The sequence below is a fragment of the Misgurnus anguillicaudatus genome, chromosome 15 (genome assembly GCF_027580225.2).
Source record: "Misgurnus anguillicaudatus chromosome 15, ASM2758022v2, whole genome shotgun sequence".
In the NCBI taxonomy this organism is placed as follows: Eukaryota; Metazoa; Chordata; class Actinopteri; order Cypriniformes; family Cobitidae; genus Misgurnus; species Misgurnus anguillicaudatus.
The window spans coordinates 35,396,191-35,515,000 of record NC_073351.2 but is presented as its reverse complement, the minus strand read 5'-3'; the positions used below and the strand labels follow the sequence as shown (position 1 = coordinate 35,515,000).

At 35.9% G+C, this 118,810-nt stretch overlaps 6 protein-coding genes and 1 long non-coding RNA gene across 11 annotated transcripts; 3 read left to right on the top strand and 4 right to left on the bottom strand.

Moving 5' to 3' along the window:
- Window positions 1–5,388: 5,388 nt before the first annotated feature.
- glg1b (golgi glycoprotein 1b) lies at window positions 5,389–49,284 on the bottom strand. 2 transcript variants are annotated; one of them, XM_055173631.2, is made up of 26 exons: window positions 48,775–49,283; window positions 35,673–35,702; window positions 34,970–35,056; window positions 33,965–34,180; window positions 31,390–31,593; window positions 30,758–30,829; window positions 28,188–28,374; window positions 27,741–27,955; window positions 26,985–27,106; window positions 23,525–23,626; window positions 21,253–21,406; window positions 19,043–19,180; window positions 18,830–18,916; window positions 18,372–18,434; window positions 18,097–18,210; window positions 17,114–17,202; window positions 15,420–15,537; window positions 14,818–14,910; window positions 13,854–13,991; window positions 13,169–13,292; window positions 12,810–12,952; window positions 12,518–12,619; window positions 11,100–11,207; window positions 10,326–10,446; window positions 9,697–9,803; window positions 5,389–6,204 (listed from the first exon to the last, which is right to left on the bottom strand). In XM_055173631.2, the coding sequence occupies exons 1-26, from the start codon at window positions 49,183–49,185 to the stop codon at window positions 6,037–6,039; spliced, it is 3,513 nt and encodes a 1,170-aa protein (XP_055029606.2). In that variant the 5' UTR covers window positions 49,186–49,283; the 3' UTR covers window positions 5,389–6,036. The 2 variants fall into 2 exon arrangements, with proteins under 2 accessions (XP_055029606.2, XP_073709980.1); XM_073853879.1 differs by lacking the exon at window positions 35,673–35,702 and having other exon boundaries at window positions 48,775–49,284.
- A 2,274-nt stretch (window positions 49,285–51,558) lies between these two features.
- Window positions 51,559–74,270, bottom strand: wdr59 (WD repeat domain 59). 3 transcript variants are annotated; one of them, XM_055173636.2, is made up of 27 exons: window positions 74,165–74,270; window positions 72,247–72,296; window positions 71,896–72,031; window positions 71,725–71,810; window positions 71,480–71,560; window positions 71,364–71,401; window positions 71,181–71,269; window positions 69,731–69,847; window positions 69,553–69,630; window positions 68,490–68,646; window positions 67,885–67,964; window positions 66,877–67,003; window positions 66,647–66,759; window positions 66,072–66,236; window positions 65,897–65,992; window positions 65,508–65,652; window positions 65,328–65,397; window positions 64,391–64,544; window positions 63,740–63,796; window positions 60,726–60,859; window positions 60,470–60,551; window positions 59,074–59,186; window positions 58,825–58,975; window positions 57,497–57,575; window positions 56,528–56,657; window positions 56,303–56,445; window positions 51,559–52,763 (listed from the first exon to the last, which is right to left on the bottom strand). In XM_055173636.2, exons 1-27 carry the CDS (start codon window positions 74,216–74,218, stop codon window positions 52,528–52,530), a joined length of 2,961 nt encoding a protein of 986 aa, XP_055029611.1. In that variant the 5' UTR covers window positions 74,219–74,270; the 3' UTR covers window positions 51,559–52,527. The 3 variants fall into 3 exon arrangements, with proteins under 3 accessions (XP_055029611.1, XP_055029612.1, XP_055029613.1); XM_055173637.2 differs by lacking the exon at window positions 63,740–63,796; XM_055173638.2 differs by lacking the exons at window positions 51,559–52,763; window positions 56,303–56,445; window positions 56,528–56,657; ... (3 more) ...; window positions 60,470–60,551; window positions 63,740–63,796 and adding an exon at window positions 62,270–62,300 and having other exon boundaries at window positions 60,750–60,859; window positions 74,165–74,251.
- On the top strand, window positions 74,241–80,330 carry nob1 (NIN1 (RPN12) binding protein 1 homolog). The gene is made up of 9 exons (XM_055173643.2): window positions 74,241–74,373; window positions 75,290–75,422; window positions 75,535–75,668; window positions 75,761–75,832; window positions 76,011–76,151; window positions 76,239–76,520; window positions 78,325–78,422; window positions 79,416–79,560; window positions 79,845–80,330. Exons 1-9 carry the CDS (start codon window positions 74,299–74,301, stop codon window positions 80,109–80,111), a joined length of 1,347 nt encoding a protein of 448 aa, XP_055029618.2. The 5' UTR covers window positions 74,241–74,298; the 3' UTR covers window positions 80,112–80,330.
- Window positions 80,331–80,400: 70 nt separating this feature from the next.
- Window positions 80,401–85,543, bottom strand: cog8 (component of oligomeric golgi complex 8). Its single transcript, XM_055173640.2, has 5 exons — window positions 85,175–85,543; window positions 84,592–84,799; window positions 83,638–84,456; window positions 82,941–83,109; window positions 80,401–81,703 (listed from the first exon to the last, which is right to left on the bottom strand). The coding sequence occupies exons 1-5, from the start codon at window positions 85,501–85,503 to the stop codon at window positions 81,318–81,320; spliced, it is 1,911 nt and encodes a 636-aa protein (XP_055029615.2). The 5' UTR covers window positions 85,504–85,543; the 3' UTR covers window positions 80,401–81,317.
- Window positions 85,544–86,203: 660 nt separating this feature from the next.
- On the top strand, window positions 86,204–88,721 carry nip7 (NIP7 nucleolar pre-rRNA processing protein). The gene is made up of 5 exons (XM_055173648.2): window positions 86,204–86,364; window positions 86,729–86,815; window positions 87,208–87,346; window positions 87,481–87,621; window positions 88,374–88,721. Exons 1-5 carry the CDS (start codon window positions 86,309–86,311, stop codon window positions 88,491–88,493), a joined length of 543 nt encoding a protein of 180 aa, XP_055029623.1. The 5' UTR covers window positions 86,204–86,308; the 3' UTR covers window positions 88,494–88,721.
- Window positions 88,722–92,530: 3,809 nt separating this feature from the next.
- zdhhc7 (zDHHC palmitoyltransferase 7) lies at window positions 92,531–102,469 on the bottom strand. Of its 2 annotated transcripts, none has more exons than XM_055173646.2 (8): window positions 102,291–102,469; window positions 101,161–101,267; window positions 99,402–99,695; window positions 99,177–99,301; window positions 96,502–96,598; window positions 95,053–95,134; window positions 94,787–94,917; window positions 92,531–93,602 (listed from the first exon to the last, which is right to left on the bottom strand). In XM_055173646.2, the coding sequence occupies exons 3-8, from the start codon at window positions 99,687–99,689 to the stop codon at window positions 93,423–93,425; spliced, it is 903 nt and encodes a 300-aa protein (XP_055029621.1). In that variant the 5' UTR covers window positions 99,690–99,695; window positions 101,161–101,267; window positions 102,291–102,469; the 3' UTR covers window positions 92,531–93,422. The 2 variants fall into 2 exon arrangements, with proteins under 2 accessions (XP_055029621.1, XP_055029620.1); XM_055173645.2 differs by having other exon boundaries at window positions 101,161–101,247.
- Window positions 102,470–116,515: 14,046 nt separating this feature from the next.
- On the top strand, window positions 116,516–118,083 carry LOC129444152 (uncharacterized). Its single transcript, XR_008644303.2, has 2 exons — window positions 116,516–116,797; window positions 117,258–118,083. It is a non-coding gene; the product is annotated as an uncharacterized lncRNA (long non-coding RNA).
- The last annotated feature ends 727 nt before the right edge of the window (window positions 118,084–118,810 follow it).

Genomic DNA, 118,810 nt, shown 5'->3' with positions numbered 1-118,810 from the left:
TAAATTCTGAGAAAATAAACCATTTACGCGTTTCATTTGTTTAAACTAAATTCATCTCTATTTTCACAGTTTTTACAATTTCAAACCCGATGTTTAATGTTAAGAATATTTCTGGAACATCAGAAGAGCTCGTGATGGAGCAGCTGTTCAGGAGTTCAGACAAAGGGTCAAGTGCATGACCACAGGACAAAAGCCCAATGTGTGTTTATCTGTATCTAGAAACGAAGTCTATTTACAGTACAAACTTATCTACATATTAATTAAATACACTCAAATAAAAGCTAGATGGTTTAAACTCATGGTTGGGTTTAAATTAACTCATAGAAGGTTATTTTAATTAATCCATTCCTCGGTCAAATATGGACATGTTTAGGTTCATTTAAAACCAAAAAGAGGGATTTGTCCATATTTTACTTAACCACTCAAACAACCCAGCATTTTAAGATTGTAGGAAGTAGCCATTTTGTTCATTACCCTAATAAACTTATAGCAACACAGCTAATAATGTGAAACTTACATAAAGATATTTCATGAGAACGCATCTTTGGACAAGATCATTTGATGATTTGGCCCACTCAAAGGTTTAAACCCATGAATATTAATTTTGCGAAAACGCCAGACATCAAGTATTTCTTCTTGTAAATAACGAAGTTGCACGAGACATGTTTTGGGGGTATTTGTGTAAAAATAAAAAAAATTTATTCGCCGTTAAACAGACACAGGATTTACATGAGCCTGTTGTAGAAATAAGTAAATCTGTACACGCACTGCCACCTCCTGGACGAAAGTAGAATAGCATGTTAGTGGACAATAATGTGTAGGGCCTTGTTCTTAATTTATCATAAACAACAAACTCACGAAAAATAAACCAACGAATTAAAAGACCACCCAATATTATTCCCCTATTATGCAGATACCATAATAACGTTGTTTTCTGTTCGTTGAACACAATTTAAAAGAAAACAGAGAGATAACAAATATATGGTTAAACTTTAGTGGTTTCAATAGTTAAATTTACTGGTTAAGTTAAAACCCAAGCCTCACCGGAAATTGTAGACACTGATTTATCAGAAAACCACTTTATTAAATTTATTTACTTAATTTAACTTATAGTTTTTGTGAAAACACACAGAACTATTAACTAGGCCTATAATTAAACCATATTATTATAAAACTAGATTAAAAACAATATACTGCATTACACACAAACTAATGAATAAAATAAATAAAACACCTATACTGGTTATTTTAATGCAAAATAAAATGATGTTATAATTTACTCACCATTTACTTGTCCAAAACTGTATGAATTCATGTCTTCTGTGACACTCAAAGGAGGCAGACGACGGATTCTGATCTCCAAACTCCCATAAAAAGCTCGTATTGTCCATACAGATGTGCTGCTGTATTCCATGTCAGATGAAGCCAGATGTAATGTCTATATTCAGATCTTTATTATTGAAATGCTTGCCTTATAACCTTTTAAAATTTGTTGAATTAATGTTTGATCATCTTGTTGTTTACACAAACAGACACGGTGGCCGGAAGCGCTGCTCCGCACCATATAAGGAGAAGCAGGAAACGCAGAATGAAATTGCACTTAAACATCGCGTGTGTTGTAAACGGACAGCATTTTACTGTGCCGAATAAAACTTGTATGTGAACTTCGAGGAATCATCTGCTTATTTATTTATTTTGTAAAAGTAAAGGACCTAAACAGGTCTTTAGAAACCACACCTGTCCCACAATCACTTCCACATGAGCAGTAGGCTACCTTCACGCGCCCAAAAACCTTTTAGCCAATCAGAAGCTCTTCATCGCTGTCAATCGTTTTTCAGTTGAAATGATGGAGGAAATTGCTTTATACGTCGTTTTATTATAATATTTGTAGTTTAAAAACGTGACACACACCACCACAGATGTAAACTAGTACATTACTGCACGTTGCTGCCCTAATCCATTTCATTTTTTTTTCGATTTTTCATTTATGTTAGATTTTTATCTCTGTGCACTAGTTATTTATATCAAAACCATCTTGGATATATTTCATTTATCTTTGCCTGTTGGCCTGTCACAAACCTCCACATTATCACTGCAAAATCACTTCAGTTGGGACGCCACACGGTGGCAGTAAAGGTGTCACATGCACATGGTTTGGAAAGGTGTGAATGGGGGCACAGGGGGACTAATTAAACTGTTTTATTTTTATTGAATAACGACATCAAAAACAAAATCATATTTTGTTCAATGCCACATGAACAAAAGGTATTAATCACATACAGTATGTTACTAGAGAAGAAAGAAGAAGAGTGAAAAAATACTTTTTAAAATATTACATATTTTCAGAGCTTTTTGTTTTTTCCTCTTCCAAAGGGGTACTTTGGGGGCCCATTTTGTTTTGTGTGGTACTTGCATAATACAATAAATAACTGTATAATATATTGTTCATTAGTTTCCAAATTATTTCTTTCAAAATAAAAAAATGAAATACACCAATTTTTACCACACGACCCAATTTTCGAGGGACCAAAATTTGCAAAGGCAGATCAAATTATTTTTACATGAATATGATTCCTATACTGTTTATGTGGTCTATGTTTATACGTTTTAATAATAATAAATCAATGTGATTGTGTTTTTGAAATATGGATACATAACACATTCCTTATGAATGAAAGACATTTTAAGACATTTTAACCTACATTTTAATCAACAACATGAAATGATAAGACAAACACATTACATAATTCCTTCCTTTAAATCATAATCAGAGGTTAATAAATAAAATACAAGTAACATATTTTTTCTGTTTATTGGATAAAGTAACAGTTACACTGAATATAAAATGGAAACAGTACTTATTTTATTTTTATAAACTCTTTCAGTTTCCCAGACAGGGTTAAGATGAATCCAGGACTTATATTAGTTATACTAAGAGTAGTTTTTACAAACAAACCTTACAAAAAAAAAAAACAATACTGGTGTGCATCTTGAGACAAAAAAATTGGCACTGATATATACGTCAGTGCAAGATTAAATTAAGGCAGCTCAAACATGCATTTTAGTCTAAAGATAGCATAAGCCTTGTCTGGAAAACCACCCCTTTGTGCCTTAAATGTGCTTATTGCTTTTGTTTTGTCTGTAATATTTTTTTTTAGTAGTAGTTGGATAAAATGTCAGCTTTAGCTGTATTTCTGTAATGCACAAATGGGCTAAAATTAGATTTTATTTTGCCAACTGCTGCTTTGAAATTTAAACTAAAACCTTTGAACATTATGCAGTACACTACGTATGACTGGAGTGTCTGTCCTTATTGGCCATGATGTCTTATAAAACTCTTTGTTCATGACAATGCTTTTCATATAATATTTGCATGGAGAAACACTTGTCGCTTTAGTTGTTTTTGCTCAATATCAGAAATAACTGTGTACTGAACTATGTTTTCGCATGTACATGAAACCAAATCACAGAAGAAGAAGAAAGGGTTAAGAAATCCAAGTTTTATTAAACTCATTCATAATCTGTACAGATTTAGGGAAAACAACAAAAGTTTGATTTGTCATCATAACAATATAACATGGCAGAATGAAGAAAAACTGATCAAATATTACAGGCATAAGAATTTACAATGTTAATTTGCATGAAATCTTTTTGTCGAGGTTGGAGCCACAATGAATTTGTTGGGTCATTAAAACAAAGCTGGATCATCTTTGGCTCTGCACTTATGACGGTTATAAATCATCACTGGCTGTGAAAAACATCCTGCGATGAATTTTATAAGTAATGTTAGTGGTTTTCTTATGTTTTAACAGATGATTTTCAAGCCACTTGATCGTACACACTAGTGAAGGATTTGGACGGCTAAAGTGGTAAAGAAATAAGTGACCGATGACCCAACTATACAAAATGTACCAACAATAAATAAAAACCTGCTGTCATGAAGGTAAAGCATAAAAACAGAAACAAGAAAATCAAAACATAGAACTATAAAATATATCTCGAATTAAATCAACATTTCCTTATCTACAATATATAGACAGTCAATTTTACTGTCCAAGTATGAACCAGAAAGCTTGGACATGGTCTGTAGTTTGCACATTAGCTCTTTAATTTACAGAATAACATTAATACGATCAATGCTCAGAGATCTCTTAAGCCCACATCTCTCTTTGTTCAAGTCTAGGAAAATATTAAAATGTACAAATCTCTTCCCAAATGCTGTTATTACAAGTATAGCGGGCAAACAGGTTTTATACAACTCTCTGCCAAAGAGACGATAAACAGATGTGTAGGACAGATTAGATAAGAGAAATAGTCATTCAGCTCCTGTTTAAACAAACAGTTGATATACATTGGCATGCTGAATGTCAGGTCACATCCTGGTAAGAAATGAAATTTTTCTATTTTTCAGAAAGGTGGGAAGCTCATTTACCTTCCAAAGCTCATTCCTGTAATCGATAAAATGAAGTATGGTACACAATTACACTATTACTGTACTGCTAGTTTGAACTAGTTCCAGTTAAGAATTTAGTAAAGACTAAAAAGTTAAATGATACTAAAAAAAATGACATTACAGAGCATTACAGTGATGAGAATTAAAGATATGAAAGTAAGGCCACAATGCATAATATCTTAAAAGATTGCAAAATATTGTTTTCTTCTTTTAATCATGTAGTGGCCTGTGCATGTTGTCATGAGACTCATCTGGTTACCTTTGCATCCACAGCATATAATGCTTATAAAGGCAATAAAGAAAGACTTCTTATTGAATAAAAAAGCATGCAAAAACCTTCGAGTCATTGAGAACGGATGCCTCAGCAGATGTAACTTTGCAAAAAATCAAGAACAAACAAATACACCATTTCTTTTCACACTAGAGATGAGCTTCACACTACAGACTTTTTGGGAACTTTCTTGTCACAAGGCAAAAATGTGAACATTAAATAAGTTCTTAAATATATGCATGTCTTGTCTACACATACAAATATGAAAGCAAGCTCAGCACAGTTCTGGTTGTAAACAATAATTAAGGCTTAAGCCAAAGATCAAACCAAAAGTCAAAAAGTGCAATCATCCTCTTAAAGGGATAGTTCACTTTAAAATGAAAAAATATTTTGGAAGTATTGTGATGAATGATGAAGAAAATATTTTGATAAATGATGGAAAGCACACAGTTGACGGTACCCATTAAATTCCATCATATTATTTATTCCTACTATAGAAGTCAATTTTCATTATCTGCTGTGTGTTTACCATCATTTCTCAAAATATCTTCTTTTCTGAATTACACACACACATATATATATATATACACACACATACATATATATATATATATATATATATATATATATATATATATATATATATATATATATATATACACCTCATTCCCATTATTGTAGTGTGAAAAACTAAACTATACATTTATTGTACTGCTTTTAATTTACACTGATTTTATTCAATTATAGTGAGTTTGACCTGGACATGTTTTCATAAGATTCAACCCAGTAACATCTTTGCCTTGAACTAAGATCACAATCTACATGTCAGGACCATTGGAGACATATAAAACAATCATCTGCTGAGCTTTTCATAATTTCAGAAAAAAATCATTCTGCCCAATATTTTAACACAACTACCCACAATCCCCCATAACTCAACACAACCCTGATTATAAGAATAAAACGCAAAAAATTAAAGTGACGCTCCATCAAACAGATGGTTTCTGAACTTTAAATTAAGCCACTTACTGTATATACAAATCGCACATTCTCAAAGAATGAAGAAAAACATACTAAAAATACTGCATTGACACATGACCATATGAGTACAGTCAAGTAGTAAGGCTGCCACTTTCAGCAAAAGGACAACACATAAATCAAGGCATAATGTCCAAAAACCATCTCCATCTTGTCTGTGGTGTGTACAGAAGTTCACCGTCTGGATTAAACATGGCAACAGAACGTCCACCGACAGCTCCCTAAAGTCTTAACAAGTTTAAATGAGATGTGAAACAGGCAGGACGGGATGACTCTACCTGTCCTTCAGCTCTCTGGTCACACGCTTGGTGATACGGCCACACAGAAGACCCACGAGGAAGAGGACGGACACAGACAGCGTGATTATGAACAAGATGTAATTCTTTGAGGGTGATGTCATCACTTGCACAGCCAGATCTGAGAAACCTTCAGCTGGTGCCACCTGGAAAAACACAATAACTGATGAAGTGCAAGCAGGTGAAAGCAAATGACTGTGTTTACATGAGACATTTTAGTAAAATATATACATTTTAGTAAATATACTATGTGAAAGTTTGTAACAGAAAATAGTGGTTTTCATCTTGTCACTTTCTTGGTATAGAAAACACGTTTTTACCGAAATTTATCAAAATGGATTTATTGCGTTTGGGAACCAAACTCTTCTTATATATATTTAAGCAATATCGCTCGAGTAGGAGTGTGATATAGCTCTACGGCCTCGTGCCTCTGGCCTAATCACAGCCATGATGATATAGAGCTATATCACACGACTCCGAGAGCGATATTGCTTTTATACAACAGTTCAACGGCACACGTTTGAAAAACGAAAACTAGAAAACAACAACGGAGTAATTTTAAAAGCCTCTTTGTTTGACAACTTCTTCTTCCGCCACGGATTTGAGGGCGGCCAGAATGACAGGTAAAACTTTCGGCTGCTTTGAATCTCATATTAACTCAATGGACGGAAAAGCCGTTACTTTATATTACCGTTTCTTGGTCACAAAGTGTAGTTTTAAGATTAGTTCAGTCGAGAATGTATATGTATTATATTTAAATCTACAGTCGATTAGTAAAGATAGCGCCTGTTTGAACGTTTGCTTAGTGAGATTCGGTACGTATGAGAACCAAAGCATGAGCGGACGTCAGTGTTCACTCTAGAGATGCGCGGTTGGCGGTTACAGCCGCGGACTCCGCGGATAAACCGCGGATCGGGCGGATGACGTGACGAAAAATAATATTTTAATTAAATTCGGGCGGGTGGCGGATCGACTGCTTGTTATTAGCTTTGTTCTTCAAAGCATACGACCTTAAAGGTGAGCATTATGTCTATCAAGGTGGCAGGCTAAGAAGTTCGCGAAGAGAACTGAAATGAGACGGTCTAGCCTTCAGAGGACCCATAATTTGGGTCACCTGTTGCACGCGCCCCCAGTAGCGCCCACCGCGCCTGTCAGCAAAAAACAGCGGAGACATTTCTGACTCATTAAAATAAATATGTAATCAGAAAAATATGAATTTATTTTAGAAAATATGACACATTGATGTAGATTAAACTATTCAACAACAGTATATCAAATAATCAACCTTAGAAATATACGCAACATAAACCGAATAATATTAACACAAAACATAACTTATAATACTAAAACAGTGACAAGAAAAAGTTTTCTAAATACACTTTTATTTAATAAAGGTTTTAATTGTTTGGGATAGCCTCGGCATGTTAAGAATCCATTCGTTCTATCATTAACAGCGCGGAGAAATGAGGACGCATTTTGACACAGCTCTTATCAACGCCGGCGAAGGAGGTACGTGGCAAACTCAAAAAAATGAGAATTAAAAACAAAGGAAATAAAAGGTCAGAAAAGGGTTGCCTGGAATAGGTTTTACAAAGTGGTAAATCAGTAGGATGACACTAGGGCAGACTATGTATTTGTGCGTTTAATTTAGGCTATTTATTTATTTTTGTCCCATGTCATGTGCGCCGATCGGAGACTGGTCTTTATGATTTAAAAAGAAAGCATTCAAGTGAACAGTACTAAACGAACTAAATTTCAGCAAATGCAAACTTCAATCAAACATAGTAAGAGGTGAAGTATAGCTTTAGCCTACAGAAATGCTTATTGCATTAATTTTTAAATGTGTGCGAGGTCCGTGCACGTCCTTCGCTAGCTAAACGAGCATTAAATATTAATGACGTTGAGTTTATTGTTTTTATTAATGTATATTCACAAAACTTATCAACAAAACATTGATTAAAATTAAGAGACAAATTATCTGAAACGAAATTCATTTTAAAGTAGAAAACAAAACTTAAATTAAACTCGAAAATAATGTCTGACCCATTACAATTCTCCCTTCATATTGGCCTTTACAACGCCCTATATGGCGTTTAAAATTACAGTCTATCTTTCGTAATAAGCGAACTAAAATTAAACAAAACATAAACACATTACAACAATATTCAAACCCAACAATACTCAAACATAAATATAAAATAGACATTATGATACATGTTAAAACAATCCGATATAGCATTTATAATAGCTGGTTGGTAGATGTTTACTATTTTTGTCAAAACCTCCGTTGCAAACCTAATTTTTACTTTGAAAATGATGCGCTGTCACGTTAACACCAGCTGTTTGTTTACATAAGACTCCATCTACATTTACACTCAGCGCAACGTCTGATTTCTTAAACTAAAACAGGGTCTGCAGCGTTGACGAACGAATCCGTTTATGAGGGTCGAAAACGGTGATGCAGATGAAAGGCGTAAACGTAGCGAAAGTAACGCATTTTAAAGGATAAACGCATTAATGTAAACATAGCCTGAGTTCACTGCTTATATTCTAGGGCTTTCTAGTCTCGCGGCTGTCATCAGCAGCGGCTGTCATCAGCAGCGCCTTGCATCGCCCAGTCAGCGGATGGCGGGCGGGTGCGGTTTTGAAAACTGGTCAGAAACGTTGGTGCGGATGGATGGCGGACGGATGATGAGTTTTGTGATGCGGTTGCGGATGAAATAAAAGCCCATCCGCGCATCTCTAGTTCACTCGCCCCGCTGACCACCGCCCTCTCTAGGCTACATCTCTGACAGGGATTCCCTGGCTCTCATGCTGGCCTGATTGTCAAAAATGAGATCAAATCAGCAGTATTTGGTGTCATGATAAAACTATTACTTGTTTTCTTATTCATATTTAGTGTCTTTTGTGTTGTTATTGTTTTGGCGCGAGGCAAAAGTGAATAAAACTATACTTCTATAATGTTACTATTGGTTTCCATTTCATCTTAACGCGATACGAGCACTCGGTTATTATTAGACTTCGTTCTTGTCAGTCCTATATAAAACTGTTTTTTATAAGTGTCAGAGAGATGTTTTTGCATGCTGCTTATAAATATTCCAATGGCGATATCTCATAACATGTTTTAATAGTCACGTCGCGACCGTCAATTCATTGCAATGGTGGGAGGCGATGTCGCGTCGTCCATCTTTTTTTACAGTCTATGAATTTAAATTAAGGAATTACAAAACAATTCACCCCCTTCACAGTTGTCACGAAGGGCAAAATTAACTATACAGACCAAAAACACTTTTTGTACCAAGCTGTAAACATATTGTCTACTGTAAAGTTGGGCATTTTAAAATGGGGGTCTATGGAAATTGACTCCTTTTTGGAGCCAGCCTCTAGTGGACAGTCAATGAATTGCAGTTTAAGTCACTTCTGTATTAGCTTCATCAGAGAGATCGAAAGGTTGTCCCTCGGGTGCACCAAGCATTTCACTACATGGATGTGCCCAATAAAACATGAATGTCGTTCGTAGAGTAAATGCTGTATAATCCAATGAGTCTCCAGAAGAAGATTGATCCTTTCACGAAGTCATATTTGATAACAGTCAGTATTAGTTAGGTAAATATGTTGGTGTATGCATATGTGCAAACCTTAGCCGCGTAGCTCCACATGTCTATGCGATCCTGTAATCTTTTCTTACAGTCGGGCTGTAAACGCACCTGCTTGTCCTGCAGAGCTTCAATTAAACAGGACATTTCTGGGAAAGAATCCCAAACATATGAAGTCAGAAAACAAACACACACCAAATGTGAATATTTTGTGAGAAATAATCTAGGGCAAGACTTGATAAAAGTGTTAAAGGGGACACATCATGTTATAATTGGGTCCCCAGTGCTTCTATCAACCTAAAAATGTGAAAAAGAGCAACCCAGTAACTTAGTTTTGGGTAACCCATTCTCTGCAAGCAAGTGAAAAAAATAGCTCATTGAAATATGGCTCCCCTTGTGATGTCAGAACGGGATAATACCGCCCCTTAATCTGCACTATCCAACCACGGCACTGCCATTTAGTACAGAGATCAGCTCATCTGCATTTAAAAGGGCACACCCAAAAATAGCACATTTTTACTCACACCTACAAAGTGGCAATATTAACATGTTATAATAAATGATCTATATGGTATTTTGAACTAGAACTTCATATACGTACTTTGGGAACACCAAAGATTTTTTTTACATCCTAAAAGTCTTGTGAAATGTCCCCTTTAAACTACACTCACGTCTGCCTCTTCCAGGTGTGATGGCTGCGCAGTGATGTTTTAAATCCAGCGCACAGGCAGTGTGCAGCACAGGATCCACAAATATATCTGCTTTACTTTCTTTAAGCATGTTTAACACCTCCTAAACAACAAGAAAAGACTGAAATCAACAGAGGATATATGCTGACGTTAAACATAATAAAGAGTAAAAGCATTGGAGATATTGAACAGCAGACGTGTACAGTATGTGCACAGCAGACGTCCAGCACAGTTAACACAAAAACTCAATTAAAAGCTGATTAAATCGAGACAAATCATTGCAGCACAAAAGGTCAATCCAGGAACCATACGTATGCATAAATGTAAATGTAACCAGTCAGAGCACCAATATTTATACCAATTTACAGTTCATTATCCTAACTTCAGGCCATTTATGGTTAAAAAATCTGTCACTGGGACAGTACCAATATATACCATTTAGGCAAAGATATGCATACAGTACCAATACGTACTTTTGAGTTATTGAAATATATATTTTTTGCAAGTTGGCAGATTAACCCCAACCCTAATACAGAAGTTTCATTGTGGCTCATCCACCTCTGAATGCTTTGATACAGTAAATGTGTGCATCTTTATGTTAACTAAGATTCATTTCTCTTGGGTATTTAGTTGGGAATCTCAAATAAGCCTCAAATAAAAGTAGATGGTTAAAATGGTGTTTCCATAGCAACAGATACGGATGAAAGGGCAGTGTTGTGTAGTGATGAAGAGTGTTTGAGGATGTGTGTCCTGTACCGTCTTGCACTCCTCCTGTTTAATCTTCAGCAGGTTGTTCTTCAAACATTCCTCCACCTGACCCGTCTGTTCCTGAGCCGTGGCTTCTTCTGCACACAGCCGCGTGATCTAACGGACACAAACGCACACACATACGCAGGCTGTATTGTGCTGGCAAATGTCCCATTCAAACCAACTGCTCCCAGAAATCTACACACAGCACCTTTAAATATAGAGATGCACAGATGTAACATCTGCATATCGGCTATAGTCTGATAAAGGCTCATATCTCAAAAAGCTATAAAGTTGTATGATGTCTGTTGCATAATCCAACATTTTTCTCTGGGGAAAAAACTTAAATACTAGCCAAAACAAGATGAAATCATGCATGCATGTGATTTTTCAACTTTGCTAATTTACAGCAAATATCAGCATCAGAATCGGCAAAAATTAATTTGTTAAATTGGTATTAGCCAAAAGAAATATAAGAAAGATGGCACAAAAACACTTGCCATGCATTTCACAGTAAATGTTTTGTTGTGATTTTCGACAATCTTTTGTTTTATGGACACTTTTGTTGGTCAAGTATTAGTGGAACTACATGTGATTACTTTGCTATGACATGTAGGATAAGTTAAAGCTCTAGCATCAACTTAGCAGATACTACTATTTGCTTTAATTGTCTGTTATCTAACCTATTTAACCCTCTGGGGTCCGACAATTTTGGGACACTGTCAGAGGTTGAGACATGCTCTTACATTTGGTCTTTTTTCAGTTGCTTAAAACAAAATAATGGCAAAAGTCTCATAACAATGTGTTCAGCACAAACTGGGCTACAATATTATATGAGCTACATGTATGTACATGTTTGTATTGTTGAGAGAAAATTTTTTATGCGTGGTTTTTAAAAAAGCAACATTTTTAAGTCCACAAAACCCATACTAAACATGTTTTTACAAGACTTTTCTAAACAGAATCTAGTAGTCTAGAGTTTTTTTTCCTTTAAAATGATGTGAAAAGCATTCTGCCTACTCATTCACATAAAACAACATATTGATTTAGAAATTGTAAGACACTTTTTGTTTAGAGGGGCCGAATTTGAGAAGGATTGATTGACAGCTGAGGAAACAAAAGACTTGCAAAATGAGCTGCATAATGAGCCGCATAATGAGCCTTTAAGCAGGAATGTGAGAGGGAACTACAGTAAAGAATGTGAGGACAAAAGGAATATATACATGTTTGTTTGTGGTTATTAAGAAGTTAACAATATAATCAATTTAGAAATGAAGGTCAGTGGGACATTTTTGTTTGACCAAATACTATTTTGTGTAGCGTGTCTCAGTTATTCTTGAGGAGGTATATCTGTCAGGATGCTTTAAAACGTGACTGCTTTTCGACAGTTGACAGGGATTTGGAACGGAGCCCATGTCAGTACTTACCTCGTTACCGCAGTGAGCCTGCATCTGTGGATCAAGCCGATAGTCGAGAGCAGACTCCTGAAGTATAACTCTGATCTGGTCTTCACAGTCTGAAGACAATCGCTGGGAAAGATGATCATATGCATTAGTTTTAAACCAATTACATGATCTTAGTTGACAGATTATTCCTGAACACCCCAATGTGCATGCCAATAAAAAGAATGTCCTGTATTTTGCACAGCAAGACCAGTGCATGAGTTTCTATGCAAATAGTATGTATATATGTGGTGCTTATATCCAGTGTTACACATACCTGGTCTGCATACTTGAGTTTCAGGCAGGATATGACTTGACCTTCTAGTTCGTTAGCATCACTGGCTTTGTTGAGAATGTTCTGACAGAACTTGGGGATGTCTGCCTTGCAAGCCTTCCTTAACACAGGGTTCAATCTATAGTCTGAATACAAAAAAACACAGAAAATTTGCTTTAAATTAAGCAAATAACACTCGAATGGTATAAAGCAAATAACAGAATATTTCAATGAAATAGTTTGATTTCAGATCAACAAGGCAAAAGATGATAAGACAGAGAAATTGCGTATAAAATGACAAACGTTTAAATGAACCTGTCAGGAGAAAATGAGGGGGTCCCACAGGTGTGTGTACTGGGTACCTGTGTTTTGAGTGATCTGCCTCTTAGTAATCATCTGTTTACACTTTGGATCCATCAGTTCACTGTTCTTATTCTGTTTCAGACACTGCAGCATGTTCTTGGCATCAGACTCTGTGCAAAAACGCTAACACAAAAACAAATAAGCATGAAAAGAAAACTACCACACCACTTTAGCACACCGCATGAAATACTGTAGTCCCACAACGCAAAGCACTCAACTTGACCTATCACTTTCGGCGCTTTCCATTGCATAGTACCCAACGGTTTGGTTTAGTTTAGTTTGGGACGGGTCAGCTCACCTCACTTTGGCGTGGTTAGCTTTTCCATTGAGTTTGGTATCACTTCGCAGTGGGAGGGATTATAGGCGTTTGGTATCAGCTCGGATCGCTTGGAACCCCACCTGAGGTGGTACGGAAAAAAGTATCGGCTACTACGTACTGCACCCAATGGAAAAGCTCCCAGAAGTAAGCTGACCCGACCCAAACTAAACCAAACCGTGGGGTACTATGCAATGGAAAAGCGCCATTTTATTGAGATGAATGAAGTAATATCAATATTTAACATCTCTTCCCTGACCTTCACTTAATACTTTTTTAACAACTGTAATAAATGTAACAAGAGAAACGTCGATCTGTGTCTGAACAGAAATTCACTTCATCAACTTTAAAATGCCCGATCGTCTCACCTTAATCATCTGCTTGCACACTCGCATAAGCTGATAGTCCAGTTCTGGGTCCATCATTTCTGTTTCTTGAAGCTTAAAGATCTTCTGATGACAAATCTGAGAAAGCTGCTTCTTGTTCTCCTTGAGGCACTCAATGACCTGAGATTAAAGAAGGGTCGAGGAGTAAAGAACGAGTAAAGGAAGGGTATCCACACTAGCAGACAAAGCTCAAGACAAACTACTGCTTTGCCAAACAAAATCTGTATTCAATGTCTGCATTTACATTTATGCATTTGGCACTCTCATCCAAAGTGGCGTACAGTGCATTTGATCTTTACATTGTTTTATTAGTATGCATGCTCTCTGGAGATTGAACCCATGAGCCTTGTGCTTCAATCGCAATGCACAACAATCGTGCTATAGCTATGCCATAGTGACAAAAATAAAGTCGATAGGAGTTGGCTTAGTTAGTCATTTGTTTAATGTACATTGTAGATCTATTAACTAAGAAGAATTGGGCTTTCTGTGAAGTGACCCATTTAATTCTTTCTCCGCCAGCGTTTTAAAAAAAGTTTTTTATGATTTTCACAAAAGTTTAATGGCTTCCAGAAAATATTCTACTTGAAATATATAAACATACAAAATATTAAATGAAAGAACAGACCCTCTGCTATTAAACAAACAAAAAACATTTCATCCTATCTTAATTGTAAATTTTGAGCAAAAAGCTGAGATAATTAAAGGACTTTTGCTAGAGATCAGATTTAGAGCGATAATCAAAACATACTGAGTATTTACTGCTTTAGCATCTGTGGATGAATTAGTGTTTTTAAGTTAGTTAAGAGCGCCACCCAGTGGATAATAGCGGAAATATAGATTGCCGTAAAAACTTGTCATTGGCGGGGAAAAAGTTAACAAGTTCATCCAACACCTGCAGTTTAGAAAAGGAGATTAGTTAGGTTAGCACTCTCTTTAAAGTCTTTACCTGAGCATTTCCATAGGCAACAGAGGAACAAAATTTGTTGATATCCTTCTTACAGACTTCATGCAGTTCAGGCTCCAGTCGAACGTCCTCGGACTACAGAGACACACACAGAAACATCTGATTTGACATTTAGTCTGCTTCAAACATTTCTCATCCCATCTGCAACGCTTCAGTTAAGAAATATTCTGGGTTATTTTCGACATTTACAGAAAGCACCCGCAGCAGACCGTCAAATACCAGAGAATAATTTAACTCATTCTTTAATCTATAAAAGCAAACAGGTCACACACAGTAAATGGAGATGTATTAAAAGCTTGTTTTACATCAGTATGAAACGTTGAGCTGTAAATTCACAGTTTGCATTTTAAAGAGTAAAACTGATTCTCTGTGGTATCCCTACTAAAAAGAAACCAGCTTAGCTTGTCAGGCTTGGAGAACAGCTTAAACCAGCTAAGACCAGCAAGCCAGCCTAGGTTGGTCAGCTGGTCTCCAAGGCTGACAAGCTAAAAAGTGTCTATAACCCCTCTAGGCTGGTCTTTTTAGTAGGGATTTAACAGCACGCAGCCTACAGAAATCATCCTGAGTCGTGAATATATATTTACCATCTCCAGCTCTTCCACCCTCAGCTGTTTACGACATTTCAGAGAAACACGTTGATCTTTTACGTCCTGCAACGTGTCGTTTCTCACTGTGGTACTGAGACAGATGACCACGTCTGCCCTGAGGTGAACGAACACATAAAAAAAGACATAAGGAGGGTGAAATGAGCAGATAAAGTGGAAAATGTTTTATGACAATTAAAGAGAGACATTTTTAGAGAGAGCACAAACAAATATCTGTTAAATATATGCTTAATATATTTTGTAGAAGTGAAGCTTAATTAAATATATTTTTATTAATTATATATATAGTTTTAATCTTCATATATTAACATATATTTCAAAATGTATTTCATGGGCAACAAATACATTTCTAATTTTACAACCCAAACAGCAAAAAATATATTTTTCTGGGCAAAATATAAAGTTTGTATAATACTGTATAAAGTATTTATAAAATATACATTTATAAGTATACTTTTGCTGTTAAATTATATTTAATTTTAAATGTAAAATGTAAGCCTGTAAAGATTTTCTTCCAATGCGACAAGAGTATAAATGCTTTAAAATATATTTTAAAATATACAAAAAATATATTGGTGAAAAATTAATTTTTGTAAAAATACTGAAATATATTAAAAACATTTTTTTTTGCCTTAAGCCCGAGATAAACTGCACGATTATTGGCTGTCCCAGATGAAAGATTGGCATTGTGAAACGATCGTCGCGATTTCTGTGATCGTGGCTCTTCATCGGTGGTCCCATGTCGTACAATGAGGTTCAAAGACGGACGTTTTCCCGGTCTTGTGTCCAAAGATAGCCTACGATCGTTTTCTGACAGTGTCAGAAATTCGGCATGATCACCGCACAGTGTGTTTGCTGCTACGATCTGCGTACTGGTATTTGTTTAACACGAGCGCATACTGGTGACGTTGCGCAACGTGTGACGCTGACGCTTCCGTGTCATTATCGTACAGTCTACATGCCTGTCGTACCTGAGTTTAAATGATCCATGTCGTACAGTGTGATAAGGGGGCAAAAATCCTGCAGTGTATCCAGGGCTTTATGAGACGACTTGACTGTTTGTAACTTACAGCATGTCGTAGTACAAATATCTTTCTTCAAGTAAAGTATGATTTATACTTATGGACATAAGCATGTGTCAGGTTAATTCATGCACATGCAGACTCACAGAATAGTAAAGTGTACATCAAATGCACGCTCCAAAATCTTGTCCGAAGTACAGGTAGTAGGTTATCCGGATACCTACTGTTTTTCGAATAATATGACCTAATACTCGCCTTGCCTACCATATAGTAGGAAAAGTAGGCGGTCTTGGATGAAACGATAGACTTTTGTTGCAAGTTGTTAAATATCGTTTTTCAACTTGGGCCATCTAGGTTTTTACAGTCCCAAGCCAAAATGTGTAAGCGTTTTGACCGGAAGAAGGGGTTTTAGCAGACCAATCACAGTGCTTGTCGTTGACACAGTGTTACATTTTTGGAGAGGTGCGTGTGAGGCTACGCCGTAGACTACAGCGTAGGAGTTGGCGTCTATGGGTAGGCTTTGCTGTACACTCGACACAGATGTATAAATTGGACTTAAGCCCTTAAGACTCTTCTAAAAACCCATTAGAACTTGCTGTTATTGTGTAAATGGTATTTCTCTTGTAGAAGTCAGAGCATTTGTAAACTCACTTTTTCTTAATGTTGGGACACAGTTTTACCACGTCCTCTTTACAGGCCATTTTAAACTTGTAGGAGAAGCGGAAGTCTTTCATCTGAACCTGAAGAGCAAGAGAAACGCGCTTGATATTAAACATACATACATCTCAAAACTTTGATCCAAACTCTGATGGTTTCCATTTAGACTGCCGGCTCATATGCATACAACTCCAAACAAGCAGTTTACTAAGGGTACTATATGTTTATAAAAAATAAACATTGATTTTTTTCACAGTATTTACATACATTGTACATCAAAAAAGTCCCCTTGTGATGAAAATCAGGCTTTTAATGTTGTTTATGTGTCTATGTGGTGTTTTTAATACGCTTTAAGACAAACATAAAATGATAAAATAAATGTGCGATTCTGCTTGCTATGCTCCTCAATGAATTATGGCGAAATGCTGCTACATCCAAAAGCAAGATGGCGCTCTCGTGCAGAAACTCAATATGTGCCGCCGAAAAATTCCCCTTTACACATGCAGCTTGCTTTAGGAAATGCCTATACGCATATTTATATCATTGTTCGTCAAACCTTTTCCAGTATTTTCATGATATTAAAAAATATTTAAAATGATTGTTTGACGAGTGTTGCTTTTTAAAATATTTTATTTTAAAATAATTGACTTATTTTTAAAAAAAATCTGTCAAATTATATGCAGAAAACAAGAACAGAAACAGAATTAGCAAGACAGATGAGAGGTAAATATCAGATAAATATCAGAATCGATTTCAGAAAGGTATTATTAGTATGCATCATGGACGTAGAGTTACAATAAAGTTGTTTTGAAGAAATTATTTACAGGAAAAACTTTTAAATACAACATTTTGATGAACAAAGATTAGTTTTAAGCAGCAAAAAGATCTACTACAGGGGGACTTTAAAATTTGTATAAAAAGCCATTTGTATAAAAAAACTTCCTCTAAGATGGGAATTAGTGGTGTTATTTGCTCACCAGCTGGAAATGAGTGACACCCACAGCACACTTATCATTCATTTCTCTCTGATGTTTGTTTTGCACCAAGCATTCCAGAAGATTCCCTGTATCTATCTGATTATCAGCTACATCCTAGAGGAAAATAAGACATAGACGTGAGGAATTCTGGGAATAACATTTACATTTATGCATTTGGATGCTTTTATTCAAAGTGACTTCAAGTAAGCACACATTTAAGCAGTATCGTTAAAATAAACACAATAAATGTGACGGTATCTGTGGTCAGTACTAACATGGCAGTGGCTCTGAATGACCGGTTCACACGCTCGGATCAGAAGAGCTTCAATCTGAATGTCCTGCAAACAAAGTGTGAATACAAAACAAGGAAGACATTGAAGGAAATAATGCTTATCATTTTTTTTTAAGTTAAGTTAGATAAAGCCCAACCACAGTTTATTATGCAATTTCACATCATCGTCGTCAGATTCTGAATGCTAAATATTTAAACTTTTGGGGAATTTGAAGTCAAGAGATGTTTTTCAAAGTCGAATCATTTCTAAAATAATGTCTTAGCACATCAAAGACTGAAATCTTAAATATCTCATTTGAATGCAATCCGCGCATTAAGAGACTGGAACTGAATTAATTTATGCTTGTAGATGAAGAATAAAATAAAGTGTAATAGCCAGTTTTTTATGTCCTTGTCCATTATAACCCCGTGTTTCTGTATTTGCTGTAATGTGAAATGTACCTCTGACTCCAGTTCTGTCAGGTTGCCCACTATCTCTCTACACTTGGACACCAGGTCTTCTAGATGATCCTGTAGACACTCCAGCTCCTAAAAACAAAGCAGAACAAACAAAACTGACATGTAGACAACTGCTAAAGAAAAAATCAAATTATTCATCATTCATGAAATGCAAAAACCACACAACTGAGGAGCTGATCCTTAAGTCTCTCAAACCTGTCCAGTGTCGGTCTTCTCACTGCACCATTTGCCCAAGTCAATCATACAGCGTTTCTGGAGATCAGGATCCAGCTTGACATCTAAAGCTCTCTGATGAAGAACTCTCTGAACCTCCACCTTACAGTCTCTCGTCAGCTGCACACATCAGTTTTAAAACAACGACAACACAATTTACTGTATGAAATTACTTGCATTATATGTAAACGGCCCTATGCTAATAAGATTTTGTTTCTTTTTACCTGTCTAAATGTCCTCAAACGCAAGGACATTTAGACAGACCCAGTTCCTGCTCCCGTGAAGCTCATCAGACCACAAATCAACTGGCCTCCCATTATGGTCATGCCCAGCGACCGCTTCCCTTTAATTTCTTTTTTTTATTCTTATAGTATAGTATTTTTATATATATACTTCATATGTAGTATTTTGCCCAGCGACAAACTACTGCTTCCTTTAACTTTGATTTTTTTGAAAGGGGTCATATTATGAGATTTTTTAAGATAAGTCCCCAGATAAGATATGCTTTCATGAAGTTTTAGCTTAAATATCCTTTAAATAATTTATTATAACATGTTAAAATTACCACTTTGTAGGTCCGAGCAAAAATGACCGTTTTGGGCATGTCCTTTAAAATGCAAATGAGCTGATGAAATGCAAACACTGATCGAAATGATGGCGGTTTGTTGAAATTGAAATTCAATTGTGCCGTCAATTATTGTTTATCAGCACTAAATGGCAGATTAAGGGGCAGAATTATTATAATTAAACTTGCTACCTACATCACAAAACTAAGGGAAATCTAAACTACTTATTTTTTCACATGCAAATTGCAGAGAATGGTTTACCAAAACTAAGTTACTGTGTTGATCTTTTTCACATTTTCTAGGTTGATAGAAGCACTTGGGACCCAATTATCGCACTTAAAGGAAAACACCACTGTTTTTCAATATTTTACTATGTTCTTATCTGTACTTAGACGAATTAATACATATCTATCTTTTTTCAATGCGTGCACGTAATCGTTATACAGTGCATCGTGAATGTGTTAGCATTTAGTCTAGCCCCATTCATTCCTTGTGTTCCCCATTTAAAGACTGTCACATGAGTAGTTACACAAGTAAGTATGGTGACACAAAATAAAATTTTTGTTTGGAGCCATAGGAATGAATGGGGCTAGGCTAAATGCTAACACATTCAAGAAGCGCTGTACAAAGATTAAAAGTGCTCGCAGTGAAAAAAGATAGGTATGTATTAATTTGTCTAAGTTGAGGCAAAAACAGAGTAAAATACTAAAAACTGTGGTGTTTTCCTTTAAACATAGTAAAATTTCATGCTATGCTATTCCCATAAAATTTTATAAAATAGTACTCAATATATAGTATATCTTCTAAAGGATCAGCTTGGTCTGGCTCTTTCTTAATATTTTATTTTTTCTCAAGGACTCTCCTAGCAGTGTTTTTTCAACCCCTTTGGAGTCAGCTGATATTGGCTTCACTTAACTTTCTTCTATATGTTACATTATTACTATGCTGACTAGTACGGTTTAAACTTAGCTGCTGTACTTTGCTACTTTTGTTTTCCTCTGTTTTTTGTGTTTTCATTTGTTTTATTAATGTAAAGCAGCTTTGGAACAATTAAACAATTGTGAAAAGTGCAAAATAAATAAAATTGAATTGAAGTTCATTAAAAATTAAGACCAAATATAAGCAAAGCAAGCCATCGGAGTAACCATGCCATTATTTCACTCAATGTTCCCATTGCTATCTAGAACACAAAACATGATTTGTTTCATGAATACCCAAGACAGTAAGTGCTAAAAATGATAACACTTGAACTATCACTAATCATCTCAGTCTCTTACAAAAACACATGAACAGCTTACAGTAAACAGACGATCAGATTCATATTGCACACAGAACTCATACTGTATCACCAACTCTTGACCGGCTTCTGTGCAATTTTATGCATGCAGTATTTCTTAAAATCAGTTCACAGGAAAAATAAACTGTTTACAAAGTATCATCTGAATGCTTCTGAGGAAGAAATAGTCAATACATTTAACAAAGTTTACGAGGTTCATGCCATCAAATGCCTAAAATGACTCTATGCAAGAATACAATGTGAAGTTCTTCATCATGGTAACCAGCGTGATGGTTAGAGAACCACAATTGATGTCACATCAAACTCAATATGCATTTGTATGTTTTTACCCTCCTGCCCTGCTCTTCTGTGCGGTAAGCGTGACGGTACAGACAGGAGAAAACGGCTCCAGGAGGCATCAGCTCGCTGCTTTCATTCCAGCCCGGCGTGTAACACAGTCTGGATGCGTCGCTCTGACATTTACGATATAAGATGGGATCAAGTCTACATGAGAAAAACAAACAAGCCAAAAAGTCAGTCCTTGATGTATTTTACTGTAGATTGATAGCCTGCACATATTTGTATCTTTAGCATCTTTATAACATTATTTACTACATTTTACTTGCAGTAGCCCAGTTTTTGGCTTTCATATAACGCCCAGTGGTACACAATCATTATCATTTCTATTTGTGATTATATTTACATGGCAGTTCAAAGTACTGCGTACCTTAAAACGGATTTTGTAGTTATTTATTCATAGCAGGGTTTACCGGAAGTTACACGTTTTCCACGAAAGCCGCTTTATTTTGTTACTGCTGAAACCGTCTATAATATCCTCTATATAATAATAATAGATAATGTATATAATAATATATAATGCAGAAAATATTATAATATAGGCTAAAGCTGTCAGGATCTTGCCAGATCCTTGTTTTGTATTTCGGTCTAGTTCTGGATGGCAGGGTCCTGACAGTACAATGTTCTGTGTGGGTACACGTGGCTTTAAATTGTTTGTATCTTACCACGTGTTTCCAGTGTCCCGTCACTTTTACCCCGCTCCCTTGTGTTTTCTTGCCCTTATTGTTTAATGATGATCACCTGTTCCCATCTTGATTTGCTCCCTTATTTAATGCCCTTGTATTTGCTGTCTTGTGCTCGATTGTTTGTTCATATGGTGTGTTTGTTCCCTGTGAGTTTGTAAGCCAGTTAAGTCAAGTCATATTCTGTCTAGTGCGTTTATTCTATTTTGTGTTACCCTTCTGTCAGTTTATTGCCCTGTTTACCCCCTCGTGGGTTTCTGTTTCTGTTTTATTTTTAATAAACCTTCTCTTTGCGTTTATCTGCTGTCTGGGTTTTGTCTCATTACAAACGTGACAAAAGCCAGGACTAGGCCTTAGTTTAAGCATTTACATGCGTTTGAAAAGTATGTTAAAGGTGTGTATCTCGTAGTGATGGGCAGTCCGGCTCTTTCCATAGATTCGGCTTTTTCGGCTCAAGCTTCGGCTCTACATTTTAGTGATGGCAGTCCGGCTCTTTTCATAGATTCGGCTCTTCTGGCTCGGCTCCCTTAGAAGAGCCGGCTCTTAAGGGGATCGCACACCGGCCGCACAGCTCAGCGCCGCGCTGTACTAAAAAAAAATCGAACACATTGTTCTCTATGAGTATACGCACACCGGTGGCGCCTGTCCGCGCCGCCCAGCTGTGACTCAGGAAGTTGTTCAAATCCCTGTCGCGCCACTCACATAGTTTTACATTAAATAACATCATATTTGTCCCACATCATTAACGATTAACATTGGCTGCTAACATATACTTTGCATTTTGAAGTAGACGCTATCTGACGAAGCTCGCGCTATTTAATGTGCACTTCCGGTTTACAATACCTCCAAGTTGTCCTAGACGCGACTTATCGCGACGCTTAGCTGCGCGGCCGGCGTGCGATCCCCTTTACGGTCCCACCCCTGCCTGCGTCTGAAGATTCGGCTCTGCTCGTTCGCTACAAAGAATCAGCTCTTAGAGACGGCTCGTTCGCGAACGACCCATCACGAGTATCTCGAGACAACTCGATGGCACTGGCATATTTAAAGATCTGTCAATGCAAGTTATTTTCTGTTAAGACAGCTCAAACATGGGTTTTAGTCTAGGACTAGCCTAAGCCTTGTCTGTGAAACCAGGGGATAATAATGTAAATGTTACATATCAACATTATTATATTGTGTACCATGTGGATTTTGTGTTCTTAAATTTTTTCGTACATTTAGAAGAAATTTTGATAAGAACGTTTTTGGTAAATCATAATTTGTTCGTGAAAACATCTATACGCACATCTCACACACAGATTTGTGCGTATGCATGCGTAGTAAATGAGACCCAATGACTGTAACGGTTTTATACGCTTTTTGTCGCATTGACTGTTTCTAGATGAAGGCAGACTGCTGAGAGCGAGTCGTGCTGATAGAGTCCATGGAAAACTTTCTAATGTCAAGTTTAAAATGAATTCACATTCAAAGGCAAACTGACAAAAACAAAAGGCACACTTCAGTAAGTACGGTATAGATGCGATTGAAGTGTTTACATGGCGATTAAAAAAAGGCAAAAAATGACAAAGGTTAAACTGATTACTTCCAATCTCTGGATATGAAGTACTGCAGCTCCAGAAGTCGATGCTCACAGTCCTGCACCATCTTCTCTGTGTAGAGATGCTCCATCAGGCAAGACAGAATCCTAAAACACACACACACACACGAAAATCTTCAAATGTATTATTCACAGAATGTAGTAAAAAATATCATCTACAGTAAATCAATCTACATAAATGTTGAGTTGAATATGCTCTTCTGTTATGTGAATTTTACAGCTGGATTGGTACAGGATTGCATTTATCAGCACAAAGTTTGATTTCAAGGGAACATACACACACAAGTCGCTTTGGATAAATATAAATTAAATTGGATCTGCCAAATGCATAAATGTATGACATGACAAAGTGAAGATAAAACACTTATCCTAAATATTTTCTGTGGTAAATACATTTCTGCTGAAACACAAAGTGTATTTGGACACTTAAGTCACAATTATCTTACATCAAATATCCAAGCATGTGGCGTTTTTGCTAACTTGTTTGAACTTGGATTCACTACAGACTGAATGCCCATATTACCTCTTTTAATATTGGGATGGGACTCGGGCAGTGGTGGCCGGTGACTTCTTTTTTCAAAGGGTGCTCGATGCGAAGTTCGTCACAACATGTATGTAGCTCGTCATGTGTGTGGTTCTTCATTTTTAAAATACTGTATGTGTTCTGTGCATCGAGAGATCGTGTGTGTATCTCGTGTCTTGTCAAAATAAGTGGCTGCTGCAGATGCGTCTAAAGGGTTTATGATAAAAGAGACACTTGCGTTTGCCAGATACTTGCTTAATCTCATGCGAAATCAGAGTTTAGGGAGTGTATTGCGTGTATTTTGTGAATGTGAGCGTCTCTTTTATTAGAAACGGTTTTGACACGTGTGCAGCAGGCAATTATTTTGACAAAACACGTGATGCACATGGTTTACATGATGCAACAAACACATATTTTGAAAAGGCAAGCGACACATATGATACTCCGAACACTTATTTTGAATTAGCGCCCCTCGGATAAGCAGTCACGAGCCGCCACTGGACTTGGGGTGCCCAAACTCGGTCCTGCAGTTGAGCTCCAACCCTAATCAAACACACCTGAGGTCTTACTAAGGCTGCGTCCAAAAACTAAGGCAGTTGTCTCGCTGCCTTGTGAGGAAATGACTTTGACGGCATGAAGGCCGCTCTGGGAAACGCATTTAGACAGCCTCTATAGGCAGCGTAACATGAATTCTGTTTGAAATATAAACAGAGAGCACCTTTGTGATAACTAATATAGGGATGTGCACGAATGGTCAAATATTCGATTTGCAATAATTATTAAATGGAAAAAATGTTATTCGAATGTTTATTTTTAATGCACCACCGCAGGGTTAAGTCTACTGTTTATTTACTGCTTTTTAACTTCACCTTTGCAGTCTTTTACAAACTTTGATGTAAAATATACATGAAAATTAATTTTGTTTTGGCAAGTCATATTGGAAAACGAAGTATCGGGTGGCGGGGCAGTAGTTTACTCATTTATTTATTTGTAAATTTTTTAATCATTTATGACAAGTCATTTGATTGGTTGACAAAAATGAAGCAAGGGCAACACTGTCATGACCGCAACCTTCATAAAACTGATGCCATTAATTTGAGAGTTTTGGCCCGCAATGTGAGCCTCCGCTGATCGCACATCTCAACAAACTCACTCACGCAAAGTGAAGCCCACAAAACCTCTCATGCAAGAAAAAGCATGCAATGTGCATGTTAATGTGAAACTATGATGATGATAATAATAATAACCATCGCCAACATCGTCATGAAAGCCTGCTATTGGCAGTATGTCTGGTGATCATTGATTCACGATACTGAGATGAGTCTATCGGCACAACCCTACTGCGCGGACAGTACGCGTACGACAGGGCATGCGCAAAAAATTATTGAGACAGGACTACAAACAATTACACAAAGGCAATAGACAGCGTCTTTTATGCTTTTTTTCACTTCTTCTAATGCTGCGTTCACACCAGCTGGGGTAGAGGCGTCAAGCGCGAGTGATTTTAATGTTAAGTCAATGTGAAGACGCATTGACGCACATCTGGAGGTCTCGCGGCGCAAATGAGGCGTTTAGTGCACGAATGGCGCGAATTGAGCATTGCCGCAGCAAACACGCGAGTTTAAAAATGTGAACTTTAGCGAAAAAACTCGTCGCGTTAACCAATCAGGAGCTTGCTTTCACGTGCGAATGAAGCGAGTAAACTCAAACTGTTCAAGCCGCAAAATAGGCACGTAGACGCGAATTTTAAGCCTCAAACACAGCTATTTTGAACCCACGGTAAGAACAGAAAGCTGTGGAGCATTTTCATGCCGTAATGTTTGATTCCTGTTCTTTGTTTTCTTGTTGTTTGTTCTAAACTTTGTTTGCAATGGTGGATTTGCTTCTTTTCTTTATCTATCCTAAATGTTTTAATGTACTGTAAATGACACAGTTCTGCCCTGACGGCCTGGTAGAGCAGTAATTTGAATGAGAAATAATTTGTATTGCGTACGTGTCGAACACGGCCATCCGCACGTGGCCACGGTTGAGTATAGTTTGAAAGCTGCGTGGACGTGTACGCGCGCGAGACAGACACGGAAAAAGTACACCAAGCCCTTCAGGGTATAATTTCTGTAAGACCGAACAATACTGAATTAACGACCATCTTGAAATACCAAGAATTTAGACTTAGTCTTTACTGTATGTGAGGTTTTAACGCCTTTTTTCTCGAGGCAATTTTTTCAAGAATAATTTAAAAATATATTTTTTTCAATGTTGTCACCTTAAAAATGCATAGAAATACAGAATATAAGCTTGTTGTGGATTTTCCTTATTATTAGCCATCTGTTAAATTGTAACAAAATGAAAAATACATAAAATTTCAAAAACGTATGTCTCAATTAATATAATTTAAATATATGAGCTTAAAAATTTGAATATTATGAGTGAATAAGCAATACCATTTTTTTTTTACGAAAAATGCAATTAAAGGTGTAAAAAGTAAAAATATAACCTTATTTACACTAAATTTGTGCTCCAGACACTTTCTTGGCCGCCATTTTATTTTTTCGAACTTCAAACCAGGCTCGACCATCACATTCCCTGTGCACAATCACGAATAGAATTGTGGGACAAGAGACAGGAAGTAAACCCAGTGGATTCGGGCATGCCTTGATGCATCCGAAGGAAGCATTTAAGAGATTTCGGACGCAGCCTCAGTATTCTATAAACGTCCAGGCAGGTGTGCCGGGGCGAGCTGGAGCTAAACTCTACAGGACACCGGCCAACTAGGTATCCCAAAATTAGATGATTTGATTTTCTCGGTTCTTAAAACCCACTCCAGTTTATAATAGTACTAAAAATATCAATCTTGTAAAATAGAATTACTATTTGAACACTGACAATAGAGTAAATAAATAAAATCACACACACGTGACTCACATCGGGTCTCCGCTGCGGATGTGTTTACAGGCTGTCTGGATCACAGATTCACAGGCTTCGTTTAAAGCTCGATCAATACGGTAATCAGCACCGGGGTCTGCTGACTGGATCAGAGTCTGGAGCTACAGGAGATAGACAACACAAGTCATTCACCCAAAACTATTATGGTGTATTAGGTTCCTCATGCACAATATGGCATGTAAAATTGAAAACAAATAAACACCGTAGTGCAGTTTAGGTTTAGACAAAGGCATCATTTAAATTTGTATTAAGCTTATTTATTACACAGCTTTCTAAAATGCTTGATTGTGATTGGCCAGTGGCGACATTCAAAGGTTTGTTCTTTTCAGAGAAGCTAATAACAAACGGTAACCCGGATTTGGCAGATGCTTTAATCCAAAGTGACTTAAAGTGCATTTAAGGTAAACATTTAATCAGTATGTGTGTTCCCACGCCCTTTTGCACTGATAACTTTTTAATGAACTGTTTTTGTGGCTTATTTCAATATGTTTTATGAGCTCCGTCACATAATGTAATTCATCTTCACAAAGATAAAGAACAAAGTCAATCATATTGAACATGACAGCAAAGCACCTTGCGAGATTTACCACAGTAAGGAGATATTGCAAAGGCTTGGATATCTCAGTCTTAAAATCATTTACAAACACAATAACAATGCACAAAAACAGTGTATTTGCTTTTCAAGCTGAACATTTGCTCCAGTGATGTAAGGTTTAGGACTCGAGTGACTCTTACCGCTGTCTGGCAGAGATTATCCACCGTGCCCTTATCCCCGCGGGCCACTCTCATGAGGCAGTGAAGGGTCCGACCCTTACGGTGCAGTCCGGAGCAATGGGCTTCAATCTCTCCCCTACAGTGGAGCACAATCTCAGGGCTCAGAGAAAAATCCTCCATCAGCATGCGTCTGTAGTCCAACATCTCACCCTGACAGTCTCCAGTCACCGTACGACCTGAGCCAACATCCATAAACACACGAGAATAAGGAGGGAATATAACAATGAACAAGGTCTCAATGGAAAGCGAGATTACAGAGGTTTAGAAGACATGAAGGTTACACAATTTGGGAGTGAAGATCAAACTCAAACATCTGCTAACATGCTTCACAAAACGATTATAGGATGCATGTATGAAAAATAGTTTTTTGTATGTTAAGAATGGAACTTATGCCCCATATTTGCAAACCTCTGTGAACTGCAGATTCTAGACACAGGAGGAGGTAAGATAGCCTGGCTTCTCTCGCCCGGGGCATGCTGCTGTCCGGGTTACAGCGGTATTTGCGCAGGTCAGCCTTACAGGCTTTGGCGAGGGAGTAACTGACCTTATAATCCTGAGCAATGAGCTTCTGTCGAGTGGTCAGGGCGTTTCTGCACTGTGGACAGAAAAATGCTAATTGAGGTCACAGACGATCATGACATCTCACAAACTCATAAATAACTTTTCTGTGGGATCTTTCAACTTTGCTCCTGGTGCTATCAACCATTCCTAAGGATTCAAACTACTTTACGTGAACTTCAGGATAAACTTGAAATTTGTTCGATTATATTCATTTGGTGATCATATTAAGGGATTTTTCTAGTAAAATAAGGTTTGACGGCGACAGACAAACTACTTAAAATTGATCTTTGGACCAAGACATTTCATTCGTAGGTTCTTGTGGATGTGCTGAAACATTTTACTTCTGTGTGCAAATGTGTCTTATTTTAGTGGCTTAAACCTTTTTAAAGTTCTTTTAGTGGTGATATTACTGTTATAGCCAGGTTAAAGGGGTCATATGACATTTGAACCTTAATCACAAAGCACTTTGGTCCCAGAAAATATTTGTAAAATTGGCAGAGAGGCTTCTGTGTGAACACGAACACTTCCCGTAAATGTTCTGGGATCGCTTCCGTAAAGTGTATCTAGTAACATTGCAGCAACATTCACGGAAAGCATTTTGTGTGAACAAAAGGCAGAAACGATGACGTAAGGGGCAGAAGTTATGGTTCAGCTCTTCAAAACAGGGATTTAAATGCAGATCGACATTCGCGACGAGAAATGTCAGCAAACTGGACTGAAGCAGAGATCGGGGAGCTCGTCACTATCGGTGCTGAAGCGGAGATCATTCACAAACTTGACAGAATAGCGCATTATGCACTTCTTATGATCTTGTCATAAGCAAACATGCACACATGTGGTTTCTCGAGAAAAAATCATGAATAATTAACAAACTTAAGAACGCTGTGAAAAACCTACCAAGTGCAGGACTTTAAAATACGTGACGTGTCTTTACGGGATCTTTATGGTATTTGCAAGAACACACGCACAGATTCCAGAAAATCATTGGCAGTGTATATGAGCCAAAAACCAAATGATCCGGGACAAATCCCGGACACATTTTCCGTGTATTTTCCGTAATCTCTGTGTGAAAAGGGCTTTGGTGTAATGCAATGTATTTACCTGGTTTAGGGTTAAAAAACTAATTATTTTCGACACACTGTACATTATTGTTTCTCTTCTATGCCCCGCCTTTCTGAAACATCAATTTTTAAAAGCTCATCATTCTGAAAAGCGCAGTGTGCTCTGATTCACCAGCTATCCAGTGCATTGTGATTGGCTGGATTCCTTAAGCATGCTACGAAAATGTACGCCCCTTACCATATTTGGAATCTAACAATACAACAGCAGGAATAAAAGTAAAAAAAAATTCTTTGCATATACATTTGGGCGATGTTATGCAAATCTTCCCACACATTGACGTAGATATGTGGATGGGTGTTTGGGAAGGCGTGGAAGAGCCGTCACTTTTAGAAAGAATATCGATTTTGTTTGAGACTTCAATCTTTACGGATCTTTTACATCCACAAATTGTGTTGGGGAAAGTTACTTTTAAAAGTAATGCATTACAATATTAAAGTTACTTCCCAAAAAAGTTACTAATTGCATAACTTAGTAACTTTACATGAAAAGTAATACTTACGTTACTTTTAAGTTACTTTTGCATTACTTTTCTTACTTGGCTGAGGCTTGATCTCTTTCAGGCCTTGCAGGTGTTTTTATGACTGAGAAGTTCTGCATTTAGAAATAGCATATTTCCATCGCAAAAATGTCAAGCTTTGGCCTGCCATCTCCGTTTCTGACTCCAACTGTTTCCATGTAATTCTACGTAACTATGTTCAGTCTAATTTAGTAATTTTTTTATTGAATTAATTAAACTTAAAGTGACTCGCATTACCTTTTATAAAAAAAGTAACTAAAATATTGTTGTGTACATTTATAAAGTAATACGTTACTTTACTCGTTACTTCCAAAAAGTACTATTATTACGTAATGCAGGGGTTTTCAAACTTTTTGTGTGTGTGGACCACTATTTGAGGACCACCTCATAATACTCATAATAAAATATGTCTGCACAAAGTCCTGAATTTATCTGCACCTCTAAATAGACTTACTAGCACTAAAACTATAACTGGTCATCACATCAGTACAACAGATTCTTAAAACATATTCTTAAAAAAAGATATTTTTCTTAAAAAATATATTATTTAATATTTTATTTTGCCTTTACACGGACCACCTGCAGTACCCTCACGGACCACTAGTGGTTTAACGTTGGTTATGCTATCAATGTATAATACAGTAATCTATAATGTGTGATTTGAAAGTGTATAGTATTAATGTACATGTGCTAGTCATAAACCATTTCCCTTTTTTAAACCCACAACATTTCTTTAAAAAGAGTGTATTAAGATGCTGTTAATGAATATGTGACGCACCTTTTCAGACATCGCCTCTTCAAATTTATGATTGAACAGACATTTGTAGACTCTGCCCTCTCCCACTTGAGTCTGCAAAAAACAACCATTAAAATGTAAAGGATCGAGTCATTAAATCAGGACAAGAGGGAAATATTTAACACTTCATTCTCACACATCAGCCTACGACATCCATCAACACTTTGTTTCTAATCCTGTCTATCTAATCTTCAGAGCATCTTAGAGGCAGCTGCCAGTCAACTCATGCCAGCAAACACCCATATGTAAGATACTAGAAGGGCTGCATCTCTGTTTGCATACTATCTTAGTTATATAGTATTGTAAGATTAGGATAAGTGCACACAAAATTTGAAGAGTGCACGCAAAAGTGGGTATATTATTTCTGCTGGTTTTATAGATGTTGAAGTATGAACCAAAAACAGAAGAGAATATAACTGCAGCCTGGAGATCTCCAAATGAGGGTGTGGCCACCTGACAATGACAGACAGACAGGACGTGCCTATCTCTGCCTTAACCCTACCCGCCCCATTTTGGAGTAGGCAGTCACAAAGAAGGAGAAACAAGGTGAAAATTTGTTTCTGACTATAAAAGTGATAATTAAAGAGAATCTGTGTGTCCTGGTTAGGACGTACGTTTTCACAGAAGCGTTCCCGGTCATCTCGGCACGAGAAGTAAAGGTAACGGTCAAGGTGGAAGTCATCGGCCGACAGTTCGGCCACTCGCATGATGGCCTTCTTACATTCGTTCGTGATTGGATGAGCCTGTTCCTGCTGCTCCGCCTCCCTGACGAGAGCTCTCTCCAGACAACCAATCACCTCGCCCTGAGAGTGCAGGTCCTGATACAAACACACAAACAGTGTCCGTATGAATGCAAAAGCTAAGACGCGAAAAACGAAGCAAGGCAAGGGGACAAAACAAAATTAGCTAAAAGAATGGAATGCACGTCTGTAATTTTAGATTTTAATATCATGCTATAATTGTAAAGTTTAAGATGTCTGTGCGGTTTTGTGGTTTGAAAACACGAAAATAAAGTCTAAAGATAAACCTGCAGAATTTAAACCACTGAATGTCTCATGGTGTATTCAGTTCAGAGGTATTTTTATGCAATTCAAGGACCTCACAGGTATGCCAATTTTACATTTATTAATTTAATGATCAAAAAAATAATCGCAAAATATAATCCCAAAAAAAACCCACCCACTGATTAACATACAAAGTTGAAATTTAAAACAATTAAATATGAGAGAACATAAATTAAAATTGAACTTTACATTTTAATTTGATTGTTTTACTATTATGCATGATCATTAATAAAATGCCTTTTTTCCCCCTTTTAATTTTAACTAATTTCCCACAAGCCTTTTTTTAAAAAAAGTTGCCTGATATTTTACAAAAGTTTTACAAAATGCTTTCCAGGAAATTTCTCTTCTATAAATATATAAACATATAAATATATCAAATGAAAGAACAGATCATCTGCTTTCAAACAAACAAACAAAACGGGGAAAAAAACTTTTCATCCTATCTTCAATTGTTTTCTTTTTATAACCGTTTATAACTTTTGAGCAAAAAGCTGAAATAATTGAATTTTGGAAAATAATTTTGTTAGGGATCAGATTCAGAACGATTATCAAAACATACACAGAATTTAAAGAGAGATAACTCGTCAATGCGGGAAAATAGTTAATATTGGTTAATATTGTCTTGCCTCCAGATTGTATTGAAAATGAATTTCAATCAGACAAATTTCAGACAATCAGCCCACCGAATAAATTGCACTTTAATAATTGTATAATTTAATAATTTTATGGACAGTGTTAAGATTTTAGATATATTTATATTACGTTGCATATATATATATATATATATGCAACGTAATATAATATATATATTTATATTTTTTTATAAGTGAACATTGGTTGTTTTAGTCTGTTTTCATTGTCTTTTGTTCTAATGTATGTTTTTATTTTTCTTCTTGTTGTTGGGTGAGGGCGCACCCTAAATTTCGTTGTACCTCTGTGCAATGACAATAAAGACTATTCTATTCTATTCTATTCTATTCTATTCTATTCATTATTTTTCAATTTGGCAGGGATGATTCATTATCACCTTGAAAATGGATATAATTTAATTTAATGTTTACATTTATTTTAGCATTTAATTTTCAATTTTGGGACATATTTTGCTGTTTTATTTTTTTATTTTAGCATTTAATTTATTTATTTAAAATTGGCAGAAAAACCTTTCATGCACAGGACCTCTGTTGTCACAAAATAACTTCTCGGAGAAATCTTTATAGAGTTGGCATCTAAGGCATCTAACTAAAAACAAAATCCTTGTTTAACCACAGTTGTAAAATGCAACAAATGTTTAAAGTAATTAAAGACTACATATAACTATATATACCCAGAGATCACACACTCGGACATGTATCATAGCAACTATTTTGGCATGAACATATTGACAATTTGAATGTCTCTAGCATGCTCAAGTCTCACAATATGGCCAATGGTTGGCACAGTCACTAACCGTCTGTACAAAATGTTCTGGACCATAACTTCAAAACAAGTTTTTGACCTGTAATATATTTCTCAGTTCTCTGTATGTTTAATCACAGAAAATCATAAGTAGCAAAAATCTGATAAATATTGCTAATAGGACACTTTCAAGAAATGTTTTAATATGTAAATTCTTCCCAGTGGCCTACAGCACTTACCAGGCCTGCATGATGTTCAAGAAAATTCAATATGCAATAAGTTGCTAAACAATGCAATATGTGATATGATAAAGATTTTAGTTCATAAAATCAATTTTAATTATAAAATACATTTTAAAAATGAAAACTGCATTAACTTAAAAACTTAAAACTTCATCCTCATCTAACTTCAATCTTTAAGAACAAAAAAAGTCATGTCACCTTTATAGAGCTATTTTAAGTCAACATACTGTAATATCAATTGAGCAAATAATTTACGTGCTCACCCGTGGGGAATTTAAGAAGTGTGGTGACCGGGTACCCATGTTTCAACACGCCTGGAGGAACGTGAACATTTTAAGAATGACTGAGTCACAAGAACACACAGCCATCTGGTACCAAGCCAGCATTTTTTGGTTTCCCAAAGGGATATTCTAGATCTGTGTGAAGGCTTGTGGCTTGTGGGCCGGGAAACTAAAACATTCAACACTATTTTTGGTATGCAAACGTACTTTTTCTCCAACAGCGATGCTACCACACTGCAGCGTGTTGATGTCTTCTCTGCATTTGTCCATAAATCCGCAAATAAGCCGATAGTCGCTGAAGATTATGCTGGTCATCTTGGTGATGTATTGATGGCACTGGCGTTCAGTGATGTTGCCACGGTGATCGACCAGGCAGGACATCAGATAGCCCTTTCCTCTTTCCTCATCCGCACACTCCTTCAGCTGAGAAACAGATTAAATGTCTTTTTATTAACCGTGAGACACGACGCTAAATGTATTCCCATTCTCAACTCCATTTCTATCATTGTAATTAAATGATCTGTTCAACCGCAAATGTACACCCACTCTTAAAAAGGCCAGTGAGAGACAATGCAATGCAATGCATAGTCTATTGGGATGTTAATGATATTATTGCAGCTCTGAGTGCAGCAAACATAAAACCACACTGCATTACAAATGCAGACTTTGTTTATTTTGCTGGTATGGCATTTCTGCTACATTTAGATAAACGCATACAGTTGTATAAGTGGGTCAGTGACAAAAACGTTTGGCAAGTTGAGAAATTCAAAAAACTTGTTTGAAAAGCATGCATGAGGTTTATTTCAATGCACATAGTGTATTTACATAGATTTTATGCAATAAAAAATGACATTTGCACCATTTTTATAAAAGTTAAAGAAACAGTATGTAGGATTGTGGCCAAAACTTGTACTGCAATCACACAACTGGTGGCCAATACACAAAATGACAACATAAACATCAGTTGAGGGCTGCAACTCCACTTTTTAAATGACAATATCCTGGCCAGACCACTGTTGTCACTGATATAAGTATTTGAAATGAAAATGATTTCTTAATGTCTAGTGACATATCATGGTCATTTTATGATTAATTGATATACATTTCTTACATACTGTTCCTTTAACTGAACCATATGACCATATTCATTTGATGGGTAATTGAAGAACTAAACAAGGAAAAGTTAAACATGTCGGCGTATCCACAACTGACCTCTAACATGGTGCTCGTACACACTTCAAGGGCCACCGACTCGAACTTTGGATCTGTAGTGAGATTCAGCTTATAGTTCCACAAGAGCTGCCAAATAAAGATCATATTGATAAAACATCAACACTGTAAATGTTTGAAGATCATAAGGTGCACGAGAACATCTTAGTTAAAATAAATGCCCTTATTTCTGGTCCATTCTACGAAGCTCAACACATCCTGGACCTCATTGAAAAAACTGCAAATGAATAGTGACATTTATAACATGTCAGAATGAGGTCTTTATCATGATTATAGCTCAATTACAAACCCCACATAATGAGATGGGTCTGAATAATATTCCTAAATCTTTTTCATTTCAGATTTGTGGAGCACTGCAGTCTAATGAGAACATCAAAGCTTTGAATATGAGGGAAGAAGCTGAGAATCAGATACCCCTCTCGGGACATCATCAAATTAATTGCGGGATGCAGCCATTAGACAGTGATTAGACCATTACTCTTCTGAAATTACTCGCTGATGTTCCTGGTCTCCAAGTCCTACTGACGCATGCGCTTGTAAAGCTACAAAGAGTCGACCTGGGAGTATAAAGATCGTGTTGAGGGTCTTGTAAACGTGCGTCAAACTGAAAGCTGTGCAGACCGTTGAGTCAGATCGGGTCGAGCGCTGATGTTATGATTGAAGACAGATCTGTTATAACACTTACATGGTTGCAATCCACAGAGATTTCCGTCTCCTGTAAAACAATGAGAGAAAGAGAGAGAAATTAGTCTTTATGTTTCTCTTTATTATATTTCTTTCTATATTGTCTATTTCTGTACTGTGTAAGCTTTGGTAGTATCATAATTGTCAACAATGATGCTCATACAGACTGAGAATTTTATACAATGACCAGACAATGTATTTTATCTAGAGGTCGATCGATAGTGGATTTTACAGATAACTAAGTTGGTCCCTGCTTGCCAATAACCAATCAATAGACAGATAGTTTTTAAAATGGATATTGGAATAAAAATAAACATAAAACTCCAAGATTCTTTATTGGGTTTACGTTGGAGGTTGTTCCCCAAAATCTCGCAATACATGGCCACGGTCATCCTCTCCTTAATACGGTGCAGTCGCCCTGTCCCCTATGCAGAAAAACACCCCCAAAGCATGATGCTACCACCCCCATGCTTCACAGTAGGGATGGTGTTCTTGGGATGGAACTCATCATTCTTCTTCCTCCAAACACGTTTAGTGGAATTATGACCAAAAAGTTATTTGATCACATGACTTTCTCCCGTGATTCCTCTGGATCATCCAAATGGTCATTGGCAAACTTAAGACGGGCCTGGACATGTGCTGGTTTAAGCAGGGGAACCTTCCGTGCCATGCATGATTTCAAACCATGACATCTTAGTGTATTACCAACAGTTACCTTGGAAACGGTGGTCCCAGCTCTTTTCAGGTCATTGACCAGCTCCTCCCGTGTAGTTCACGGCTGATTTCTCACCTTTCTCAGGATCATTGAGACCCCACGTGGTGAGATCTTGCATGGAGCCCCAGTCCGAGGGAGATTGACAGTCATGTTTAGCTTCTTCCATTTTCTAATGATTGCACCAACAGTGGACCTTTTTTCACCAAGCTGCTTGGCAATGTCCCCGTAGCCCTTTCCAGTCTTGTGGAGGTGTACAATTTTGTCTTTAGTGTCTTTGGACAGCTCTTTGGTCTTGGCCATGTTAGTAGTTGGATTCTTACTGATTGTATGGGGTGGACAGGTGTCTTTGCTAACGACCTCAAACAGGTGCATCTAATTTATGATAATAAATGGAGTGGAGGTGGACATTTTAAAGGCAGACTAACAGGTCTTTGAGGGTCAGAATTCTAGCTTCTAGACAGGTGCTCAAATACTTATTTGCAGCTGTATCATACAAATAAATAGATAAAAAACCATACATTGTGATTTCTGGATTTGTTTTTTAGATTATGTCTCTCACAGTGGACATGAACCTATGATGACAATTTCAGACCCCTCCATGATTTCTAAGTGGGAGAACTTGCAAAATAGCAGGGTGTTCAAATACTTATTTTCCTCACTGTATGTGTAGTCTTGTACTTTATTTGCTTCTGTTTAAACATTTAATGATTATCTAATCAAAATAACAAAAGAAGTATTGCAGTGATAAAAAGAATTGAATTCAGTTTGATTAGTTGGATATGTTTACGTAACAGTTACATATAGTTCACTTTTGGTCGTTATTAAATTAAAAATATGGATGAAAGTAACCATAAATGAATGCAAATCGATTGTAATAACATTCGTGACATTAAACATTTGGGTTGGATTTATCTGCTTGTATTAACTGTTTGAGGTACTACTAATATTAGCATCCTGTCATCCTTGACGACAAACTTAGGTTCCTGGTGTTTCTCTGCTAATTCAGCTTCTATTCAGCAAATTAATTACTTTATAATGATATGAAGCAACGGACGCACTCGGAAAAAACTATAGGCATGGATTTTTTGCCAATAGCCGATTGTTCCACCAATGAATTGTATTATAATGCAAGCTAATGCAAGTACAAATAAGGTGTTTTGCCATACGCCACTACACTTAAACTTTCACTTTTCCTCCCTCGATATTCACCGTCTCAGCACTCGTGTCTGTTTTTTCTCAGTCTGGCTGGTTTACATCACACTGTGCAAATTGTCAACAACAACAACACAGTCCTTAACCAAACACAATGCACAAAAGCCGCGTGACTCACAGACCAGGAAAATGCAATTAGCCATTGTCTAAAATGCAAAACCCAATGCACATACAACTTTATAAGTTTAACACAACTAAACAGAGAAGCTTCATCAGCAATGTTTCTTCAAGAGGAACAGAAGAGGATATCCGAGCTGAACTACATACTGTAACATTGCACGCTCCCTAAATAGGAACAGACTGATATGTGAGCGCGGTGACCACACCCGGATCAATCGTCCAGCTCCTTGACCACAGCCAGAACTGAATGTTTCTATTCGTATGTCAGGGCGGACTGAGCATATGTGCTTTTACAGTGATGCATAGAAGAACCATTCAGTCAAAGGGTCTCAAAAAATCCTGTAGTGTAACATATCCTGGGGATGTTAATGTTTTTTTAACAATTCAGCCAGCCGAAGGCCATTTTAAGAAGCTTTAAGAGCACTGACCTTCAAAACAGCACAGCAGAAAGAGTTTGGAGTAGCTAGCTGTACAAAACAATCTGACACAAAGGGCTTTTCACACTGCGCTTAACCCCAGGTTAAGGATCATTTCACACTTGTAATGTAGAAGCAGGGTTATCCCTGAAATTAACCCAGGGTTATGAAACCCTGCTCTGAAGCAGGGTTAGCACGGCTTTTGTGAGGTTAACCCCGCAATGCGGTGCCAAACGCATGCAGTGTGAAACGAAACGGGTTATAATGTTATGACTTAATGCTTGGCAACGGACAGCCAATCAGTAACTGAAGAGCATGTATCTCAGATAACCATCTGTGTACTGAAAACACCTAAACTTGAGTAAAAATAAAATCTCAGAAGACATAAAAGAGAGATTAATGTTTCAGAAGACATAAAAGAGAGATTAATGTTGCAACTTGTTCTGTCACTGATGCGGCAGTGCGAGACAAGCACGCAATTTAAACAAAAAACAGAATAATGTCTAAAAGCTACTGTGTGACAATGTGTACAGTTAACAAGCCAAAAGACCCAGAAATACGTTTTTATAAGTTGTCGAGCTGTAAAACCCAGCCTTTAAGGAGAAAAAAGTGGATCACCGACTACTTTTCCCACTAGTGGGCGCAGTTCCACTAAAAGTAGTACTATGAAAAGTTGCATGTTTTCCACTTTTGTGTCTTTAAACGCTCGTTTTTTGGGGTCGACAGCTTATAAAAATTTATTTCTGGGTTTTTTTGGCTTGTTAGCTGTAAAATCTGTCACACAGCAGCTTTTATGCACTATTCTGTTTTTGTTATAAGCCAGAAATGGCATTGCGCCTCCTGCAGCCATGGTACGGCAGCAATGTCCTTGATTATTACGCCAGAATGAGCGTAGAAAATTTTTCTGCGAAGAAAATCGCAACTTTTAATTTTCCGTCTAAGTACACAATGCAACTACAGAAGAGTCACGTTTTAAATAGGAAAAATATCAAGACTCTTTGGTTGTTTTTGAGCGTGATGCTAATGGTCCAAATAGATTCAATGGATTATGCTAAGCTATGCTAAAAGTGGTACCGCCAGACACGGAGATCGGCTGAATGGAAACGGTAAGAATCAAATGTTTAACTCTAGGAGCTTTTTTTTCAAAAAAGTGGAGTGTCCCTTTAAACTTGTCTTAATCTTGGTATTTAAAATAAATACTTAAAGGGGTAGTTCACCCAAAAATGAAAAAGTGGATTTTGTATAATAGGTGCCCTTTAATGAATTTAAAACCACTGAAAAACCTGATATGACCGTCACATCTTTACCCTGCCGTTAACAAAAATCCTCTGCACTTACTTTGCTCAAATACCATTGACAACTTTTAATGGGACTTTGAATGTGCTTTTTGATTAATAAAATTTTCACTGTTAGCAATCTGAATTTGAAAGCTACACTGTAAAAATGCACTGTAAAATCAAAGTCCCTTCAGGGAAGAGACACCACAAGGCATGCATACTGTATCTATCTACTAAAAACTAAAAAAAAAAATTATGCTAAAATCATAATTAAACAACAGATTTCTGACAAACAATTAAACCTGGCATCAACTGTACCATGACTTTTGTTTCTTAAGCTCAAATTGCAATAAAAAACCTTTCTTCAAAGTCAATGTACTGCATGCACACAAGTTGTCAAGCGCATCATGTGACGCTGTACAGATTAGCTCCTCCCCCAGACAATCATCAGTCGATTGATGATTGGTTCTTTTAACTTTAAGGCAGAACTCTTTATATTGAATGATGCATTTTCCCCTATATATACACACATAGTAATACCAGTGCTTTTACTTGTTATATTCAATATTTTTGGTAAAACTCAACAGTTTAAATTAATCTATAAACTGTCCATGATTAACCCAACTATAGGTTGCAACAACCCATCATAGGTTAAAGTGGACATTTCATAAGATTTTTAATAAGATATAAAATAAATCTTTTGTGTCCCCAGAGTATGTATGTGAAGTTTTAGCTCAAAATATCATATTTTATAATTTATTAAAGCCACTTTGTAGGTTTGAGCATAAATGTGCCATTTTGGGGTGTGTCCTTTAAAATGAAAATGAGCTGATGAAATGCAAACACTGATCACAATGATGGTGGTATGTTAAATTGAAACTAGTTTGTGCCGTCAATATTTTTTTCTCTCCGTCTCTCTCTGCACCAAATGTCAGTGCCGGTGATTGGAAAGTGCAGATTAAGGGGTGGTATTATTTTAATAAGATCCCCTTCTGACATCACAAGGGGAGCCAAATTTCAATGACCTATTTTTCACATGCTTGCAGAGAATGGTTTACCAAAGCTAAGTTACTGGGTTGTTTTTTTTCAACATAATGGTTGATTTAAATGGTTGCTAGGGTGTCGCTAGGGTGCTCTGGGTGGCTGAAATATGTCCAAAATCCCTTTCCTGCCATTTTATTATCCATCAAATGAAAATCATAAATCAGTTTGCAGAGGAAAGTAATAACATGTCTCACCTCAAAGCGGTTTGATTTATGCTGTAGCAGGATTATATGCAGTTATGTGCTGAAGTCCACTAGTTAGGGTTCAAATTAATGCTTGCCTTTAAACTTGGGTATTGTTTTGCAAATTTAAACAGATTGTGGGCAGTGTCACATTAGAAGCAGAAAATATGGGAATATGCTAATGCTATTTGTTTAACCATGTTTGGTTTAGCTTAACGGCTTAACAACCTGCCAACAGCAATAATCACAGATCAAGAAGGCAGCGAAAAGTAAAACCCAGATGAACCGGGCACGAGCAGACGCATTCATCTTTAGGTATGAGAGTAAATGCTGTGAGCGAGAGATAACAGAGCGAGGGTGAGCCATTCAACAGGACGCTTATCTTTATTCTGAAGGAGAAACAACAGCTACTGAAGCTTTATTAATATTATGTGGCGAAGAAAAATGTTCCCGCTGTTGTTCAGTATAAACTGAATGGATAATAAACTACAAATTGAATGTCACTCTGATAAACAACCCTTTACCATTCGCCTCAGCAACACATAGATAATAAAACACATACAGCCTCAAAAAATAAACACTACAAAACTAATCAACTCTGATAGAAGTTTGTGTATAAACAACCACCACAATAAAAGCTTTATTTTTATACGTTTTATTATGTCTATTAAAATATGTGTGTCTGCTTTAGTTATTTAATAATAAAACAATAGCATGCACATGACCAGCGAACAAAAATGGGTGCTTAACCAAGTAAACTATTAGAGCAGAAATATATAAAGTCGGCACACCAAAGATAAATAATGGACCATCATACAGATAATGCTTCGACTCTTTATGAAAGCGTTGTGTGTTGACTTTATAACCTTTTCTGCTTTATTTACTCAGCAAAGCCAAATTTACACATTAATTACAGATGAAACTACCACAGTACCACAGTCTGTGTTTGCATAATTCTGACCCTGTCTGAATAACCAAACTTGAAAAAAGTTAAAAAGTAAATCATTTCATGCATTAAGGTTTACACCTGTTCCTGAACTGAAGCAGTACGCATGAACAAACGTTCACTGCCGTTGTACTGAATCTTTTTTACGACTGAGCTAACAAGACGAAACAAGTTTCTCTGTAGTAAACGTTGTAACATTAATAAAAAACACAAAAAATAACTGTCTGGACATCATGATCTTTAGTTTATGAGACCTGGGGATTTTGCCTATTTGTCTGCTATCATAAAAACAAAACACCACCAAAAGTTGAACAAACAATAGTTGCATCAAAGTTTGATTTTAATCTTTGACATGATCTTACTCCGTCAATATTAAAGATATCAAGATTATATTTTCACAAAATGTTCTTTATATGTAGGATGATTTTATGTAAAAAACAGTAAATCACAAAAAATTACAAAATCACATTTGATACTGACATTCAAATCACAACACTGATATCTGATTTTCTTCTGGGAAATTGACAACAGCTGTCAGCAGCGCACCAGTCTTCAACCCATTACTGGATTTCTGCACCATTAGTCGAAATGAATGCAATTATTTTAATGCCAACCCTCAAATGCCAACAACCACATGATGTACTGTATCATACGAAACCATGCCCAGCTCATATTTCAACCAAGTTCAAAAGAACAAGCCTATTATCATCATGACAATCATGAACATATTCCAGCCCTTCTGTGACATTATTGTAAAGCAAACAAATCTTTAGACTAGTTTGCTTAAGAAAGTTCGTTATATAAATGTGTGATTTGTACGCAATAATTCTTGACAAATGTATGAAAGAGAATGGTGAACACTGATAACCAAGTACCAACAACCTATAGGCCCAGTTTCACAGACTAGCGTAGATTAAGCCGGAAGTAAGTCTTGATTAAATTAGGACAGGGCTAGTCAACTGGCGGCCCTCCAATCATCTTTATCTGGCCCACTGGTCATCTTTGTCTGATTTAAAATCAGCGTGGTTACTTTTACGTTTCTACTATACATGATAAATGATGGCCAATAAACCGAAAAGAGAATCAGAAAGGGGCTGTGTGGGATGCAAAAAATAATCGGATCCAATTTGAGCTGTGGATGCTTAAAAAATAAACAAACTTGTGCGACTACACCGCATATGACACGCCGCCCAGAAGTGATGTATTTCAGTTTGTTCCATTTAAAACACTGTGCAAGGTGAAAATTATTAATCCTTTTTTGTTTAACTTTATCAGTAACACTTGAATCCTTTAAAAACGATTGATTACTGATTAATATGATTACTGAGTAAATTAATAAGTACAAATACATTCGTAAATTAACGGCTCTTGCGCTAGAATGAGCTTCTTCCACGTTGACACGGATTAAACAGAAATTTCATTACGACCACCACAACACCGACCGTTGTGTCCGAATATAGCGTACAATGGAAAGGCGGTTTAGTCTATATATCTTTAAAATATAAAAAAACATGTAGTGCAATTTTAGTTATTAGGAGAAGATGTTGTGAATACTTGAAATTTAACAATTTATGAAAGTCCACTGGATATTTTTTTGTGCAATTTGCATAGTCGAACTATTAAAATTTGGCTCTTGCAATGTTAACCTGCAATTGTTTTTAAAATATATAAATATAAATAACTAAATAAATAAATATATATGACTAAATAAATAAATAAATAAATATAACTAACTAACTAACTAAATAAATAAATATAAATAACTAAATAAATAAATATAAATAACTAAATAAATAAATATAAATAACTAAATAAATAATTATAAATAACTAATAAATATAAATATAAATAACTAAATAAATATAAATAACTAAATAAATATAAATATAAATATCTAAATAAATATAAATATAAATATAAATAACTAAATAAATATAAATATAAATAACTAAATAAATATAAATAACTAAATAAATATAAATATAAATAACTAAATAAATATAAATAACTATATAAATATAAATATAAAATATATAAATATATAAATAGGTAAAAGAAAAATAATATATAAAAGGTAGAAATAGGGGTAAAAGTTTGTCCCATATCATATTTATATCTCGGTAATTTTGGGATGACTGTCTGGCAGTTTAAGATATATCCCAGTATTATACAAAGTGGCATAAATGTTTTCGTAAGTCGAAGACAATATGTAAGACAATACATTTATTGAAACAGCGTATGAAGAAAAAAAATTAAAGACAAGGCTTTCCTCACTGTTTAAAAATATACAGCTGAACAACAGGCAAGCTGGTTGGAAAGCTTACGTCTGACCTCAGTGTGCTTTTTTGGCAGAGCATCTGTTGCAAAACAGGAGAGTCATACTGATATAGATGATATTATCTCATCTCATACATGTCAGTGATATCAGTGCAAGTTATTTTCAGTAAAGCCAACTCTGTGCTTAAGCCTTGTCTGTGAAACCGGGCCATAGTGTCTTAAACAGCAACATAACACAATCTAAGATTTTAGCTTTATTAGTGCGGCACATCCACAATTCTACACTAAATACTTTACAGCCAAAGCTGATAATAACACAGTCATGCATCCAAAACAAAAAATAAACAGTGCAAATTATCCATCACTAAACTGTCAGATTAAGATGCTCACCTAAACAAAATCAGTAAAACAGCAGAGACAGAAAAGCCATTCGATGCACATCAAACAAATGTTTGATTAAAAGCGACGCTCCTTATCCCGGCCTCTTCTCAAACCCCTGGATCTCACAGGAGGGTCTCACATCAGTCACGCTAGGTGCTTTGTTTACAACAAACCTGCCACTGTGTCACACCAATAGAGCAACCTGCTAAAAATGCAAATGAAAGCGAAACAGACGCGACCCAGCGTTTGCAAGGGTTCACTGAAAAAGACGACCCAGAGGGGTCTGACCTCCCGAGGAAGAGATTTATGGACATCATTTACCTCTTTAGAGGGGCACAGCTGTTACAGACTCTCCGCAAACCAATTATCCCAATAATTAGAGACTAGGTGAAGACTGCCGATGCAGCCGTTCATGAGCGAATAAACTTGGCGTGAGGTACGAGAGGAAGCGGTTACGAGAGGAGCTCACAGCTTGGCTTGATGTTTGATTCATGTAGGCGTAATTAGTATCTTCTTTATACTGCGTATGCCAAAACCAGAGGACCATTGTTGGCTTGGGTGCTTGCGCTGTGTCTGTGCTTTTACTGAGATCTGACAATGGATGGCAAACAACAGATTTTCACCAAACAGCAGTTTAAACTAAAGTAAATGACGTTGCCATCTTTTAAAGGGGTCATATGATGAGATTTTTTTTAAGATGTAAAATAAATATTTGGTGTCCCCAGAGTGCGTACGTGAAGTTTTAGCTCAAAATACTCCACAGATTATTTATTATAGCATGTTAAAATTGCCATATTAAAGTCCTGAGCAAAAGTGTGCCATTTTTGGGTTTGTCATTTAAAATGCAAATGAGCTGTTGAAATGCAAACACTGATCATAATGATTGTGGTTTCTTGAAATTAAAACTCAATTGTGCTGTCAATTTTCTTTTCTCTCTCTTTCTCTTTGCACTAAATGGCAGTGCCGTGGTTGGATAATCCAGATTAAGGGGCGGTATTATTGCAATTTGCCTTGCTACCTACATCACAAAACAGGCGAAATCTGAATGACCTAATTTTTCACATGCTTGCAGAAAATGGCTTACCCAAACTAAGTTACTGGGTTGTTCTTTTTCACGTTTTCCTTTTCACGTTTTCTAGGTTTTCTAGGAAGAACTGGGGACCCAGTTATAGCACTTAAACAAGGAAAAAGTCTGATTTTTATACTATGACCCCTTTAACATTTTGCTCGCTTTATTGACTATCGGGTCAATTTTTCCGATTAGTACTTAAATGAATCCTATGGTATATCCAAAAAATACATTATAAACATGTTAGCCAATAAGACACATTATTTCTTTATAAACAATTCTAGATATTCCCTAGTACTAACATAAAAAGATTTTGTTGGCTTTAAACATAATTAACCTACCATCCAGATATTTTAATTACTTCAGAGACAGGAATGCCCAGTAAGCTGGACATCCAATTGGATTTCAAAGCTAACGAAACACCCCAAACGGGTCACACTAATAGCCGGGTTTCAGACAGACTACTATCTAAAAGGTCCCTCAGGTGCTCAAATTAGTTATCACGTAGTGAAGAGCATAACCTCGCTTCAACACTAATGAGACGCCCGATCCTTAGAATTACTAAAGAGAGAGATGGAGAACAACACAAACCCATTAAAGTTGTAACTTTAATGAGTAAGACTTTGGCTCTGTCATTTACAAAGAGGCTTAAGATGAAGTTAAGAAAAACTGAGATGTCAAGCTATAAATTAACTTTTACTCCAACGATAACCAAATGAAAAGTGGTGCACAAGCAAATGAGTAGACTGAAGGTAAACGGGGGAAACAAATATCTGAGTATCATCTCCCCTCTTCCTACATCTTCAAGATGTGCTGTCAAGATCAAGACTAGACATTAGCATTCACTTAAACCAGGGGTTCCCTTTTCATTTCCCGACACACATAAATAGGTATAATATATCCCTGGACCCATAATCTCTTTTATAACTGAGTAGATTCTATTTCCATGTCATTGTATTAATTAAATGTAAGTTTATTGCAAAATCAAAATACCTTATGGTAGATATCATATAAAAATATTAAAATAACAAGTATTTTGTTATAATTAGTGATAGACCGATATATCGGCCGGCCGATATATCGGGCCGATATTTGCGAGTTTTATGTGTATGGCTGCCGTGTTTGCCGATTTTTCCGGCATAATTTACAGACAGAGTGCTGGAACCCGCAAGCGATTGCAGGTCATGTGACTAAAAACAACCAACCTTTTCACGACAACATTGAAAGCTCGGCTTAACAGCTGATCATAGCTGAACAAAGTGGGGTTTTTTTCATCTCTATGGGGCGGTTTCCTGGACAGGGATTAGACTAGTCCTAGACTACAATAAATGTAAGAACTGTGCAAACTAATAACATCTCTTTTTAACAACATGCCATTTTTTACATAATTTTTATGATGTAAATTGAGTGAGCAAAACCAGTATCGGCTCCAAATATCGGCTCAAGAAAATCGGCAGCCTGTATCGGTCATCGGCTAAGGCTGATGAAACAAAAATCGGTATCGGCATCGGCACTGAAAAATCCATATCGGTCGATCCCTAGTTATAATATGCAAATGTTTTTTTCTGAAATCGTTTTTTCTATGTACTTTGGTAGGCAAATAAGTTCTGAATTGATATACATCATGTAGTATGTAGTCCTAAATCATTCTCTTTTCATTATCATGTCATTTTGTTTTCATGTGTCTATTTGGAGTTTCAAGGTTCACTTTTTCTAAAAGGACGCCTGGACTTTTTTAAAATAAAAGCTCACAGAAACTACATTTTTTAGAGTATCATTCTTAAATCTGAATTACAACATGGTCACCGGAAGTCATTTAATGTATATTTTACCTTGTTTTACCCTGTTTCTTTACTATTCTGAGTTGTTATGACTATTGGGCAACAATATATCAAGTGTCTAGTTTCAAACAAGACCAGCATTATGAATATAGACCATAGGGTTTAAGAGCTGCAGACGTTTTAGTTTGGGTTTGTCGTTTTTCAGAAAATGTTCAAAAATAGAAGTGCCGGCTAACACTAGACGATTTCAAGATCCAAATAAAAAGGTCATACAACAGGTTTGTGGGAGTAAAAAACAAACAAACTCAAGATGTTTATCACTAAATATGCCAAAAAATATTGTTTCTCAAGTGCTTGAAAACATAAGAATAAAAATGTCAAAGTTTAATGGAGACAGCTGGGCTAACAACAAAACAGCTCGTTTCTCATCAAAACAATGCCAAAAACATTGCTCTTCCATCACAGCCAGACACGACACAAGTTTGATTATTGTACAGTAGAACAGATGATCACTGTAAAAAATTGCTGTAGTTATGCAGCTATTTGCCAGTAACTTGCTGTATATTTAAATTTGTTATTTATTGCAACAATTTGGTCAAAGTTTAAACATTGAACATTAATAAGACTTTATCTTTACAGAATAAAACTATAAAATAACAGCCTTATGCAAAGCATTCTGGGAACCAGAAATCCTCATCCTCACCTTTCTGTTTATTTTCTTCAGATTTTGGTTCCCAGAATGCTTTGCATGAGGGTGTTATTTAAGTTTTATTATGTAAAGATAAAGACATTAATGTTCACTAGTCATTTAACTTTGAACAAACTATTGCCAGTAAATAACATCAATTTAAATCTACAGTAATTTACTGGCAAACTGCTTCCAGTACAACTGTAATTTCTACAAAAAATGTTTTTCAGTGTACGATTAAATCACCATTATGAGAGAATAATCCAATTCTCTAAAGAAAATAAAACACTTTTTGTTGAATTAATTTCCTCATCCACACAACTAGGTCACCGTGTCAAACAACAACGACAAATCTAGTTACTGATTTTAAGTCCGGTTTTAAATCAATCCAATCCACACTACAGGTTTAAGCCAACAATGCAGAATTAAAGTCATTGTTTACCCAAACCTGAATATTCGGTCACAATTTTCTCACCACAATGTCACAAGAAAATCATAAGAATTTCTAAAGTGGAAAACAAAATGGGATTTTACATACAATAAAACATATAAATATAACATATAAAACATATGAGGTGTATCATCAACTTGCATATTTTAAAACTGCTGCTTTTACCATGAAAGAAATCACATAGGTTTGAAACAACATGAGGGTATATAAATGCTGAAAAACTGGTCATTTCTGCGTAAAATAGCTGCTCAAGATATTAATCCCATTTAGACTATTAGTATTTGCCCACTGTGAAAGTAACACGTGAATGAATAAACAGGAACTAAACAACATATTAAAGTACCAAAAAGACATGTATCAGTGTATTAAATAGGTAAAACAACAAAGGTGATGTATAAATCAATGTATTAAATTGTTGCAATCAATATAGTACACAGACACCTATTAAGTCATCTTATAAGTGCATAATTCAAGATGCCAACATATCATAAAAGTATTGATGCTTCTCACAGTGCATTAGATAAAAAGCAGCATCCTGGCTCACCTCCTTCCGGTCCTGCAGGCATTCCAACACAGACAGGTTATTGGTCCAGGTGTGTTTGGGACAGAGCCGGGTCACGTCGTCCCGGCAGGCCTGTTCATCTGCCAGCTTCCACCCGCTGGATCTTCTGGACTGAGACCCGGAGGACGCGGCGGCGGGATTCGGCACCGCCGCTCTTAGCTGCTGATGCATGGCGACGGCAGGAGGATGCGCGTTCCCGAAGCCTGGAGGAGGTTTCAGTGTGTGTACGGAGAGGAGAGAGAGCGACATGAGGAGCAGAAGGAGCTGAACACGTCCACGCGCCGCCATCTTCGGCCACAACAACTGAACTGACTGAAACAGGCTGCGCTCACTCCCACGGCGCTGACCGGCTGGAGAATTTGTCAATAGTACTACGGCGAAGGCGTCGCTCATTAATATTAAAAGAATTATGTGACGTACGTCCAAGTGATTGGCTGAATGTTGGACGCTAAGTAAATAAACCCCGGATAGATTTCCAATTAGCAAATACGTGGAACATAAAAATCGTCTCTAGAAGGATTTGGAAATGGAAATGTGTTTATTTTCCTCTATTTCTCATTATGTATCATATATGTATATTAATTTAGTAAGATCTGTTATTAGTCTCACTGTTATATTACCTTTTGTTATGAAATATGCTTTCAAAATACAATTAAATTGGATGAGGCACTCCAAAAAGGTTACCAAGCAACGTCTACAAGACTGCACTAATATTCATTAGCGAAGCCTTCGCCATAGTGGAATAGGTAATTTCTCGAATGTCTGAAAGAGGACTGCGGATAATTTAGGACTTATACCTTATAAAACTTTAGCATAATCTCTGGCATATTAACAACCATGACTTTCTGTGATTGTAATGTTATGTTAAGTATCTTGTCCTCGGAAACATAATCAAAAGTCAATTTAGGATCAAATATGACTTTATAAATGGGTTTTTATTTGTTAATAACACATTTGTTCAATTTATATTATGTTGAATTAGGCCATCATTCATTTCAAGAAAAACTCTTTCATGTTTGTCCATATAACAAGTGTCCTTCCTATGTAGCAAAGAATAATGTCAGTAATCCAGCTTTGACTTTGATTACCAAACCTACCTGAAAATATTTTGGTTTGGTTGCCATTTCAAAATGTGTCAATGTGGCCAAATAAACATTTCTTATTGTACCTAATAATAAAACTAAACTTTTGAATTTCTAAAAAAATGTTTTACATTTTAAACATATAACCACAATTTTGACTTCTTAGACAAAATTGTGAATTTTTACATCATTTGTAAGTCACTTTTTAGATGACAGCATCTATTAAATGAATAATGAACAGGGTTGCAAGGTGGTCAGCTAGATCAGTTGTTTTCAAACTGGGGTCCGGGGCCCCCAGGGGGGCCGCGAGATGGTGCCAGGGGGGCCCTAGTTTTATGACATTTTATGAAATACCTTAATTTATCATGAATTCTGTGTAATTAAACCTAAAAAAAAATAAGGCTACTAACAAAATCACTACTTTTTGTTTAATTTAATGTTTTTTTATTAAAATGTTGAGTTTTAGAACAGTTTTTTGTCACAAATTTTCTTTGGGGGGCCGCGAAGGAATGCACCATACACAAGGGGGGCCGCACGCTGAAAAAGTTTGGGAATCACTGAGCTAGATCACTATCCATAACTAACCTTAATCTACTTAATCTACAAACAAATATAATTATAATTTTGAATATATTTCAAAATATACAAAATTGCCAAAAAATACTGAAATATATTTTGAAATATCTTTACAAAAAATGCATCAACATATTTTTGTATATTTTAAATATATTTAAAGTACTTATCATTTAATATTGTATTATACATTTTATACAAACTTGGCCAGGAAAATTTATTTTTTGCCATATAAGTTGTAAAATAATAATAAAAAACATTTGTTGCACCGAAGTACATTTTGAAATATATGGTAAAATATGAAGGTTAAAACGAAATATAATTTAAAATTCAAAAATAAATTTAATTAAGCTTCACTTTCTACAAAATGTATTTAGCATATATTTAAAATACATTTCTGGCCAAAAAAATATAATTTTTTTGCTGTATGGGAAACATTCAGAATGTGAAATCATGAATGTTAAACATTAAAGGCCCACTGAAGTGCTAATTGAGAACTATCCAGAAGACCCTTCCCCTTTATTAAAATAACCAATAGCATTTCATTTATGGCAAAGTCATACTGTAACAAAAGTGTAGGATGATTTCATAAAATTAGAGACTTTGGCACGTGCCAAACTATAGATTTTATATCTTCTTTATGCAAATTTTTTTTTCTTAAGCCTAACGTATTTATACTAAAAGGAAAAAAGTTTAATTTTAATTTCATGTGGGCTTTAAACAGTATTATAAAATGCATGTCAAAAATTAAGCAAGTCATATTTTTATTAATATAAGTGTTTGTGTGTTGAATGCTTTCTTGTGAGGAAAAGACCTTCGCACTGTAAGATGTCAAAAATATAGCCTACCAGAAAACTAAAGGAAAAGTATATGAAAAATGTAAGGCACACAAGGAGGTAAAGCATCTGTGTATAGTGCATGTATTATTAGTGATAATATGGTTTTATATTTTCCACTCCCTAATTATGATCATTCAAAAATGGTTATTATTTCATAGATTTTCTATTGATTTCTTCAGAAATGTGATTTGGAAAATCTGCAGGTATAGCAAGTAGCTGTCATGTGATATTAAAACGAACAATCAAACAGAAAATAAAAGTAAACAAGTCTATTACATTCTTATTAGCTTTATTTGCTATTAAGTTAAAAAAAAAACAATATAAATTTTGCCTGTTGATTTACGAGGTAGTAATGAAAAAAGTTTATTTGCATTGTTATGAAGACATTCAATACGATTGCAGAAAGATTTCTTGCAGCATTACTACAAATCAATTGGCATACTGATAACTGTCCTCTCAAACCTTTTTACATTCTTATGGCACACATACTGTAAATACTGGTTTATCCATAAGACATCTCAAAAACAATCTTTTAAATGATCTTTTCAACTTGAAAAGAGCAACAAAAACATCAGAAAAAAATCATGGTTTAACAAAAAAAAATCAACAACTAGGTATAAATTTCTTTCCCTTTTAAATGCTTTACAGATGAATTTGTTGGCAACCTGCAGAGCAAATACATAATATACTCGATTCAAAAGGTAGAAATGTGCACAATTTCACAATTTAACCTTCACTAACTAGGCTTTGAGTCTCCTTCACAGAACATAATTTAACCAATAAACAGTCAGTTGTTGTTAGTCTGTTTCTCTCAACGTCTTCACAGAGTAGTTCTTACAGTACCAAGAATTATGAGGCATATCCTGATAAAATCAAACTTTGCTCTCTTAAAGTAACAGCTAACAAAAAATAAAATTCTGTCAGTACTTACAATAAATGGGAAGTGAAGCTTAAAAAAACAAAGAAACACAAAAGCACCATAAAAATGGTACATATTGACCCATGCATTATATTCCGAATTTCATTAAGCCATATCAAAGCTTTATACTACTTTTAATATACTTTTACTTAATCCCCATAGGGACTAATTACTACCAATACAATCTATCAAACGCTCTCGTACTGTTTCACAGAAGAGAGAAGGTCATACAGAAATGTTAAAAATGTCACTGAGTAAATGTTGACAGAATTTTCATTTTGTTGTGTAAACTGATGATTTAAGTCTTCAGGGTTTTTAACGTTCAGAAAGTGCTTTGCAAAAGGCAATGGCAGCCGCAACCGGTGGGGCAGACGTCCTGAGATCGGAACCAGTCCATCATGTGACTGGTGTGTCCTCCGTGGCCACAGCTCAGGCAGAAGTTTGAGGAACCGCGTACGGCCACGTGACAGATCGCACACTGGAAAGTGAAGCGCTTGCAGACGGCACACTGGGTGCCACGGGCCTGACTGCGACAGTGACAGCAGTAAACGCCAAACTCTACACATCAAAGAAAAGAAATGAAAGAAAAAAGAAAGAAATATGTCAATAAATACACAATATAGGGCCCTATCATACACACAGCGCAATGCGCAACACAAGTGTATTTTGCTAGTTTAACCTGGCGCAGTTATCATTTTGACATTTAGCGTCACTTTGTTTAAATATCAAATGCATTTGCGCGCAATTTTGCGACCATGAGCTTTCAGGTCTGAAAACGAGGTGTGTTCAGCCGCATTGTTGGCGCGTTGCTATTTGGAGGCAAATAAATAATAGACTACGTCATTGACCAACAAAAACCTTGTCTAAGGTAAATAACGCAATATTGTTTTTGTTATTTAAAGAGCGAGTTAGTAATATGCGCCTATAAACGTGACGACAACACGCGTTTGCTGCTTATGACCTAGCAGCACCTAAACGGTTTTAGGATTTAATGTTAAAGATTATTATTGAGTCTCTTGGACATACATGAGTACTGATTATGAGACATTACAAGGTGTACACTGCAAAAAATAATTTTAAGAAAAAAAATCTTAGTATTTTTGTCTTGTTTTCGGTAAAAATATGTAAAAATTCTTAAATTAAGATGCTTTTTCTTGATAAGCAAAACGACCCAAGACAACAAGTCTAGTTTTTAGGCCAAAAATATCAAATTTAAGTGATTTTGTGCATAAAACAAGCAAATAAATCTGCCAATGGGATAAGCAAAAAAATCTTGACAATTTTTCTTGAACACTAATTTCAAGGAAAATTTACCCCATTGGCAGATTTTTTTGCTTGTTTTATGCACAAAATCACTTTAATTTCATATTTTTGGTCTAAAACTAGACTTATTTTTTTGGGTCGTTTTGCTTATCAAGAAAAAGCATCTTAATTTAAAAATATTTGAAGAGTTTCGTTGCAAAACGAGATAAATCCATTTTTTAACATTTTTGACAAAACATGTTTATTATTATGTTATCATGTTATTATTTTGTTTCCTGGTGCTACGTAGCTGTATTTTTTAAGTTATGAAGCTTTAAATCAAAACAAACCACCAAATGCAGTTGAATTGATATTAATTGGAATGCACAACCAAAAAAACGAGATTTCTGAACAATTAAAAAAACGGTAGTTATCTCGTAGTTATCTCGTTTTGCAACGAAACTCTTCATTTAGATATTTTTTACTGAAAACAAGACAAAAATACTAAGAAAATGTTTTCTTGAAAATCATTTTTTGCAGAGAAAAAGCAGCTTCACTTGTAGCCTGGTAAGTAATTGAATGTTTTGCTTTAAAAAAATGCAAATATTGTATTTTTTATGTTTTTTAATGCTACCCCACAGATTTATTTTATATGATGACTTTGTACATGTGGATTTGGTGAGATGAAAACCTTTCTTTAGTAATGCTTTTCAAAGCACTCAAGGCGCTGTCGGAGTGCTGAAACGTTTCGGCTCTCCACACGTTTGTAAAAACAATTTATCTTGTGTTTGTTACAAATAAAGTATTTTTAGAGTACAAACCTTTTCTTGCATATTTGTAAATTATTCTTTGAGATTACACTAACCATGTAGGCTATCCAAACATTCACATCAATTAAAAGCCTGCTAATTTTACTTCCATGACTGAAAGAAAATGTTTAATCCAAAAAAGAAATAACAGTTTAAATACAAATAAAAACAACACAGTTTTTTAACATCAATCTTAAACTGGTGGTCTTCTTCCTCTGCTTAGTTTTTCAGTTTACAAATTCCGCTTTCTAAATAGGGAATTGGCATGGTGCCAGCGCAACTGGCTTTTAAAGGGGATGAGAGCTGAGATTCTCAATGGTTTATTGCATGTTACGCCTAAAACACACCTATTACTCATTAGGAGAATAGGAACCTCCCTTTTAAGCTGTGTTTACACCAACCGCGTTTGAGGTGTCAAAATCGTGTCTACCGTGCCTAGTTTGCCGCTAGAACAGTTTGAATGCATTTGCGCGTCTAGGGCGAAGTAGACACGCAGAAAAAGCAAGCATTTGACGCACGTCAGAGGCAAAATCCGTTTCTTCTGGAAGGGGCAAGTGCTATGCGATGTTGATTGTGCATTTATCGAGAGAGTTACCGGTTTGTATTTGGTAACCTTACTATAGGGGGAAAATAAAAGGCGCGGGTCCATAAAACTTCACGTGACTCAAAAGTGAAATGTGTATTTACAACTTACCTGGTTGCCCAATGTCCTCACTGACACTCTTCCATTTTATTCCTGTCTCTATAGAAATAATAACTTGCGTCTTATAGCTCCGGAAGACTGCTTACGGACAATATCAAGCGTTCCTTCATGTTGAATGAGTGACTCCGGGCGGGGCTGCCGCCAAAGCAGCAAACAGGCACCTGATTGGTTAGCGCGGCGCGAAAATCCGCCAAAGTTCAAATTTTTCAACTCGGGCGTCAGCCACAAATTCGCGTCAAATGCAAAATGCACAAAAGCACCATTTGCGCGTACCACACCAGCTGCTCAATTAGTGCCATTTGCGCGAACTAGACACGCGAATGAGGCTAAATTGCATCTACCGCGCCGCGCCAAACGCCTCATCCACGTCGCGAGACCTCCAGACACGCGTCAACGCGTCTTCACATTGACTTAACATTGAAATCACTCGCGATTGACGCCTCTACCGTGGCTGGTGTAAACACAGCATTAGACTGTGCGCTTGGCACACAAACCATTTTCCCCGTTAAATTAGCAAAAGTGGATTCGGACACGCCCATTTAGACAGTGCTCTTTAGACAGTGCGCTTGGATCATTAAAATAGAGCCCATAGTGTTTGACTAAATTCTTGCTAAACTTGTCTTTGCAACATGATATTTAATATTGTGACTCTCTAATATTTGTTCCCATAGCTCGAAGAGCATTGCATTAGCAGCGTTTTCGATACACGCATACATAATAATGCATACTTAAATGCAATGCAAGTCACTTTTTTGTAAAATCTGTACATTTCGTAAAGTTTGCATGATAGATAAAAGGATACAAAATTTACTTTTTCATACTGAATGTTAACTCATTGAAGAATTAATTAGTTGCACATTTATACTACTTTAAAAAAATGTCATTAGGGTTATTGCAAAGCTCAGGAATTTCAGGAGTTGTAAACTTAAGGAATCAATAGATTTTTTTTGTAAATTTTGAGTAATATATACACACTGTATTACATACAAACATTAGCTTCCTCCACATCTGACTCTTTTTCATCCATGTGCCACAATTCCCATTATTCCCATCATGTAATTTTCATGGAAAGTTTCCAAAATTCCTGAAATTTTCAACCCCATGGAGCAGTTTTCCAGACAGCGTTTGGATTAATCTAGGACTAGTCCTTAGTTATATAAGGACATTTAAGTAGTTTTTACAATCATAGCTTAAGATGTCAGTGCAAGACGTTTTTAAATTTAGGCAGCTCAAACATGCATTTTAGTCTGAGACTAGTAGAAGCCCTGTCCAGGAAACCACCCCTAAATGTCACAGATCCTACAGAAGCTTATGTGGTATTTAGGTACATTGCATTAGCGTACCTATGCCTTTGTGGGGTTCTGGAGGACAAGAAACAAATTTGAGAACCTCTGCCCTCTTTTCCCTCAAGCCCCAGCGGTGCAGGATTTCGCCGTAACATTTCTTAAAATCATCAAACTGCAAAGAATTGGAAGGATCCAATAACCTGTGGATGAGAAGGACTCAGTCACATCCTGAATTAATCATGTGGAGACAAGCTGTGGGCTTGGTTGAGTGGTGATGTTTACCTTTTGTTCATGTCATGCTGCTCTTTTTCTCGCTCTCGTGGGTCAGCGTAAATCTGATTTGCCAATCGATAATCATCTGGGGAAGATTCTACCCATGGCGGTGCATGTTCTGATTCACGACCACCAGAAACTTGACAGATCAACCATTCACAACCACCAGTAAACATGTATATATATTTAACCTAGTACATTTTATTATGTGAATACTTTATGAACACATCAAAAAGTCCTTTGGGTGTTGCATTTGTCAGCTGCACACTTCATTTAGGTTTATTATTTCAGGATTTATTTCATAAAAGCAACCATTTCAAAGTAGGAATGAAACTACGGTGACTATATCTCACAATAAATATTATTTATTAATAGTTAATTTTTATAAAGTAATTAATGCATTCTTACGTTTTAACACAGTTAATGCTAAACAAATGCAGCATGTCAAAAAAGCAGTTGAGCGCGTGAGTGTTTCTGGGCAAAACTCATGCCTACTCTTTATTACAAGTTTCGAAAGTTTTTTTCAAACATGGGTACCCGTTACGTATCATTGACCCCATATTCCTTTTATGGGCACTTTCCCCAGAAAAGCACGCCCCCACACATCAATCAGAGTTAGAACAGCGAGGATGCTCATTAGCATTTTTTTTTTTTAGTAAAAGTCACAGACATCACTGCACACTACAGCTCTGTTTTATACCAAGAATAAACAATGGCACGAAAGAGGAAGTGTGTTTTTTGGATGTAATGAGAAGAAAGCCTTATTTAGCTTTCCAAGTAAGGGAAAATATGTTGTGTTTGTCGCTTGCTCGTGACTCGCTCCTCCCGCTGGACGCATTAAGGGGGTCGTGTTTTTCTGGAAACAATCGCCAAAGCAAAACTGAATTTTTTATGTAATTATTTTTGTTTATTTTTAATCATAAATGTTGCAGCTTTAATTTAACACAATATAATATCGATAAAGCTGTGAAATCTCACCCATTGTCCAAGCAGTTGGTACAGAATCTGAGGTACTTGAACACGACCCAGATGTTACAGAACCTGAGGTAAAGCTGGGCTAAATGACACAAGCAAACAAATTTATTTTAAAAAAAAGTCTATAAAAGTTTATGCTCAAATAGAAACTGATCCTGTGTTCAAATGTCTGAAGACTCAGAGAAAGATCGGCTAAGAGGGCGAAAGTACATTTTCAGATTTTGATTAAAGTTCATGAGGGGATATTAATTAAAAAATAAATAACGATACAGATAAATAAGTTTAATGAACACTGCAAAATTCTATAAAAAAAATGTCAGTTTTAATTTCATAGGGACTTTAAAGGCAGCACATTGCAAAAAAATACTTTTTTACTTAGTATTTTTGTCTTGTTTTCAGTACCGTAATGCAAACGACTTAAGTCGTCTAGTTTTTAGACAAAAACTATCAAATTTAAGTAAATTTGTGCTTAAAACAAGCAAAAATCTGCCAATAGGGCAGGAAAATTTGTCTTGAATTTTTCCTGAATTAAGTGTTTAAGAAAAAAGTTTTTTACCCCATTGGCAGATTTCTTTTGCTTGGTTTAAGCACAAACTCACTTAAATGTGATTTTTTTTGGTCTAAAAACTAAACTTATTTTCTTCATTTTGCTCATCAAGAAAAATACATCTTGATTCAAGAATCTTTAGATATGTGTATAAAAACAAGTAAGTACTACACTGCAGAAAATGATTTTCAAGAAAAAACAAAAAATTTTGTCTTGTTTTCAGTAAAAATATCTAAGAATTCTTAAATTAGATTCTTTTTTTTGAAGAGCAAAAGGACCCAAGAAAATAAGTCTAGTTTTCAGACCAAAAATTTCAAATTTAAGTGATTTTGTGCATAAAACAAGCAAAAAAAGTCTGCCAATGAGGTAAGCAAATTTTTCTTGTTTTTTTCTCTCTTGAATTTAGTGTTTAGGAAAATGTTCAAGTTTTTGCTTGTTTTATGCACAAAATCCCTTAACTTTGATATTTCTGGGTCGTTTTGCTCATCAAGAAAAAGCATCTTAATTTAAGAATTTTTAGATATTTTTACTGAAAACAAGACAAAAAAATAAGATTTTTTTTCTTGAAAATCATTTTTGCAGTGTAAGTAAGAAAGTCATTTTTGCAGTGCAATAGTCAAACCAAATGAAACTGCAAAAAGTAAACTTCATACACATTTCCTAAAACTCCACCAAATGATGTTGTTCAGCCAAATAATCTTACTTATAGTGGACTCTCCACATTAAGCTAAAATAGAAAAAGCATTTTAACATAAAATAAAACAAAACGCAGAGATGTACGTACATAACGTGAATGGTGAGATGTGAAGATGGCTGGCCGTGGCTGCTGATGTCCGTATAAACTGAAGTATTCCTGAGGACTACTGTGACCTCTGAAGACGCTACACAACATGGCCAGACTCTGAACATCACTCATTTGACTGTAGTGCTCAAGCCTGTAGGAAACAAGATTATGCACAATGATAGTTTCATCACTTACTGTCCTTGTGCAATGTTTACATGCCGGTGCCACTTTACAAACCGCCACTCAAGCAAGGTCTCTAACAGTTGTCGCCCAAAAGGATGTTTGGCCCACGGTGTCCCAGCATCAGGATCAGGATCTGGATTAAGGTCAAAGTTCGTGGCAGCTGAGGAAAGTGCCCAAACCTTACAGAGGACATAAAACAGATGAATATAGACAGCCATTTACTGTATAATAAAGGGCACATATTATGCCCATTTTTACAAGATGCTATATAAGTCTCAGGTGTACCTAGAATTTGTCTTTAAAGTTTCAGCTAAAAATACCCCACAGATCATTTGTTATAGCGTGTCAAATATGCTCCTATGTGGGTGTAAGCGAAAAAGCGCTGTTTTCATGCATGTCCCTTTAAATGCAAATGAGCTACCACCCCTTACAAACAGACAGCAAGCGCTTTAAGTTAAAGATAGATCTGATTTCAGTGAATACAGTCTCTTTAGCTGCATTAATGCTACAACATGCTAACAAACACACTTAGAAAAGCTTTTCGGTAAAATTAACCAGTCAGTCAGTGGCTGTGGCTTTATCAGTGTGACATCACATTAACAAGAGAATCAAAACAGCATGTCTAATGAGGCTGATTTGTTTTAATGGGAATTATTGTACAAAAGAAGCAGAGGGTGTATTTTTTTTCATTGTAGGGTGGTTGTGTTCACATACTGCCAACACACATTTATGTCCAAAGTCCAAACATCTTGTTAAAGTATATTTTGCATAATATGGGCCCTTTAAAGATGCAGAATGTCTTTGACTAACACACTGGAAATACATATCCAGTGCATCATAAAATGAAAAAACAAATAATAAACCTGATCATTCAAATAGCTACAACTTAAACATAGCTTTGTTGGCTCCTTAGACAAAATTGTTGCATGCTCTCTCATTTGTACATTATGTCGCTTTGGATTAAAGCGTCTGCTAAATGAATAATGTAAAATGTAATACTTCCCCCCTGGCTCACAGATCAATGTAATCCGCTGATATTTACTGGTTTTGACAGACCATAAACCCCAGCCTAATACAGTCTGCACCAGGCAGGCATTGAGATACATTACACTGAGCACTGCCTGCATTATTATGGTCAGTTTGGATGAACTCCAAAGACTGTAAATAAACATAAAACTGCTTACTATGAGCTTTTTCAACCCGGTAACCAAGAGAGAGTTTCAATGACCACCACATGCATTCTTGTACTCAATTCTGGATGAAGGTAACTCTTACATTACCTGACTAAGATATTAAAAAATGCTTTGTTTTATTTATCCCATGATTTGTATTACACATACTACAGCATGTTACTGGATAATATTTGTACGTGCATTGATATTGCAGTGAAGGATGGATTGGTTTCTTTTAAGGTTTTTACTTAAACTTATCCCGTGGAAATCCTAAATATATAAAGCGTCACCTTTGCTAAATCCCTACGGCCCACTGCTAGTGCCGCTGCTCCATTCTTCTGACAAGTGTCCTGTATGTCATTAACATTGAGCCTGAGAAAGAAATGAAACAGACACAGGTGTGAACAAAAAGATAAAATCGAAGTAAAATAACGTTACATTGACAGTCAGCGCAGTGTATGATGGGATATAATGTTAGAGAAATAAGATATAATCTGAAAGAGTAAAGTATTTCTGTCTTGTGCCGTGTATGAAAACAAAACCTACACGTATGTTTCCCCGAGCGCTTTGTGCACTGGAAGCAGACAGGAGATTTCCTGAATAATGACTTTGCCAGCCAGTTTAATGGGTCTGTTGCTGAAGTCCGATCCTTCTCGCTTGCCTTTCCACCGTCGTGATTTCTGAATCCCACCACATGACAAACAACACAATTAATCACATTCTCATCTGAATATTTGAAAATTAATATCAGGTGAAACCCCATTTATATTAATGGAATAATTCAGCCCAAAATAAAAATGCTGTCATCATTTACTTATCCTCATGTTGTTTTAAGCCAGTATGAGTTTCTTTTCTCCGCTGATCAAAACAATCTGTTAATAAATGTTAATAAGCACCAGCATCTGACGGTTACCAACATTTATCATAAAATAACATAAAATAAACTCTGTTTGCAACAGAGTAAAGAACCTCAACATGAGGGCAAGTAAATGATGACAGAATTTTCATTTTTGGGTGAATTATTTCTTTAAATATTATGCATCATAATTTTTTATCAAAATTATAATTGTTATATTTTGTAGATTAAAATTTGTTATCATTTGTAGATTATTAAGGGGCAGTTTCGTGGACAAGGCTTATCCTACACTGAAAAAACATGATTCGGACACTAATTAAATTCAACAAAATTGAAATTTGCTCATTTAAAACAATATCGTTTTTGGTTTTAATGAAAAATATTAAGTGATTTCTAGGTGTATCATATGTGTTTTAAAATCAACCTATGTGAACATGACTCATTTCAGTTGGGACTGCATGAATAATTTGTGTTGTAGTAAAGCAATATTGCTAAAACTGGGTGAGGATTTCCAGTTCCCAGCATGCTTTGCATGCGACTGAATAATAAGAGTAAATATTAAAGGTGACATATCATGAAAATCTGTCTTTTTTCATGTTTTAGTGCTATAATTGGGTCCCCAAAGCTTCTAAAAACCCAGAAAATGTAAAAAGGATCAACCCAGTAACTTAGTTTTGTTAAACCATTCTCTTTGAGCATGTGAAAAAATAGCTAATTGAAATTTGGCTCCCCTTATGATGTCAGAAGGGGATCTTGTTATAATAATACCTCCCCTTAATCTGCACTATCCAACCATGGCACTGCCATTATTTAATGCAGAGATCAGCTCATTTGCATTTTAAAAGGCACCCAAAAAAGGACAATTTTTGCTCAATTGTGCTAAGAAAAACAAATTGAGTAAGTTCAACTAAATGATATATCTAAATTTAGATAATTTAATTGCATTCAACCACTTGCCTTAAAAAATTGAGCAAATTCAATGAATCTTTTTTTTTATTTCAGCAGTCCCAGACATAAATGCATGTTTGAACACACACAAAAAAAACTTGTACTGACATATCTTAAGTTGCCATATATCAGGGCCATTGTTTTGTCTCAAGATGCACGGCAATGTTGTTTTTTGCAAGGTTTGTTGGTAAAAACTACTTAAATATCCTAATATAACCAAGGCATAGTACTGGATTTATCTAAACCCTGTCCGGGAAACTGCTCCTTAATGATTTAAAAATATGACCTTTTCATTTTTTGATCTTTTGTTAAATGCGCTGTAAGAGAAAGTGTGAATTATTATGAATTTTCAAAAACCGTGTAAAAGCGTTTGCCACAATTAACTTTTCACAAAACCTGTCATTGGTAAACAACCAACACCTTTACTTTGTAGATTATAGATTATTTATACTAGGGCTGCACAATATATTGCTTTTGCATCGACATCGCAATTGTGTGCTTTTGCAATAGCCACAATGCAAACCGTTTTCTTTTTTGTCTTTTTCAGAGAACGTTTCAAGCGACAGAGAAATCACATATTCAATAACATTTCACTCTGCAAAAGACATGGTGGTAACCAGAGTTGGGGTTAACGCATTACAAGTAACGCGCATTACGTACAGTAATAATATTACTTTTCTGAAGTAACGAGTAAAGTAACACATTATTTATAAATGTACACATTAATATTTGAGTTATTTAAAAAAAAAGTTTTTAGTTTAATTAATTCAATTTAAAAATATAAATATTGTACTGAATTAAACTGAACATATTAACATAAAATTACGCACTCTGTGCGCCTGAGCGGGAACAGTTTGAGACAGAAACGGAGATGGCAGAAAAAGTAACTTAAAAGGAACGTAATCTTTACTTTCCATGAAAGGTAACTAAGTAACGCAATTAGTTACTTTTTGGGGAGTTACTTAATATTGTAATGCATTCCTTTTAAAAGTAACTTTCCCCAACACTGGTGGTAACAAATAATATGGTTTCAAAGGTTTTAATAACATGATCTGGGGTGCTTTTCGCGAAAGAAACTGTGGTCGCATGTTCTGTCGTTACCAATAGAGTTCAAGGGAAACAACAATGCTTTTGGGAAAGACAGCCCTAGTCGCTTGACAAGTGGCAAATGTACACTGCAAAAAAATGACTTTCAAGAAAAAAGTTCTTAGTATTTTTGTCTTGTTTTCAGTCAAAATATCAAAAAAATTCCCAAACCAAGATGCTTTTTCCCGATGAGCAAAACGGCACAAGAAAACAAGTCTAGTTCCCAGACCAAAAATATCAAATTTAAGTGATTTTGTGCACAAAACAAGCAAAAAATCTGCCAATGGGGCAACCCCATTTTTCTTGAATTTAGTGTTCAAGAAAAATGTTTAAGATTTTTTTGCTTACGCCATTGGCACATTTTTTTGCCCGTTTTATGCACAAAATCACTTAAATTTGATATTTTTGGTCTAAAACCTAGACTTATTTTGCATTTTGCTCATTTTGCATCCTTGGTATTATCATCAGTTCACTGGACAATATGAGAATTGATTTAATTTATATAAAATGTTATGATGAGATACTTGAACACCTGCTAAATAAGCAAAAAAAAGGTTGCACAATATGATGAGCTGTGATTTGTTAAGCGTGAGCCACAAACATAGTAAAGCAAGAAAAAGAGGAAGTAGATGAGAGAGAATAATAGACGGGGATGGGCGGAGGTCAATACCGGACAGTCATGAATAGTCTGCACAGACCAGCGACGGGAGGCGAACAGAGGGGGCTTCTGATTGGATAAAACAGATGACAGTATCAAAAGTGAGGGGAACATGTAACCAAAACCAGCTTCAGAAAAGAATACAGAACAACAGTAATAAAGAATGAAACAAGAAAAAAGTGCATTTATACACAGGTGGAAGAAGATGATGATGGGATGTGACACACAAAAATAACCCAAAATGTATGTTGAAGTATAATGGTTTTCAAAAAATCTTCAAAGTGTAACATTTTCTTAGTGATAATGGTTAAAGCTTCTCATCAGTTTCCAATTAAATTGAACGCAACTGGCTATTTCAAATGTGGGAGGAGCAACTCAGCATGTCTCGCCCTTATTTCCTGTTTCGATTGAAATTATGACAATGCATCGCTTTTAACACAAAGCTTTGCATTTCAAGGCTCTCCAGTGGGTTTTTAAATTATAAAAACATTACAAAGTGATTTTATTATGTGCTGCTTTATCAGATGAGTGCTTCTTGTATTTTTCTATTCTTCTATAATGAAAACAATTCTTATGATGTTGGTGTTAGTGTTGAGCTCTTTGGCCTGGCAAAGCTTCATGCTCCGATCTCATGCTGTGCTTAGGTATGAAGGTTGGTCTTACTCGCTCTTTGTAGTAAAAGGATGAGATGGAGACTTGATCTTTATCCGTGCGTGTTGGACTCCCGCTGTACAGTCTTAGCGTGGACTGAGACTCTGTTCTCATTTTCATGGGTGTCATCACCCCGCTGTGATACGCAGAGAGAGCCGACAGCGACCTGCAAACAAACACGCGTGTTTATTGCATTAGCATTATAATATACATATTTCGTATTCAGGAGAAATTAAATAATCCTTCATATTTTGCTTAATGTGAAATTATAGTGTAATTTCAAGACCTACAAACTTTCTTTAGTACAAAAAGAGCATTTACAAGCAAAATACAACAACCGTTCACATACGTACAGCAGTGACGTCTATTGCGTGATCGATTTTTATAGTAAGTGGACCTTGAGGAACAAAATGAACATTTTAACTAATTTGACCCCTTTAACTCTTTCCCCGACAGCGTTCTTTTTTTAAGTTGCCAGCGCCAGCATTTTTCATGATTTCCACAAAAGTTTAATGCCGTCCAGAACATGTTCTTCTTAAAATATATAAACATACAAAATATCAAATAAAAGAACAGACCCTCTGCTTTCAAAAAAAAAAAAGTTTAATGCTACCTTCTTTAGTTCTCTTTTTATCACCTCTTCAATATGGGTCGTTTTTTTTTTAAACACCCAATTTTGAGCAAAAAGCTGAGATAATTCCATTTTTGTGAAGGACTTTGTTAAAGATCAGATTCAGAGCGATCCTCAAAACTTACATGGACATACAGATGTTTGCTCTAGAGCGATACTTTCAGGTTTTATAAGTTGAAGAGGAGCGCCACCTGGTGGATAATAGCGGTATTCGGAAAGCCGGAAATACTCTTCATTGGCAGGGAAGTGTTTTCTCTTAATTAACGAGTTAACTTGTCAATGGCTGGGAAAGAGTTGAAGAGCAGATGGATAGTTTACCTGGGAGTGGGTTCAGTTGTAGGGACCGTCCGATGCATGCTCATGGGCCGAGTGAAATAAACCAAGGAACCTAAATGAGCAGAAATGTTAAATAACAACGAACCATGGATCTATTAACATTAAAACATGTGCATTAAAAATAATAATATCATAAGGTTGTGAGGTATTATCCCAGTCAACCTGTCCCACAGAAGCGCGCCCCTGAGGTTCGGGGAAATGGGATGTTGGCATCCTGGTACGAGCCGTAAGTGTTGGTCACTCGAGGAAAAGCAGGAAGAGCAGGTGTCACCGGGATGGTAGACACGTAGGGGTTTGTACCGTCCTCCTAGACATTTAAATGAAGAAAGAGAACAAACAGAGGCTAGAAGATTCTTCTTGGTGATAATGGTGACTCCAACGTGATTGCAAGAGTGTATTGTGCTAAGTGTTGGACTTTTTCCAACAAATTATAACTCGCCAGGCAACAATCATGCTAATACTCAGAGTTCAGGGTTGTTTCAAATTGGAGAACAGTAATAATGATGCAAACCACCAGAAATAATAAAATGATAACGTTGAAGATCACTTACCATGTCCGAGTCTAAACAAGACACCAGTTGTCTAACACACGGCTCCAAGCAGTTCTGGTTCCTTTTCACCTTTTGAAGCGACGTATCAGTCAAGATCTACCAAAGAGATAAAATACTCTTTGAAAATTGTATTTTTCACAATGCTGCTTAAATTGTAAAGCCAAACTTTTCGTACCTTTTGTATCTTGGTCTTCATGGAAGACGAGATGTTTGTTGGAGGAACAAACTGGAAAGACGGAGCTGCATTGTTGGGATACTGGGCAGGGAATTTTACGACGAGGCGGACACGACTGGCTCCGTAATCAGCTGACACGAAGCAAGTGCGGTTAACTGCATCCATCTGTAGGAACAAAGACAATTCCTTCTGGTTATAGGTAATGACTTTCTTCAAATACAAATATCTAAAAAAATGTTTTTAAAAAATTCTTAAATTAAGATGCATTTTCTTGATGACCTAAGAAAATAAGCCTAGTTTCTAGACAAAAAATATCAAATGTAAGTGAATTTGTGCGAAAACAAGCCAAAAAAATCTGCCAATGGGGTAAGCTAATGTTTTCTAAATTTTTTTTAATTAAGTGTATAAGATATTTAAACGTCTAAAAACTAGACTTATTTTCTATGGTCATCAAGAAAATAACAGACATATTGATTTAAAATTTAAATTTTTAGAAATTTGTACTTAAAACAAGAAAAAATACTAAGAAAGTCATTTTTTGCAGTGTACTTAAAACTTTCTATGAAGTTACTGACCTCCACGTTGACATTACGAATCTGCAGATTGACCAAAGAAAACTCCTGCTGCAGCGTTTGGGGCAAACCTGGAAGATCATTTTTACCACCTGAAGTCAGGCCTTCAAACTGATCTGTAAATGCGCAACATCAAAATAAATCAAACGAAAAGTAAGACTTTACGAAGCGTGCATCTTCTAATATTTACACTCCAACTGTGCAATGTAATGACAGAGACATCAAGTTTTTACCATGCGAGTTCTCCGCTGTTGGTCCAGGACTGAGCGGAGGTTCAGAGTCTTGGGATCGCAGCGTCTTTTCTGTATCTGTGAGGGTCAAGCCCTCCATCATCTCATCCATTTCGTTCGCACAACATAGCTGAGAAACACAGGACTCGATCAATCTCACACAAACGGTGACCAGCCTTTATTAAGGGGGGGGGGTCTAATGGTATTTCATGCATTCTGACACAGTTAAAGAGTTGGATTCACATGCTAAACATGAGCAAAGTTTCTTTGCATTTGTGCATATAACAGTCTTGGTTCATACCAGCTTCGGAAAGATTTTTTTGACTGATTTTGTTGTGCAATGAGTGCTGAAAGTACAGCGGAAGTCCTTTTATGGGCATTCCTCCCGAAATAGCGAACACGAACCAAGAGCTGACATGAAATCAAGAAGTGTTGTTGTTTGTGAGGGAAATTTAAGCTTGTTCAGCTTCCCAAATAACTCATTATTATGGGAACAATGGATATAGTTTCTTTATCCGGGGTAGCAGCGGAGTGGTACAAGTGTTTAAGGCTGGATTTTGTTGAAATGGGGCGGTCCCAAAAGGGTCATGAGTCGGTAAGTAAAACTGCATCAAATGTCTGTGTTTTGTTGAGTGGATATAATGTAAATGACATCAACATTAGAAGAAGGGAATCATAAGTTATCCAGAGATACTTGGATAATGTTTTGTCTGTGTTTTGTGCTCGTGACTCGCCCCACCCGCGGTACATCTCCAGGAGCTCGGAAAGTAGCGGTACAGAATGACTTTCAAGAAAAATTTTACTTAGTAGTAGTGACTAAGTAAAAAGTCATTTTATGCAGTGATATATCTAATAAAACTACAAACTCTTCTGAGATATAAAGGATGTAATACTCCTCTATAGGCACTCAAGATTAACATGAGATTAGCAGAAACAGCATGCGTTATGTGAGCTTTAAGATTTACATGTACAATTCATTCAGTCCTGTAAAATTTAAATCGTGATCATTACCTTTTGGAGTTGAGGGTCTACTCTCCATATCCTCAGGGTCTGATCTCTGGACCATGTGACCAGCTGGCAGTCTTTAGAACCTAAAATGCAAACGGAAAGACATTTGACACATATTGTCATGAGGTATTTCTGATCAGGAAACAGAAAGGTAAATGATTATTTGAACATTATTATTTTTTGGAATAGCATCCACTGATCAATCAAGCACAATAATATTTACATTTATATTTAAGCATTTATCAGATGCTTTTATCCAAAGCAACTTACAAAAACCAGAAAAACAATTAAGTGATTAATTGATCACAAACAGTTATTAAGCAAGACTATGAGGTGAGTTTCAAACCTCTATTGACTTTATTAAATAAAAAAAGTATTTCTCCCAAAATCAGTGTGGTAGTGGAGTCCAACTTGAGTCCGAGACCAGATCAAGACCCAAGATTAAATGTAGAGACCAAGTTCACATTAAGTTTTATCTGGACGTGTCTTGACTCAGACTCGACAGTCAATCTATGGTGTTTGTGTTGACTCGGACCCGAGTTGTACTCGACTACAACAATGCCCAGACTTCTCTTTGTTGCTTCTCTGAGACATGGACGAATTCTCACCTTCTTTCTGTGGCCTCCACTGAAACTCAAGCACGACATCATCATGTCCCACAAAAGCATGAACGGGGCTGTTGAGCTCCAGCGTGCTCCACAGGAGAAGACTGTTCTCTCGCCGGAGCTGAGGAACCATTACTGTAACCAGTCCATTAGAGAACGGCTGATCGGACGAGAGGATGCGATATGTACTTTACAAGAATCACATTTTTCTTTAAGCTTTAATAGAAAGAAAGTCATTGTGGTATTTAACATGGGAAATGATTTAAAGGCACAATATGTGATTTTTGCATGAAAACAACTAAAAAATAGCACAGTGTTATATATTTTGTGTACTCACATTATCCAAAATGTTTTCAACGATTGAATCCAGATTTTACTAATTTAAAAAGCATCCCATTGTGTTAATTAGGCATGCACCGAATATTTGGCCACCGAAGACTACAGAGGACTACAACTCCCATCATTCCACCTATGGACAGTGAAGGTTAGGACTACAACTCCCATCATTCCACCAACACAGTGAAGGCGGAATGAAGGGAATTGTAGTCATTTGGTACTGATGGGGGTTGTAGGACTAGAACTCCCATTATTCCACCTATGGACAGTGAAAGTTAGTACTACAACTCCCATCATTCCACCTTTGGACAGTGAAAGGCGGAATAAAGGGAATTGTAGTCCTTCTGGAATGATGGACTAGAACTCCCATCTAGACTAGAACTCCCATCTAGAACTAGAACTCCCATCATTCCACCTATGGACAGTGAAGGTTAGGGTTACAACTCCCATCATTCCACCTACGGACAGTGAAGTTGAGGACTACAACTCCCATCATTCCACCTATGGACAGTGAAGTTGAGGACTACAACTCCCCTCATTCCACCTATGGACAGTGAAGTTGAGGACTACAACTCCCCTCATTCCACCTATGGACAGTGAAGGTTAGGACTACAACTCCCATCATTCCACGCTCTTTTATAGCATCATTAAGCTACACCGTCATTGTTGTTTAGCAACCTCTAGCGATGAAAATTACATATTGTGCCGTTAAAATAAGAAAGAAATGTACCGTGTATCTGGCCTTCCAAACAGGCACCTGGCACGATAAGATATCAAGATACTTCCGAGGTTGTCTGTAATCCCAGAACTTTTGGAGTAAAAAACAGAAACAGTATCAGGTATTAGTTCAAATGCTGCAGACACAATGGAATGTGAGAAATATGATTAATGATCAAATTTATAATCACCCGAACTGAGTTGTCTTGACTAGAAGTTGCCAGGATGTATTCATTATCAGGGTGCCAATCCAAACCATGAATTTTTGAAAGGTGGGCCGCTACATATTCAACTGCAGTGTTGGGTTTCTGAAATACCACAACCAATCAAACATCAACATTCTCTTTATTGACAAAAAAGACAGTTTCTCCAGACCACAGTGCAATTTTGTTAAATACAAAAGATTTAATTTAACAAACTTCTTAATTTCTCATCTTGATTCTTATTCAGAAAATTCCATATTGTGCAAATGGCCACCACCAGCTTTGTTGTGTTAATGATCATCCATATTTCTTTCTTTATTGAAGGGGGACGGGGTCTAACGGTATGTCATTCATTCTGACTTATTAACACAGTTAAAGAGATAGATTCCTCATGCTAAACATGTGCAAATGTTAACATAAAAACATTTGGATGTATTACAGGAGTATTTTTGTGCCGAATGCACTTTGTCTGGGTTCGTACAAGTTTCTAAAAGTTTTTTAAGACTACTAAATCTGTTGCGTAAGCAGTGCAAAGTATGGTGGAAGTCCTTATATGGGCACTTCAACCAGAAAAGCACACACACCAACCAAGAGCCGAAATCAATGTCACTAGAAAAGTGTGTTGTTGTTTATCAGGAAAATTTAAGCTTGTTCAGCTTCCCATTGAACCCAGCATTATGGGAACAATTGATATAATTTGTTTATCTAAGGCAGCAGCAGAGTTGTGCGTGTGTGTTTGTTTAACGCTGGATTTCGTTGAAATGGGGCAGCCCCAACTAGGTCATGAGCCACAGACGGTAAGTAAAACTGCATCAAATGTCTGTGTTTTGTTGGCAATCAGCGCGTAAGTCCATATAATGTAAACGACACAAAAATGTAGTGAATCATAAGTTAGCCCAGTCCAGAGAAAGTGGGATAATGTTTTGTGTGTGTTGCTTGCTCGCGACTCGCTCCGCCTGCGGTACGCCTCCAGGAGCTCGACTTTATCCGGAAAGTAGCGGTACAGCTGATCTGTCTTTTATAAATCTGACAAAACTAAAGACTCTTTGAAGATATGAAGGATGTAACACTACTCGATAGGTACTCAAGATTAAAATTAGATTAGTAGAAATAGCGTGTGTTATGTGAGCTTTTAGACACAAACAGAAAATAAAGGAAAAATAAAAACAATTTTCAGAACAAAATTGCTTCTTTAGGCAAAAGTCAGTATTTAGCTAATTTTTTCTGTTTTTTTTTTAACCCAGCATACATATTTCCTGCATTTTCATGTTGTATTCTAATACAGAGATGAAAAATAATTACAGTCATTAAATCACTGCTAAAACAACAAATCTAATGTTGGAATGTTGGCCTAAGACTTTTGCACAGTATTATATACAGTATATTATCAGACCATGTGATAATATTGTGTAAAAGTTAGTAATAAAGATATAATCACCCTCTTATCCCAGATTCTGACATCTCCATCATGACTGGAGGCCAAACAGTAGTGATTCCGTTTGTTCCATTTAACCTGAGAGGCTCCGGCTAATACATGAAAAACAAAATAAAAATAAAACAAACGCACAGGATATTTACTGTAATCTAGTCAAGTCAGAAATCATGGCAACTTTACACTCACCCACGGCAGACAACGCCACTGTCGGTTTCCTTGTGTCCCTGGAAACAAACAGAAAAGGGTGTAAGATATGGGGTGATCCACAAACTGTCCTTTCAACTCTTTATACCTTGTGTTACCTTGTATCCCATATGTAAATGTATGTGTCCACAGAACTCGTGACAAGCAATTCTGGATCATACCAGGACCAGTCCAAATCACTAAAACACCAGGATAACTTCATAAAAACCACAGCAGCAGTACGACTTGAACGGTTTAACACTTTGTTTGCAATAAAAACAACATTTCTTGCATTATATATTAACATAATGTTTAAGTCGGTATGGTTAGATAGCTTCAGGAGAATTATAAGGTCACGGATTACCTTATAACACGCGTGTGGCCTTGCAAAGATGTGTGCGGACCGCCCGATCCATCACGCCAGACGTACAGGTCGACACGCTGGTTACTCTACAAAAAAAAGCAAGTCAAACTGAGCTGTAACTTGTCATTTTATGCTGCAATAAATCAATTAAAATGTGTTATATTTTCATACAGATGCAGCAAATAAATGGGCCTCGGTTCTGTGTGGATTCCACTGGACCGTCCCAACATCCCATTTGCTCTGACGGCTGATTTTGCGTGGAGCTTCAGATGGCGCTTCCAGATTTACAACATATAAGAATCGTCTCCTGTTATAAATGTACACAAAAGAGTAAATAAAGTGTGGTACTGAAAAAAGACAGTTCACTGTTTCTTTGTGACAGGCACTACAAAAAATATTTGAACTACATTATATGAAACTAAGCAATAACTTCTGCATTTGATTATAAGGGTGTGCTCATAATAACGCAGATGTTAAGGAATGTTGACATGCTTATGTGACTTCAGTTGAAGCTGTACACACCCAGAAAGAACAGCGTGTAGACCGAGACAGTCCACTGACATAGCAGTAGCCTGAAAACACAAACAGATCTGCTATGAAACTACACACACATCATCTAAAAACAATAAACAAAACTGCATACAGATTTGCTGTTTTTCTCATTTCCCCCACATTTATTGTATTATAATATACTTGTACATATAAGGGCCCCATAAAGTATTAGGAGACTTCAGCTACACTTAAAAATGTAAATGAATGTCATTGCATAGATGCATAAGAGAGACACTATTAAAAATGTGTGTATTTGGAAACCAATAATGCTCCTCTATCTCCTTACACACGTCACACACATCATATTTATCAGCCAATTGAAGTAAATGTTTGAAATTGGTTTATCATTTAAACATTGGTTTTTCTCAGGTTCACATGTATAATTAGGGTTGGAAAATTCTGGGAATTTTTTTAAAGGCTTTCCATGAGAATTAATGGGAATAAACGGGAATGAACAGGAATTAATGGGAATAAAAAAATGCAGAGTTGCCTAATACAGGGAACTTGAATGTATGTAAAAAATCTTGCAGCATAATTTTGTTTAAAACAACAAGATTTAATGCAATTTCAGTTGAATTTCTATCCTGCACATTCTTCAGTCACATGCAAACATCAGCACACTGCTTACTGAAGGTATACTTATACTTGCATTCTTCTATAACATGCAGAGATAATTTCTTAAATCCTGCACACAAAATAATGTCAAAATGTCCATCTTTGCATGTATTCACGTAAATTACATTGTAAATTATTGTGCTGTGTGTAAGATAGTGGTGTGCGACAACATTATATCATTGTAAAGATAAATACACTGCTTGAGAAAATACTTATGTGAGATCATTAAAAAAGTACCCCAAAACCACCACCCAAAAAGTTTGGACACATTACTATTTTTAATGTTTCTTATTCTCATCAAGGCTGCATTTATTCGATCAGAAATCCTTCAGAATTCATTCATATTAGAATCTAAAGGATTTTTAATAAAATAAATCCAGGCTTGATGAGCGTAAATATCAGGATTCTTTCAAAATTTCTATTACCTTGCATGCATGTCTGCTTATGACTGAACAAAATTTTATTTTTGTTTGTATATGATATGGTTTATATAAATTTCTAAATAATTTCCATTAAGTTTCCATTAAGTTCCCCAGTTTAAGTTTGCATGAAAAGTTTCCGTAAATTTACCGGAAGCATTCCACCCCTTTGCAACCCCTGGTATAATCGTAAAATTAACTAGGGACCCATGTTGCTACAGTTGTCCACTATAAAGTGTCTAAACATTTTTTATCTTCATTTTTAACAGATTATCTGACTTTTATCATTTCACCATTATAAACGTTTTTGTCACATGTTTTGAATGTGCTTGTGATATTACTATATACACTTATGTACAAGTATGTTGTTATCTAAAGTAATGACATTCATACCTTGAAGAGTTTAAATACTTTCTGTATAAATATCCTTACTTGGTTAAAGAACGGGTACTGCTCATCTAGATCAGATTATCAGACTTTGGTAAAATCTTGTCAGGTATATTTGAAAGCAGAACTAAAACTAAATGCAGAACACAAGAGCCAAACTACAGGCTGTATGTAAAATAAGTTTTCAACGAGATCTCTAGCATACAGTATAAGCTTTCTAAATAGTTTTGACACTTGGTTTGAATTTTTCATGACGACTAACACACAGTAACCACAGCTGTACTGCAATAAGAACTGCAGTGACTGTGACTCCTAGAGTAAGTTTTTGTACAGACACCACACAATACTAAACAAAGTAAGTCACTCTATTCCAAATGTCACTATTAACAAGACAATTGTAAATGTGAATTGCTCTAAAGTTTTTTGGATGCATGTAATGCACGTACGTAAGTGCAGTAAGAGCATACCTGTGCATCTCTAAACTCCACCACCACATTCTCACTGCTCCAGCGCGCCGCCATCTTTCCACACTACCAGAACGTCAACAAATGTCGTCATCTTCCCGCGGCTCAAGCGGGTGTTCTCGCGAGATCTGATCACGATGAAGATGGCGGCCGCCAAGGTAGAGCATGTTGTGGCAGATGCTGGCGCTTTTCTCAAACGCGCTCCTTTGCAAGTGAGTTATTGTTGATGTCATTGTTGTGTTTTTAACAAGTCATAGATTGCTACCCAAATATATGTTGTTTAATGAAAATTATCTATGTTAAATAACGATTCGGTCACATGTTAGTTCATGATACAGTAAATCGCTGGTAATATGATGTATAAGTGTGATAATATAAATATGACATGAGACATGGGGCGTTATGTATAAAGAGTGCGTAAAAATCCACGTCAACGTTCATATTTATGAAAACGGTCTTTGGTGTTGAAAGTGCGTAGCGCTGCGTCAGGGTCTGAGCAGACATACGCACTTTTGATTGTCCGAGTGCTGCAGGTTTTTGGGGAAAAGCCATTCTTGCTGCTTGAAAAGGATTTAAACATTGACAGTTGCTATTTTATATGTCAATGATATTAATTAGGCATCGTTAAAAGGCGAGATAAACTCTTCAACTGCGCATTTCAAGTTCATTTGCGATTTATAGATTTCACATCTGAAAGTGAGACGTAAAAGTTACCCGCAGTTCTTGGCGTACATTCGTTCTTTGAATTACGCGTACGCACTTTTGAGAAATGATAGATCAGATATATTATTTATATAAAAAATTTAATACTAAATATATTTTTTCTTAACATTATATATTTGTGTGCGTGTGCGTGTGTGTTAAAAATTATTATACACAGTCAGTACACACACATATGATGTAAACAAAAACTTTTATTCTGCAAACAATTACTTGCAATTCACCTATTATATTTTTATTTTTTATACTTTTCAATGCAGATGTTATGTAAAAGATGTTAAGTAACTTAAAAAAACCCACTGGTAGTACCATTTATTTGCCAATATTTAAGTTTTTGCATTGCACACTTGATCCAACGAAGGAAAATGTATCTGTTTTTACGTGAATGTTTGTTCTGTCTTGTTTTAGGAAATTGGAACAAATATCTACACGTTAAAAGATGTCGTTGAAGAAATTCGGGACAAACAGACTAAAAAAAGCTTGGCCTTCCTGCCATACAAACTAAATTTTAAAGAACCTTACCCCGAGTACATACGATTGGGTAAAACAACTACTACTGTTAATAATAAATCTTACTTTCAGAATTCAACTAAAGGCATGTATGTTATCGGTGGATTGTTTTGTATGTTAACTTTGATCTACTTAAATCACAGTTACAGAATTTGCTAAAAAGACCGGAGATTACCCGAGTCTGTCAGCCACAGACATTAAAGTCTTAGCACTGACTTATCAACTGGAAAGTGATCATGTGGGAACTGAACATTTAAAGAAAGAGCCTGAGAAAAAGGTATTGATGATTGAATTATTAAGACAATTCATAAATCTTAAACAGACTTCTGTTGTCTATATTTATTTAGACACTTTTTAATTGAATTTCAGATTGAAATATGCACCACAAAAAGACATCCAGAGGCTCCTGATGGTATTGCCGGTTTCCATTTTCCATCAAAAGTAAGACGGCAACCTTCCAACTACTATATAAGAAAACATTCAGGACTAAAAATAAGTTAAGCTCTTATGTAAGATCTGTAACATGTGTCGAATATCACATTTATGAAACTCAGAAAAGTAGATCTCCAATTGATAGTTTGTAATGAATCTTCAGATCTGTAAATGGTGGATATTTCAGCCCACAGATAAACAAGGCTCCGTTGTTGAAAATTCAACGACAACAAAAGATCCACGAGACACAGATACTTCAGAGTTCAACAGTTTTCAGTTCTGGAGGAACCCATTGCCAAGCATTGAGACTGATCTGCTTGAACTACTGGTAATAAAACAAATCAACTATAAACGGTTGTCAAAATAAAGGTGATTTTGTCTCTTAACTGTTCTTCCTTTTGTTCATTCTGTTTAGGCAGCAGACACGGTCACGATAAAAGATCATTTTGGAAAAGTCACAGAGAAACTGCACTCTGTTGACTTGTCAGCCGACAGTCACGTGACTGAATCTGAAGACCATGAGGACGGTAATGAAGATGAACACGAGGAAGAACAAAATGATGAGGAAGAGGATGATGATGATGGTGGGGGTTGGATTACTCCCAGTAACATTAAACAAGTACAGATGGAGGCTGGTAACTGGGGATCCTCAGCAAATGTCACAGTGGGCTGTGTGACCACTGATTTTGCCATGCAGGTACTTGTGATCATTGAAATCCCTTAACAATAAACCGTATATACAGCTGTGAAAAAATAAAAAGTCCTTTATTTAGAGATTCTAAATGTGCTATTTATAGGTATGTGTTTAAGTAAAATTATAATTTTGTTTCATTCGGTCAACATGTTTTCATTTGCATTTATTTACTGAATATTGAAATGGGGGAAAATGGTCAAAATAACAAAAAAAGATGCGATGTTTTCAGATCTTGAATACAGCAAAGAAAACAAGTTCAAATATATTTTAACAAACAATGCTAATGTTTTTACATGTATTTTAGGAATAGTTTAACTTCAGAAGTAATGGTTTGCTGAAATAACATTGATTTTTAGTCACACCTTTATGTGTCTTGGTGTGCTCTCAGTTTTTTTACATAGCTGTTGGATGACTTTGTCAATCATGAGGTTTGCTTTTGTTTAAATTAATTTGATATATTTTAGCTTTGCTTACATCAGCAGAAAAAGTCTTTTGACAGATGACAAGATTATTACATATTGTTGAAGATTGTGAATTTGAATTTGAAAAATGTACTCAGTAAAGCCATTAACATTATTATCAAGTATGTAATGTCAATTTGACCCTTTTAAAGGTCCACTGTGTAGATTTTTAGCGGCATCTAGAGGTGAGATTGTGAATTGCAACCAATGGCTAAATCCACATCTCACCCCTCCTTTAAGAAACGCATAAAGAAGCTATGGTAGCCGCCACAGGACAAACACATCTTACCCCTTCTTCAAGAAACGCATAGAGAAGCTACGGTAGCCGCCACAGGACAAACGCCGCATCGTCTGAGTAGTTTGTCCGTTTAGGGCTAATGTAGAAACACTTGTGGCGAGAAATAGCAACTTTCATGTAAGAGGACCCGCTGTGTATGTAGATAAAAGCGGCTCATTCTAAGGGAATAAAAGTCCATTATGTAAAGTGTTTATACACCACTTATGAAATAGTTGTGTATTTTATATAGCTTTTTTGTCAAGAGTTCCTTCTAAAAGTCCCACAATGCACTTTTAGCATTTCACTTTTGTTGTTGTCATAGTTTGGTGGCAGCCATTTTTTATGGTGCATTCACACACCAGCCGCAGTTGAGGAGGCAAAAACGAGCTATTCGCGCATAGTTTGACGCTTAAACATTTGAGTTTACACACTTTATTCGCGCATGAAATTCTAGTCATTCGAGACTTTCACGCGAAAATTTGCGCCATGGGAGGGGCTTCTACAACTCCGCTGAGACTCCGCTCACTTCCTGTAATCACATCACTACTACAGCAAAGTCCTGTTTGGTTAACGTGGTGCGGAAATCCACCGAAGTTCAGATTTTTCAACTCACGCGTTTTGCGTGGAACGCGCTGCAGGATGCGTCGTATCGCGTCTTTACATTGACTTAACATGTAATGCTAAGTACACACCAAACGCAGGGCATCGCGTTACTTGCTCTAGATTACTCGCGGGATTTAACTTTGTGTCATGTGAATTTTTTTGCTCGAGTTGAATATTTTCAACTTAGCCGAAGACGCGTTTAAGGTGTATAGTGCGTGTTTTCACGGCAAATGCGCCACCCATATCGCGTCATTCGCATTGCCCTACGCGAGGACGCGTCTGATCGCTTCTTTGCATTGACTTCGTATGTAATCTACTCACGCAAATCGTTAAACTCGCGTCTGGTGTGAACCCACAGTAAATCACTCGCGCTTGCCGCCTCTACCGCGTCTGGTGTGAACCCTGCATTACAAGTCTATAATTTGTAAGAAGCTAAAATGTTAATCTGTTTATGATTTTCTGTCAGAATGTTTTGATTCAGATTGGACTTCATGTGCTGTCAGTGAATGGGATGCTCATTAAACACACCAGGAGCTACATTTTACGCTGTCACGCCTGCTTTAAGTGAGTACTGAATTAACCCAGCAAAATAATCACTGATCATCGTACTAAATGTACTTGTATATTTAATATATAATGTGTTTGTGTGTGTGTTTTTATAAATTATAAAAGTTGCAAGTAGTTAATAAATAATGTTCATAATCATCATATTATTATAATGATTATTTTTATTATTAATATTATCAATAATATAATTCTATATAAATATTATAAATGGTAACACTTTACAATAAAGTTCATTAGTTAACATACGTGAACTACATTAGTTCATATCAACTAATAATGGATTGCACTTATACAGCATTTATTAATCTTTGTTAATGTTAATTACAATAATTACTAATATTTTATTAAAATCTTGTTAATTTTAGTTAATGCGCTGTGAATTGACATGAACAAACAATTAAAAGCTTTATTTCTATTAACTAACATTAGGGCTGTCACGATTATGAAATTTGGCTGACGGTTAATTGCCTAATAAATTGTGGCGATTATGACGATTAATTGTCTGTTTTATTGCTTTGTCATTTAATTCTCATACATTTTTTGTTTATGAAATAATTTTCACACATTTTGATTATTTATATAAAATATTTTGCAAGGTTTACCTGGCAGTAAATATTAATACACAAAACACATATTTAAAAGTTATCTGATACATTCTCGTTTATACAGGCGCTGCAGCTCCCCCTTGTGTTTTTTAGAGAGATGTGCAATCATTGCGGTGATCTGAAATTATCGCGATGAAGTCAAACAATCACGATGAGGCGATTATTTAAGCATTGTTACAGCCCTAACTAACATTAACAAAGATGAATAAATACTGTAACAAATGTATTGCTCATGGTTTGTTCATGCTAGTTAATACATTAACTAATGTTAACTAATATACCTTATTGTAAAGTGTTACCTTATAAATGTATAAGAGTGTGTCATAACATTGATATTTAAAATTAATTTTTCTTTTTGACGGTAATGTTCTTCCCATTATTTCAGGACAACAACAAACATGAGCAAAACTTTCTGTCCACACTGTGGAAACAACACTTTGAAGAAGGTTGCCGTCACCATTAATGAAGACGGTTCCATGCAGATGCATTTTTCAAGAAACCCTAAAGTCTTAAATTCAAAAGGGAAGAGGGTGAGTAACCGAGACATCTCGCTCATCATGGTAGCTCTGTTCCAAAAGTAGGGGAACCTAACAGCCATAAAATATCAGAAGTGACAATCAGAAGTCTCTTTTTTTTTGGACCATGCTTTGCACCAATGAAGCGTATCTTAACTCTTTCTACTAAGCTATTTTGAAACAAAGCCATTGTGACACAAAATCAAATGTTCTCTTAATCAAACCATGTTTTGTATGTTGCATATCACACGTTTATATAATACCATGATGTTGTGTCATCGTGGTTTCTTCTTCCGCAGTATTCTCTACCTTTGCCACAAGGAGGAAAACATGCATCTAACCCTCTTCTAGTGGAAGACCAGCGTTTCCCACAGCAGAGGGTCTCTAAGAAAGCTCGGCAGAAAACTAACGTGTTTGATCCAGACTACCTGGCCGGCAGCTCTCCTTTCTCTGAGCACGATATCTACAGCAGATCCGCCGGCTTACATCTGCGAGACGGACAGGCGGGAGGAGGCAAAAAACGGGCCAATCCTAACGCAGCACGCAAAAAATTTGTTAAAAAATAAGTGCGTTCTTGCACTACCTGTAGAATTGCTGTGCAAAATTCACCTGGACTCTTGAAGCTTTAGACATCATTTGGTGTAGTAAATTACGTTTTATGCTTTGCCAATGTGATTGGCTTTGACGTTGATATTTTTCTCTATGCGAGACAAGTTTTCTGTATTCTACCCACATACCAGCTGAATTGTGATGCAAACCTTATAATATAGATTTGGTAAAACCATGCTGCATGTTGTAAAGTTGTCAAATCTTTGCTTCATGCTAATACATATCGATGAAGTAAAAGATAATCAATACAATTTAAACATGCCTTTATTTTGTCAAACACCCTGCCAGGACTGGAATAAGAAAATGCAGACATAAATTGCAATGCAAACAAGAGTCAGATTTAAGTACAATAGCCCAAGTATCTGAAAATCATCACAATCAGAAGTGTATACATGACATTGCGTTAGATAACTGATTTTATTTTTTATGCTGGTTTTGCATGTACTGTTAACAATCTGTCCAGTTTTATGACTATTCTGACTGATCATAACCGTTTTAATTATGTAACATTTAAAAGGTAGATTAGTCCAATTTAAATTCTCAAAGGCACAGTTTCTCGGACGGGGCTTATCCTAATCGCAGACTAAAATACATGTTTGAGCTGCCTTCATTTAAAAACACATTGTACTGACATATCTTAACATATATCAGTGCCATTGTTTTGTCTCTGGATGCACACCTGTATTTTTTTTGTAGGGTATGTTTGTAAGAATTGTTTAAATGTCCTAATATAGCTAAGGCCTAGTCCTGGGTTAATCTAAACCCTGTCCAGGAAACCGCCCCTTAAAGTCTTAACTTCACAGCTATGTTTATGCAACTGGCCACAGGTCTCAAGTTGGTTTTTAATGCTTTAATGTCAAAGCAGATGTGGTTTGAAACTTGTTTTGCTTAGAAAGTGACTGCCATCTTTAAAACATGCCAATATTTCTCATTATTATTATTATACATTAATTAAACGCTTAGGAAGTGATTATTGGCTAAGGGGTCGGTCACCCACAAAAAACATGTATGCACCTCATTATTCAATTAGTTTTTTTCCCCACAATTTAAATATTGACTTTATTTAATGAGATATATTACATTTTTACCTTCACCTTATAAAGATTCTTCACCTAAACTCGTCTTGGGATAGTCTAGATTTGTTTTATAAAACCTGCATATTTTTATTCAGCCAACATTTCTTCAACATTTATGTCTGCGGATAAATCCTCTGTAAAGTCCTGAGCGTCTGATGTTGTTTCAGACTCATTTATAGTCACAGCTTGTTCTAAAATGTCCTCGTTTTGAGAAAGAAGATCATCATGTGTTGATGTGGACTCTTCTGCGGGCTTCTGTTGTTCAGGGGCGGTCTCTTCTGTAAGCCTGTCTTCAGCAGGAACAGGTGAAGGATCAGATTCAGCTGTACTCAGACTCTTTAGTTCAGTGCTGAGATCCAGAACGGACGTCACAAGCTCCTTTTTAGGCAGAACAAACTCCAGTGGTTCCAGAACCAAGCTGACATTGATGCAGCCAATACTGCCATCCTTAGACACCTGGGTTGGAGGGACACCTGGAATACAAATACAAGATTTCAAATATTTTTAGACACTGCGTAGATTCATACACTCAACAAAATAATAAACGCAACAATTTTCAGGGTTTCCCACAGAAAATTTGTTAAGGTGGTAGGGTTGGGTTGGGCAGGGCCGGCGGGGGTGTTCAGCATGATGAAAATTTAATTTTTTATTTAAAACTTAATTTTGAAGAAAATGAACACATACTAGATTATTAATGAATTAAACGTTCTTAACAGATACCTCTAACGAAAATAGCTGCATGATGAAGTGAAACTAAAGGGTTAATAAACACAAACTAAAGCAGATGTTGTAGAACGTATGGGGAATGATGATAGATAGCGCAAAAATAGTAAAAAACGATTTTTTTCCCCACTATTAAACATTATCTTAAAGGAGTGTAACTACTGTAGGATGTAAATAATGCCCATAAATAACATGCGCAAGAGCGCTCAACAATTATATTGACTCACCAGCTAACTTACTTTAAAATGGCAAGAACTATAGACTAATACAATAACAGGCTTAAATAACCCCAAAACATAAGTCCACTTACAGTTCTCACAGACACACGTTTTATCAACTGGCTATCCTCCAGACATTACGGACCACGTCTTTATCTCATTTCATTTTATCTTCACGGTGTGAAGAGCGTCCGCGCTATTCTCCGAAATGCATTTGAAGGCCTTTTTTTGCAGCAATTTATTATTTATTTTTTGAATGACCTAGTTGCTACCCTGCTTTTGTGTTTGCCCCCACTTTTCACAAGCTTAACTCAAAGATCTAAGGCTTTATCTATGTTCACGAAAGGCTTATTTCTCTCAAATATTGTTCACAAACGTGTCTAAATCTGTGTTTCCATGAGGCAAATGGTTTTCGGAGCCCCCCGGACCCCTCACTACAGTAAGACTGCACATTTTAGAGTGGCCTTTTATTGTGGACAGCCTAAGGCACACCTTTGCAATAATCATGCTGTATAATCTGCCAAACCTGTGAGGTGGATGGATTATGTTGGCAAAGGAGAAGTGCTCACTAACACAATTTAGACAGACTTGTGAAGGGTATTCGAGAGAAATGGTCCTTTTGTGTACAGGGAAAAAGTCTTGGAACTCATGAAAATGGGGGCAAAAACAAAAGTGTTGGGTTTATAATTTTGTTCAATGTAAGTAATTGACCAAAATGTAATGTGTCTCTGCTTCTTGAAAATGTAATACAGTCTTGTAAGATGTTTACCTAGTATGAGAGCGAGTTGAGCTGGAGGAAAGAGAACCTGTAAACATCGGTTCAGGAAAGGCACCATGTCTTCGGCAAAGGTACTGCAGAACTGTACAAATAACTCCCGCTCACGGCTATTAAAGGCCGATTCCTCGGCTCTGTGGAAGACGAGGATCAGCTTGGTCACCTGTAGATGGGAACAAAGTCAAAACAAAATTTAAGACTTAAAAGTCGAGCTGCTATTCGCTATAGTCTGAACAGTTAGATTTAAGGCACAATATGTAATTTTCGCCACTAAACATACAACAATGGCCGCAACTTGAGGATGCTGTTAAAGAGCGTGGAACGATAGGAGTTGTAATCTTTACTGTCAATACGAATCGATCAGACAGGACTCATGTTAAATGGATGACGTATTGAAATAAAGTTGTATAACCGGTACATTATAATGGACCTGACCGACATATGACATCCAACTATTGTGAGAGTACCGCTTTCAAGTTGCTCTAGGTGATACTTTAAAGTCATTGGCCAACCGGTTTGCACAATGCCACATGAAGTCAAACACACTTATGGTTTATATGGCAGCAAAAGTGAAAACCGAGGATAGCCCGGATATGATGAGATAAATTCGCTGGATTCAAACATTTTGGATAATTCAAGTATACATGTCAACAAAATGCATCAAACAAACTACTACAAAAAGCATGTGTACCTTGATAAGAGCTTCCTCAACACATCTGCTAACTTCCTGGGCGAGTCCAATAGGGCAGCACAGTCTTAAGTCATTAAAGGCTGTGAGGACATTGTTGAGAAAGCAGGCTAGAGGTGGGAAATCCAGCAGGGCCATGGGGGGTTGAAGCGTACCCGGCTGGGTGCTCGGAGCCACTGCAGGAATAGTGCTTCCAAGTGTTGACATGAAAGAAATCAGATTGTACAAGTTCATATCCTCTTGGAACTTTTCCACAGCTTCCTGAATGGCCTTGCGGAACGTGTCCATGGCAACCCGCTGAAATATCGGAGCGAGCTGGCCGCGGAAATCCGCCCCGACCCGACTGAAGGAAAGGCCGAAATACATACACTGGCCGAGGAGAGAGTCCAGTCGACTTCCCACCCCGCGCTGGAGATCTCGGTCTAAAGTCTCCAAGAACTGTGCCGCCTGTTGCACGACCCAGCCGTGGAAGATGGCGCTCTCGTTCAGCATCTGACCTCCGGGTGGCATCAACGGATCCTCATCGGAGAAGATGGCACGATACTGGGTGATGATGTCGAAGAAATGCACTCGGCAGGTTTCGATGGTCTTAGTGATGTGGAAATAAGGGTCGTCGTCTGGGATCGCGGCGAGGATGGATCGCAGCCAGCTCCCGCGGGCTTGGAGGAACTTGACACGCAGTTCGGCTTCGGTGAAGACGTCCATCCGGCGCAGATAGCCGATCACACGCAGGCACACGGGGAGCTGCGTATTGCTGCGCAGTTGCTGAAGAAGTTGGTTCAGCATGAGCTGAGCAGACAGTCGAACTTCATGCACAATTCCCTAAAAGAAACACAAACAAGCAGTTTAGTAAAACTTTGGTAAATTCGGGAACAACGCGTCTCGCTCAAGGTTAAAGTGAGGGTAGTTTACAAACTGTGCTTTTTGTGAATAATTTTGTGGTGTCATCCAATGTACCTGTATAACAGGCAACGATGAATGTTTTTTCTCCAGTCGCTTCACGTAAGCTGCCAGCTCCAGTGCCTCTTCATAATATCCATTGCGAACACAGGTGTCCATCAGCTGAGGGATTTCCAAGATCTCCAGGATCTCAGTGTGTCGATTCAGCGTCAGACTGTTCATGCGTCTGCTAATGCTGATCTCCTCAGCGGCTTTAATGAAACCTCTAAAAACAAATGGTTAAAAAATAAATGGTTACAATGGGAATTGTATTGCTTTAATGGGAACTTATATTGTCTCTACTGGTTATATGTTGGGTTTTACAGGATGGGCATTGGGACACAATTAAATCCTACTGGAATAAAAAACAAAACACACTACATAAAGGAGTTATGTAATGGTGTAACCACTAAAATTGTATTGTTTTCCATGCATCACTTCATAAATGTATCTATATCAATCCATTCATAGATAGATCAAACCATGCATCCATGATTATTCAATCAATCCATCCATCCATCCATTTTCCCTTCCCATTATTCCATATATCCAGCTAACATCTATCAAAATGACAACAAATCACCCCGTGTGAGATGCAGACCTGCATTTTTCTCCAAAGCCCGGTAGTTTCTGCAGTAGTTTAGAGACGCTGTTCTCCACCTTGCTAAAGTCTGTGTAGATCTGCTGTGTACAGTCGGCGGTCCTGATGAAGATTTTGTAGTTACTGAAGGCCAACTCCCGGGTCTGCTGGAGGATCTGAGCCCTCTCCTCCGACAGACGCTCCGGCTCGCGGCCCAATTTCTCCACACCGAACGAGCTCAACTCCAGCAAATACGCCGCGAAGTCGGGATTGTCCCTCCAGTTTTCTGGAAAGCTGTCTCTGAAGATCGACGCCAGGATACTTTCATCTTCCACGTCTACGGTAGCCATGATTGACAGTGTTTTCTTCTTCTTTGGTTTTATTGGCGGTTGCAAAACAGCTTAAAGGTGCATACCGCCATCTACTGGACTGAAGTGTGAGCAGCAGACGATAACGCGTTAACTATAGTCTATTAAAATCTATCAACCCAGTAGTTTTTAGGTAAAAAAATATATAATTAACACTTTTATAAGAAGTTTTTCCAAATAAATGTTTTATTATTGTCATATTTTGTTGTTTTCAAGTGTTTTGTAGACAAAGACTGAAAATTAACAAGACGCCGCAGTACTATTATTTCGAATGCGTAAAAGTGCAACGGACTAAAGTCATCGATTTCTAGGTATCTATATTATTTATATTATTATTTATATTTATAGATATATCCCGTAAATATTAAGGAAGGGAATCTGTCTCTGTCAGCTTTGCCCAAGCACAGTAGCTAGTGCAACCTGATCGTTTTTTTTTACCTCAATGTGAGCTTAAAAAGTCAAATGTCTGGTACAGTAGATGTTTGATTAAGTTGTTAGTTAAAAATATTTTGTTTTATTGTGACCCTAGTGAGCGATTTTTTCGATATTCCCCTATGAGACGTAGTCTTGTATGACTTGAGAGGAGTTTTAAACATGGCTAGAGTGCGGAGACTTTCCTTAAAGGGACTTTGGTTGTTAATTCGAAACTCGACAATAAACTTTATTTAAACCGTGACGTGATAGATACGCGACGAGCTGAGCGGTTACCACGTGGATTACAAAGCGCGAGTACAGTGGGATTTTCATAGCTCTTACGATATAAAAGTATTTTAAGATAAGCGTAATCATGCGTCCTTTAACGGACGAAGAAACGAAAACGATGTTTGTGAAGCTCTCCAAATAGTAAGTACCATGTTTAGATCAATGATGTGTTAAATTTGCCAGACTATGTTGTCAAGTTAACTGTAAATGAGCCGTGCTATTTTCATAATAAGTTAAACCAATCTATTGTATTTATGATGCGTTGTGAAGATATGTAATTGGAGAAATTGGTAACTTATATTTTGGAAACCTCACCTATTTCCTTTAAAACTAAGTATTTTGTATATTCTCCATTATTTCATGTTCTGTATTGCATTTGCTAAATTCTTAGTCTTGTATATGCAGTGTTACTTTTGTGGTGTTAAGTTTAGTGATTATGTATTGCTTTTTTGAGACAGATTGACATTTTGACACATTTTGAATGAATGTATGTTTTTGTTTCTAGCATTGGGGAGAATATCAAACTTCTTGTTGATCGCCCTGATGGGACATACTGTTTCAGACTTCATAATGATCGAGTATATTATATGAGGTAATATAATATGCACATTATTGTACTATACTTACTAGATCATCGAATAAAGTCAACTATTAAAAGAAATTGTGTAAACATGTTGTTAAAGGTATAGACGTACTTCTGCTTGTGCTGCTACTATTAATATGTATGGGTATAGTTTTGTGATGTGACTGGATTAGTAATTGTATTTTTGTTATTATTTTATTTGTTTGAATGATTTTTTTGTATTGTGCAACTCTGTGGACCCCAGGAAGATTAGCAACCACTTCGTGGAAGCTAATGGGGATCCAAATTAACAATAAACAACAATTAGAAGTGATAATCTAATAGTATTTAATGTGTTAATGCCATGTAAATATTATGTCCTCAAACAGTATGCATAATAATGATCATATTCTTCATCCTAGTGAGAAAATCCTGAAGTTGGCCACAAACATCTCCCGAGATAAACTGGTATCAGTTGGTACATGTTTTGGAAAATTCACAAAGACGCAGAAGTTTCGTCTGCACATCACAGCTCTTGATTTTCTCGCACCATATGCCAAGGTATACAGTCTGATGTCAAGTTTTTGCATTTAGATTTTATTTGTTCTGTGTGTATTTATTATAATTAGAAAGCAAATTAACGTATGCATTGATTATTATTTGAAATACGAAACACCTCATCTGTGTATTTGCAGTTTAAGGTTTGGGTGAAGCCAGGGATGGAACAGTCGTTCCTGTATGGTAACCACATCATGAAGTCCGGCCTGGGGAGAATAACCGAAAACACATCACAGTATCAGGGAGTGGTCGTGTATTCCATGGCAGATGTACCGCTGGTAAGAGGACATTGTTTAAGAATACTCAGGGTAAAAATATTGTAGTCATCTGATGTGAAAAGAGGTTTCATAATAAAAATTGCAGAGTTGCCTATAACAGGGAACTTAAATGTAGTTAAAAAAATCTTGCAGCATCATTTTGTTTAAAACAACAAAATTTATTTCATTGAATTTCTACCCTGCACATTTCTCAGTCACATCCACACTGGAGGGCCACACCCCCCGTATGTACTTGCATTCTTCCATAACATGCACAGATGCACACAAAATAATATAAAAAAAATCAATCTTTGCATGTATTGACATAAATTACGTTCATTTGTTTAAAACGTCCTTGTGCTGTGTAAGCTAGTGTGCAACAACATTATACCATTGCAACCCCCAAAAATTACCCAAAAGTTTAAACGCATTACTATTTTTAATGTTTTTTAATGTTCCCTTATGCTCATCAAGCATGGATTTATTTGATCCAAAAAGAAATTAATCCACGGCATGATGAGCGTAAGTATCAGGATTCTTGATAATTTCTATTACTTTGCATGCATGTCTGCTTTTGACCAAACAAAATGTTTATTTATGTTTGTATATGATATAATTTATATAAATTTCCCTTAATTTCCAAATAATTCCCAATTTGGAATATTTCCAAAATTCCCCAGATTAAGCTACCATGGACATTTACCAGAAACTTTCTGCCCCTTTGTAATCCTACACATTACTTTGGTGCCCTAAACAGTTTTATTTTATTTCAGGGATTTGGAGTTGCAGCAAAGACCACACAGGAGTGTCGTAAAGTTGATCCCATGGCCATTGTGGTGTTTCATCAGGCTGATATTGGGGAATACATCAGAAGTGAGGACACTCTTACATAAGAGGATATCAACTCCAAACTTCATAATGGACAATTCAATACATTCAGGCTATTGGACGGTTTTTTAACACATTTAAAAGAAGCGACCGATGTAACGTTCAAAAAAGAAATGTTGTTATACCACATGTTTCATTGACATCTTTTTGACAATTATTAATGTTTAAATGTATTATCTTGTTATATGAAAACAATAGGAAACAAATAAATACATTTTGTTTGTTTTTCTGAACGCAAGTTGTGTGATCAAACTTTATACATGATTAAAAAAAAAACTTTTGTTACTTCTGTACTTGCACAAACTTTTTAGAAATGAATGCTTGTTCAATTCAGGTTTCCTGCAATGTCATAAAAAACAAGAAAATATCAGGAAATGTTAATATACACTGCAAAAAAAATAAATTTCAAGAAAAAAAATTCTTAGTATTTTTGTCATGTTTTCAGTAAAAATATTTAAAAATTCTTAAATTAAGATGCTTTTTCTTAATGAGCAAAATGACCCAAGAAAATAAGTCTAGTTTTTAGACCAACAATATCAAATGTAAGTGATTTTTGTGCATAAAACAAGCAAAAAAAATCTTGAACATTTTTCTTGTGTTTTTTTTCTTGAACATTTTTTTTGTTTGATGCACAAAAGTACTTTAGTTTTTAGACCAAAAATATCAAATTATAGTGATTTTGTGCATAAAACAAGCAAAAAATCTGCCAATGGGGTAAGCAAATGTTTCTTGAATTTAGTGTTTGAATTAAGATTTTTTTTTTTTTGCTTTTTTTACTAGACTTATTTTCTTGGGTCATTTTGCTCATCAAGAAAAAGCATCTTGATTTAAGAATTTTTTTTTTGCAGTGTAGAGACTGGATAAAGTACACATTGAATTTGATTTAGTCTAAGCTCTGAAATTAGTAAATTATTTCAAGGCAGTGAAAAAAACGGTTTAAAAGTTAAAGGTGCAGCGTGTACATTTTAGCGGCATCTAGTGGTGAGGTTGCGAATTGCAACCAACGGCTCAGTCCACTGCTCACCCCTCGCTTTTGAAACGCATAGAGAAGCTACGGTAGCCGTCACCAGAAAAACATCATCGACAGAGACAACTTAGTAAAAAAGTTTGTCCGTTAAGGGTTTCTGTAGAAACAAAGCGGCACAAAATGGCGACTTTCATGTAAGTTGTACGTAGATAAAAACGTCTCATTCTAAGGTAATAAAAACATAACGGTTCAATAAAAAAAAGTAAGTCTTTATACATCCCTGATAATACAGTTTTGTATATTTTTTTGCATTTCTGTCAAGAGATCATTTAAAAAATTACACACTGCACCGTTAAGAACATAATTGGTCAAAATGTTTCAATAGCTTTTAAATCTAATGACTTTATTATGTAAAAGATTTTTACATCAGTACATCATAACTTAATGACACTTGATGTAAGTATCAGAAGAATATTTGCTTACACATTTATTACAGACATAACTTTATAACATTTGCTTTCTGGTTGTAAACCCTGTAAGTTCAGGTGTCCGGTATGGTTGAAGATTTTCACATTGTTGACAACATTATGGCCACGGGTACCACGCTGATCATGTGATTAAACGTGTTTGAAAATCTAAGAAATCTGATGGCATATATGCATGAATTAAAAGGGAAGAGTCAAAAACCCTCTGCTTGTACAATCAGTTTTATGGTCAAGTAATGTCTAAAATCACGAGTCTAAGCCTATTTTATCAATAGAAGTGAAAATACTGTCTTGGTACAATAGCACATAATGCAAATCAGATGTCTTATGCAAAAAACACAAACGTCCCTCTGACACTACAAAAACAAGGTATAAAAAGAATGAGATACATTCTTGGGTTTTCCTCTCAAACCAAATGACAATCTACAGGGATTGCATATAGTTCATATTATTACCTTATAGGAGATAAATAACTCAGATTTACAAATTACACCAAGCAAGTCTAATCTGAGGGACATCATATAACATTTCTGCATTGCTTTTATAGTCTACGTTACCAGTCATACATCATCTAGTGTCACAATGAGATCTCTTTAGGGAATATGATTATTTTTAATGAACATTGGCACATAAAAATAATTGTAATATAAATAAAATGTCAGAAATTAAAGTTCATGGAAGATTAATGCTAATCAAAAATTGTGTTTTTTTTAACTATAATGATCTGGCATCATAAATAGTAACAATTCAGAACTTCAGGTCACTTTAAGGTTTTAAACTCATCCTCTATGGAAAACAATGGACATTTCTGAATGGCTGGGCCACAAAGACAAAAACATCACCAAATATTCAAATGAATGCTTGAAAACACATGACAGTATTGTAAACATAACATCCACAAGGGTTAATACACATTTGCTTTGATTGTTAAAATGATGTGCTAGCACAAATCCTCTTATAAACCCATCTCCATCGCTCTGTTATAGTTCTCATGCATTATTCTTCTTCTCTCATATTGCAATTTATCCCTAACAAACTACTACTATTTCAATCATACAGTACGTTTAAATCTCACAAAACCGCCTCATATTTCACACCAGAAGCAAAAGGAGAAAACTAAATGTTAAAACAAAGCCTACTGTTATGAAACTAATCCCGGTTTGCAATTCAAAATGACCTGCTAAATACTGCTCAGGAGACTAACCTTTCTTGTTCCGACTCTTACCAAACACACCTGAAGCATTTAAGAAAGTTTCTGTGAAAGTTTCACATTATGATACAGAGTAAAAGTATGATTGCATCGCAGTAAAGATAAGTAAAAGTTTGAGCTTCATCTTCATCTCGCAAAATTACATTTTGTGCTTTTGTTTTTGGGGTGAAATATGACCGATTCGACGTGTTTGTGTCAGCAGGTTTTGTGAGAGTAAGAGGCTGAAACCCTGCCAAACTAGTTTCAGCTTTATTACATAAAAACATCTTAGTGGTCACCATGAGATGAATCTCTAAGCTAAGATAAAAGCAGACTATGGATAAAATTGATGTCAACAAAACTTTGATAGTCAGTCTGGATGAATTGTGCAGCATGTTTCTAATATGATGAGCTCAAATAGTTAAACATCTCACGTGTCCGTCGACATTTTTAATGGACACATTCCTGGTTCAGTATTCCAGGATTGATGTGGACATATTGTCAGTACACGATAATGCGATTTGTCTTTATTTCTTTCACAGTGCAGCTTATGGTTAGTAAATATACTGTAGTTTCATCTAACCAAGCATTTGTGGTACTGGCATTCATTTGAAGACGACAAAATGAGGTTCTCCTACAATACATGAAGATAAGATGATTTTAAAATGACTTCACTTTAATAATGTGCTAATGCTTCAATGATTATACTAGCTTTGATGCTAGCTGCGAGCTCTTAATACCTAACAGGGTGAATCTCAAGAATGTCCGAGGTTTATTTTTATTCCCAAATTAAGGAGAAATTGAAAAGAAGTGTTGCACCAATGAACCCAAACCCACTTTTAATGATCATTAAGAGTTTTTTTGGCATTTTAACATTACTGTCATGACAATGAAGTACTTTTGTGCTGCCAAATTCTCATTCATGTACTTAGAAAAAAATAAAATAAAATTCTATAAAATCTTCATCAAAACATTCAAATTTAAATATATCAACTTCGCTGCAAAAAAAAAAAGACTTGCTTAGTATTTTTGTCTCTTTTTATTACAAATATATAAAAATTCCCAAATAAATCAAGATGCATTTTCTTGATAAGCAAAAAGACCCAAGAATATGAGTCTAGTTTTACCACAAAAAATATCAAATTTAAGTGAATTTGTGCTTAAAACAAGCAAAGAAATTTGCCAAAGGGGTAAGAAAAAAATAGAAACAAGTTTACTTTTTCTTAAACATTTAATTAAAGGAAAATTCAAGAAAAATTTTCTTACCCCATTCCTTGTTTTAATACGGAGCCCCTAAAGGGACATGGAGCAAAAATTAAATAAAGTTAAGTTTTGCGTGCACCTGTGAAACTATCGCGTTTAGTTTCGTGTGCACCCGTGACACTATCACGTGCGCACGTGCGCACACGATAGTTTCACTAAACTTTAGATTTTACATTTTAAGTACTCCAATGTCACCTTAGGGCCTCTGTATTTTAAGCACTAATTCACTTAAATTTGATTTTTTCCTAAAAACTAGACTTTTTATTTTAGGTAATTTGCTCATCAAGAAAATACATCTTTATTTAAGAATTGTTAAATATTTGTACTGAAAACCAGAAAAAAATACTAAAAAAGAAATTCATTTTTGCGGTGTTTTTGCATTGCAGTCGACTACTGACAACTAGAATAATTTTGCAATGTCAACAATGTAAAAGGCATCCTAATGGTCTTAAAAAGAGCTTCTCTTGACTTATTCTCTCTTGATTTTGGGGTAAAATATGACCCTTAACATTTAAACGTTACTATGAGATTCACCCAACAAACGTTAATTTTGGCAAACACATTCCCTTGCAAATTTCTGTTTGGTTTAAGATCTACCATCGCTTGTTAGCATCTCAAATAGTGTCTCTGTTTGTAGATTACTTGTTAAACAGAGCTACTATGTTTCTACATTTCAGCAAGACATAATAACATGATTTATGATTTCTTTAGATATTGACATCCGTCTTTTGTTTCATATTTCCAAGTTTAGCTCATCAACCAAAAGCTTGTCCACTTAAAAATATTAAATCCATGAGTGATGCACGTTCATGAAGACAATGTGAGCACGATCCGTCTTACGAGGTATTAACGTGTGGACACAGACGGGCCGTGTCTGAATTGTATCCTCAAACTGTTCCAGGGGCAACGTCACTTATATTTTACAGGTTTTGGTTGAAGTACCATCAATCCTGCAACAGCATTAAGGGTAGACTCCTGTCAGCGAGTTTAAAAGCGTACAAGCGCCCCTTTTATAGACAGCATTCCTCCCTCAGACAGAAAACTCCGCCCCGCTCTTTCGAGCGCGGACCATGAGCAGGCGTCGGAGGCGGAGTCCAGTGAAAGGATTAAACCACAGCAAAGAAGGCGGGCCGCCGAAAACGATCTTCATTCCCTCCCATCGCACGCGCCTCTCCCACGTGGGCTTTTCATTCTTCAACCTCTCGATTTCCTGTGCGGGTCAAGCAGAAAACGCAAAGTTACTGTTAACATGGTCTGCAGGTCCAAACAGAATATCTGGAATCTAAATAAAAAATATATTTACATGTGTATATACATTTTTATATTTATATATAATTAATATTTAGGGCTGTCAATAGATAAAATATTTAATCGCGATTAATCGCATGATTTCATGAATTAACTTGCGATTAATCGCACATTTTTATCTGTTCTAAATTTACCTAAATGTAACACTTTTCAAGTTTTTAATGCTCTAATCAGCATGGATTTGGATCATATATATGCTATATGCAAATGTATGTCTACAACAGCCTGTTTACATTTTCAACAGAGCCATAGTTTTATAAATGTTTTTGCCTTTAGAAGACCTTGTTCTTTCTCCATTTCTGTTTGCTGCTGCATCATTTGTGACCTGTGCTGGCAAATTGAGTTGGGATGAGCAAATTTTCAAAAATTTGTCATTTATATTTTAACATTCTCTATTAAAAAACTTTAAAACAATTGGAACAATTGTTGGAATCTGACAAAGCATGACAGAACTATACCTGTTAATGCAGAGCAAAAACAATATCAATATACATGTTTTTCTTTTATTGTTTAATTTTGACACTGAGACAGACCACTTTATTAACGCGTTTATTTTGACAGCCCTATTAATATTATATATAAATATAAATACCTAACATAAATATATAGTTTTCTTAAAGTTATACATAAATGTGTGTGTATTTTTATATACATAATTATTATACACAATAAACACACACATATATAATATAAACAAAAACTGTTATTCTGCAAACGATTAGTCACGACTAATCATTATGCAGCCCTAGGTTAGATATCTTCCAATCAAATTATATTTTATGTCCATCTCAATATTAAGCCGTAGGGCTGCCACATCGAATCTATAAATAAATTAGGCTGCAACTAACGATTAATCATTCGATTATTTTTCCGATTAATCGGATAAAAACAAAACATTTTTTCACGTATTAATGGAAAACTCCACAATTTTAGCATAGCTTAGCATAATCCATTGAATCTGATTAGACCATTAGCATCGCGCTCAAAAACATAACCAAAGAGTTTTGAAATTTTCCCTATTTTTTTAACTCTAGGGGAGTTCATTCAGTAATAATAATAGTAACAGGGTGAGAGAAGGACACTCACCGTCTCATCATTACAGATGGAGTGAATCTGAGTACCAAACATCACAGCGGTGAAGGTGAGAAACAGCAGTGCTTCCAAACACAAGAAAATCATCAGCATCACAGCTACAGGTGGAGAAAAATCACTGCACTCTACAACACAAAGAGACGAGAAGAGACATTAACAAATAGTTGTTGTTATCTTAAGCCAAAACTGGTCACCGACACATATGAGATGACATCATCTCTTTAGCCATGAAATATAAATGTCAGACATCTGTTACTCACCATTCCACTGGACTTTAACACAGGTGAAGAAGTGGAAACCACTGAGACAGAGCGCATGCAAAGAAATGGAGGCAATGTACATCTGAGAGCAAAAAAAGCCAAATATTACTTTCAATTTAAATCATATCAATTCAAAACCCATCATAATTGTGAGCTGTCTACTCTGAATTAGGGCTACACACAATTAATAGATTTAATAGACTTACGATTAATAGATTTTACATTGAAGTTTTAAAATGTTTTAGAACTTTCTGTGAAGCAGCTATATGGTAAATTCTAAATAATATAATGATTTTAAAACGAAATAATATGATGTAAATAACAAATAATTATGAGAGTTGTGTTGTTAGTAAAAATCGTAATTTTTTTAAAAATCTGATTCACCAGGGTTTCCCGCATCACTTTGTAGTTCAGGCGGCCCGCCTAAGCTGGGAAACCCTACCGCCTTAACTAGGTCGTCCAAAAAAAAGAAAAAATTTCGCTGCACAAAACGCCGCTAAGTGCATCTCGGAGAATAGCGTGTCCTTTAAGTGGACTTATGTTTGGGTTTATTTAAAGGTGCAGTGTGTAATTTTTAGAAGGATCTCTTGACAGAAATGCAAAATAATATACAAAACTACATTATCAGGTGTGTATAAAGACCTTTCATAAAGAACCGTTATGTGTTTATTAACCTAGAACGAGACCTTTTTATCTACATACACCGAGGGTCCCCTTACATGAAAGTCGCCTTTAAGCCTGTTATTGTATTAGTTTATAGTTCTTGCAAATTTAAATTAAGTTGCAATGCAAAAAAAAATTCTCAAGAAATTTTTTTTTTATTATTTTTGTCTTGTTTTCGGTAAAAATATCAAAAGATTCTTAAATTGAGATGTTTTTCTTGATGAGCAAAACGGCCCAAGAAAATAAGTCTAGTTTTTAGACCAAAAATATCACATTTAAGTGAATTTATGTATAAAAAAGCAAAAAAATCTGCAAATGGGGTAAGCTAAATTTTATTGAATTTTTCTTGAAATTAGTTTTTAAGAAAAATGTTCAAGATTTTTTTGCTTATGCCATTGTTTAAGATGAACCAGGCTGAATATGATGGGTATTAGAAGTGCCCAAAAGTATCCAAAACGCATACAATTACAATACTTGTCTCAATAAAACAGGCTTTAATCAATCAAAATAATACAAAGAAACCCACAAACCCCCAGCTATTATCTGACAGATCGAGATAAGAGCTACGGGCAGAAACCCGAAACATAAATGAGTGTTTTCTAACCAATGAGAGGACACTTTAATTCCAACAAATGTTCAGTCCTTTATAAAACTGTGCCATGTTAAATCGAACCAAAAAGAAAATGCAACATTTTTAATCTTTGTTTTAAAATAAAGCAAATGGTACAGGTCTGAGAACACCCTAGTAGCACATTAACAGCAGTATGTGGTTACTGAAACACTTACAGTAAAGAGGACGAAGAATCGCTGGTTGTTCTCACCCACACAGTTGTTGACCCACGGACAGTGATGATCCATCTTCCTGATGCATCTTTTACAGATACTACAACAACAACAAACAAACATTCAGTCCACATCCATCAGAAGATGATATAATAATCATCTATGGAGTCACTGAGGAATGCAAATGATTACAATATTATAAAACAAGACTTTGTTGGTTCATCTTTGTTATTTAATGATACACCTGATATTAAGTGCCACAGGGACGATGTATTTTTGTAGGCAAAACCCGGTTAGCATTTTAGCACTTCTGGTTTCATTTAAGAACTTCCTGAAGCAGGGTTCCCACACCTTAGTTAACTTCAAATTCAAGGACCTTTCAAGGACTTTCCAGGTCCAATACCCTCAAATTCAAGGACTAAATGTGGGGATACATTTCAAGTGAGAGCAAGGTTACATCGTGTTAACTTTTAAGATACATTGTTACAGGTTCAGCGGTGACTCTTTGGGGACGCCTCCAGAGGTAAGTGCGTCTGAATGTGTATATCAAATTCAACCAATGGTGAGGCTTAACGACAAAGACAGGGTGACGCGGGAGCCAGGAAGTATCTCGCTATCTGAAATATTGCCAAAGACGGCGTTACAGGGACGCAGGAAGTATGGCAAGGGAGATGCAGCGTCTCGTTCCCTTCTCAGGGAACAACAGTTACATACGTAACCCGAGACGTTTTCATGTGTCAAACACAACTATGCAAAAAAGCATTTTGGTATGAATCAACATTCACATACAGAAGACACAAGCATTTAAAGTGAACAGTTTAGCACGTGTGCTTAAAAAGTCTAGAATTTTTATGATATTATCCTACACTACACAGGGAATAATATGGATTTTTTTTCCAGAAAACGTTTTGCATAAAAAAGATTCAAGCACTTTCAATGACTTGTATCTATGTATGTATATTTTCAAAAACTTCCCAGGTCCTTGAATTTTTTCCCCAGATTCCCAAACTTTCAAGAATTTCAAGGACCCGTGGGAACCCTGACGAAGGCAATGGGGTTTTGGTTAAATGTCTTATATAAGCCCAAAATATTTTCACGATTTATTTACCAACATAAAACACACCAGTAAATATCCTCACTCGTGACTTTTCAAAGCTTTAACATGTCTTTAAAAGGGCGGTTGCTAACAAGTTTCTGCATGGAACTACAGACTTTAAACGTCATCACACACGAAGACCTCAAAAACAACGCAACAAATCCCAACAAAGATTCATCCTCAGAGTTTTTGCTTTATCAGGAAACATGTTTTTAAATGCGTTTAATAAAGTTCAAAGAGCTGTCGGAAGCTTGGTGGTGATGACGTTGATGTTGAGAGACCATGGTGTAGTTTGCTTGTAGCCTATGGTAAACTTTTCATTTCTAGTAAATGCATTTGGGTGATTCTCACAAAACCATTTAAACACCACGGCACTAATGATTTTAGCTTTAAAATGTGTAATATAGTAACATTAAAAAGCATCAGAATTAACACAATACTGTGTTCTACCTTGCACAATGTGTGATTTCAACATAAGAATTTATAATTGTACATTTTATCTCATTTTCTGCTGAAATTCTCATTACCGCAATGTGTCCGGCTGTGTTTGAACATGCGTTATGTTGTAACTTAATCAAATTAACACAAAAATATTAAGAAAAATAAATAAATGGATGTTTTGCTAGACTACTTTAGATGACAGAAAAAATATTTACTGAATATTCATGTATAATAATAATAATGAAGAAAAATTAGGAAAATGATGTGTCCATGCCTGATGTTCTCATCCTCCGCAACACTTTTTGAGAACATTTTAAGCACACATACAACATTTTAATAAAGTTTGATTTTGAGTGACCAAGCACATGGACCAGTTACTTCAAGATGGCTACCAGGTATGATCATTTTTTACAGTTAAATTGAAATATTGTCTTGTCAGAATGCTTACACGACATTTTGATTATCATTACCGCAACAGATGCTTATTAAATGTTAATTTAATTAATAGAAGCATAATACTTTGATTTTAAAAGCATGTGCAGAATCTCCAAATTATGTTCTTTCCGGTTTGTCATGTCATTTTGAAAATATGTCAGTGTTGATGTTTTCTGACTGTTGCGGTAATGAGATTTTTTAGGACTAATTTTTAAAATTATGTTACAAAAAGTGTTAAATGATAAGTAAAAGTTTTTAAATTAATGTTCCCATTTACTCCAGACTTTGTTTTTCAATGTCTGGTTCGGAAAAAAAGTAAATTTAAGCAATTTTTACATTTTCATGCTTGACATTTTTAAAACCAAGTTTTCGTGAGAATCACCCATTTACACTTCAAAATGTGTTTATCTGTGAAGATCATCTTGTTGGACAAAACTTTAAGCATCATAAACACAGAGCAGCTTATTTTTGTGATAATCCTAAAGGAAAAATGATTTGATCGGCTTTTGGCAAAATAACCAGTGTCCTGCTAACTTCTGGGTTGGCCTACAAAAATATATCATCATTGGGCTGACCTTAAAGGGAGAAAATGCTATAAATGTGTTTAGTATGGTTCCAAAGGAAGATGCAGCATTCAAATTATTGATCAGAAAAGGAAACAGCATCTCCGTATTATTTGATTCTCTCTCAGCTTGTTTGTTATTACCTGCAGTGATGAGCTCGCTCTGGTTTAATGCTGCAGCATTTGGGACATTTATAGATGACCTCACCCGGCTTCAGCTGCAAACTCTCCATGTATTCTTTAGTGGCGTTACCCTTAGGAACAGCTCCCTAAAAATAAGATAAATCCATATAAGGAATGAATTTTAATCAAACTTTCTGACCTTTCCAATACTTAAAAATAAAGAGCCTAAAAAGAAAGCTGACGCACCGGATCTGTTAGCATGGTGCGCAGGTGTGACGTCAGTGCCAGCACGGCTAGGAAGTTGAAGGCCACGCCGTTGATGAGAGAGTACCAGAAGCTTTTGGAGGGGAGCAGCATGACAAAATTCACCACAAACTCGGCGTACATCACCAGGGACCAAGTCATGAAGGCGCACACCATCCCGCAGCTGTCCTGAATGAACCAGACGCGGTCGGACGCCACCTCCTCTTCTCCTCCGCTGATAAGAGGCTGATGCTGCTCCACATCCCTCAACCGATGTCCTGAAGACTGCATTCTGACCTAAAGAGACAAAGAAAGAAATTAAGTTTAGTAAGCAAATGCCACCAGATGAAAATCTTTAGGAAAAACAACAGCACTATATATAAAAGTTATGCTTGTCTTAATAAACACCAGTAAAGGTTCACCCCATTCGGCAAAAAAATTAATTTCGCTGGCCAAAAATACACTGCAAAAAAACGACTTTTTTACTTAGTATTTTTGTCTTGTTTTCAGAACAAATATCTAAACATTCTTAAATTAAGATATATTTTCTTGATAAGCAAAATGACCTAAGATAATAAGTCTAGTTTTTAGAGAAAAAATATACAATTTAAGTGAATTTGTGCTTAAAACGAGCACAAATATCTGCCAATGGGGTGACATTTTTTTGCTTGAATTAAGTGTTTATGAAAAAAGTAAACTTATTTCAAGATTTTTTTTCTCATCCCATTGGCAGATATTTTTTCTTGTTTTAAGCACAAATTCACTTAAATTGTATATATTTTGTCTAAAAACTAGACTTATTTTCTTAGGTCATTTTGCTTATCAAGAAAAAGCGTCTTTATTTAAGAATTTTTTATGTTTTTACTAAAAACAAGACAAAAATACTTCGTAAGAAAGTCATTTTTTGCAGTGTATGTTTTAAATATATTTTAAATACATTTTGTAGAAGTAAAGCTTAAATAAATCTATTTTTTAATTTGAAAATATATTTAGTTTCATATTTTAAATGCTTCTAAATATATTTATTTTAAAAATATATTTCAAAATATACAAAAATGGACAAAAATAAATTTTTGTGAACATATTCCAAAATATATTCCAGCGAATGTATTTTTGGCAATATTTCAAAATATATTTAAAATATATATTTTGCCATATGGGACTGTCCAAAACCATATAAACCCACAGTGGGTGTTAAGTTAACCATTATCTCTAGTGGTCTTCCTGTTTTTGAAACTGGGCAAAAGTTTCTACTTTGGGTTTGTGCTGAAACTCATTTGCATAGAGACGCATTGAGATGCAAATCATTCAGAAAACAAAAACCAAACAGCTCTCTAAAGACACACGTGTGCTAAAAACTGACATTGTGGTCTCACACGGTGATAAGCAGACAATGCAAAACTGATATTCTTCACAGACAATATTTCAACTGTTATCTTCTGCTATAACTTTCTATTTTTTTTATAATGAAGAACCGTGCTGTGGTTTCCTATGCAAAAGCTGATGCTATGGTGTTGTTATATGTGGTTGCTAGAAACTTCTAGGTGATCACCAGGATATAGGTTACTGGATCAAGCCAAAAGAGCACATGCATTATATTTTGGTGCATAGATTAGACTCATTATCAATCTATTTTTTATCAGTAGACAGCTGAAGTAACAGCTCAGATCTCATTTAAGGTATCAGTCGAGTTGGCAGCACAAACGTGCTCATAGTTTTTAATACTTAGGATGAGGGATTGTTTAAATATGAATAAACTCACCGTGTAAAGTGACCCTCACAGTGACATCATCTTAAACCCTGTAGGGTCTGAAGTTAAAGGCGTCCACAGTCTGGTGCCTGCAGGAAACTACACAAAGAAGATTCATGCTAAAAAACAAAGCATAGCAAAGGCTTATCAGCTGTTCATGCTTGGTCATGTTTCCGGTCTTGTTATAAATAAAAATAACCATTAAAATGCAATATTTCCTTTTTTACTAAATCTAATCTGAGCCTTACAAAGAGACACATGAATGATCTGATAAGCGGGGACCTTGTCATGAATATAAATAATAAAGGAAAAGCATTTGACTATGTCCAAGATAAATATAACCAAACTGAACTTTGCATTATTGATAAAAACTGATTTGCATTTCACACTGTTCAACCTTGGTCTTCAAGTGATAACACTGACTTGATATTACTATAATGTGTCAAATATAAAAGATTAACCATGAGTTAAACAAACATAGTTATACATAAAATACATCTATTATAGTATGTACAGTACATGTGTTTGTAATTATGAGCTTACAATTGGGCATAAAAGAGTTAAATGAAGAAAAACTAGCAATGTAGAAGTTATAGATCAGAAACTATTAGTTTGTTATTGTGTTGATATCAGTCAGCTGTAAATAAATAAATGATGCATAAAAATAAGAAAAATTTGCACTAAATTTCTAAAAATTGCATGCTTTAACTTTTTACACCGGTATGAATGAACAAAACACAAACTCTTCCTAATTCAAAAATTAACATCTGAAGTCTCACTGACTGTCCTGCTATGAAGAAACCAGTTTTGATTTCACAGACTTAAAAATATTTAACTTATAATACTGATATTGATAACAAGTTACACATAACTACGTCTAGTCTTGATTTAGAGAATCCACATAAGAACACATTGATTTGTGTGTTTATCTCCCGTCACGACCTTTATCTAAAACAAAAACTGCTCATTAAATACATGACTAGCTTCTATTATAACTCTTATTTTAATACTAAAGCAGGTGGCTATATAGATCGTTTCAGTGATTCAATGAAACACATTAAATCCGTTTGATAAATCGCAGCCATGCAAACGTGAAGATGATTTACTTTCTATCGAGATCCAAAGCTTCTTCGTCTACTTACCGCCTCCAGAATCTAATTTTATCCACAGGCTGTGATTTCCAGATCGACGATAAACATATAAGAAATAATTTCATGTAAATGATTGTATGGGTGTAAAATAATAATGAGGGTTACAGACACTTCCGGGGTCCAGCGCGATCATCTCTACTGCTTCTGCTGTGTGACGAGTGACGGGCCCGGACATACGCCGCCTCACCTCTGACCCCTACAGGCGGCTCACGGAACTGCAGCGCTCGGGGAGACGCCTGATTGAATAAAGGTCTCCAGAGAGCTCGCAAATGTCTTTTACTCTGAGGAAAACACTTTGGCTGCTCTTATTTTACTTGAAAAAATATAGTTGTCTCATAGAATATAGAAATAATTGATTATTATAACAAAGGGTTTGGGAGCAGCACAATCTAATGCAGGCTACAGATCTACAGGCACCTGTTGAAATTATAACATATATTTTTCCTTTTGATTTCCGTATGTTTGGCAAAATATATTCAATCAATCCAGAAGATAGCAAGCAAGCTAAAATATTTGGAATTTGTGCACTTACATGCAACTAGATAGAGTATTTGATGCATTTTGTAATAGGCCTACCCCTGTAAAAAATCTTTAAAGGGATAGTTCACCCAAAAATGATGCACAGCAAAAAGTCCAATGTTAAAGAGCACCTAAAAACAACGTTATTTAGTGTATTTGGTATACAATGTGTTTGAGTGGTTTATGGTTAAAAACACATTATTGTGGATTATATGGATTTGAAAAGCGCCGTGTCCCTGATCGGCCAGCTAATCTGTACGTGGTGATTGGCCTGAATACCTCTGACATCAGCTCCTTACCATGTTTGAAAGATTCGGTCACAATGCAATGGTAACAGGAGTTAACTTACAAGCTGTGAGTCCAAAGCGGGAGGAATTATGATAATGTCGGTCTTGTCTACATCAGCAATCCCAGGAAGTAAACTGTTGCCTACAATCCGTGTGTTTGTTGTAGTCCAAGAAAAGAGATTTACATTGGAGATGATAACTCTTGTCATCGTTTACTTTGGGGTTTGTATCTTTTGCATATCATTAACATGAACTAATACACATTTACACACCAAAGGAAATGTAAAAACGGACAATAGGTGCTCTTTAAATTAACTCTCACAGAGTTGATTTCAACATTTTAAGATAGTTACATTTTGTGAAGTTTTAGCTCCAAATACCTCACAGATAATTTATTATAGCATCTTAAGATTGACACTTTGTAGCAGGCTTGTGCACAATTCAGAATTAAATTGAGAATGACTCCTGAATTCCAATTCAATTCTTGAATTTGAATTAATGTCAAAAACAGGATCTAGAATTACAATTCAAATTTGAATTAAGAATTGCAATTCAATAGAAATTCTAAGAAATTAATATACATATTAAACAGTAAGTAAAGTGTTAAAAATGAAGCTTTCAGTATATGTCAGATATGATTGCATTACATATTCTAAAAATTATATTAGTTTGAATTACTTGTACAGATTACATTAACAGGAAATGTTTCCCCAGCAATTAGTTAAAAACTCTAGTCGCATAACAAATAATTAAGTTTGATTTTTTGTAATTGTAATTTTGTGGAACACAATGGAACATGACTACATTTCCCAGAATGCTTTACTCCAAAGTAACTTTCCAAACACTGAATGAATGTGTGTGTGACTGGAATTTCTATTAATTGCCATGAATTTAATTCCACTTTCCGTCATTCCAATTCAAATTCAACTTCCTGTAGGGCGGAGTCAATTCAATTCAAATTCCAATTCATGAATTGAATGGAGGCCAATTCTGAAATTCTGAATTGTGCACAAGCCAGTTTTGTAGGTGCGAGCCAAAATGTGCAGTTTTTAGGTGTGTCCTTTATAATGCAAATGAGCTGATGAAATACAAACACTGATTGTAATGATAATGAAAAAGCCAACAAACTTTACAAGATGTAAAATGCAATTTTAGGTTTCAAGCAGAGATGGTGATAGAGAGGATAAAGTTACAGATTGCATTACAGGAGCATTAAAAAATTTATGTAAATTTAGTTTTACTTAACGTTCAATCTGCAGGACACGTGGAAACAGAAGACTTAAATGTGTGGGAGGAGTCTAATTACATCTCTAAGGAGTTGGGTTAACACTGGCATGATTAGTTGAATTCAACTTAACACTGAAGTTTTAACCTTCCAATTTTTGATTTTAACCATTCACTTTCATAGGAAAAACAAATACAATTGAATTCAATGGGCACCATCAACTGTGTGCTTACCATAATTTATTAAAATACTGGCATAATATTCCATATTTGTTAAATTTGTTTTCCTACTATGGGAGTCTTTATTTTGAAAGAATTTTCATTTTTGGGTGATCTATCCCTTTAACACACATGTGAGCCTTTTTAAACAATATGCACCACTGGGTGGCGCTATAAATCTCCATCATCCAATCTTTTAATAAAATCATATCTTCAGCTATTTGATCATATAAAAAGTCAGTGTAAAAAGCTTCTACAATCACTGAAAATATTTCTGATTTTTATTATTTTAATGCTTTCATGGCTTCATGTGTTTTCTCTAACATCATATTTTTCTAATGATTTTTACAATACTAAACAAGGCTGATCATCTACACTGCTCAATAATGATTTGCCTTCAAACCCTTCTTGTTCCCCCCTAAAATCTTTTCCTGAACAGTTTATCCATTGTGTTTATCCAGCAATTCCGGCAGTCTGCTCAAAATAAATAAATAAAACCAGCCACACACCAGCAATACTCTAAAGCAGATTAAAGGCTGAACCGTGCATGCAGGAGCTCTTTCTGTTTCCCAGACTGCCAGAAACATTTGGCCTATGTTTGACCAGACAGTACGAGGCTTAAGACAACATGATCCACCCAGTGCATTTCCAATAAAGCAAAGCTCATTCAGCTTATAGATATGCATGAAAACAGACATTCATTTGTTTAAAACAGACCGTGATATATTAGCTACAAGCTTGTATAATAAAACAGCACAGGTTTAGCTTTCAAGGCCAGCAGTTTCATTTAGCATCTCGAGATGTTTTTCATTTTTGCTATGAATAATTTGAGTGCTCTTGTGTAATGTAACACACATCATGTTTTCCTTTAATCCTTGTACATTGTTCAAATTCACTACTCTTTCATTCAGGATGAAAACATCCACTGAATAAAAATGCACGCATGCACACACGCACACACGCAAACACACACAAAATAATATGCTGTTACTCCATATATCTCCAAGCCAGAAATAAGCTTGTTTTTGCACAGGCCTTTTTAAAGGGTTAATGGTCCCACCTGGTGATCAACAGTAAAATTACAAATAGCACCTCTTCCCAACAGAGAAAATCACAAACAATCAAGAATGCATGATTATATGATGTCATGGCTTTGCAATCAAAATGTTGTTATAATGGAAGTCAATGGGGCAAAAACAGCCACGAACAGTAAATCAAGGGAAAAAATCTGATGCTGCACAAAAACTAATAATGCACCAAAGCCAATGTTGTTACTTATCTTTGACACACTCAAGGCTGTGATAAAAGGTAAAAAAATTCAATCCACAATCACTTTATATATTGAAAATCAGTCATTTTGTGTGTTTTCCCCAAATCAGTGACATATAACAAATAATTTCCCCAAAATATGTGTCAATATAAGTTTTGTCACCAAAAATCATTCAATTTGCTGAAACACAGAGAAAGTTGTGACCAAATTAAGACTCATACACCATTTAACTTATCTTTTACTTAAAAATGACTCATTGCATGTTAATGATGCTAACATACATAATTCTGGAGTTATGCTTTTCAATATGCAACACAGACCGTTTTTATTTAGTTTTTTTTTATGAATTACAGATTGAAAGAATAATCCACCACTTAAAATTTATACACTTTAACAAATTTTTTAAATGTTGCATTGTCTCAAAGTATCTTAACACAAACAAAGAAAACAAAGAAAACCAGAAAAACATTAAATATGTACAATACATGTACATAATCACGATGACTTTAATAAACTTTAAGATGGTTTTATTTATTGCAAACAATACAAACCTTAAATTTATCTGCATGTTTTTCACAAAAGTTATACTCTAGATAGAAGCAATTGTTTTCAAGGATCTCTTTTCAAGGGAGGGCTAGAAATCCTGAGCTTTTCACTTTCACCTCAAGTTCTCAGCTATCAGCAGGTGAAGATGTGATCGGATTAGTGTTAAAACTGACAGTGACAGATGCCCTGCATGCCTCCCGTTCGAATAATCCCATTTCATTTGAAGCCATGATCCATCCGAGGTGAATTATGAAGTGCAGGTGTCAGAGGATCTCAATATGAAGAAAAACCTTATAGTCCTAAAAGAACGCACGTGGAGACAGGCAGACAAGGTTATTAAAAACAGCAAACAGACTCAGGGTTTATTATAACAGTAAGTCAGGAGAATTGATGTGAATTACTGGTTATATCAGGTCAGGTATTGCGTGTGTTACGGGAGCTACACAGTCTCTGAATTTCTGGAGTGGGGCATCAATAATTTAATAAAACAAGGCGAGCTTTCTTTTTCTCATTTTTTTTGTTTGGCTGGTCTGCAGTTTTAGCTTTTCTTCATAGCCTACTGATAAAACCCTCATCTCTTTTTAATGCCTACTCAACTCAAAAACTAAACAAGGCTCATGTTCACTCCATCTCTACAAATTTTATACTGAAACAAAATTCTTAAAATTATTTTAAATCAATTTATTTTAAAGTTCATATCATCTACATTTGTTAAAATGTGCATTTGGCAATGAAAACACTCACCTAAAGGATTATTAGGAACACCTGTTCAATTTCTCATTAATGCAATTATCTTATCAACCAATCACATGGCAGTTGCTTCAATGCATTTAGGGGTGTGGTCCTGGTCAAGACAATTTCCTGAACTCCAAACTTAATGTCAGAATGGGAAAGAAAAGTGATTTAAGCAATTTTGAGTGTGGCATGGTTGTTGGTGCCAGACGGGGCGGTCTGAGTATTTCACAATCTGCTCAGTTACTGGGATTTTCACGCACAACCATTTCTAAGGTTTAGAAAGAATGGTGTGAAAAGGGAAAAACATCCAGTATGTGGCAGTCCTGTGGGCGAAAATGCCTTGTTGATGCTAGAGGTCAGAGGAGAATGAGCCGACTGATTCAAGCTGATAGAAGAGCAATTTTGACTTAAATAACCACTCGTTATAACCGAGGTATGCAGCAAAGCATTTGTGAAGCCACAACACGCACAACCTTGAGGTGGATGGGCTACAACAGCAGAAGACCCCACTGGGAACCACTCATCTTTACTACAAACAGGAAAAGAGGCTACAATTTGCACAAGCTCACCAAAATTGGACAGTTGAAGACTGGAAAAATGTTGCCTGGTCTGATGAGTCTCGATTTCTGTTGAGACATTCAGATAGAGTCAGAATTTGGCGTAAAAAGAATGAGAACATGGATCCATCATGCCTTGTTACCACTGTGCAGGCTGGTGGTGGTGGTGTAATGGTGTGGGGGATGTTTTCATGGCACAATTTAGGCCCCTTAGTGCCAATTGGGCATCGTTTAAATGCCACGGCCTACCTGAGCATTGTTTCTGACCATGTCCATCCCTTTATGACCACCATGTACCCATCCTCTGATGGCTACTTCCAGCAGGACAATGCACCATGTCACAAAGCACGACAATGAGTTCACTGTACTAAAATGGCCCCCACAGTAACCAGATCTCAACCCAATAAAGCATCTTTGTGATGTGGTGGAACGGGAGCTTCATGCCCTGAATGTGCATCCCACAAATCTTCATCAACTGCAAGATGCTATCCTATCAATATGGGCCAACATATCTAAAGAATGCTTTCAGCACCTTGTTGAATCAATGCCACGTAGAATTAAAGCAGTTCTGAAGGCGAAAGGGGGTCAAACACAGTATTAGTATGGTGTTCCTAATAATCCTTTAGGTGAGTGTATTCCACAATGCAATGCAGAAGGGTTGATCTTTCATTTGTGTGTAGTTATTAGTAAATGTTAGTAAATTATTAATGAAAAAAAAAAAAAGATTTCACATCCATTACTGGCCTTAACAGGCCTTCATCAGGATGCCAGGGTGCCATTTATCCTTATTTTCAAAACCGTGTGCCGAATAATCTGCATCCATGTCATGCGCTCCACTAGTCCAAAAGAAGACTGGGAAAAGAAAAGAGCTACTTCCATTAAAAGGGGCATTAGGAAGCATTATAGTGTTAATCCAGAGGCCCTTAGTACCCTGGTAATCTGGATTACAGCATGTGCAGATCATCATGTGGTTTGGGGGGTGATCCATCCACCAAAGACCAACCTTACACTGCATTAGCATCCCCACTTGCTCCACTCCCAGATTTCCATGCCATATACATTTATATCTAATGTACATTTAAAGACAACAAGAACAAATGCTCACATCAGTGTCCTTCTCATTATTAGCTGTAATTTGTAAATGTTTAAGTGATCCAAAATGGCAGTAAATACACAGCAAAGCGTTGTCCTAGTATTTTTATTACGTTATTTATTATTAGGAGACATAATAGCTTATATTACATAAAAATTTGATCCATTTTTATTGTAAAATACAAAAATGAAATAAAAATGAGTCAAATAAGACAACTCTTATGCATAATAACATAATTGTGGGTAGCATAGTGCAGATAATTTGTCACCCTGAGGCACAAATATCATAAGTTACACAAGTATACTTGCAGCCAAAAATACATTTAAATTTATTGATTTTTATTCCAAACAAATCATTAGGATATTAAGTAAAGAATATGTTTCATAAATATATTTTGTCAATTTCCTACCGTAAATATATCAGAAATGTAGTTATTATTGGTAATATGTGCCAAGGACTTAATTCGGAAAACTTTTAAAGATGATTTTCTCAATATTTTGATTTTTATTTCTCAATATCAGATTCCAAATTTTTTAAATAGTTGTATCTTGACCAATAACAAACTATACATTATTTAATATGCATAAATCTCAATTATGACTGGTTTTGTTGTCCAGGGTCACATGTGGTTTTGGAAAAATGTGATGAGAAATGTTTTAGCTCATATTGAAATATTCACTGCAAATATTGTATCAAAACCTCAGCATGATGTGAAACATTGTTGAGATCATTGAGATAAACTTGAATTCAGTCAGTTCTTTGTCCATTGAGAAATCTCATAAATCATAAATTTTGCTTTTAATGATGCATTTTTGTTGCATTAGACATTTATAAAATAAATCCATGCAGGATATAAATCCATACATTATCATATACACAGGAAAAGTAAAGCATTACAGTACCTCCAATACAGATATCATGACTGGAAATCTGCTGGGCATTCGTGGACCCATTTACCCTTTACGGCTGAGAGCTTGTGTGCTGTGAATGTGTTTCAGATTACCACTCCATCTACAGGAAAAGAGCCATTAAACATCAAGCAACCATAAAAGATTTTTGATTGTATATCAGTTTCATGCATAATTTCCTCAATAGCTCAGGCTGTTGAAATGTGTTCACAGCAGGAATTGAATTTGAAACGTCATTTAAAAACAACACATATCAAATCAATAGATTACTGTCAACATTGAAAAAACAAACAAATATATTCATGTATATTTCTCATGGTATATTTATTTGTATTTCTGCAACATATTATTAAGCAGTGTAATAAATGTAATAAAGCTGCTGGCAGATTTTGTGTTAGCTTGAGAATCTGCTTTTTTTCCATAATCATTTGTACCAGATGAGCGAGTTTTAATTGCATTTGTGCTGTAAGGTTCCAAAAACAGTTAATCTCTATGTTATGCTCTTTTCTAAAACCCTGGAAACAAAAAAAAACATATTTTTTGCAAGCATGTGAAAAAATAGGTAATTGAAATTTGGCTCCCCTTATGATGTCAAAATGGGGTTGAGTAATTGACACCATTATGCCGATCAATGTATGCATTTCATCAGCTCATTTGCATATTAAAGGAGACACCCAAAAACAGCACATATTTGCTTAAATGTATAAAGTGCCCATTTTAATATGTTATAAAAAATTTCTGTGGTGTATTTTAAAGCTCACGTAACACATGCTGTTTCTGCATTTCTGATACTAATCTGGAGTACCTATAGAGTAACATTACATCCTTTATATCTCCGAAAAAGTCTTTAGTTTAATCCGATTTATAAAAGAAAGATTAGCTTTACCGATTCTTTCCAATAACGTACGAAAAAATGAAGAAGGAGGAGTTACTACCGTGGGAGGAGCGAGTACGAGTCATGCAACACTATACAACACTTATAACTTATAATTCACTACATGTTCGTGTCATTTATATAATATGCACGGGACTATTTCCAACATAACACAGAAGTCTTACTTACCGCATGCTACTCATGACCCGGTTGGGACTTTTCAATGAAATGCAGCGCATCAAACACACATGCAAAACTCCGCTGCCACCCCAGATAATAAACTATATCCATTGTTTCCATAAGGTTAACTTTCTTCTCAGTACATCCAAAAACACACTTCTTCTTTCATGCCATTGTTGAGTTTTGAAATTAAACAAAGCAGTAGCTGTTGCGTAATATGATGTTTGCAAGTTCTAGCGTCTCACGCTTATTGATGGGTGGGCGGGGTTTTCTGGGGGAAGTGCCCATATAAAGAAGTGATACGTATAGAAAACCCTGAAATGTCAGCTGGACCCGTTATCGAAAAAAAAGTTCCGAAACTTGAACCCTGGCGAAGTGCATTCGGCACAGAAATACTCTGTAACACGACCAATTGCTTTTTTGACACTTTGCCTACGTTTAGCATGAGGAAACAACTTTATAACTGTGTTGATAAGTCAGAATGCTTGAAATACCATTAAACCAACCCTTTAAGATAAACCTTCACATACATAGTCTGGGAACACCAAAGATGTATTTTACATCTTAAAAAAGTCATAACATGTCCCCTTTAGGTCTCCTTTAATACTGTATGAACAAGCAAAGTTTAAACGACAGACTTTCATAATTAATTTAACAAGGAATTTACATGAAATGCATAAAAGAATACCATGAGTGTTTAACTGTGGTAAATATCGTATTGTTTTGTTAGTGTTCTTCTGTTGCTTATTGGGTCTTTGTTTAAAAAACATTGATAATTAAATCTAAATGAAGTCCCTGGCGTTGGCCTACACTATTAGATACAGCTGGCTCAGGCAACGGTCTGCAGGGACCTGCTGTTTTTTACCCTATGGGGTAATGGTTTAAATGGTATATCCTATTCTGCATGCACACAGCAGGTTAATGTGAAGCTCTTTTACCCTATGTGGAGCAAACTCTATGGGGTCTCTCAGCAGGTGCAGTCTCAGACATATCATGGATCTTATTGTACAGTAAAACAATACGCAACATCAACAGCATATGCTGTACCTGTATTCAAGATAATATTTTTACAAAGTTTAGATGCATATCAAACACGAATATTGGCAGATATGTTAATTGTTAATTCTTACTTCGTAGCAGCTTTTTATTCATTTTGAGCTAATTGCAGTCAAAGTCCTCGGGGAGCATCTTGTTTAAAGTTAAGTTATGCTCCTGACTGGGATCCTGTTTGCAACCTTCCTAGATTGCTAACCATTACACAGCCATGACTTTGCATGTGCACTTTAGGGGGTTATCTGAAAATCAATATTTACTCCTTATTAATGCATGACTAATCTTTTGTTCAAATATATTTGGCATTCTCAACTCCACATGGTCTCTCTAGCAAAACACACCTTATGGTCTGTATTAAATATTGTGTAGTGCACTGTGCACTTTAAGTCACTTTAAATAAAAGCATCTGCCAAATGTGTCAATGTTGCTGAAAAATTTAGCACATGTACCCTAAATGTGCCGCATGTAGTTTTGGATTAATGCATCAGCCAAATTCATAAACATACAATGCCAAAGTCATTGGTTTGATTCAAAGGAACTGTATACATAATTACATGTATATCTTGAAAGCACTGTAAATTACTTATATATGTATCCATCTGCTAATAGGGAAATGTGACTGAAGTGGAAGAAATCAATAAAATCAATATCATATGTCAATGCACACGTAGTGATAAATAAGACATGCATGCAGAGCAAGACATCTCCATCTGTCTCTGGTTTCAAGTGTCTGTCTGTTGATGAGGCTCAATCTGGTATAAGATGTTTTGAAATGAGATGCTTTTGCCAATAACACATGGTTGAGTGGTTGCTAGTGGTGATTAAGTGAATGTGACCCATATGAAAAACAAAGCTTAGTTGTTTAACAGAAAAACACTGCTGGAGATATTACATATAGCCCAATATACAAAAATATCAAATGAATCATTCAGAAAGATTTTGTATCTTTATTTCAACAAATTACTCTTAATATGTCATCATAAATTAAATCACATGATCATTAATGATTGATGAATGATGATTTTCAAGAAAAAATATCTTAGTATTTTTGTCTTGTTTTCAGTAAAAATATCTACAAAATCTTAAATTAAGATGCTTTTTCTTGATGAGCAAAATGACCCAAGAAAATAAGTCTAGTTTTTAAACAAAAAATATAAAATTTAAGTGATTTAAGTGTGCATAAAACAAGCAAAAGAATCTGCCAATGGGGTAAACAAATTTTTCTAGATTTTTTTCTTGAATTTAGTGTTTAAGAAAAAGTTCAATGCTTACCCCATTGGCAGATTTTTTTTGCTTGTTTTATGCACAAAATCACTTAAATTTGACATTTTTTGTCTAAAGACTTATTTTCTTGGGTCGTTTTGCTCATCAAGAAAAAGCATCTTAATTTAAGAATTTGTAGATATTTTACTGAAAACAAGACAAAAATACTAAGACATTTTCTGGAAAATCATTTTTGCAGTGAAGACCACAAACTCTTAGATGTTAGACAAAAAATATACAATTTAAGTGAATTTGTGCTTAAAACAAGCAAAAATATCTGCCAATGGGGTGAGAAAAATTTTCTTGAATAAAATGTTTAAGAAAAAATTTACTTAAATTTAATATTTTTTTCTCTAAAACTAGATTTCTTTTCCTAGGTCATTTTGCTCATCAAGAAAATGCATCTTAATTTAAGAATAAGTAAAATAAAATATAAAACTTTTGTTTAAATGTAGCTTAAATAAATTGATTGCAACCACTTACCTTAAAAAACTGATTAAATTCAATGAATCATTTTTTTCAGTGAAGACAAAAATACTAAGTAAGAAAGTCTTTTTTTTGCAATGTAGGGCTGCTCTATTATGGGCAAAATCATAATCACAATTATTTTTGTAAACATCATAATCACGATTATTTAACATGATTACTCTGTGACTTCGATGCATTTATTAATTTTTTTATTAAGTAAGTGTTGCAATAGACTTCACGTCTATTACACATTTTAATTGCACAATTTTTGTTTTACCTCGATTATCTTGTTTTTGTCATTTTTTAAATCAAAAATGGAAATTGAAAATAAAAACTATTAATTGCACAGCCATATCGCACAGTATATCTGATTTTAAACTATACCTGACTTGCCTGCTTAAAATGACAAAGTGCCAGTGTTTAAACTGCTCTAAAAATGACATTGCACCTAAACATCTAGTGATGGGATTTAGAGGAGGTGTGTAACAGAACTCAAAACCTCCTTCTTTAGAAATGCAACAAATGGCCATCCACATTTAAAATCCAATGGAGTCGAAATAAAATGATGGAATGACTCAAATGATCTGTTCAAAAGCTTTTTTCAGATCAACTGTTGTGCATGCACATCAATCTAAACATCTAAACAAATAGCATTGTAAATGTAGCAGGGGGTCAGTTTTTAAATGCATCTCTGATATACAGTCATACGTTGCCTGTTTGATGCAAGCCACATATTAAAGCCCAAAACTTTGGTTTAATTTTGGCACGTCTAAATGAAGAACGACTTGCTCTATTAATGTCCAAATGTAAGCCTCTCTTTGCTGGTTAACAGAATAAACCCTGTAAGCCAATCAGCATCAACACTTCTAATCATGGCTAAAGTAGTAAGGTGTTCCCAACTCACTTCAGCTAAATAATAAGTAAAGGAAGAGCTATAGTTTGTTACAGACTTCAAGCACTGCCATGCCATCAGTGTAATGCTTTCATGATTATCAGCTGATTAAATTGACTGTATCTTCTCTTGAGACGCTTGAATGTCGCTCTGCCATCTGTTCAATATTATAAAAATAAGATTTACTGTGGAGAGACCTCAGGGCCGGAGTGGGACTCATTTTCAGCCCTGGAGTTTCATGCCTTAGACCAGCCCACTTTAGTTCACGACTGACTATTAAAATAATATCTTTAAACCCTCAGTAGTATAAGTCTGCAGTAGTGCACTGTTCTCTGCAGCCTTGCAATTCACTGTATTTTTCAAATATATAATTTCATATTCCGTGCAAATGCAGTAAACAATTATAATTTTTGCCATAATCATGCAGCCCTACCATAAGAAAATAATATTACTAAAGTAAACTTATTCAAAAACTAAAGGAAACAAATGTGTTTGTGTTTTCCTCTATATTTCTATTTCTAAAAAATGGAGTCTTGAGATTAACTGTTGGGTTGATAACGTTTGGAAACCCCTGATATACAATACACAAGCAAGATTTATCAAGTATGCATTGGCAACAAATGGAAAAAATCTGTATCTTTTTTTTAGAACTTAGATCATGTCTATTGCTAAATCACGTAGGCCTACAGTGTGTTAAAAAAAAGAAAACATCATGGATATACTTTTGAAACTACTTTTTTAAAATAAACTAATGAGTTTTGCATCAAATAGATTTTTGTTCCTCTTGCAATAAACGATGAATAATGACTAGTCATAGAGAATTCATCTATGACTTGGATAAAAAATACGTTTTGTAAATTCTTTTCCTTTTAGAGGCCAGCCCGTTTGTATTAAGACGCGCTCAAGTTTATTTAAAATATAATAGACGCGCGGCCGGACGCGCTCAAGTTTATTAAAAATATAGACGCGCGGCCGGCAAGCGCACTCAAAAGACGCGCTCAAGTTTATTTAGAATATAATTGACGCGCGGCCGGCAAGCGCACTCAAAAGACGCGCTCAAGTTTATTTTAAATATAGACGCGCGGCCGGCAAGTGCACTCACAAGACGCGCTCAAGTTTATTTTAAATATAATAGACGTGCGGCCGGCAAGCGCACTCAAAAGACGCGCTCAAGTTTATTTTAAATATAGACGCGCGGCCGGCAAGCGCACTCAATATAGACGCGTCTGAAACAAAACTCGTGTTCAAGTAAGCGCTTTGAAAACCAGAAGACAGCGGCACGTCCTGCGTTTCCCATGCGTTTTAGATGTCAATGAACCCTAATGCAAGAATTCTTCCAATAAGTGGTCGGGACTCGGGACACAATCAACTTGTGCATAAAATGTAATGTTTGCATACATAGTTAAATAAATATTATACATATAATATGATTCATACTGTAAAAATAATTGACTTACCATTAAGAACAATACAGATACATTACAGAAATGCACACATATACATCTCAGTAGCCATTAAAACTTTAAATATATAAATAATAAAACCTATAACGTGATAAAAACGCCATAAAAACACTACTCTGAAGGGAAAAATAGGGGGAACATAGGGGGAACAGACTTCGACACAACAGCGGCGAGGACATCTCTCACCCGCAAATACGCGTCATCCCGGTGGCATGACAACACCGGCCCTCGTGGCCAAAAAAAACAGACCGGCCCACCGGGAATCCTCCCGGTTTTCCCTATGGCCAATCCGGGCCTGAGAGACCTTATGCAAAGTGCAAAAGTGTAAGAAACTAATGTTTTTATTTTTACATGCGTCACACTGTTGAATGCATCCTTTTGAAGTCACGACAAATTTTACGACTATGAATCCTATACTCTGAAATGCATTCCTTGTGAAGCCCAGTTCAAATTAAGGGGGGCTAAGGGTGGTCCCGGACCTCCTATAAGCATTGACGGACCCCCTATAAAGCACATAACTATAAATTAAGTTTTTAATTTTAAAACTATTAAAATATTCATTCACACTAATTTGAGGGGTAAAATGTTTAGGGTTTGAGTTAAGGGTAGTTTCGGGCTTCTTTGATTAAAACGTTGATCCAGGATCACAAATACTTTGTGAAATCACAGACCCTATTCACCTTATTTTTCACGACAACAAGGGCGGCGCCATTGCGCTCAGTTTGTCAACGTACTTCCGGCCGCATAGAAGAAGAGCAGCTGAGGCAGTGACTGAAGGCGACGCGTTAAGCTTAAAAAGTTCATTCAAGCGCCTTTATGTTTGTTTCTTACCAATTTTAACGGACGGGAAGCCGACTGAGGAACACCCTTATCCCAAGCAATGGTTCGAGTACGATGGTCCGGTAACTTTAAACCACGCCGGGTGTTGAAAAGGTGTCCAGTTTCAGGTAAGCTATCTTAGCTAACTATGTGCTCGTTCGTCTAAAGTTAGATTTGTGAAGTCCGTTCTACAAATACAATTAAGATCAGTAACGTTAGTTTATTAATGCAACTATTTGAATGGTTTTAATTGTCCCCCAATAATTATATATTTACGATAGTACAACGAGATATTATAGTACATTACATTATTACAGTAGCCCACGTGATTCCTACAAGTTACTGAGATTTCAGATGCTAGAATGTCAGTTCATTTCTCATTCAGATATTGATAATGACCTATTAAACAATATTATTTAACACTGAATTTAGAGGCTGTGTGTATAATGTTACTGTCTCTTTTTAATGCATCTCTCTCTTACACACTGTTCTGTTTAAGTATGGGTGCCATTTATATATTAATTCTCATGATGCAACTTTACTTTAAATACTAACATGAAAATGTTTATGGTTTTATTGTTTTCACAGATGCATTGATGTGTAGTGATGCAGTGGACAACTGTGAGGATGATACAATCAACATGTTCCTAAACTGTGATGCAGAAACACAATGAGAGGATCCATCCGTCTCTGACCACAACTACACTTTAAAATCACAACTCAACCTGAAGCAACCTACATCTGATATGGGAAAACAATGGTGCGGTTTCTCAGACAGGGCTTATGCTGGTACCAGGCTAAAATGCATATTTGAGCTACAAAAATGTAAAAACACCTTGTACTGACATACCTCAACATATATGAGTGCCATTGTTTTGTCACAAGATGCGCACCAGTCTTGTTTTTTTGTAAGGTTTGTTTGTAAAAACTAAAATGTCCTAATATAATTAAGGCCTAGTCCTGTAAACCCTGTCCGAGAAACTGCTTCAATGTGTTGAGCTGGCACAAATGTACATATCTCTGCTGAGAAACAACCATCTTTGTCAGCTTTACACAGGGTTGATATTGCATCCATTACACAGTTGCCAAGCACTTTACCAGTACATACACCAACAGCTTCCAGATATACGCTTGGGATCAGCTCCTGATGACTCTGATAAAGCTGTGTCTTAATTTATTGCAGGGTGGTCTTGCTGAAAAGTTAGCTGTTTCTTAGTCTAGTTATCTTTATAAACCTTTACAGTGTGACCTGATTTTACCTGTTGTAAAGTTACATTAAACCTTCATATGTGATCAGATGTCATGCAGTGATATTAAACATTTACAATGTGAGCTGTTGTGCATTTATATTAAACCTTTACAATGTGATCAGATGTTACCTGCCATGCAGTTATATTAAACCTTTACAATGTGATATGATGTAGTGCATTTATATTAAACCTTTACAATGTGATCAGATGTTACCTGTCATACAGTTATATAAACCTTTGCAATGTGATCAGATAGTATCTGTAAGGAATTTCTTAAACCGTATGTGAGCTTTGTAGATTCCACTTAAAAGGATTTAAGTCTCCTGATTTGAAGGAATAAGTGTTGACAAGTTTGCAAATGAATTCTATCATACATTACCACATAAAAACGAAATAGTTATTGGACTGGCTAAGGTGCACATTTGCTTTAAAAAAGACGAAATCACTGTGTAAATATAAATACTTTTAATAATTTTCAATGCTGCTCCATCAACTCCTGACAGGACGAGGTAATTAAATATGCCAGGTTACTTGCCGCGGCCGCTTCATATCGTCTAACCACGAGACGATTGATGGGACAATATAAGACTATCCGAGCGTCGTATAAAGTTTTAACCGTGCTCCTAATTTAAAACATTTACAGCAGTAGCGATATTTGTCATTTCGCTAAAGTTATAGTGAACTACAAACAATCTTCTAACCACCAAACTAACCACCGAATGCACTGTGCCATATTAGCAGCGGAAGGCGGTTGACAAAATGCGGAAGAGCGAAGAATTAAAAAGGGGCGTGGCGGAATAAGGTGAATAGACGCAGATGTGTTGTCGTGGTTACGAGTCTGGATGGAACTTAACTTCCGGTCTCTCTTTGTTTAATGATCTGACTTGTGGC

Coding starts and splice junctions, on each gene's coding strand:
- glg1b (XM_055173631.2), bottom strand. CDS start 49,185: ATGAGCGACGCCTTCGCCGTAGTACTATTGACAAATTCTCCAGCCGGT. Junction 27,107..27,740: donor ATAATCTCTGCCAGACAGCG/GTAAGAGTCACT, acceptor TATCTCCTGTAG/CTCCAGACTCTGATCCAGTC. Junction 13,293..13,853: donor TGTGCAAGCAGATGATTAAG/GTGAGACGATCG, acceptor TTTTTGTGTTAG/CGTTTTTGCACAGAGTCTGA.
- wdr59 (XM_055173636.2), bottom strand. CDS start 74,218: ATGGCGGCGCGCTGGAGCAGTGAGAATGTGGTGGTGGAGTTTAGAGAT. Junction 71,561..71,724: donor GGCCACACGCGTGTTATAAG/GTAATCCGTGAC, acceptor CTGGTGTTTTAG/TGATTTGGACTGGTCCTGGT. Junction 67,004..67,884: donor TAGACCCTCAACTCCAAAAG/GTAATGATCACG, acceptor TGTGTTTCTCAG/CTATGTTGTGCGAACGAAAT.
- nob1 (XM_055173643.2), top strand. CDS start 74,299: ATGAAGATGGCGGCCGCCAAGGTAGAGCATGTTGTGGCAGATGCTGGC. Junction 76,152..76,238: donor CTGATCTGCTTGAACTACTG/GTAATAAAACAA, acceptor CATTCTGTTTAG/GCAGCAGACACGGTCACGAT. Junction 76,521..78,324: donor CCACTGATTTTGCCATGCAG/GTACTTGTGATC, acceptor ATTTTCTGTCAG/AATGTTTTGATTCAGATTGG.
- cog8 (XM_055173640.2), bottom strand. CDS start 85,503: ATGGCTACCGTAGACGTGGAAGATGAAAGTATCCTGGCGTCGATCTTC. Junction 84,800..85,174: donor GGCTTTGGAGAAAAATGCAG/GTCTGCATCTCA, acceptor ATTTGTTTTTAG/AGGTTTCATTAAAGCCGCTG. Junction 84,457..84,591: donor CATCGTTGCCTGTTATACAG/GTACATTGGATG, acceptor TGTTTCTTTTAG/GGAATTGTGCATGAAGTTCG.
- nip7 (XM_055173648.2), top strand. CDS start 86,309: ATGCGTCCTTTAACGGACGAAGAAACGAAAACGATGTTTGTGAAGCTC. Junction 86,816..87,207: donor GATCGAGTATATTATATGAG/GTAATATAATAT, acceptor TCTTCATCCTAG/TGAGAAAATCCTGAAGTTGG. Junction 87,347..87,480: donor TTCTCGCACCATATGCCAAG/GTATACAGTCTG, acceptor GTGTATTTGCAG/TTTAAGGTTTGGGTGAAGCC.
- zdhhc7 (XM_055173646.2), bottom strand. CDS start 99,689: ATGCAGTCTTCAGGACATCGGTTGAGGGATGTGGAGCAGCATCAGCCT. Junction 95,135..96,501: donor GATTCTTCGTCCTCTTTACT/GTAAGTGTTTCA, acceptor TTTTGCTCTCAG/ATGTACATTGCCTCCATTTC. Junction 93,603..94,786: donor CCATCTGTAATGATGAGACG/GTGAGTGTCCTT, acceptor TGACCCGCACAG/GAAATCGAGAGGTTGAAGAA.